The sequence below is a fragment of the Lycium ferocissimum genome, chromosome 2, assembly GCF_029784015.1.
Source record: "Lycium ferocissimum isolate CSIRO_LF1 chromosome 2, AGI_CSIRO_Lferr_CH_V1, whole genome shotgun sequence".
NCBI lineage: Eukaryota > Viridiplantae > Streptophyta > Magnoliopsida > Solanales > Solanaceae > Lycium > Lycium ferocissimum.
This window is the reverse complement of record NC_081343.1, coordinates 45,714,897-45,855,550: the sequence shown is the minus strand read 5'-3', so window position 1 is coordinate 45,855,550 and position 140,654 is coordinate 45,714,897. Positions and strand designations below refer to the sequence as shown.

The following is a 140,654-nucleotide window of genomic DNA, read 5'->3' as shown; positions in this document are numbered from 1 at the left end:
ATGGAAAAAAATAAAATACGTAAACATTCAAAAATCACTAAATTCGTGGTTATAAAAATTGAACCTTTTCATGGTTATATAATCATAGAATTACAACAGATTTACAACATCATACAATATAATTTTAAGAATAATTAAAACAAACGTGATTTCATAAAAAATAATATAATAATGAACCACGCGAAACACCATCCAAATAGGGGGGAAATGAGCAACTATTGTCAGAAGGTAAAATATTTAAATATATTTCTGAATTTATATAATATTTGACATTTGACAAGGTGGAGCTCAGTAGGCAAATAAAAAACCTAAACTTACTCATAAATTATCTAATTGATTTATATAGACCCCTTTATAATAATAATTTCAAGCACGACTTTGAACAATTAAGAAGATTTAGATGTACCCTTGAACAATACAATTAGAAAAGATCCGAGTATACTTTTACATGGCTTTCATAATATCATCCAAATAAACACATTTTTTCCATTTTTCCAAAATGGAAAACTATTAGTTGGAGGGGCAATGCTTGAGAGGAAAGATAAAAGGGAAGACTTTCCTATATTGAAAGCTAAAACGATTGGTAAATACGAGGTAAATTGCAAACATTAGAGGTAAGTTTGAATTTTTTTTCTTGTAAAAATTGCCATGCATCACAAAAACTGTATGATCATATTGTATTACACAATTTTTACACTATGAACAATTTCGTCATCCTTAATGGACAACTCATAATGAGTTAAATGAATGCTTGAACAATCCTTTCTTTCTTAATACTTCAAATGTGCAATTACTTGAATGATCAGTCTAGAGGGACCATATGATACAATTTCAAGTTGGAATAAATAGTTATAATTAAAAGCGTGTTCACTAGATGGAGAAAAACATTTTTAATTTTCTTTAGGAAAATAAGTACCTTTAAAAAAAAAAAAAAAAAAAAAAATTGACTTTTCTAATCAAAGTATGAAAAACAAGTTTCATAAGTGACATTTCAAGTTCATTATTTCCTCTTCACCCACCTACGTCCCAACCTTTCACCAGCCAACCCCGAAGCACCGCTCCCAACCATATTACACCCTCATAGTATTTTGCTAGATTACATATAAATGTTCTTCGGATAATACTACTTATTTAATTAAACACTAGAATATAATTTAAAAACTCACTTATTTTTCAATAAAATATTTTCTAGAAAAAAGAGTATCTAGAGTGCAAGTTCAGTGACGTGACGCGGGAGGTTAAATGTGTGGGCATACTAGGAGGGTTATGTGACAAATTTGGCATTGGACCTAATTCACACCCCAAAATCTAGCTCAAAGGGAGGAAGATTGCCTATTGCCCAAGCCTTATAAGGAGCCCAGAGTTCTCGTCCATCATCGATGTGGTATATTCTCTTCACCCCCTCACGTAATGATCGACAAATTCTTTTTATCCGGGATCCATTGTCCGGTCTGGAGTGTGTACATTATATTCATGGACCGTGGGCATTTTCATCCCCCATCGGTCCGGGACCGATCAATTGGCTCGGGAACATTCTGCCCTTTTTTTCTCGGGGCCCACATCGGATTGGGCCTGGGCCTAGCTCTGATACCATTTAAGGAAATGGATCATGAGCCTAACTCAACTCTGGTAGGAAGGGAGGATTAATCGCCCAAGTTCATATAAGTAGTCCACCTATCCTGATATAGTTCGGGCATATGAAGAGGAGGTGTGTGGATGCGCCAGTAAGGAGGTGTGAGAGGTTGGCGCGGAGTTAGGAGAGGTAGAGATAGGCTGAAAAAGATCTGGGGGAGGTGATTAGACATGACGTGACAAGATTAGACAAGACATACCGAGGTCGAACCATAAAAAATGTAGACCCACACTAGTTAGTGTATCTAGACAACAATGACGAACTTCGAGAATCCTCTCTTCCAACGCAGTAAAGTCCAAAAATTGAACTACGTCATATCATGTCTAATCACCTCTCTCCAATCCCATCTAAGGTTGAATAAATTTAGATTAGTCTTTCTAAATTCGTTCTCGAATGATTCATCGATAGAATTAGACCTAAGCGTACGAAATAATACTTTTTCGTTTAGCTCTATCTCTTCTAAATTCGTCCATAGCCAAATTATCACACCTTCACGCTGAGGTATTTTGCATCTCTTTGTTCGAACCATTTCAGTCTCGCTTCTAATATCTTATCCTCCACAAAAATCACTCTCACATGTAGTCCTGAATATCTTTATTGCTAGTCCTATCTCCCTAGGTGTGTCCACATTCAAAAAGAAAATCCCTATGCAACATAAAATTTAACGAAAATGATTATATGACATAATGCTAAAAGGATAGGAACGAATTTGACGTATGCCTTGAAATATAAAATTGAAATTTAATTGTCGGGAAGATTCCGCAGACACGGCTAAAATAGCAACCCTCCCTCATTATCCATCTGCTTAGTTCCGAGCATCTTTCTCCCTCTCTCTCTCTCTCTCTCTAAGTCTTGGATTGAAAGGACAAGTCTTAGCTGGCTCTCTTTAGAATAACGCGTTTTTCCCTTTGTCCCCACACGTTTTCCCATCTTTCTCTTCTCTCCTTTGCAAAATCCAGAAGAGTTTTTAGTAGAGTTTTTAACCCTTCTCTCTCTCTCTCCTCTCCCCATATTGCCACCTCACTCTTTTCTTACAATTCAAGTTTCTTTCATCCTTTCTTGATCACTCATCACTTGCCTTGTTTTGGAAAGATTCCTCCTTCTTTTTTCTTTACCAATTGTGGCCTGTTTCTTGATAAGTGATCACTTGCCTTGTTGTTTTGGGTTCTTGGTATTCCTATATAAAGATAAAGATTCCATCTTTTTCATCAATTTTAATTGGGGACTTGTTTCTTGATCAGTGATCACTTTGCCTTGTTGTTTTGAGTTCTTGGTCATCGTATATAAAGATAAAGATTCTATCTTTTTCATCAAATTTAACTTGGGACTTGTTTTTATGGCATATCAGATGAGCCCAAGTGGTAGTAGTGGTGGTGGGTCGGGTTCTCCTTTTGCGGGTCGGGGCCCATATGGGGTTGGTGATACGACTTATACTAAGGTTTTTGTTGGTGGGTTGGCTTGGGAAACAAAGAGTGATTCTCTGCGCCGTTATTTTGAGCAGTTTGGTGATATTATTGAAGCTGTTGTTATTACTGATAAGCATACTGGTCGCTCCAAAGGCTATGGCTTTGTGAGTAGTGCTTTAATTCTCACTTCTTTTGGTTCTTTAATTATTGATCATGTGTAATTCTCTTTTCTCAGATCACTTTTAACTTCTACTACTTCTTCCGTCCCAATTTATACGACACTCTTTTTCTTTTCGACCAGAAAAAAAAGATTGACCTTCTATAATTAGTAGCAATTTAACTTTAAATTTCTCATTTTTTCCTTAATAAAATGCTTTCTAGCTAGAAAAATCAAGTTTTAAAAGTCTTTCTTTCATTCTTTATCTCCGTGCCAAGTCGAACACCATGAGTAAATTGGGACTAAGGGAGTGGTATTATTGAAAGGTTTTTTCTTTGTGTCATTTAATGGGTGGACCGAAGGTGACTTGTCAAATTTGATACGTTAATGGAGTAGTATTTCAAAGGCAAACACAGTTGTCTGAAGACTGAAAGACTGTAACTTGACAGTTTAGTAGGGATGTTTTCTTGTACGTATTGTCTTATGGCACATTCTTTGGGGGGTTTAGTGCTATCGTGGATGAGCTGGCCATGTTAAATTTATTAGGCAAACACACTATGTGCATGTTATCTGGCAATAATTGTCTCTAGCTGTAATAGCATGGCACTCTTGGCCCCCCTTCAGCGTGCAAATTGGGTAATAGTAATACTACTTTTTTTGGCAACTAATTAGTACTTAAGAGTAATATCTGTGCTAAAATAAAATAATTACAGTTTCTTAAGTATTACAGTAAATTACATTCAAGGCTTGTAGATGGAGTAATATCTCATTTCTGTGTCCTTTTTTTTTTTGGGGTGGGCGGGTAACCATCGTTAATTACCATTTACAAACAGCAAATTCGTACACCTAAAGAGCACTCAATCTTCTAATCAACTTACCAGGAAGGGTACTAGAACAATTTTTTTATGGTGATACCATCCATGCTTGATAATGTTCAAAGGTCCAATTTTTCTGATCATCACTTGTATTGACAAATTTAATGTGGAAATTAGGTGACATTCCATGATCCTGAAGCGGCGTGGAGGGCTTGTGCCAATCCTAATCCAATCATTGATGGTAGAAGGGCTAATTGCAACTTAGCTTCACTTGGGCGACCTCAAGGACTCTTACCTTATGGTATGCATTATATTCTCTTTGATAATGCATCATTTTTCTAGTTGTTTGTTGTTTTTCTTTTTCTCTCCTCCGTCTATTTTTTTTTTTAAGACTTGTAACAGTTAATCTATATATCAACTGGTGTACTACATCAAAATATTTAGTGCCCCTCCAAAAGGTTACATTTACGGCATTGACCTCTACTATTTTCTGTTCTTACAAGAGATCTAACACATCAAAAATATCTTCTGTCTGACCTAAAATTTCCTGTTTACACCAAAAATTAAAAAGAGCTAGACAATTCATCTTTAACTTCTGTAAATTGTTCTGCTTGTTGTCAAAACATCTTTGGTTCCTCTCTTTCCAAACAGTCCACCAGATACATGACGGGACAATCTTCCATCTCTCCTCTTTTCTTGTTATATTCCCATCCCTGTTCCAGCACTTTAATACTCCTTCTATGCTCCCAGGCTTCACCCATCTGATCTTCCTCAGGTTGATAAACATCTTCCACGGCTGGTCTGTCCATTTGCAGTGCAGGAAAAGATGACTGATTGTCTCATTATGATTCCCACACAAAAAACATCTACAACATGAGTGAAAACCTCTTTTGTTCAGGTTTTCATGAGTCAGCACTTTAATACTCCTCCCTCTAATTTTTGCACCTTAAGTCTAGGCATTCATGTGGCAGTGGTTAAGGAGAATTATGTCAGCTGATCTCTCTGATGTTATCTTTATCTTACTTCTCCCACGTTACTAGACAAAAGCGTCAATGGAAGGTGCATAGATGGGGAAAACTAAAGTTAATTTAATTTAGTAGAGTGAAACAGGAGAGCCAGCAATTACATTTCTTAAGTTTTGAGAACTTGTATAAAAACTTTGTCTCAAGTTATGACCTTTTCTTTTGGTGTGGCATAGGTGGTCTACCATCTGTGTAGATGGATAAGAGGATGGTAATGGCGTAATGCTAACAATAAACCAAAATTTAATGTGATATAGTAGCATATTTGGTGCACTATGGACATTTGACAAGTACTCTCATCTTTTTCCTTCCTTCAATTTTTTGTTCTTGTAGGACGTTTGAGATCGCCAATGCCCTACATGGGAAATCAACAAGCCCCGAGGGGTATGTATATGGGGAGCCCCTATTACCAGCTACCAGTTCCTTACAGCTATCAGCCTGGATTCTCATATCCTCCATTTAGGTCAGTAATGATTACCCAAGCAGAGTATATAATCCCGCCGTTTCCCATTGCATGCAAATTTCCAATTTTAGGTCGCTCACGCGGTATTGCTGTTCTCCAAGTGAGGGGAATATATTCTGATATCATATTAATAATCACCTGAATCAATGTTCCGTTTTTTTGGGAAAAAAAAACGGAAAGAAAAGGAATAATCTGATTTATGTTTTCCAATTGTCTTTCCAGGTGATCGAAGTGGCAGATACCTCATTATATTGACTTGATATATTCGTATCTAAGAGTTGATAGCGTTGGTGTGCTTCTCATTAGTTGAGAGCATACCACAATTAGTCCATCAAATTTCTGAGAGTAAAAAGCTGATATACTAAGCAAACTTAGTAGGCCAAAGATATATATATATATATATATAGTTTTTTTGTTTTGGGTGGAAAAACATATTTTAAATTCTAATACAGTATATATTTGTTCTCTTGCAGATATAATGAAACTTAATTCAGACTTTCGAGATACTTAACAGTTATTTCATCTAAATGTTGCACTGCAACTCGTATAGACTTATGAATTAATGACTTAGCATTCCTATCTCACAGCATAATCTTTATCACCTTAACTGTCGTGTTCTGCTAATTAAATTATATGAGAGAAAAATGCGAGAGATGGATCTTTTCTATTTAACAAGCAGGGTCCCCCAGACAAAATTAAGTTGTGAAGGCAATAAGAGACTTTTACTGTGACAATGTCTTCTGTCGATATCTCTCATTCTGATGTGGCGACAGTATATATTTGTATGTTGATGTTGTCCTGTGTTTCCTTGGATTTGATTAGAATTTGTGGTATCAAATATGTTTTAGCTGTGCTCATGAATACGTTAGTACTGCCTGAAATGCACTAGTGTCCTCATGGATTTGTACCTAATTTTCTTTTCATTCTTGAATTACGTATTGGTAGGTTTCCTGCATATGGGCCAGACTACGTTTACCCACAGGTAAGTCTACTTTGCAGAGTTGAAAGTCAAATAGCATCCTTTTCTTCTCTTAATTTGAGGAAGTGCTAGTGGACATCTGATTTTATGCATCACTTTCTATCCACGGATGTGGCTTATGCATCATTTCCCTTTACACGGCTTTATATCTTTTACTTTTGCGTTTCATTCAGATGTATGGGGTACCAAGTAGTGTTGGCACAAATGCATTGCAATATGGCCAACTTGGTGTGCAACCTGGTGGTCCTGCGTATGCGTTTCGTGGTCATGTGATGCCAGGTCCTCAGATGTTTCAATATCAGAGACCTAATACTAGCGGAAATACGACAGACAATGCTCCTCTGTTGCAGCTACCATATCATTCAGGTACTACTTTGGTAGAAATTACTTCATCTCTTGTGCAATAAGAAAGTGTCTTTTTAGTGATCTGTTTATTCTTTTGATGTTTGCATATGCAAACATGTCTTTTTTTCAACCCAGAACAAAGTTAGTGTTCATGTTAGCACCAACTCACTGAGTTGAGGGGTCTAACTATTTATGTTGTGAGATGAATTTTGGCATTTGTCTGAGGGAGCAAACCTAATCATATATATGAACAACTTGAGTTTTTCAATATGAACGATGACATTTCCAACTGTCAAACTTCATTAAAAGTTAACTGATTCAAAATTAGAATAGCTTGATTTTGGCACCCATTATCAGATCTGTTGAATGTGGTTTAATAGGGAAATTTAAGGGATTAGGGTAGGATGAAGGATTGCATGCATAAATTTGCTGACACACGCTTTATCAAAAAAAAAATTGCTGACACACGTACTAAAGCATACAAAAATTGTTAACACTTTTTTTTTTACTTTTTTGGTAAATAACCGTTCAACTTTAATAGTTAATGTTAATATCTATTTGACCCTCAACCATGTATGTACTAACACAACTCAAAATGACCAACTCAGATAGATACCAAAAGATCTCTCTCTTTTTCTCTTCCCCCCTCCCTCCCCCCTCCCTTTCAATCTAAGTATTTGGTTGTGGGGTTGGTTTTGGGATTTAGAGACTGCTTGAGTGGAACCTGCTCAGTTTAATCTGATTGCTAAGAAGATACTGCTTAAAAGTTCTCCTGAGTTCTTATTGTAAAAAGTCTGCATCTCAAGAAAATGAGCAACTGCTTTTTCTGCTTTATCATCCTTAGGCCTCTACTCGTGCTTTTTCCCTCTTTTCCCTGTCCATGACGCTTGACCTTAGTTGTCACGAAATATTGAAATTTCTAGTAAAATGGCAAAACTCCCTGGTGATCATTTCGTTGTCACGAAATATTGAAATTTCTAGTAAAATGGCAAAACTCCCTGGTGATCATTTTGTTTTAATCTCTATTATGTGGTCTGTATCAAAGTAAAAAGTTAATCTTTTTTTAGTGAAGGTGCTTGATCACCCCATTTCTTCAGGCATCAGTATGCCGTCTCCCCGCCAGTCGCAGACTGCAGTACAAGCTCGCCCACCACAATTCACTCAGAGCAGTGGCTCTGACCAAATGGCAGGTTGAATGGTTTAACTGGATGTATTATGGTAAGGAAATTATGAATTCCTCTACTATATCTTGGCTTTGATTTGGTGGATACACCTTCAAGATAATACACATGCTTATTTGTGTTTTGTTCCCCTTTCTGATGTTGCTTCATTCACAGGATGAATTCAAGGAATTGGCTCGCTGTTATTTGTGTGGTAGACTTGGAACATGACCTTGAACGTCAGATGGGAGGCAAACAGAGGTACTGATTATCCGTTGGATAGATTTTCATTGGTAGTCTCTCTCAAATGACATGTTTAATACTAGACTATACACATTGCATGGTCTTATCACAAGTTCTTTTTATTTCTTGCTATTTCGGGGTAGTCTGGCTGGATGAATATAGGGTCTAAATAAAAGAACAAACTTTTTGGACAATGAATTTCCATTGCAAAGCTCTTGTATGTAAATATATAAGACGAAATCTTAATTTTGGCGAGTCAGGTGCTCTTTGTCTAACTTGCCCTTCTGTCAGGTGTACTCGTAGTTGTAAAGTGAAAATTAGAAAAAACTGACTACCAGGTTGAATTTTGCTCTGCCTACTTAAAAGTCGATCTTGGAATTCTTTTCTTGTGATACAAAATGAATTTCACTCAGTTACATGATCCTGGAGAGTACTTTGCCTTATTTTTCTTTTCTGGTTCTGGGCCAATCCTTGTAAAACATTCTTTAAACTGAATCTTCATTTTGAATATCTAACATATCAGAAGAAAGAAAAGAAAATTCCCAGCACCACTGCCCCTCTCCAGGGGAAAAAATCGCTGCCTAGTTTTATGAAATTTCCCATAGATGTGGGCTCATTTTTGGTTGCTGACTTGGTTACCTGTAGTTGTTTCCTTACGGCAGATTACTCTTACCTCCCCTGTATGTTATTGCTTTGAAATCCCGCTCGTTGGAGCTGTTACGTTAATCCTGTGCATTTTGCTAAGGTTTATTGCATTCCTATATCAGGTCTTCCAAAGTCATGGCCACCAAGAACTCGAGGGAATCACTTGTAAGATACCAAGCAATTCAGATAACCATATCAGAAATGAGCAAGTGCCTGGACCGCTCTTTCGCAGTCTGTATATACAATCCTGCCAGGACTTCAAGCACTGATTCATTTAAGTATATAATTCAATTGATTGCGGGAAGATGGTCTCCGCAATCAAGTTTAGGAGAATCAAAATATGATTCTTTATATAGACCTGTGTCATCCTGGTCTATAGGTGTACACTTCTCTTCGATGTCCATTTGATGTGTGCTGTCTTTTATTTATTTTTCTTTTTGGTGGTCCGATCTCCTTAGGCTAGGGGATCATATCCAGGTCTTCGCCTTCACCTATGAACTACTATTTTCTAGGACCTATTCCTTTTCACTTTTATGTTTTTCAATCTATTACAGTGTGTGGGGTTCCTTAGGAAAATAGGAAAATAAAGGAGGTCCAAAGGAAGGAAAACAGGGCTGTTTTCGGGTACCGGAGAAGGTCTCTGGTGCAAAAATCTCGTGCGATTATATGAGCCACCTGCGCAGGTTTGCTTGGAGCATGTGGCTGCTGCTTGATGTAGTTGCCTAGTTTTGCTCCTTCGGTTGGTATCTGTCATTGTGTGCAATAGTAGTTAGTAATAATGTGTCTTGGTTTCTCGGTCAGTTCCATTGTGGAACAATATCAGTGGATGAATATTCATCCTAGATAGTCATTTTTCTAGGCTTGCTTTGTAGTTGTGAGTAAATGGTAGACCAGTAATCTGATAATTTCAGGTGCAACAAATAGTATTTGGGAGATTTCCCCTCTTATGGTCAGTGATAGTGTCACGTCAATGTAGGTATATAGTAGGAATCTTGATATAATGGGATAAGTTTGTAAGTTGAGAATACAAATGGATATCCAAACATCAAGATATTTCATAACAATGTTCCTTGAATATTCATGATTAAAAGGGATGTCTCAACGGAACTCTATTGCGAGAAAATCCGTTGGCAAGATCGCGGCGAAATAAAAGGAGGCATAATCTATTTATGAGTTTTGTTTGCGCGAGGTAACGGCCTCATTTAAATCTTTGACTAGAAAAAAAAAAGGTGTGATAAATAGTACAATGAGCAGAGAAATTGTACTACAATATGCATTTACACTTTTCTTAAGGACATCAATTGAGATTCATATGTCGTCCTTAAGTCTCTATGTTGTCCTTAGTCTGTGTATCAATCTTTCAATTTTTAGCTGAAATGCTTTGACAAATATAGGTAAATATAATTAGTACTTGAACGGTTTTGCTAAATAGCAAGTTCATCAATTTTGTGAAGTCCACGGATGAAAGAATTTTGGGTACGTGTTATGTCATGCTTCCTTTAATGAATTAACGTTCACCCTCCAAGATGATTAGCTGACATAAAGTTATTATCATAGGTGGGTTTTTTAAGGTTTTAATGTGAATTTATATAGTCAAGCGTTTTTACCCCCTTGATGTAGAGCAAGAAATCGCCTATAGAACGTGGGTACTTAGATGAAGATGAAGTGAAAGGGAGCAACCACTTAAGCAATAATTGGTATGATAGTAGTATTCAGAGAGCAATGTCAAGCACATCAAGGAAGCGGTTCCATTTGCAATGGTTGATACCACGTGAATGTTTCATTTTACTTACAGTGTATTTTGAATTTTTTTATTGTTTCCTTTCACTAATAAAGTAGTTGTTACACAGTTTTCTTTTAGGATAGTTACATCGCATAACTAACTCTAGTACATATTTAGATTTAACATTTAGATTATTTACATCCCATAGCAAAGAGTAATATGTTAAATACAATTAATAGCTACATATATATTTAGAGTAGAATAATTTATTATTACTAAAATCATCACTGCCCTCCCATCTCTCTATATTTTATTATTACTAAAATCATCACTGCCCTCCCATCTCTCTACCCTCCCTTCTCCCCTCACTTGCTCCGGCGAGGAGCTCTAGCTCTGGTGAACCGGAGTCGATAGATCTGAGAAAATGGAAACGGTGGAGAAGATGGAAGCTTTTTGAATACAACTCGACGGAGCAGGCATCAACCACTCAAATCCGTCGGAAAGCCGCTGAGCCAGCAGTCGCCGGAGCTATACCCAGATCTGGCGTCGTTCATTGCCACTGACGCCGTCTCAGATCTGAGCTTTTTATTGTTTTTGCTACACCGATCTCCAAAGCTGTTGCCACCTCCACTCGTTTTCTGGTGACGGCTCAGATCTGAGGTTTTTTTTTTTTTTTTTTTAATCTACGTCGTCGCCACCTCCGATTGTTTTCCGGTGGCGGCTCAGATCTGAGCTTTTTTATTTTTTTGTATTTCAAATCGGAGTCTATACATACAGTGTTATACAGTATTTTTCCCTATAGTTCGAAGGAGATCTTTTTTGTATACAAACGAATAGAGTGAATCTGAAGTGTATACAAATGAATAAAGGGAATTTTATTTCTTGTATTCAGTATTTGAGTGTATTCATTAATTTTTTTTTAGCGTAAAATTCAGTGTTTGGGGGTGTATTTTGAAGGATATTTTTGTATACAATCGATTTTAAATATAATAAAGTGAATACAAAGGTAAAAGTAGCTACAAATGAATGCAGTTGAGTTGAATACATTTGACTTGAATACAACTTAATTGAATACATCTGGCTTGAATACAGTTTAGTTGAATACATATGACTTGAATACATTGAAATCTGACTTGAATACAACTAAATCTGAACTTGAATACAGCAAAATCTGACTCAGCCGAATTTTGAATACAATTTACTGTAGCGCGCAAATACAATCTACTATAGCTACGTAATGTAATTAGCTAAAATGTAGCTATGCCTAAAAAAACTCCCTCAAAATGTAGTCATTTATGAAAGTTGCTCTTTCTTTTACACGCTTTTATATTAACAGCAGTCTAGTTTTCTTAACAGCCTTACTTGCGCCTCAATGCAATACCTATGACTTGCAATTGAGATTTTGTGAAGTTACTCTAAAAACTCATAGTTATGAGCACAGTTATATTCTCGAATGTTTTTTTTTCCCATTCAGTGTTCGGTACCCGCATTGGAACAAATTAAATTCGGATCGCGCACTGCAGGGCCCATTTCTGGGGGTGGCGCTCTCAACAGTTTTTTTTTTCATTTCTATGGGCTCGAACCCGAGACCTCCGGTTAAGGTGTGGTGATCCCAAACATCCCCACAATCAATGTTGGGTATCGTTAATAACAGAATTACTTGCTATTAAATTTAGTTGCCACACCCAATCAAACTTAAGCAGCTCGTTCTTTTCCAATAGTAAGATAATGTTCCGCCACAATGAGAGATATAATTAAGCAAAATGTTACCACAACATCCTAATCATGGCGACCTCGTTGAATTTTGAAAAGCGTAAAAGTATTATTATAGATCAATCTATTCAGAACTAAGTACTAATTAACATTAAGAACTTTTCACGCTTCATGAATATTTACGGGGTATTATAGAACATGTGTTAGCCCCATCTGTTGGAAAAAAACAAAATTTAATGAGAATTTGGTTCATCCGACACTTATACATCACAAGACATCTCCCTCCCATTTTGGTGTTCTATAGACTTGTACATAACCATTGACATTGAGAATGAAATGTGAATATCCCACCAAAAGTTATGGAACTGAGAGTCTTCATTGAGCTAGCTTGGCTTTACATGGGCCGGCCCAAATCAGGTAATCCAATTCCCAACTGAAATCAACGGGAGTCAAACCCAACCGAGTCCCCAAACCCGGTCCTTCAACTCCAAGATCTCATCAAATTCACCTGTAATTCTACTCCAACAACTCTTCACCATTCTCAACAATGGAAGAATATCCAGAAGAACTACGAACTCCACCTGTAGCATTAGTATCCCTGGTAGGTTGTCCAGACCTTCACGCTACAATCACAACTCACCTTCACTCCCAACAACCACCTATTAATGCACTCGCATTGCCTGATTTCTCTAAGATCTCGGTAATTGCCAAGCCTTTGAAGGACACTTCTGTACCGCCTCAACCTGTAGCCGGAATACTAAACAAGGATTGGCTTCTCAAACATCGGACTAGGGTTCCGGCAGTTGTTGCCGCTCTATTTAGCTCCGATCATGTATCTGGCGATCCAGCTCAGTGGCTTCAGGTCTGCACCGATCTCGAAAACCTCAAGTACGCTTCTTTTGTCCTTTTTTTCAATTACGTTATGAGTATTTTCCATGGAAAATGTAGTATTTGGATCATTTCTAGTGATTAGTTAGGGAAAAACATTTTCTAGCATACTCCCTTTGTCTCAATTTGTTTGTCTGGTTTTGACTTGGCACTGGCACGGAGTTTTAGAGAGTAAAGAAGACTTTTGAATCTGGTGGTCTTAAGCTAAAGAAATGTAGAATGTATCAAAATGCCTTTTAATCTTTTCATCTTAAACATGTGATAAGGAATGTATTAGGATCATTTCCAGTGTTTGGTTCCTTCATCAGTTAGGGGGAAAAGGAAAATTACACTCTATGTCTACTGGGAGAAAATATTTATGCCACGTAGCCCATATTTTGAGTTTGTTACCCAGTTTAGCTAATATTTGTGTATAAACACCTTTTGTACGCTATTATATACTTTTATACAAGTTGATATTTTATGTATAATGCTTCCCTTCAGGTATGTTGTTGTATAATATTGTATATTGGGCTACGTGGCGTAATATTTTATGTTGGGCTTTATATTTTTGAAAATCTGCCAATATTTTCCATGGAAAATGTAGTATTTGGATCGTTTCTAGTGATTAGTTAGGGAAAAACATTTTCTATCATACTCCCTTTGTCTCAATTTGTTTGTCTGGTTTTGACTTGGCTCGGGCACGGGCACGGAGTTTTAGAAAGTAAGGAAGACTATTGAATCTTGTGGTCTTAAACTAAAGAAATGTAGAATGTATCAAAATGCCTTTTAATCTTTTCATCTTAAACATGCGATAAGGAATGTATTAGGATCATTTCCAGTGTTTGGTTCCTTCATCAGTTAGGGGGAAAAGGAAAATTACACTCTATGTCTACTGGGAGAAAATATTTATGCCACGTAGCCCATATTTTGAGTTTGTTACCCAGTTTAGCTAATATTTGTGTATAAACACCTTTTGTACACTAGTATATACTTTTATACAAGGTTGATATTTTATGTATAATGCTTCCCCTCAGGTATGTTGTTGTATAATATTGTATATTGGGCTACGTGGCGTAATATTTTATGTTGGGCTTTATATTTTTGAAAATCTGCCAATATTTTCCATGGAAAATGTAGTATTTGGATCGTTTCCACTGTTTGGTTCCTTCATTAGTTACGGAAAGATATTTTCTATCATACTCCCTCCGTCTCTATTTGTTTGTCTGGTTTGACTTGGTTCGGAATTTAAGAAAGTAAAGAAGACTTTTGAATCTTGTGGTCTTAAACTAAAGAAATGTAGAATGTGTCAAAATGCCCTTTAATCTTGTGATCTTAAATATGCCATGGGAAAAGTTGGAATTAAAAAGTTGCCAAAAAAGGAAAGAGTGATTCTTTTTGAAACGGACTAAAAAAGGGAAGTAAGACAAACAAATTGAAACAGAGGGAGTACCAAACATGCGCTATATACTGATTTTTCAGTTCACATTCGAGCGGGTGTATATTCATTAAAAGAGTTGCTTAAGTTTGTGTGCTGAATGAACAGAGGTGTATTACGAGGAAGGAATGTTAAATTGGTCATCGTGGTTGTTGCTCCATCAAATTCTAAGGGTGAGTCTTTAACACTTTCCTCTGTCTATGATCTATCTGCTTATGGATTTCTTGCATGAATGAATTACGTGCCATTTAATCACAATTTATTAACTCAAACGCATTCATATAGAAGAGTTTTAAGAAGAACAGGAAAAAACTTTGATACTTGCTCTGGTCCGGGTTCCATCTTGGAAATTCTTAATTGACTTCCAATACCTTCATGTTCGTCTTGGTTGCTAGTTAGGTGGTTTGACCTCCTGAGGTACATTGGGAAATGGTTGACTACAAGGGCGAATTTATAGGGGAGATTATCGGACACGTGAACCCATGGTCTCTCCGCAAATTTAGATATTTTTTATGTACATATTTTCTAAAATTAGTATACTATTAACTGCTGGCACCCATTCACCAAGAAGGCTGAATGGTGCACTTGGTTGAAGGTTGAGTTAATTACCAAGAGGAATAGGGTTCAGTCCCCACTCAATACATTTTTCCTTCTTTTTTTTTTTTTAGCAGTGCTTCCATGTTCTAGAAATGCTAGATCCGCCTCTGGTTGACTAGACGTATGGAATTCACATTAAGTTGAAGCAAATGAATTAGTAGGTGCAACTATATTCATCACATTCAGAGGCTCTCAGGCTTGTGGGGTTTCTCATTATTATAAAATATACCAAGTTATGGTGTTGTAATTTTTCTTTCCCCACTAATGGTGTTTGAAACAGACAGATGTCTGAAATTTGGATAAAGAACGAGTAGAATGATTAAAGAGTAGAATGATGTTCAAAAAGAGTGTCCGCTTAGCTATTTGCATACCCCTTAAGAAAATACTATCTTCAAGGCAAAAATAGGTACTTTGACTAAATTACCCCTAATTAAATAGTTATTGGGATTGATCACTTAACACTTAATATGGGCAAATTTGAAAAAATAAGGTTAATTCTTTCTTGATTTGATAAGTGGACACTCTTTTGAACCAAAAAATAAAGGCTAAGTGGAGGGTCTTTTTGAACCAGAGGGAGTATTTGACTTGCTCCCACTCTCTATGACAACTTTTTCCTATTCTTCTCCCATCTTCTCACAATTTGAGGATTTGACCCACTTGTGATATTACTTTGAAACAGTTGATCTAAGTGAAGACCGTATGATCGCTCTCAGAAAGCGTGCAGAACTGGACTCTAAGTATCTTATCATATTTGTTCCAAGCGAATCGGAGCTTCAACAGTCCTTGATCAGGCATGGAGTTATTTTTTCATACTATAGCTAAATTTGAGTTATAGAACCCAGTGGTGTTTGATATTTGAGATACCTATTGCAGGTTGGGAAACACATTTTCAGAATTAGCTAATTCCTATTACAAGGATGAAGAAAGAAGAATTAAAGCACGTCTCGAAAGGAAAAATTTCCATTCTGCTGAGCTGAATATTCGATGTTGTTTCAAAGTAAGGGTTCTGTTTGCAGTTTAATAGTTCTTAATGTGCTGTCCTTGTAGTATGACTTCCACATTACCTAACCTTGTTGGTATCATACAACATTATTATATTATTGTCATTAAATACTGACCTAGAAACTAGCTGTTATGTCCTTGCATGTTTCCTGGAATTTTGCTTATGTCATGATTATGCTCTTCTTAACATTTTGACAGGCTGCTGTATATGCAGAATTTTGCAGAGATTGGGTTGAAGCATTACGGCTATACAAGGATGCCTATCATGCAGTGCGAGAGGTATATTTATGCTACTCTGCTTGACCTGTAGAATTTGAGACCACTTCTTGATAGAGTCTTACTGCATTTTAGACAAGGTGAAGTACTTTGCATTACCAGGAGATGAGATATAAAGAACTTTATAGAACAGAGTGTTAGCTTCTTTTTACTCTTTCATATCTTTGTTTAGCTAGATGATTGTAGTGTAGTCAACGTTCCAAATGGCTATAAATGGAAGAGACGAACTGCTGGAGCTTCCGAAAAACTCTCTATCCCTTAGCCTGCATTGGTGTGGTCATTTAGCGAATTCTAACAGTGTTGAAGATATTCATCGTGGTGAAAATTAATGGAGAACTTTTTCTGTTTCTTTCTCATCCATGTGTTAGTGTATTTCTGACTGAAGTTCATTTAGATGTATAGTCACTCCTGTCCACTTATAACTATCAGCTCTGAGTTGTTAGAGCTTCTCTTGCGTGTTTCAACAGCACCAAGTTTATTGCTTGAGTGCGGTTCCGTTATTTCTTTTATGTCTGACTAACTTTAAAATCCAAAGGAACAATCTTATCCAAATAAAAATCCAAAGAAGCAACCAAGAGGGGTATATTTCCATCCATGTAGTGGTAATAGCTGACTGCAGTAGATAAGTATGTCTCGCTACTCTTGTTTAATTATAGTTGCAGAGGTTATCATTGATTTACTTTCTTAATGTTTCTTCTCTTAAGAATAGTTGCATAAAAGGGCGGATGAATTGTAATTACCAGTTTCAACTTGCATATAACCAAGATATGCTAATAGTATTATTTATATGAGATAACAAGGCAGATTGCCTGAGTTGTAGCATATTAATTGCTTTGTAGCCTTAAACATGTTTTGCGTTATTATGCATCTTAATCATATAAATAGAGACCTTTAAATGATACAGATGGTTGCAACATCAACTAGATTGCCACCTATCCAACGGTTAATTGAGATCAAAAGTGTGGCAGAGCAACTGCATTTCAAGATCTCTACGTTGTTGCTGCATGGTGGAAAACTTTCAGAAGCAATTGCCTGGTTCCGCCAGCACTATGCTTCTTACAGGAAGCTTGTTGGAGCACCTGAAGTTATTTTCCTTCACTGGGAATGGTTAAGCCGACAATTTCTAGTATTTGCTGAATTACTGGAGACAAGCTCCGCTCAGCATGTTTCCCCTTTGGTTTCAGACGCTACTGATAGATCAACTGAGTGGGAATTTCATTCAGCTTATTACTTCCAGGTTGGAAAGCCTTCCTTGTCAAGCTATTCATTTATTGTGGTTCGCCTGTTTGATTAGTAACCCATATGATTAATCAACTAAGCCTAAATCAAATTAGTTGGAGTCAGCTATATGAATCCTAGATTATCATTTCTGCTCTTTTTAGACCCTCCATTAGTAGTCTCTAAAACTAGTGGTCTTCTAAATCTCCCACTTATCCTTGCACTAATATACAAGTCTATCAAAACAAAAAATTCTCATGATAAACGTAGGGTCTAATTTAAGTGTAACAACAAGAACAAATACTCAATCATAATTAGGTGGCATCTTGTCTATGAATCATTGCTTTCATTATGTTCGATTCTCAGCCAAGTTCGGATTATTTCATAGAGATTGTAAGTCTTTTGAGGCAGTTACAATAACTTCATCAAGAAGTCTTTTGAGATAAATTCTTTCATGTGATTTTAGGTCTATATTTTCTCCTGTTGTCACCTTCATTTATCTTAGTATCACACCTATAAAGCAGTACATATGGAGATGAGCTTTAACTACCTTGAAAATTAGGTTTATTTTTGTTGGAATGCCAAACACTAGAGTAAGTAGGAAAAAGTGGATGATAGTTGGTAGTTACCTATAGCTCCTTAAAGTTGAACAATGATAAGGCTCTTATTCACAATCACAACTATGTAAGAGGCCTCCGGAGCTTTGGTCTAGTGGTAAGAGTGCAACTGGTGAGGTGTTGGTTAGGCGCACGTCATGGGTTCAGATCTTGCCACAGACAAGAACCTAGTATTTTAAGCGGAGAAGGGTAGAGGGATGGACCCATTATCCACCAACTTTCGAATCGTCTGCCACTGGCCCTCGGGGATTTCTTGGTTATCAAAAAGAAAAAAATCTCAACTGTCTAAGAGGAAGATGGAAATAACCTTTCGCCACTTTCTCCTATAACCAGATACCTTTCTGGGTCGTTATCTTCCCTGAAAGTTTCTATCATATAGACAGTTACAAAGACTAACAGACCTCAAGTCCTTTAACTTTTCTGGAAGACTTTTTTCTTGAACTGGATATGGAAGTGGGCATTAATAGTTAACTTCTCCTTCCTTTTTTTTTTGGAGAAGTTAACATATTGTGTATATACATATAAACATCAGCACAATTGTGCTGGAATGACATTTCCATTTGCTGGGCATTACTACTGGGTATGAGACAGGAGTCGTCCTAATTTAAGAAACTAGAACCAAACAATTATGGAACTTCTTTTCCACCATATCGCACCGCTTTTCCCCATAAATCAGGTTTTACCAGTTTTTTATTAGAATTCTCTCATTGTTGGACAAAAGCTGACTTAATATAGTTGAATATTTGCCCATTATTAATGAAAATAACCTCCTAGTTTCTTGATTTGTCTCTTGCTCCCTCACTAAGATGACAATGGGTGGGGAGATGAGATCCATCAACTTTAGGCCTCAAGGAGCAATTTTAGCAAAAAAAGAAAAGAGTTAATGGGCGAATAATAAAGGGGGAGTATTTAAGAAGGAAGTGAAGTTAAACAAGGAAAGTAGAAGAGCTGTGTATTTGAATTTGTTGATTGGTACACACACTGCAGTGCATGCTTATCTCGTTCTAATCTTTAATTTTTGCTGAAAGCCCCATCTGTAGCTGAACTAATTCCCTATACATCTTTGTATGTACTACTTTACCTGCTTTATCTTTGTAGCTCAACCACCATACGACTCTATTCATATGCTTGCTTATCTAGCTTTACTGAAAACAGTTAGCAGCTCATTACTTGAAGGAAAAGAGTTCTTCTCTCGAACTTGCGCTATCTATGTCTGATACTTCGGGTGAGATTGATGGGAATGCCGAATCTGTGATAGCTGCTGCTTATGTTGGTCAGTTTGCAAAACTACTGGAGCACGGAGACACATTTGTTATGCAATCGTGAGTGGTGATTTTCTTGTAGTAAATTACTTCAGGAATTTTTTTGCTTACTTCATTCTTTCCCCACATATACATTTGCAGTCTTAGTGATGAAGAATATGCCCGTTATGCTCTGGCTGAAGGAAAGAGAATCAAGGACTCCTATGAAATTATTGCTCTGCTTAAAAAATCTTTTGAAGCATACAACAACGATAAAGCCTCTCGGATGGCTGCCTACTGCGGTTTCCAAATGGCTAGAGAATATTTCATAGTAGATGAATATAGTAATGCAAAAGACGTTTTTGAGAATGTTGCTAGTCTTTATCGACAGGAGGGCTGGGTCACTCTATTATGGAATGTCTTGGGTTACCTTAGAGACTGCTCAAGGAAAACTGCTCTCGTGAAAGATTTCATTGAGTACTCTCTTGAAATGGCTGCTCTACCTGTATCTACTAATGCGGCTGGTCAAAGAGACTGTGGCCCAGCTGGGCCTGCAAGTCTTGCGCAGAGAGAAATAATACACAATGAAGTGTTTTCAGTAATAAGAGGAGAATCAGAAAGTGCATCTACTGAAGAAAACAGTAGCCTCAAAGTAACAGCTGATAATCCCCTTTATCTTGAGATTGATCTCGTCAGTCCCCTCAGAGCAGTACTTCTTGCTTCAGTTGCTTTTCATGAACAAGTAGTTAAGCCTGGTGCAGAAACAGTGATTACCCTCTCCCTTCTATCTCAACTGCCTCTGAATGTTGAGATTGATCAATTAGAAATCCAATTTAATCAGTCGGAGTGTAACTTTGTCATTGTCAATGCTCAAAGATCCCATTTAGCTGCAATATCCTGTTTGCAGCCTGGTCGTAGAGTGGAGACAGCTCCCACCCTGGAACTTCGCACAAACAAATGGCTGCGGCTCACATACGATGTGAAACCTGGTAAGCTGATTACTTTTACTTTCACTTGTTGCAACTCCAAGCTTAAACTATTTCATGTTTGATTGGAGAACACGTCAAACTGTATATATTTATCCCACGGAAAGAACGTACTTCCTAATAATTAACTGACAAATCATCTATGACGCCTATTTCTCGTTCCCAGATCTCCAAAGCAACTTTCATAATAACACTCTAATAAGACCATCAAATCTTCTACTCTGAGCCCGTCTTACCTAATGGAGATGTGACCACGTCCCAATTTATCAAATGAAACTTTTTTGTCTCATCATTTGAGTTCCATAAGATGTTCCTCTGAAATCTTTGAAGTCTTTCCAACCTTTCAATTGCACTTGCCGGTGTGCGCATGACAGATGTGTAATATGTCCAGATTAGATCTGGTATCTTGACTATGCGCCTCCCTCATGAGGTTAATTTTTCTTGGTTTCTGTACGTGTTTCCATTTGATTGTCAGGGACAATACTGTTTAGGCTTTCCACCTCAGCCCATTGAGTCCTGATGATAAGAATGACATGCTTTATACCTTCTCACAAAAAAAAAAAAAAAAAAAGGGGAGAGAATTAAATTGCTTTATATCGCTTCACCTACTTCTTTCCCATGGGGCAACAGATCCAAGGTTCAGAAGGTTTTAATATAAAATAGTTGCTTTTTTAGAGGATTTTGTTGTCGGTCTATGGTTTATTACTCTTTAGCTGCATGATCATTATGAACACCCTAAATTCTAAGCCCTTTATTGAACTCTTAACTGCTCTTGCCTTCAAGGCCTTTCGCGAGTTCTTAACTGTTGCCAAGCCTTTTCTGCAGCCTTCTTGTGCTATCCACCCCACCTTTTCTGGGATAAAGTAAGACATTTCGTTGATGAGCATCCAGTGGATTTCAATAGTTTCCAAAAGGAATAACCTTCTGTACATAGTTCAGGGAGCTAACAATAGCTAATATCTGCCCGATACTTTGTACAGTGGGTAAGATGCTCTAGTTTGTACATAGTTCAGGGAGCTAACAATAGCTAATATCTGCCCGATACTTTGTACAGTGGGTAAGATGCTCTAGCGGAAAAGATTTAAGCAGCACCTAACTTTAAGGAGTGGTTGAGATCCTGTCAAAGAAATATGATTCTCTCTGCCAGATACATATGCGTTCAGGAACTGTTCGTCAAATACTTTTGATGGATTTTGGACTCTCCCTAGTCCACACTTTGCATGGGCATCTTGGTGTTGTAGGGCATTACCAGCATACTCCTAAAATAAATAGGAAGATGTTCCTTGGTACTTTACAGTGGAGAAAAAGGTGACAGACATTTGCTGCTTCTTGCTGGCACATGTAGCACCTATTGCACAGATGAATCCCTCTTTTGCAAATATAATCTAGAGTTGAGCAGGCTTTCAAGATAGTCGTCTAGCTGAAGCAGGCAACTTTAGTTGATAATTTGGTCTTCCATATTAATTTTATGGCTGATTCTCTAGTTTCTATTATTCTATTCCTCGTGTGTGAGTTGATTTAGCTAGCCTTGACTGTGTATTTTCCATAGCTTGAGCTGCCCCATACTAGTTTATCTTTCTATTGTGGTTCCACTATGATATTCTCTGATCTTTAAGCAAATCCAGAGAACTATTCAATTCCCAGTCTTTGAGATTCCATCTAAATACCCTGTGCGCACCCAAAGAGTAGCGGCTGCGGGTTCCCATGTCATCAAAAAAAAAAAAAAAAAAAAGGATTCCATCTAAATAAGTAATTCCAAACATTGCCTTGCCTGCACTGCATGTGTGTATCTTGTGGATGTTTTGCTAACTGAAACAATTAGGAAACATAACTTTCAGGGGAGAATTACCTAATCATTTGTCACCCCCAGAAGCTGATGTACCCTCCATTTTTGTCCCATTTCACCAAATGATGCTTATGTTGTGAGCTGTTTTCTTCTCACACAAATTTTGTTTTGATTTTATCCAACTGCTTTGGTACCTTTCTAGGTAGTGGGAAGAGTGTCATAAAGTGTGTTGGACTGCTGTCTTACGCTATTAATCAATGCCAATCTGCCACCCACTGACAAATACTGCTTTTGCGGAGTAGCTAGTCTCTTCTTGGAGTTTTCTATGATCCCATTTCAAACCTATGTTGCCTTGTACTTAGCTCCTAATGGCAAGCCCAGATAAGTTGAGGGAAATGCCCCAATCTTGCTTCCAGCTACTGCAGCCAATTCTTCAAGATTGTGATCTTCATTGGCAGAGTAAATAGTACTCTTGCTTATATTTTTATGAAGTCCTGAAATAGCCTCGAAGATGAGTGGAATAAGATTCAAATAAAGCACTTTTGACTTGTCTGCACCAGGGAAATAATGTGTCACATTTATAGCAAATGTGACATTATCTCCAGCTCCTGCCCACACTGAAACACTTAATCCACTGCCACAGTACTGCTTTATCCAGCCGCCTGCTTAGTCCTTCCGTTGCCAATATAAACAAGAAGGGAGAGAGGAAATTTCATTGTCTAAGACCTCGCTGAGTTGAGAAAATTCTAGTTGGACCACCATTGATCAAAATTGAATGCTTCACTGAGGAGAGATACTGAATTTATACCATTTTACATATAATACTCTTCTATCCACCCCAGTTTTTAATTAAAATATGCCTTCTTATTGCACTGAAAGTGAGATAACATTTGAATGATGCAGAGCAAAGTGGAAAGCTGGAATGCATATATGTAACTGCAAGATGGGGTCAACATTTTACTATCTGTTGCCGAGCTGAAAGTCCTGCCTCCATGAGTGATTTACCCCTCTGGAAGTTTGAAGACATAGTGCAAACTATACCAATGAAGGATCCTGGTCTGGCTTTCTCTGGTCAGAAGGCCGTCCAAGTTGAAGAACCAGACCCACAAGTGGATCTAAAGTTAGATTCTTCTGGCCCTGCATTGGTCGGAGAGACTTTTATTGTCCCTGTGATTATCACCTCAAAGGGCCATAGTGTCCACTCTGGTGAATTGAAAATTAACCTTGTTGATACAAGAGGCGGTGGCTTGCTTAGTCCAAGGGAGGCTGAAACTTTTTCATCAGATAATCTTCATGTAGAACTTGTTGGCATATCTGGACGAGAATGTGAAGATCTTGCTAATTCAGAGAATATTCAAAAGATCCAGCCCTCTTTTGGATTGATTTCTGTCCCGTTTTTGGAAGAAGGAGAGTCGTGGTCCTGCAAACTAGAAATTAGATGGAACCGCCCTAAGCCTATCATGCTTTATGTGTCACTGGGCTACTTTCCTCAAAGTCCGGAACTTAGCTCACAAAGAGCTCATGTGCATAAAAGCTTGCAAATTGAAGGTAAGACTGCTGTTGTGATGAGCCATCGCTTTATGTTGCCATTTCGAAGGGAACCACTACTGCTGTCAAAGACTAAGCCGGCTTCTGATTCTGACCAAATTACATCTCTGCCTTTGAATGAAACAAGTATGCTAGTTGTTAGTGCTAAGAACTGCACAGAAGTACCTTTGCACTTGTTGTCCATGTCCGTTGAGGCAGTTGATGCCAGCACCTGTGATGTGAAAAGTAAGAGTAAGGACCCAGAAGAACCTGTGCTGCTTGTGGCGGGAGAAGAGTTTAAACAGGTTTTTGCTGTCACTCCTGAGGTTAATCTTCCTAAGCTGAACACGGGTATTGTGTGTTTGAGATGGAGACGGGATCATGGAGATGGAGAAAGATCGGATTCCTGTAGCACAGCATCTGCAGTTCTAACGAAACATAGTTTGCCTGATGTAAATGTGGAGCAACCTCCACTGATCTTGAGTTTAGATTGTCCTCCTCATGCTATTCTTGGAAATCCATTTACATACTCCATCAGAATTACAAACAGAACACAGTTTCTTCAAGAGGTCAAATACTCTTTAGCGGATTCACAGAGTTTTGTTTTATCAGGGCCTCATAATGATACAACTTTTATTTTGCCAAAGTCTGAGCACATACTTAGTTACAAGCTTGTACCCCTTGCCTCGGGTTTTCAGCAGCTTCCTAAAATTACATTGACCTCCGTACGATATTCAGCTGCGTTTCAACCTTCAGTTGCAGCTTCTACGGTGTTTGTATTCCCATCTGAGCCTCATTTTGGGTTGATGGATATTGGAGAGATGAGAGTGGAATCTGTTGCAGCTGAATAGGTTTCTACAATAAGTTCTTCCAGTTTATGTTCGAGGCTGATTAGTCGAAGAAGCTTAATGATAAAAAGCATGCTTGTGGATTATTGGAAGTTTCTGTAAGTGTAAGGCTCTCGGCTGTGGATTGACACACTGCTCTGTTTTGAACTTGGGACTGGGGATTGCTTAGTACGTTACACAAAGTATAAGTTCGAGATACTGGCTGAAGCTTGCCACGAGGAATCTTTGGTGGATATAGATCTCGTCTAAGCAGTCACATTAGTGTGCTCTCTTCCCTTTGATTATCTGTACAATCATGTATTTTTGCTGATCTCTGAAAGAGGGCAGGTCGTCGAGCTTTCGGGATCAGAATTTTTTTGGTAAATCACACAATCTTTACTGCTATATTTATTTACTGAATACTACAGATAGTTGTCTAAATGTGTTTTAAGCATTTACAAATACGAAACCAGCAAGAAAGAGCTTAATCCGTTCTTTGCTTTTGTATCGAGCTAAGTAGATAACTTGAATCAGGAAGTTACACTGGTTATTTGTCTCTGGAAGATGCAATCATCTGAAGCTGTATCATTACTGGCTCTGATCAGAATTCCACTCTCAGTTACATCTCTTATTCACTTGGAAGTTTGTTTCTACCTTAACATAGTCGAGGCAAATGGAACAACGGTTCATAGTAATGTTGTACTGTGTCATAATATCCGCTATCTTTTCCCGTGTTAAAAATGCTAAACTTTTCTTGATTACCAAACGAGGTTTTCTTTATCTACTATACTATACAATGGGGCTAGCCATGATACAATTACTTGTTTTTATCTTCTTCAACTAGTAACGCATTCAAGATAAAGGAGAGAATATCTTGAGATTCCAAGCCCCTCCAGACATGATCTACCATAAAAATTTACATCCTACTCTACTCAATCGCGAGAATGCCTTGAAGCATAATAACACGATGGCTTCAAGAAATCAGGATGTTCAAAACACCACCATGGGTTGCAATCTGTTTGTACTGATGAAAGCCTCCCACGCAATAGGTGTTGGTTCAATTCTCACTTTTCTCCTTTTACTTATGGAAGAAAAAAGTAAATATGCCCAGCATAGAAGCGTGATTGATGACGTTGCATTGAATGAGAATTTGAGGAATGTCTTTAAGATATTGCAACTGAGCAAACAGAATTGACGATTGGCAATGCATGAGCCAAAAGCTTGGTTCTACAAAAAGCCGTAATGTATAACTTTATTTCCCAGCCTCAAACTTCCCTGCCACTCTTTACTACTGTAGAGATATCAATATATCATAACATTAAAAATAAAATGGAAACGGCTCAAGGAAACTGGTCTCCTTTGCTCACTAGCATTTTCTTCTAATCCGCTTGAAAACAATTTTACCCGACATCATTCAAACATCTCTATGAGACCATGGAAAACAAATTATTGGACCTGTCAGAAACAAATTGTATAATTGCAAACTATCACTGAACATTGACTCTAAGTTATCTTAGATAGTAAAAGAATATGTTGTATTGTCATCAACAGAGAGTAGAAAACTGTGGCGTCAACAACCCTCAAGAAAAAAGTTGAAGACTAACCAGCAGGCCGTTTAAGGATTAGTAAGTACGTATATGTACAAATAATAAGAGGAAAACATGCAAACGAAGAAAATAAAAAGAATACTACAAAGATTTCATTTAGGTGTCCACTTAACACTTCTCCACTCCGTTTAATTATGGAAAAATAAATTACCGTTTAATTATGGAAAAATAAATTATTTTACCGTTATTATTAAAACATATATTGATATATGATTAATGATCTGTAGTGATTATTTTCTGGTATAATATGAATCTTGTGGATGATTTAGACATCTTGTTAATGCTAGTAAGATAAGAAAAATTGTGACTTTGTCGTGTACCAAATACAGTAAGCATTTAATAGAAATAGAGAAATATGAGCTGTAACAATAATCTTCTCGTAATATGATTTAAACATCTAAGTCAATGCCAGCAAGACAATAAGTTTTGTCATTAATGTTCGTCTGTCCCAAATATAGTAAGCATGCAAAATTTTAATATTGATTTTGTTGGGTATTATGTGGATACTTTTGCATAAATAACATAACTTCTTAAAAGGAACGATGTTTATAGAAATGTCTCACTTCGTAGAAACTGGGAAATAGATTAACTTTCTCTGATAATGTCACTTAGCTATTAAGGTTCTCCTTTAAAAGTTTAAAATAGACTAATTTGTTAAGGCTACATCTAATCTAATTCTTAACTATTGAAAAGTGAATTTTAAAACTTAATTTTGATTACGTTGAATTTTGAAGACATAAAATAGTATCCTCAAGTGAAATTTTTTGTCAAATATTTAAACGAAAAAATACTAGTAGTAACTAGCAGGTAATTAAATATGTGGTTACACTCATAAATATCTTAAAAGGCCACTCAACTTTGAGAAATTATTTAGCAAAGTCATTAAACTTTGCTACATATCAATAAAATCATTCAACTTTGGCCTTTACTCCCATAAAATCACTCAATTAAATATGTAATAAAAAAAAATATGACATGATAATATTAATTATTTTTTTTATGCCATGTAGACACGGATCCCACAAATTAAAAAAAATCACATTTTAATACCTCAACATCCACCCACCAACCCTTCATTTAAAACTCGTTTTGTTTGTTGTTTCTACCTTATTTTTATGTGTGCTCTTATTCTTTTTCTTGAAATTATTTTCTTATTTATTTTTTGCACTATCCTTCTTTTTTGCTTCTACAATCTTTCTTTTCGTCTCTATTTTCTTATCTTTCTACTTTGTTTACGTATATTTATTTAATAGATAAGACTTACTCATACAAGGTATTTACACCAAATCAATATGTATGAATTGTATTATAATTAAGAAATAAATAAAATAAAATACATATTAATTAATCATAATTAAAGAATACATAGAAATGCGTGAATGTTATTATTGGTCTGGCTGAAAGGAAGAGGCCACATAGGACCGGTTGGACCCTTTCATTTTGTAAGCAACAACAATTAACAATTTTTTTGGTTTATATACGTTGGGACTTAGGTTAAACCAAAAATAAATCCGTTGGCATTAGTGTTTTCAATAAGTCAATTGAAATTTAACAACTTAGCTCTCACGTAAAGTGTCTAAAATAGTAGATTAATTTTTATACATTAAATTTTAGAAAAAACTGAAATGTATATCCAAAATTAAAATATGAATTTATTTTATTTTATTTTATTTTATTTTATTTTATTTGTGGAGTCCATGTCTACATGGCATAAAAAAAATTGATTAATATTGTCATGTCAAATTTCTTTCATGACACATTTAGTTGAGTAATTTTATGAGAGTAAAGACCAAAGTTAAGTGATTTTATTGATATGTAGCAAAGTTTAGTAATGTTACCATACAATTACTCAAAGTTGAGTGATCATTTGAGATATTTACTCCTCATAGTATTGTATAAAGAAGTAAAGAACTCTTCAACTTTTATCTTCTAACAACTAAGCAGTCCACTGATGCGATTAATTCGATTTCGTGTCCGGTAAAACTCATACTATGGGACCCATAAAATACACTCATTCTAGGTTATTTCTTTTAATAAAACTTTCATTTGTATTCATCAAATCAAATAGTTTTATAGTATATTAATGAAAACACATCCAATAATGCTTTCATTACTTTGGGGATACTTTTAATTATCCCACGTAATATTCTAGATTGACTTCAAATTGTTGCATGTACACGATAAAACTTTAAATAACAAGGCAACATATAATAATTGTCTGAAGCACTTACACGAAAGAGAGGTAGTTCATTTTCTTTTTAATCAGTACATTTTCAACTTAGGGTGCCGTTTGGTAGGAAGGAAAATGCTTTCCTACACTGAAACTATGTTTATTACATTTGAGCAACTGAACACATGGTAAAATGTTCATATTTGACACTTGCATTTATTCTCAAGTATCCATTATGTATATACGTTAACCACTTAAAACATGTCACTTCCTTTAATTATATGCACTAGCCTCAATAAATTGTAAGCACACATTTCTGTTGATATGAATAATTATAGAAGATGACATTGTAACACCTCGTATCTTTAACCTAAGCTTTGATCATGATCCTAGACTTAGAAAATCAGATAAAGGATGTGAGAATTGGAATTTCCCTGTTCAGTTGTAAGATGGGGGTTTACACCCATGAACAAAGGATCGTATTTCAGTATACGGGCCGTATTTCAAAACGTAAACTGGTACCAAGGATTTCTGAGCATTCTGGAATTTGGCATTTGGATGTTACATTATTAAATACGGATTGTATTTCAAAATATGGCCCGTATTTCAAAACGTATTTGGAATTTGGGAAAACTTCCTTGATGAAAGTTGTAGAGCTTTGAAATACCTTTCCAACGGTATATTATGGAGGTCAAACGGACATCTGTGCAAAGAGTTATGGCCATTTTACTGAAGAGACGCAGTGCAGTCCATACGGAATACGGACCGTATTTCAAAATACGGCCCGTCTTTCAAAATACGGCCAGTACTTTGCTGGACGTAAAATGCAATTTTCCAGAACACTATATATTCGTCCATATCAGTTCAAATCATTATTTTTCATTCCTTCAAGCCTTAGAACGACCTCCTACCCTCTTCCATCATCAAGAACACCAAGGTAAGCCTACTCTAATCATTCCAAGTCAATTCCAATACATACCCTTGTAATCTAAAACAAGAAATCATCATTCCTAAAACTAGGGTTTTCAAGAAAACCCATCTCAAGGTTCAAGAATTCAAGATTTTGGAAATCCTCTTCAAAGCTCAAGTCTTTAATTCAAGTTTTGGAGCGACTAAGGTATGTAGAGCTTCCATCCACATGTGGGAATGTCTACGTTCTTCCCCATGCTCCATTTCTTGATATCCATGAAGTTCAAATCCTAGGGCATTAAACCCAACATATTGGTAGCCTGTATTTATGTATTTGTGTACATGAATTTTGTATCTATATTCGTTATTGTATTCCTAATCTTCCATTATGGTTATTAGGAACCCTAGCTTAATCCATGAATCATGAATTCTTGCTCATGTGTTCTCATTATGTTTATATGAAATTTTATGATTTTATGTAGCAAGTTACAAGCATGTTTTCAAGTCAATTATATATATAATTATGAACTATTGTTATTACTCATGAATCAAGAACATGTTTGCAAGACTACGACAAGTTATCTCATGAAACCATATTACAAGATATTTCATGAAACCATGTTACGTGTAATTTCGTGAAATCATGATTACAAGTTATTTACAAGTTATTTCACGAAAATCATGGGCTTCTTAGCCAACTATATCATGTTCATGTTTTTGGGAGTTGCTTAGTTAACCGAGAAGGCTCAGTAAAGCCTGAAACTACGTAGCCACCGTAGGATAAGGGTTGTCAGCAAGGAGGCAACACCTTCATTATGCAGTTTGGATCCTTACATGCTTATTATTACTTAAATCTCATATCCCTGGCAAGGTGTGAGTGTTCTGCTGGTAGGACGCAAGTCCAGATCATGTTGTCGGTTACACTATAGCATTCCCCACGTTACAAGAAGTTTTATATACATGTATTTTCATTGATTTACTGTTTTCAGACTTTACTCACGTTTCATACTCATGTTCAAGTTACATTCAATTTCAGTTCATGTCCTACACCTATGTTGTGTCATGTTCTTCATTTCAGCAGGTTTTACATACTAGTACTATTCACCATGTACTAACGTCCCTTTTGCCGGGGCTGCACTTCACGGTGCGGATACCGATTTTCGAGCATACGCCCGCGCGATGGGATCACCTCGCTATCGCTTATTGGTGAGCCCCACTCTCTCGAGGTTCAACATGGAGTCCGTATTAGTATGCGGTTTATGGTAGTCCAGGGCCATGTCCTGGTAGTTAGTATTCAGACATGTTTTAGAGGTTTCATAGACAGATGTTAGTTCACAGAGTCAGTTATGCTTTCATGTTTGCAGACTATTACATTTTCATGCTATGAGATAATTTCAAGACTTTATTCCGCTGATAATTTCAAGACTTTATTCCGCAAATTACATTTTTCATGATTCATTTAAATTGCATCGTATAAATTATATTGTTTTGATGCCCATATTGACAAGCAAGCCATGAGGTTCGCTCGGACACATGCAAGCAAGTCCCGAGTGCCGTGTTACGCCCAGGCCATGATTTGGGGCGTGACAGACATATTTTATGTGGTTAACTTGACTATCAAATCGGCGCTTGAGATCACGCTCAAAAGTTTTCAAAATTTGAATCGCAAGTATCTAATAAGAACACTCTATCATGTGTGTGTTCAACTGGATCAAACTGTAGTTCGAGTGTCTAAATGAAATTTACTAGCAAGTTTAAGGTGTTGTCGAATGTATTAAGCCAAGTATTTTCTAATATTTGGTAAGTAAACAAAAAAATATTATCTCACGAGTATTTATATGTAATTTAGCAAAACACTATACGGGGGTGGGATAGGGCAGGGCTGGGGTTTCGGGGGCGGCGGGGTGGAGTGGTCACGAGGTGGGGTTGGGAGCATTGGCTGGGCAGGGAGAAGCCAATTAACTTAGAATGTCACTCCTGTACTTGTTTTTCCTACTTCCTTATTTTCCTTATTTTTAAGGAACTTATTTTATTTTTCTAGATAAAATATTTTCCTGAATATTTAACCAACCAAATATAAAAAATAGAAAAATTTCCTTAAAAAATATTTTCCTTCATACCAAAAACTCCCTTAAAGTTTATTTTGACAAAAAGGAGACCCTTGACATGCGACAATACTGCAGCTCAATTGTACACACCAAATCTTGCCCCTTATTTAATTCGATCTCTTCATTATTGATATGATTCAATTAATTTTAGTTACTTTATTTTTAAAATATCACGTAATAGTTGCATTGTTATTAGGACATAGGATTTGTTATATAAAATAATTTTAAAATTTTAATGCAACATATATAATATAGATATATGCGTGCCATGTGTTCATTGAGTACAAATATTCCTATATGAACTTATATGCATGCCGCATGCAACAGCATGTTGTGCATTTCTAACACATTTTACGAACTTATATGCGTTATGACAGAGACTGCAATAACACATTGTGCATTTCTACCCATTTATTTACCAAAAGTAAACATTATTATATCTTTTAACGATTACGGAGTTGTTAACAAAAATTTGCAGTATAAACTACATAAAATTTTACAAAATAACGTCTAACATCATTAAAGTTTATTTTTTTTATTTTTTTTTATTTTTTTTTATACTAAGATGATATTTGACTCAGATATTACAAAGATAAAAAGTGAAAAGAAGAGTATACAATATGTATGGGCGGCTTGCTGACGAAAATTATTGAAATCGATTTAGTTTCATTAACAAAAGAGTAAGTTTAAGTGTTACTTGTAATTGTTTTTAATTAAATCTACCTCAAGACCCAAGGTTCAAAATTAAAAACAAATTTATATTTAAATTTAATATACAAAATATATTTATGCATATTAATCTATTCGATTTAACTCGTCCTTTTCTTGGTTTCTTCTATAAAATTTAAGACTTTCCTTAATTATTCAGTATAATTGTAAAGTCTTACTAAAATCTATAATTTTATTAAAAAACCCTAATAATTCAAAAAGTTTTACTCCATTTTTTCAATAGATCGTTAAATCACCATTGACACACCTACTATTTAAAAGGCAACAAATAATCGAAACATAATATACATTTTAGGAAAAAAAGTATTTTTAAGAAACTCTTTTGCGTAAAAAGTGCACCCAAAAAACCGCTCAATATTCAAAATTTAAAAGCACTGATTTTCCCGCATTTCATGAATGTATTTCTATATTCAGAAAAAGTACCCAGCAATGCTATTCGTGCAGACTTTTCTTACAAAGTTGTAGTCTTGATTTTTATTTTTAATAACGAAATACGTTTTGCTATTTTAATAAGTTGCTTTTTTTAATTAGCTTTTTTTTTTTTTTTTTTTTACCACCAAAGGATCCTTAATGAGAGGTCTCGGTTTCGAGCTTTTGGTATGAAAAAATCCCCAAATGGAGTCTTACGCGGCGTGAATTCGGATATAATCGGGCTCCAATATCTGTACCGGACACCGGGTGGAAAACCAAAAAATAAAAAAAAGTAAGTGTATATATATATATATATGCTGAAAATCATTTTCACCCCCAACTTTGCTTTAGAAATCAAACTTCCCCCTCAATTATGAACAATATACATTCTCCCCCCTTTATCCTATGCAATGTCTATTTATTTTCAATCCTCCATCTATGTAATACCTTTTTGTATTATATAAAAGTTATTTTTTAACCGAGGTATTTATAGATTTTTATTTAAATTATTATAAGTAGAATAATTCTTTTATTAATTTATCACCAAATCTAATGTTACTTTTTATGATTGATATTTTAATATTACATGCATTAAGTATACGTATATTTAAGTTCACTTCTCTTTTATTATCTATTATCAATATATAGACGAGTTTTGATTGTCATTAATGAAATATTTTAAATTATAATTTAAAATTCATTTATAATAAAAAAAATCTTTTAGGAATTTTTTATAGAATATACTTCTATTTTTATTAATTATTTTGTATTACTTGCATTGAAATATATTTATATAATTATTATTACTTGTAAAAATAGATATTATAGTTTTGATTATTATTAATAAAAAAATTATTATTCTTCTCATTTATTTCATTATAGAACGACATTAAGTTATATAATCAACAAGTATTTCTCAATATTCTTTTTTCGTCTCGAAAATAATAAGAATTTTTATAGGAAATTTGTTACGTAAATTAAAGTGATAAAGCTCCCTGTTTCTGCCAGTTGCATGCCTTCACTCGTCAACTTTCCGTCCGTTTTCCGAGTGGTTACACATTCCGTTCGCCGTTAAATACATCAGCGGCTCTCAACGTAAGTACTCTACAATGCTAACACGCGTTTCGTATTTTAAGCGTATATATATCGTATTCTCTGCTCAAACACTTGCAAAATAGCCTTTTGTTTAGACAGTCCAATTTGTTCTACTAGGGTTTTGACTTCACTTGAAAACTCAACTATTTGAGTCAACAATCAATAAAAACACTGATTTTTTGGTCTAAAATGGTGTAATTTCTGTGAACTATTGTGAATGTGGGTTCTTTCACTTGCTTAAATAGTTGTTATTTTACTTTTTTTTTTTTTATTGTGGTTATACTAGTTTATTTACAATGCACGTTCTTAGCTTTGTGTTTGAAGAGTTTTATGATGGTTAGGTTGTGTTTATTTTCCATTTGGGTTAACTTTCAACTTTTCCCCCCGTGTTAAAAGCACATTTCTTCTTGTTATCTTTTGGCTTGTTTGGTAGTGTGTATTGTATTTTGGTGAAATAATGGGTACTACTAGATTATCTAGTGATATAAATTTCTTGTTTGGTTTATTAATCCCTTTTTTGGCAATGTATCTTGTTAATACACTATTGGTGTATTAGGTTTTAATTAATAGTCTATAGTTTTGTCTACCTTAAAATCAAGTCTATTATGTGTGAATTTGTTATTTTTTGGGTACTTTGTCAGGGTATATATCTGATATGTTATAAGCATTGAATTCTGAACACAAGCAATTTTGTAACCTAGTTTGTGCAGTTTAGGTTTGTTGATCTTTTCTGCATCTACAGAAAGTAGCTTTACAGTGTACTTGTAGAGTTAAGTTTGACGTCGCCTTTTATGATTTATGAATGTTTGAACACATCCGGCTTGAAATTTGTATTCTTTAATTCAATGCCCTTATGGTTGCTCTATGGTATGTTATTCTAGGTTTTTACGATGGGAGATCTTGGCGTGGAGGAGAAGTTATCATGCGAAGGTAAAATCTTTTTCGTTAATCCAAAAGAGAAAAAGTTAGTTTGATCATCTATTCTCTTCTTATTAAAGAGCTATTATTGGCTATCATATTTTATGTTATTTATTCCATGGTCAGGCATAAAGAATTATGGATGTAATTATGTACCAGTACTTACGTTGAGAGCCGCTGATGATATTATTCATAAACGAAGTGAAACATATATTGCTTTCTATCATCAATGCATTGAAATTTTAAACTGGGCTCTTTGACCCTTTATATTTAAAGAACAGTTTATTTTCAATTTCCTCCCTTTTGTTTCCTCCTTTTTCCTCTTAAAATTTATTTTTCCTTTGATTCCTCTGGATGTACGTGCAAAATACTAACCCGTTATTTCATTACTTATTTTCCATCACCAATCTGACTATAATTATTTTTGTAGATGGCTTCAAACAGTACATTATGGTTAAAAAGGACAGGAAGATCATATGTCGAACACAGTGTCTCAATCCACCTGCCAATATGTATGTAACTAGTCACAAATTCATTTAATATGCCAGCTTTCCGTGCTCTTCTGCCTTAGCTTCACCTTCAGAATAGCTCATGCATGTTATGTTACTATGTTATGGTGAACAATTACGGAACATATGTGCTGATATAACTTTTATCTGCTGCTATAAGTTCTTCTAATTTGGTCGTGAATAAACATATATTTTTTTTCTTGAGGGAAAATAAGAAAATTCAGAAGTAAGTTTGTTCAGTGGAAAACATGGAAGTTCCTTCCGGAGCATTTTTCTCTATTTGGATGATCAGTTTTCTTATCCCAATTTTTAACAATAAAAAAGTAATTTCTTATTCCAGTTTTGGATGGAAGCTAGTTATTGTTGAGGTAGAGTTGTTTGTCACTGGCAAATTTTTTTTTTTCTCTTTCTTTATGGTAAATTAACGATATAGCTTTTGAATCTGTTGGCAACAAATTTGTTCTCTCTTTTTCATCCTGTAAGTCTCAACTCTTCTTTCCCAATTACAACTGCATGATCCTACTCAAACCAAGTGACGCTGCTGAATCCTCAATTACTCCCTTTAGTGGGAATCATTTTCTTTCTTGTGCTACTACCAAACCACCATATTCGTTGCCATCTTCTGTGCCATGCAGCTGAATTATCAATACTGTCCTATCTACAAACTGGTCCAATGTTTATTCCCCTGCAAAATGATGCATTCATTATGCAAAAGCATGTGCAGAGATTTTAATCAATTTTCCCTTGTAGCTGTTGAGGCAATTTAAATACAGCCTGTTTATCCAATCCAAGTATGAGTAAGGTACCATGTATCCATCAAAATAATTATCAAAAAGATGTATCCATTAAAAAATGGAGAAAAACATTGTTTCATGGTGATGCAGAAGGGTTAACATGATAAGTTGTGTTAAAGCAGAAACTTGATTAACATTACCATTCTCCAAAAAAAAAAAAAAAAAACTTGATTGACGAATTTCATGCTCAACAGCTAAGAAGGCTTTACTGTTATTTCTTTTCTTGAGTTAAATCTAAATCATGGGGTGTTCTTTTGAAGATTTAAAGCTATCAACTGGGTAATGCATTACTTGCCAGAGGCTCTCCGCCCTTCCTCACTTCTTTCCTCCATTGATGCAAATCATGATGTGTACTTACTCTGAAATGCTTAACAGGCCTGCAGTTTGGAATATAACAGACATTGTCCGACAAGAAACGTTGGACTTCCTCTCTGGGTTATCCCGCTGCTTGTTACGTCGTGCTCCAGAAACTTCTCATCAGGAAAGGGAGTGGGGAGAATTCCTTGGTTTCCTTCAGAAACACAAAAGGGTAAACTTGATTCTAGAATCCTGAATGTACCTTACTGCACGGATTAATTCCTTCCCCCCCCCCCCCACCAAACCAAAAAAAAAAAAGAGAGAGAGAGAGAGAAGAAGAAGAAGAAAAGGGCAGCAACTGTTTTGCATCCTACTAACAATTTCTAGGTGCTCATAGGTTCTTTATTTTTTGGTATACTCTTGTATACAGCCGATTTTGGCCTTGTGATGAAAATGTTTACCTGATTTAAAAAAAATAAAAAATCTGGGTGCTCATTTTACTTTTAAATTCTGTTGATCTATCCAATACATATCTTTTTGTATTACTTTGCTATTGAAGATTGCAATTATTTTTTACATGATCATGAAGGTTGCTACTGGAAATCATGAGTGCTTTCAATTTTTCATACTTCCTCCCAAAGAAGGCTCAGGATTCAGTTGTACATTTGCTTGTTACCGGGAGAGGGAAAAACCAAGTGAATGTCTTGTAGGTAAGGCCTCTGGATCAACTTCTAAAGTGATCAAGGATGCTTGTTCTCCCTCCAATGAGGATGCTGTTGTAGGTGCCCAAACTTGTGATTTGTCAGCCAAAGCTAGCGGACGACCTGAGAAAACAAATCAACACAATCTTTCCTTGGAGAGTAATTTTGCGCGTGCAGATCCTAGTTATTTGAAAACTCTAGGTCACACTCATTCTGGTTGGATTTTTGGAGCAATCGCTGAGTTTGTGGACAATTCTAGAGACGCCAAAGCAACTAAGTAGGTACACTAGTTACTTTCTTGGTCAATGATTCTTTACTGGTTTCCTTGTATATATTTTGTCTACACTTCCCTTTCTGGTACTTTACCAATGATTTTTTTTTAAATGCTTTTCGTTATTGTATTCCCTTTTCCTTCTACTTGTTCATTCTGCCTTGCTTGCAATTCCCTCTTCTAACTGTGCTAGTACCATTTATTTTTGTGCATTTAAGTTTGCATAGTTCCTCATTTCACGTTGCTTTTACTGGATATTTGACAGGTTGGAAATTTCTATTGACATGATATTTTCAAAAGCGGTCGGCAGAGAAATTCCTATGCTATGCATTATAGACGATGGGTGTGGAATGAACCATCAGGAGATGCTTCAGATGGTATCATTTGGACACAGGCAACCTGATGCCGATGACGCTAATCGTATTGGGAGATTTGGGATTGGTTTTAAGGTTGGTTAATATCTGCTGTTGTCACCTGTGATGCAAAACTCTAGAGGTCCTTATTGTTTGCCTGAAGAACCTAATGAATTGATCTCATTTATCTTTACTCTTCCATTGGTGTTCTTTGTGCAGACTGGGGCAATGAAACTTGGGAAAGATGCGTTGGTTCTGACACAGACTACTAACTCTAGATCAATTGCTTTCCTTTCCCAGACACTAAATGAAGGAAAAAATGTACGCACCAAACGAACTTATTAGACTTCTTTGTTTTGGTTGTAATTTTTTGCAGTAGTGCTTATCTGTATCTGTTCATTCTTATGCTGCAGAATCTAGAGATACCCATTGTAAGCTACTACAGGAATGGGCAACTTATGGAGCTGGATAAGAAAAATGAGACTTTGTTCAAACACAACTTGAAAGCCATTAAGAAATTTTCACCATTTGATAAGTACTTCATTGGTCAAAAAGTAGGTCTGTTCAGTAAGGATGGCACAGGAACACATATCTATATCTGGAATCTGGACGAGTGGGGATCGAATTATAGCCTGCAATGGGAGTCTGGAATAACTGGGGGGAGCTCCTTCCATCAGGGTGATATTCTCATTCGTTCTAGACGGGTCAGAGCTCGTCCAGGCCAGATGACTCAAATGGTTGGTTACCTTCTTTTGTAACTTATATTTAACTTATTTTTTTCTCTTCATATTTCTAAGTTGCTGTTGTTTGACTTTAGGTTCCTTTGGACTATTCACTTAGATCTTATTTGGAAGTGATCTTTCTTGATCCACGGATAAAAATATATGTCCAAGGATCACAGGTAGTTATATACATTTGGCTTTTGTGTCACAGTTGCATAGGCTGATCACAATGTATTGCTAATAAGATTGGAAACTGATTTCCTTTGTTTAATTATTTTAATAGGTTAAAAGCCGACCATTAGCAAGATCTCTGAACAAGACTGTTGTGGAAAATGGTACTATTATGGGAAAATCGGTTCAACTTACACTGGGTTGCAGTCAATTGGAATGGGAAGAAGCAAATTGTGGAATGTTTCTGTACTGGCATGGACGTCTAATAGAGGTAAGCGTTGACCATCCATTCTTGCCTTCCTCATTGTTTTGGATAGGAGATATTTTCTTTCTTTTTCCTACAGATTCTTCACAATCTCATTGTGATTTAGCTTTTCATGGCTTTGAAGTAAAATAAGATTGGACTTAAATTGCAGTCATATCCACAGGTTGACCCCTTTTGAAACACTGGCTTTTGCAGTTCTTTTGATTCATTTCCCCATCGAACATGATAATGCATGTCATTTTCTGTTGCCTATATACTTCCATGGGTTTATTGTTTCTTACTTCAGGAATCATGCTCCCATGACACACTTAATTGACCAAATGAGATTCAATGGATTTTAGCTTTCATTGTCTGAGTTTTGATAGTTAAACATCTACAATAACCAGCAAAGAGGATTTTAGTGAACTTCCATGAAAAATCTATATGAGTTCTCAAATGCTAAAATATATAAGGGTTTCTTAGCAATCTTTTTAGAAACGAGTAGCCATGCAAACACTGATTCCTTTTTTTTTTTTTTTTTTTTGTCATGGCTCATTACAGGAAAATAACTTGTCTTGCAATCTGCTTTGTAAAATGGTATTTGACTGGTTGAATTATATTCTGGTTTATTTAGTTGTTCTTCATAGGTCCACCGGTGGCAGGATAAATTTGACATAAAAGTTCGGGCTTCCCTTTTTTTTTTTCGCTTTCTTTTATTTTTTATGTGACATTGAGAACTGCAAAGCGATTTCATTGTAACCACATTCGTTGATTTATCCACTTTTGAGATAGGAGCTTTTAATTTGTAGGCCTCTGAACAATTAGATGTTTCCTTTCTCCAGTTCAAAGATCTTGTCTAGCGAGACCTTCTAAATTGTAGAGTGCTTAGCAAATACTGTCCACTCAGCATGAGTACTATAGCTATCTCTTTAATGCCGTGGCACACCAACCTAGAGTCACTAGTATAACTGGATACATAGATTTGATAGAACTGGGTTGCATGCCAAGCTTCATAATCTGTTAACTGCCCAATCATGATTAAACAAGGATCTTCTAATTGGTTTTATATCCTTTGCCCTCCCTGAAGATATTCTGGAGTTCACCAGATCCCAAACATATCATGTGTCCAACCCCTTTCCCTTCTTTATAGTGACTACCTGCTTAAAGTTCAACTACCTAGAGGTAAATGGGTCTGATCAAGTAAATGAACTTCTGGGTTTAAGGAAGTTTGTGGTTATCAGTAGTCTTCGGGATGATTCAAGTAAACTGGATGTCATTCTAGATTGATCAAGATACATAAGTGACATATCTGCCTGTAAAATATAGGGACTTATGTTTCTGGATGAAGTGTTATAGTTGATCATGAGAAAAAAGTACAAGCTACAAAGAACAAGAAGTCAACGCAGCATGTACTTCATTTGAAGGGCACAATGAATTGATATCAATTGATCGTTACTCGTTAGATACTTCAAAAATATAGGATGCATTTGGACATCTATCTACTCTTTTTTTCCCCCGTTTTATCTTGTTGAGTTCAAAGTCCAGTATTGGTGCGGCAGCAGATGGTGATAATAGAAACCCTTATCTCACAAGCTTGGATTCCTAATTCTGTGTCTTGATTTTAGATATGCAGTTCTTTTATACTATATTGCTTGATGGGTGAAATTACAGCTTCCATTTGGACTATATTACTTGATTGTATGGATTTTGGATTCCTGAAGCTGACTTTTGATTATTAACCTCCCACAGATATCCCTTACTGTGTGTATCTTTCAGCATATACTTGATTTGAAGGTCAAGATGGTTTGACATCAAGTGATTGCTAGATACTTGAAAAATCCAGGACGGATTGGACAACTATTTACTCGTTATCTTTCCCCAGTTATGAGTCTCTTATTGAGTTCAAAGGGTAGTCTCTCATGCAGTAGCGTCTGGTTATGATAATAGAACCTCTTATATCAGTAGTTTAGATTTCTGAATTCATATCTTGATTACAATTTGTTCACTCCAAATACGTTAAAAGTCAACATAATTAACTCTAGGAGGTAAGGATGCTAACATTTAGATTCCTAAAAACTATATGATGAGAAAGATTATTTTTATTTTTGCAATAAATTGGGTGAATATATAAAGATTTATGTACTCTTTTGGCTGGGAAATCACTTGGCTTACAATCTAAAGTATAGCAGCTCACATGGTTATTCTATCACAGGCTTACAAAAGAGTTGGGAGTATGATGCATAATGGAGATAAAGGTCGTGGTGTCATTGGTGTTATTGATGTAACAAATTTAATGGTGAACATTCTTCTCTGTTTCTTATTTGATGCTTCATTTACTGTTTTGTTCTTCTCTTCCTCCTCTGGCTTTTTTAAACTATTTTTTCAGTTTTTTGCTAAAGTTGATGATGTTTTTCCGATAGATATGTTGGACAATTCGATCTTTGTGACTTGAAGCTATACCTTTTTGCTTATAATTCTGAAAGATGTTGCTTTTGGTTTCACCTTAATTTACTTAGCATAGCATTGCAATCATAAAATTCTGTGTCCTAACAATCTATTTTCATAAAAAATTATAGTAGTGTGTTGTATTATTTTGTGGTGATCCCTTAAATCATGTTTGAGTTAGTATTTTTGTTAGTGTATATAGTTTTGCGTCCCTTAAAATTGTTAGGAGGTCGCACCTAAGCCCTAGGATATTTTCGCAAAGCAATATTCTGATTCAACTAATGAAAATGAGGGAAATTTGCAATATTTGTTGAGTTTGTGGCATGAGACAGTTTTTTGAAACTTGAATGATGAACTTTATATACCCAAATTATTGGACTTCCCATTAAAGCTAAATCTAATTGTTTTTAGATGTAACTCTCACATCTCATTTCACAAGTCCTCCTTTTTATCCATTTATTCAGCCTCTGAAGAACTAGAGTTTTACTAAACTAAGTCTGCATGCAATTCTGTCTCCAAGATGTTTAGTACAGTGTATTTTACATTATTGTATTGCCAAAAAAGTTTTTTTTTTTTTTAAAAAAAAGGAAAAATGAACTTAAGAAATTATGAAGAGGACATGGTGGTAATTATTGGTGACGTGGAGTAATTAAACTTTGAGCAGGTGAAAGGCTTGAGAAATTACTGGCTAGAGAAAAGGGACAAAAAGCAAACAAATCTTCACATATACAGTTACAAGTTTAACGACGATCAAACAAGAGATATCTATAATGAGCTGGAAGACTCCTAGAGTCACTTGAATTGTATTTGTTTAACTATTTCTAATGATAAGAATTGCCGTGAGAATTAACTTGAGTTTTTGATGGGTATATATGTCTGCCAACTGTACGAGATTATTTTTGTCTATCAATGTTTTGCTCTAGGGTTTCTTGCTTATATGATAAAATATGTATTGTTTTCTGATATAAAGAAGAAATACCATGTTCCCTTGATAGTTGAATAGATCATTGAGATTCTAAAATACACTCATAGTATAGTACTTTTGTATATCTGACACCATCTTGATGTATATAAATCAATATAAAAAAAATCAACTATCCTAAAATCCAAACCAATTGATGTGGGCTGTGATACGTCAGTAAAGGGCAGCCAGGTGCACTAAGCTCCCGCTATGCGCGGGGTCCGGGGAAGGGCCGGACCACAAGGGTCTATTGTACGTAGCCTTACCTTGCATTTCTGCAAGAGGCTGTTTCCACGGCTCGAACCCGTGACCTCCTGGTCACATGGCAGCAACTTTACCAGTTACGCCAAGGCTCCCCTTTCGCTGTGATACGTCAGTATTAATCGTAATTTGACTAGTTTTATGCTGGCTCACAATCTACTGTCACATTTATCCTTTATCTGGATTTGGATCATCTGCACTTTTACACATTGGCAAAGTTGCCAATCTTGATATATCGATAAATTTTGGCTCATTAAAAAGTTGGAAGAAACTGAATATGTACTGACAATATTTATAAAGAAGGTGATGCTATAGCAAAGAAGCTTTCTTTTTTACTTTCTTAGAAGACCTTCTATATGATAAAAGTACATACCATGTTGCTTTCAATGTCAAATTAATGTTTCTCGGCACAGGCTGATGATAATGGACATGTTTGGGTGCACAATAATAAGCAAGGATTCCAGGACTGTGAAGTATATGCTGAATTGGAGAAGTGGTTGGGTGAAAAATCAGACAAATACTTGGATGAACACGTTGATAAAGTTGAATTGGTACTTCCTCACTACACTGGCCTACTATAAACTTTATTTGTGGTTTTGCTGAAGCTACTTCTTCTCTCCCCCTCTCCCATCCCAATTCTTGAATTTATTTTAATAGGCTATTGTATTTTGGTATGGGTTGAAAGCTGATATGCTCTTCAGCGTTCCCATTTGATTGCTCAGTTTTGATGGGATAACTTGTTTTGTATCAAGGATGCAATCTAATTAACTTAAAACCAACCCATCAACTTTGTATGAGGACTGATTAAATGAGTTCTGTGAGAGTAATTTGAAGGATAAAATGGTTGTCGTATTCCTGCAACCAAATTGAAATAAATTTTTTAACAGAGCTGGATCCGTAAAATGGGCAAGTAAAATTCAGAGAAGCAATGATAAGCAAGGCAAAAGAAAACCTTTGTAGAAAAAATATCAGTTGAGTGATGCTAGAGTAAAGTTGTCCCAAGGGATCATTGCTCATGCGCCGTTGGTTTCCCCTTTTGAAGATTGATGAAGTGATTTATCATGTTTCCATACCCACTAGGTATGTGGCACAGAAATTGTTTTATGAGGTTCATTTGATTACAAATAAAGCATGAGGAAAACGTTCAAATGTTTCTGCTTCACGTGTAATTCGTTAAAACTATTTCTAGAAATTGAAATTCACAATGTAGTAATCTGTGAGTGTGATTATCCTGACTACTGCCTACATAGGCAGAAGTATGCCTTTACTTTCATCTCGATATGAGGCCTTGCAAAGAAAAGTACCATTATCTTTGCAAAATTCCCTTTTTGAAATATCAGTACATTCACAATCCAACTTTGCCGGCATTTCTGAGACTGATCGAAGCAGGGAGAAGGGATCTCTCTTATTTGTCTCGAGTCTTTCTGTAGCCTTTCTATTGCTCTTTTTGGTTTTAGAGTTCATGGTTCATTGTTGTCGAAGATGGCATTCTCACCAAATTTTAACTAGGGTTTTCCTCACTTACAGAAGGCGGGTAGTGGTGTCTACAAACCTGACAACGAGTGGGTGCAGTGTGACAAATGTAGAAAGTGGAGAATGTTGATCCATGGCTTCAACAGCAAGACTTTACCACTTCAGTGGTAAGAGTCTTATCTGACTTCCCTGGCTTCCTTGAAAAATATGACATAGAAAAGAGCTTCTTTAGCAGTGTTATTAAAAGCTATGGCTTTATCACTTAAAGTGATGAATTGAATCGAAGCGAGGGGTTGTTGCTTCAGGGGTGAAGCCATGCGCCCTTCAAACAATGAAGCACAAAGTGATCCAAAGAAAAAGTGGTTGGTTCTTACTTTACCTGTTTCCAAAAAAAAAAAAAAAAAAAAAAGTGGTTGGTTCTTTGGATTTCAACTTTGAAGAGTTGGATTAATATCCCGCTTTGCTTCTCGCTTCAAGCCCCATAAACCTTGCTGCTTTTTTGCGCTTTTTACTTTTAATCATACTGTCTCTCAGTTAATACTAAGAATCTTATCTTGATTTATCCAAAAAATCCTAGAAGTCCTATCTCTAGTTCATGTCATCCATTCGTCGGGTTCTTTCTCTTAACCGAGGCACTTAACTGTTCTTTTCTAAAGAATGTTTTCATGTGATCATCATTTATGGTTCTCTTTTTGTGATCTGAAAAAGTTACTCCACTTTCTCATCACATAATTATATTCGCCTTACAATGCACATCCAACAACAGAAAATCTGGAATTCAAAGATAATATGCTGTTCCATTGATTATGCTGACAAATGTCAGTTTTAAGGGTATGGAAAAAGGTCTTTGTAGAAGATGAGAAGATCTAATTTATTGCAAGACGAAGTTTATTTTGGTCGTATTCAGTTTTGCTATATTGTTTACTTCCTCTTCTCTGAACTCTACAGTGAACTTCTACCTGTTCACCTGGTCATTGTAACAGCTAATTCTGTAAATCTTGTATTGACATATTACTGTAGGTTCTGTTACATGAAACCTTTTAATGGTAAATGCGAGATACCAGAACAGGAAGTTGAACCTGGAGTGATAACGATATCCAGCAAGCGTCTGGGATACAGTTCCACTGAAGATCCCGAAGAGATAAAGCGCAAGCTCTCCAGACAAGCTGCGGGGACACCAGAAAGTATGACACTGATATTGTTCACTTCCTTAAATATTCTTTTTGCAGCTAGAAATGAGTGGTTATCTTTATTCTGTTTCCATCAGTGTTTTTGGTAGTGAAAATCACAAAAGAAACAAACAAATAAAGTTAAAAAAAGAAAGAAAAAAAAAAGAACAAAGAAGTTACTATATTCATGGGATTTTAAGTGAAAAGCAAGAAGCAAAGCACATGCTTCTTCGAATTGAAGTACAAATTAATAAGTTTTTTTTTTACATAACATGTATAAGTATAGTATCTACACATCAAGTTGCAATTAAAATCATTAGTTCTAGCATCTGTTATAAAAAATGAATATATTAATTCAACAACTCAAATTTGCATCATTACGATGTACTTTCAACAAAGCCCTGAGTTAACTTTAATTGCTAAATTGTTTTTTGAATTTTCAATTAATCTATTTGATGCATTCAATTTCATGCTGAAGTAATTATCCTAAAGAGTAGACGAAAGAAGTAAAAGAGAAGCCTACAATCCGAAGTAGTGGTACAAAAAGACTCGTACTAATACTAAAAGAAAAATAGGAAAGTCATTTGGAGAAGAAATAGAAGAAGAAGAAGAAGAAGAAGAAGAAGAAGAAGAAAGATATAAATCAGAAGAAGCAGAGAAATAGAATTATTGCAGAAGAGGCATTACAAACTCAAGAAATAAGACATCGGCAAAGAGAATGCCGAGTCGTACATGAAAGGAGTCCTATTATAGTTTTTAAAACCGTTTAAAATCAGGTTGAAAGGATCTACCCTTCTCAGAGATCACCCTATGGCTCATCCTGCAAAGTGTGCGCTTCTTTGAAGTGCACCGCTTCACCTGTGAGGCAATAACTCTCACTTCACATTACTCCATTGCGTAAATGACAAAACAATAGCTTAAGAACTTTGGTTAAAACAAGACATTCATAGTACCTTTGCTCTAACAGTTCTAACTACTTATGCTTTCTGTTTTGGAGACAGTCCAATATCAAAAGAGTACCCCTGTTTCTTCTCATATTTGGTGCTAAAATCTGTAATTCATTGTGATACCATGCTAAGTGCCTTTGTGCAGGTGTAGATGCTATGCTACTAATAGCCAAACCTTTTTCCCAGTATAGTCACATGCACTCTAACCATTGGGCAAGAGACCTCAGACGTGTGTTAATGTTCAGTACATGATAGAGGGTCCATTCAAGTTGAGGTTGCAACATGAGTTAATGAGTGGAAAAAATGACCACATTCACTTGTCACTTATTTTAAGTTAAGGTTCCTTACTAATAACCAACAATAAAACTTTTTTCTTTTAACTAGTGATGGCAAAGATTCCATAGACTAAAGTTGCCAAAGTTTTTCGGAAAAGATTGATGGTGTATCTCCCTTCTTGTTGAATTAGCAACATCAATGTGCACCAGATTACACTGCCCACTCTACTCCACAATATTAGCATCACCTTGAACCGCTGCAAGTACAGTTTTCTACAAACAGTGGGTGTAACATTGTATGCGACTGTACATGTAGTCTGATTATGCAAGTATAATAGTCAAGCTACTCTTTTGCCTGGTTAGAAGAAGTGCGTGTTAAAGTGGTTTGTGCATAAGTAGATAAAGTTTCGCAAGTTTAGGTAAAAGCAGGTCGGGGTATAAATTTAGATGGTCATTTAAGTTCTATTTGGAGGGTTGGCCCAAGATATCAAAGTTCATTGAGAAGGTTTGCTGGGTGAGAAATCTGGAATTGATGATTTTCGTTAATTTTAGTTTTCTTATGCACGTAGTAGAAATATGTTAACTGGATAGATGTAAATATTTTTAGAGCTAAATGAGGATTTTTATATCACAGGTTCTGAGGTTCTCAGTCTTGAGTGATTGTAATGAGATTTAATGCAGTTTGAAGATGTTCCTACATGATAAACTGGATAATGCTTTTTAGGCCACATTGTCTCTCTCATAATTTGTGCTCATGGCTTATTGTGCAGAGATGGGTGAGAAAGTTCCATGTCAAACCATGGAGGATGATCTTGCAAACGAGTCTTCACAGACACGTAAAAGGCTCCGAAGGAGTTGTAGGAAAAGTTAGTATTATTTTGAAATATGTTGCTTCTTCTTGTGCAGGTATCTTTACGTATGTATATGTTGTCAATATGCAGCGGCTTTCTTGTTAGTACAGTAATATGTCTGGGTAGGTTATAGTGAAAATGTCATTTTGTTGTACACCTGTGCTCACAGAGATGTTCTATGACCGAGCACATGTCTTAGGTTTTTGTTTTCATCTTATACAAGCAATTAGGGGTGGGCGTTTGGTTTTTCAGTTCGGTTTTATCAAACTTCGGTTTGGCTATTTCGGGTTCGGTTTTTTGAAGGTGGACACCAAACACCGAACCAAACTAGTTCGGTTCGGTTCTTTCGGTTTCGGTTTTTTAAAGTTCGGTACGGTTCGGTTTCGATTTTTTCAATTCGGTTTTTTTAATATAATATTAGAAGCGATTCCATTGACACTAATTCATATTCTCAAAAGCAATAGAACATAAAACTGATAAATTGAAATCAAAATCGAACAAACGGATACACAACGAAAAAAATTATAATCATGACATAGGATTACTAGGTGTTATATACATATCGTAAGAATAATTAAAAAACACATAAAGGACATACATTAATCTTAAAGAGACATCCTAGTTATCTTTCTTTGTTAAGGATATTTGATTTTTTCAATTGAAGTGGAAATTAGGGATACAAATGCAAAAGATAACTTATTACAATTGGGTTTTTTTTGCTTTAAATTTAAGGGCAATTGGCGCGAATGCCCTTCAAATGCGCTGGTCTTTAATTTTTGCCCTCGTAATGCGTGGTCTTTAATATTTGCCCTTTTAAGCTAAAAGATAATAAGAAAAAGACTTTACTACCCCTACCCATAACATATAAAAATCTGAAAGTCTGTAACGAATCCTAAACATCCAATTAAACCTATCCATCATTTTAACAACAAACCTTTCAATCGTTCCATCGTTCCAACATTTCACCGGAGAAATCTCCATTGATTTTGCTGCTACAACATCGAAAAAGATAAAATACATAATATGTAGCGTTTCAATTGAATGTAATTCAACTTAATTTGATGCTTTATTAAGTTTAGATTTGTTAATATTTGAAAATAACAACAAATCATCTTCTATGAAATAACAAATCATCTTCTATGAACTAAACAACTGATATGCAGTTGAGATTCACATTGCGAATCATAATTTTACTCAACAACATAGAATTGATCAAATTTATTGCTTTGTTACGATTTTGATTAGTTTATACGTTCCATTTGATTAGTATACAATGCTCATGACTTAGACTTGAAATTATAGTAACTTCGATTGACAAAAAATAATCGAGGCAAAGTTACGAACAAGTATCTTAGGAGGAGGCAAAAGTTTACTTTACAAAAGAACAAAGTATCTTTGTTAGAGGCAACTTTCATTTTCATAAGTAAAATAAAAAAAATACACAAGTGTTAAGAATTAGACAAGTATCTTGAGGAGGAGAAGTTTACGTTAGAAAAGAACAAAGTATCTTTGTTAAAGGCAAACTTTCATTTTTATGAGCAAAACAAAAATTTACGCAAGTGTTAAGAACTAGTAAAAGTATGCCTTGGGAGGAGAGAAGTTTCTTTACAAAAGAACAAAGTATCTTTAAAGGCAACTTTCATTTTCATGAGTAAAATAAAAAAAAATACACAAGTGTTAAGAATTAGACAAGTATCTTGGAGGAGGCGAGAAGTTTACATTAGAAAAGAACAAAGTATCTTTGTTAGAGCAAACTTTCATTTTTATGAGCAAAACAAAAATTTACGCAAGTGTTAAGAACTAGAAAAATATGCGGAGGAGGCGAAGTTTACTTTACAAAAAAACAGTATCTTTGTTAAAACTTTCATTTTCATAAGTAAAATAAAAAAATACACAAGTGTTAAGAATTGACAAGTATGCGGAGGAGGCAGAAGTTTACATTAGAAAAGAACAAAGTATCTTTGTTAGAGGCAAACTTTCATTTTTATGAGCAAAACAAAAATTTACGCAAGTGTTAAGAACTAGAAAAGTATGCGGAGGAGCGAAGTTCACTTTACAAAAGAACAAGTATCTTTGTTAGAGGCAACTTTCATTTTCATAAACAAAATAAAAAAATACACAAGTGTTAAGAATTAGACAAGTACGGCGGAGGGGCGGAAGTTCGGCTTTACAAAATTACAAAGTATGCGTGAGAGGACTTTCATTTTCATAACCAAAACAAAATATTATTAACAAAACAACACCAATAACACATAAGATTGCATAAAAATCAAAATTATTAACAAGACAATACCAAAAAATCAAGACACACATAAATTAACTTAATTCATGAAGTTATGTCGAACAAGCATAACTTTATGCGGAACCGACATAACTTCAGTTTCAAAAATCATAAACTCTGCCGGACCCGGCATATGTTGCCTCAGACAAAAACATTCTTCAAAAAATCAGATTATTAAACAAAAACAGCAGTAACAACATAAAAAGGCATTCACAGTAAAACTTCAAAGATTGACAAAGAGAAACCAAAACGCATATCAAAATCGGCTAAAATATATTACGACATTCATAATACGATATTCAAAAAATCAAAATATATACATGGAACGAAACTAAAGTTGAAAAAATCGTAGAGACACTATAACAAAACACTATAATTTTAAATAAAAAAGGATCAATTAAATATAAAAAATGACGAAGACAAAGATATCAATTCAACAAACAATAATTTAACATAAAAACAAATATTGAAACGAGCAAAAGATCCAAATGCATAAGTTTTAGAACGGATGAGATAGACACAAAAAAGAGGAGGAAAGAAGCAAAAAAAAAGGAAAAAAAAGAGCAAATGACGAAATAGAAAGAGTTTTAATGGGGTAAGGGTAATTTCGTCAAAAAACTTTCAAAGCAGTGAAGCGGCAAAAATTAAAGAAGACATAAATGAGGGGCAAAATATAAAGACCAGCCCAAAAGAAGGGCACTCCGTGCAAAAAAATGTTTAATTTTTTTGGGTAATGTATTAAATTTTGGTGAGCGTTCGGTTTTATCAGACTTCGGTTCGGCTATTTCGATTTCGGTTTTTTGACGATGGACACCAAACACCGAACCAAACTAGTTCGGTTTGGTTTGGTTTTTCGGTTTTCGGTATTTATGCCCAGCTCTACAAGCAATAGTGCCAAGTGGAACATTGATATTCAATTTAGATCGAATCAATTATACGTAACTGCTTTAGTATATTCTTTTGGACCTTTCGGTATGAAGATAGTACTTATAAAAGTATACTGATGTGAATCCTTATAGAAACATAGTAAGGTGAATAACTAGTGAGGTTCAATAATTTTTGCTCCATTATCCCAATATGAATGACGAAGGAAAGAAGTGTTTGCAATAGTAGAACCTAAATTCAAGGCAACACTGTTTCAATGAGAATTTGGAATTAAACCCACCCGCATCCACAAAGAAGAAAAGAGAAGTGAAATCCATATGCGCGTGTTGAAGTATAACGGGTATCAAGCAAAAATTCGATCTTAACACCTATGACCTTTGTAAATGTTACTCCCTCCCTTTCATATGACCTGATTGATTGAACATAAAACTTGAGAAAGAAATAAAGATTCTTAAAACTTGTTACTTTAAATATGTCAGAAGATTAGTGCTAGTGCGGCCTTAGTGATAGGATGGTGTCGAGTGGAACTGTGCTAAATGGATAAAAGTTACTCTAGGGATAACAAGATGAACTCTCAAGAGTTCACATCAACGAAAAGTTATGGTACCTCAGTTATAATCATGTCATTAAGGATAAAAATTATTTTCCAATAAAGATAAATATTACTCCATACTTTTTTTTGCCGTAATAGACTAAAAGAAAATATTGTACCATAAAATGAAATAGAGGGATTAAAGAACAATATTTACTATTCATGATAGTTGACGTTTTTAACTTTAGGAAAGCAGGACCACAAGTCAATGAATATTTTAAATGTTTGCACGAATGATAGGAAATATGCGTCGAGTTCTCACAAGGACACAAAAAAGGACCATTTTGGTGGGTGTTAGATTTATTTCATTTTCAATTGTCACTGCTTTCATTAAAATCGCACTTTCATCAAGGAACAGCATGTGACTCCATTAGTGGCCCTCACAAAGTGTAGTTCCTAGTTGCTCCTCGTTAGACCTCATGAGTCGTGATCTTTCCAGTATCCCCTTATTTTCATTTTTTTTTTCTCGTAACATTTTAAGTTTAGATGGATGACAACCTTCTACAGTATTTCAAAACTGAAATTTTGTCTATGTTTGTAACCCAAATAAATAATTCTTATTATTGATTAACGTTAGATAGAAGTCCGAATCAAAATATGAACGAATCGGTGTGTTGTACAAATGAGATGATGGATATGAAACACGACCAATGACTAATTATTTTGAACCAAAAGTTATTAAATTATTTTTTATAAAGAAAAAGTACCTCAACTTTAGCTAAGTACAGTATTATAAAAGTTACTCCCTCCGTCTCATAATAAGTGTCACCTTAACAAAAAACACTCATATTAAGAAATCAATAATGCAATGCGAAATTTACTAAATTACCCCTATTTAATAAAAATAAATTATTTTTTCCCATTGAGTGGAACATCTTTCAAATGTAGTAATCGCTTTTAAGCGTGAATTCAACAATCTAATTCTTATGTGTCTTTTTTAATCATCATTTAGATGTTACTTTAACTTGTAAGTTTTTATGTAAGGATAGAGTTGAAAAAAATTAGTCAATATATATCTTGATTTCCTAAGATGACACTTATTATGGATAAATTTTTTTGATTAAAGTGACACTTATTATGGAATGGAGGGAGTAATAACTTTTTTTTTTGTATTAAAAAGTCATAGCGTTACCTAAATATCATAGTAGAAAGGCATACTGCATTTGCAGCCTCTTAAATTTGCCTCCTTTTTCATTTTAACATCTCAACTAAGTGTTGTTCCTATTAAACTCCTGAACTCATCCTCAAGTGTGTATATCAAACACAATCTGACTTACATAGTATTTCATCTTCAATGTAGCAACATGCTAATATATATTCTAATTTAATTATGCCATGTTTTAGCTAAAATTAGCAACAATTAAGAGTGAAAAGATGAGTAGTTTTTAATTAAGTTTGCAATGAAAGAGCGGAACCAGCAGAAACCGACACATTCACTTTTTATTCTTCTTTTTCCATCTTTTGTGAAAATGTTTTGACCAGTTTTGCTTTGTCTTTTTTTTTTTTTTCCACCCGGTATACATATCTGCATTAAAGATATTTTTCGTCGTTTCCAAAGGGTTTGTTTTTCAAAAATATAAATAAAACATATTCTAAATAATTAGTGAAAATAGGGAGAGGAAAAAAAAAAAAGAATGTCAGTTGGAGAATCCAATGGAGTTTCAATGCTGCAAAACCTGGGATCACCATCACCCTTTGCTGCTACCGATGGTAGTACAACAACGTACAACCCTTTAATGCAGCCAATTCCCACCTCAACTTCACCAACACCGTCTTACATAAACCCTAGCTCAGTTAAACGGCCACGTGGAAGACCTAGAAAGCATTCTCTAGAAGGTTCCGCCAACCATGGGATAATTTCTCCTCCGCCGCCTCAGGGAGCTGACGTGGCAGCGGTGAAAAAGGGGAGGGGGAGGCCACGTGGCTCTGGGCGAAAGCAACAAGTAGCTTATTTAGGTAATATATATGGTAAGAAGTGAAGTTTATATACTCTGCACATGTTGAATTAAATAATTAATTGTATTTGTTTATTTGTGTTGGTACTAGCATTTGTTAGTATTGGGGCTACAATTTAAAATATTGTCTTGTGTGAACTCAATTAATTTAAAATATCATACTAGACGATATATTAATTAGTTTTCAGCTAGGTATTGGGATGAAGTATTGTACTTAATCAGGGACTAATTTTGCTGATTTAGGTAATATAAGCAGTATCTTTATACTACTCTGCACATGTTAAATTAAACAATTGTATTTCTGTATTTGTGTTGGTTCTAGCTTTGCTTTACTTTTGTTGTTGGGGCTACAATTTTTTATATCATACTAAAAGATTTAACTATTAGCTACCAGTTTGATATATTAATTAGTTTTTTATATTTCCTTTTCCTCTGTGCATGAAAAAGAAGACTTATTTTATTTACTCATGTTTCTTCATTGGGACAGCATTGCAATTTGGTAATTAAATATTAAAGATCTACTTTTTTCTGCCAATTAAAGTAGCTGCTGTGAAATTAGCTCCTTTTCCCGTTAGCTTACGTTGACATGAAGTTCAGCAGAAAAAGTCATTTTTTTGCTCTTATGCTATTCACTGAATCTGAATATGGTATTTAATAGCTGATACTTTGTAATGTGGAGTTTAACGGCTTTGTAATGTTCTTTCTGCCAAATCTCAAGTCACTCATGATTTTCAACTTGCAGGATCAGAAGCAGCAGGGTTTGGATTTAGACCGCACGTTATCACAATAAAAGCTGGGGAGGTGTGCTCTTAGTTAATCTCTCTTTTGATCAGCATGTGTTTTACTCTTTCTCTCTTGTCCTTTAATTATCTTGTCAGTAGGGTGAAAGCTCGATCAGATGTTCTGGGACTGGCTTGTTTAGTTTATCTTTGTGTCATGTCCATACCTGATCAATCATCGGATAATTTTGCTAATAAAAGCCGGGAAAACTACTTTCTGGATAGTTTGCCCATGTGATTTAATTTCATTATAGCAATTATGAGTTTGTTATGCATCTTTTCTGATTTTAGTTTCATTGTAGCAATTATGAATTTGTTAATGCATCTTTTGTGATTTTAGTTTCATTGTAGCAATTTTGAATTTGTTATGCACCTTTTCTTCTTGCTACTATTTGATAAGCACCCGAGGTTACCTTTTATACAAGTTCCAGTCTAGGAGAGTAGCCCGAAGAGTTTTCTTTCTGTCAGGTTTTGTGATCAATCAAAGTAGTTACGATGTACAGTGGCAGAGCCAGGATTTTTAGTACGGGGGATTCAAAATATAAAGAAAGAAACTAATGAATAAGAAAATTCTGTTTCTTTATTCTGCGAATATGAACTTCAGATGCTATTTTAAAATCTCCATGCTGAGTCTCTTGATAATTTTCGGTTCCTACGAAGATGAAAGGATCTACTCCTTGATCCCAGTTTCTACTGCACGTTTTGCATTTGGGACATTTATCAGCATTTGACACACTTCTATAAGTAATACGGAGTAATAATCTTACAAGTTCTAGGAGTTGGAGTTCATTCAGGAAATAGCCTGGATTTGTTAGGACTAATTTCTAATCAGTTCCATTCCTGATCATAGTTGTTCTCATCAATGGAGAAGTTTGTAGTTGTTGTACCGCTATTCTTTCTGTCTGCCTGGCCATTTCTCTATTTTCATATCTCCTCCCTTTCTCATTCACTGTTCTGTATCAATCATTTACTAATTTTGTCGGTGGACTGCCAGTTTTAGCGGTCCCTATGATTCAATTGGAGCTACCACTAGGTGGTCCTCCTGCCCACTTTTTTGTGTTTTTTGCTCTTGTTCTGTAATTAAACAAAGAACATATAAGACGGTCTTTCAGATCTCGACTTTCAATATTCTTATGTGGTTTGTCATTTTCTGGATGTATAATTCTCTTGGGGAAACCAGTTAAAAAAGTTTAAAATAGAAAAAGAATATGAATAGAAACAACTTAAGCATGGACTAGTGACTAGTCATCCAAGACATTTGATATTTTTCTCCCAATTGTTTCAGGCGGTCTTCCACTTATTTTCTTAATGTACCACTTATTATTATATTTGGTGGTCTTTTTACACATCAGTTGTTAATTAGGTAATGACAAATGACTTAATGGAACTAAGACAAATGTTCCTTGTGCTTGTGGGGATTTTGAATGTGTAGAGAAGAATGATGAAGTGTCATCAGGCAAGTAGGTCAAAAGCAAATCATCTATTATAGCTTGACTTTCTGCAGCTGAAGTATTAGTCGTGTTATATGAGTATGTTCCGTGTACTTAATATGGTGACATCATTGCTCTCTTGCTTTATTTTAATCTATGTTGGTCGGACCCTTCAACCTACCTGCCGCACCCATGTCGTTCCAACACAATTTGGGTGTGGGTGTGAGATCTACACCAGATCTGGTCAACTTATCTTGGGTGACTACATCTGACCAATAAGTACAATGAGTATAGAATGCTTTGCTATTACGCTAGATATATTATGAATAAATTATTAAGTGCTTATTAATAGTACCAGTTTCAAACCCAAAAAAAAAAAACATTAAGTGCTTATAAAGAATTAAATTTTATTAGTTTTAGTTTAATAACTTTAACTAATCGAAATATATACTTATATGTGTCGTAATATATAATTATTAGCCGTATCCCAGCACCCATATCCGCACTTGGATCCATACCCCCGAATCCTAAAATTTAGGTGAGGAAGAACCGATTTCTAGATACGCACATAGAACTTAATAGTTTACAGTACCAGTTTCTCAAAAAAAAAAAAAAAAAAAAAAAAAAAAAAAATCATAAGAACTTAATAGTTCAAAATGATTTACTCTTTTGAAGATATGGAATGAATATCTTTTTATTTGTGAAATAAATGTATTACTATAACTACAATGATTACATGGTCTTCTTTAAATATTGTGGAGTGAAGGTGGGGGTTGAAATGTTAGATTCGGAGTGAGTACAACTTAACATGTGAATTTTGTCTTAATTTCTCAAATCAACTTGATATTAGAAATCCATATCTCTACATGTTTGAATGTTCAAATCAGTATTTCCAGCTTTTTGGTTTCTCAGGATGTATTGGCAAAACTGATGTCATTCTCCCAAAGTACCTCACAAGCGGTGTGCGTTTTGTCAGCCAATGGTTCCATATCTAATGTATCACTTTGGCAAGCAGCAACATCAGGTGGCACTGTAACATATGAGGTTTGTACTTCCATGTTAATATTTCTTCTTACGTATATAGAAAGTGGGTATGGAACTGTATCATGTTTAGCATGTGTTTTGCCTTATATGAACCTATCAGACCAAGGTCATAGGCTGGTCTACCTTAGATTTATGTCATAGTATGTAAACCACTCAATCAGGTGTTTTGACACTTTTGGCTGTATGTACTTCTGGAAATTATCCAGTACCATCAGATGTCTCTTATCACATTCTGGAAAAAATGTTGGTTAACTGGTACAGGGACGGTTCGAGATCCTAACTCTGTCTGGTTCCTTTCTTCTCTCGGAATCTGGGGGTCAACGCAGCAGAACAGGTGGTTTGAGTGTGTCACTAGCTGGACCAGATGGTCGAGTTTTGGGTGGCGGTGTGGCAGGGCTCCTTACAGCAGCAGCTTCTGTTCAGGTTCGACATAGAATTTATACAAATATATGGTCCTTATAATCAAATATGTTCGAAATAGCTTTTACTTCCATTACATCTCTTCTTTTGAAACGAGAGCCTGACCTTCTTACTTGCTGCAGGTTATTGTTGGTAGCTTCAGGACGGAAGGTCAGAGGCAGCTGAAGTCAGGGAATTCAGACGCCTTTGGTACACCAGCAACATTTGTCTCTGGAGCATCAGCAGCCAGAAGTCCTCCATCCCTCGGAACCCTAAGTGAGTCCAGCGGCGGTCCTGTCAGCGCTCATAATCAGCTTGTTGAAACTTCGAATAGTAGTCCTTCTGGAGTAGCTAACTTGCCCTGGAGATGAGAGAATTATGTTCGTATGTTCCCAGAATTCGTGTTGATAATCCGTGCCCCCAAGCTTAGAAAGCTGTGTAATCTGTTTATTTAGTACTCCCTCAGTCTCAATATACTTGTCGTCCTTAGTAAAAGTATTTGTCTCAAAATACTTGTCAATTTAATAAATTAAGATAAAATTAAATAGCTTTTTCCACCCTTTGTATCAATTAATCCTACAACATTTATGATTGGTGGAGTTAGCATAGATATATAATGAATTTTTCTTGAGGGGAGGATAGCATAGTGCAAGGTTTAAAGAGGGGGAAATAGTCAAAATGCTTCCCTTATGCTTTCTTAAGGGACATGTAAATAGAAACACGACAACTATTTTGAGGCAGAGGGAGATATTTCATTATTCCCTTCTGATCATAGTTAATGATTTTTCCGTCCTGGCCTATAATCTGAAACGTGCAAAAGAGGCATGCTATTTGTTTCTATAAAAGAAGTAACATAATTGCTACTCCACTCCATCCCAATTTTTGTGACACGCTTCACCGTTTTAGTCTGTTCCAAAAAAAATATCACAGTTGTATAATTAGAAATAACTTAATTTTAAAATTTCCATTTTACCGCCATTTTTTTGCACGGATTGCCCTTCGTTTGGGGTGGTCTTTAAATTTTGCCACTCAAATTTGTGGTCTTTAAATTTTGCCCTTCATATTTGTGGTCTTTAAATTTTGCCCTTTGCTTGGAAAGATGAGCGAATACATGAAATTAAGGTTCGAACCCCCGCTCAAGCATAAAATAAAAAAATAATTTCGCAAGCGCAGGACTAGGGAGGTGTATGCGGATTCGAAGATACAATCTTTAAGAAAAAAGTTAAAGTTATGCCGGATCCGACATAACTAAAAGTCCCCCTCAAGGCAAAGTACGCCTCGCGTACTTTTTAGTTAAACATAACTAAAAGTCCGGGAGGGGGCATATAAAATTTAAACTTTGCCTTATAAGGCAAACTTTTTTTTTTTGGTTGAAAGTCTATTTTATTCCATCCAAAAAACTTGTACAGCACAAAGTTGAAGCTGACCTTCAACTGTACATGGTAAAATTCCTACTCACTAACTTGTATAAGTCAAACTAGGAGCAACTATTACATTAAAAAACAACGACCGGCTTTAATCAACTACACTTAGCTAGGGATAGCAATTCATAGCAAAGAAGAGCTCTCGCCATTTGAAGTTGTTCTCGCCTTGGATGTGAATATGTTGTGCAATCTCTCTGCCAGTCTATCGGAAGAAGCCGAGTATTTTGAAATCGAGTAGGTTCCTTTCTCTCCAAACCAATGCCACTAGCATACCAAAAATGCGACAAGTAATGGAGCGATGCTTTGATTTGTGTCTAGCAATGTGTGAGATCCGATGTGATTTCATGCTGCCAGCCCCTATTCTTCTAGTGTACCCCTCCATACCAACAATCTGTACCACAATCCTTTTGTGATGGAGCATTCAAAATAAAGATGGGAAAATATTTCTTGGGTACGCCTGCGAAGATGGGAAAATATTTACGAAGTCTATCAACGATTGCTAATCTACCTTGTATTGCCGACCAAAGTGTGAATTTGTATCCTGGGATGGACATTTGGTTGTAGCATAATACTTTTCCATGTAACTTTGGTATATATGCTTGAAAAAATACATATATATCTTCAAGGCAAAGTTTGCCCATAAGGCATAAGTATGCCCCATCGGCATAAGTTTGGTAAATCCTTAACAAGTTTATGCCGATGGGGGCACACTTTTAATGGGCAAACTTTTATGCGATCCGCATAAAACTTATGAAGGAATTATCAAAGTTATCACAGGAACCCAGCATACTTATGTCAAGTTCCGCATAAGGCATAAGTATCTTGCCGGTCCGCATGATAACTTTGCTAATTCCTTCACAACCGTATGCTTGACGGGGGCATAGCGAAATTTAAACTTTGCCTTGCGAATTTTTTTTAAAATTTTGATTTGTGTGGGGGTTCGAACACGAAACCTATGGGATTTAGCGAAGGGCAAAATTTAAAGATTTCAAATATGAAGGACAAAATTTAAAGACCACCCCAAAAGAAGGGCAATTCTGCGAATTGCCCTTTTACCGCCACATAAATATCCAATAATTTTAGAATTTCTCTTTTTTTTCTTAAACTTTATATCAGGCCAAACTTTGCCACATAAAACGGGAAGGGGAAGTATCATTATGACATTATCTATAGAAAACGTGTCATATATTGCTACTTCACTCGGGCAGGGATGTAAATTCTCTTGCCCCTTGCAGAGTCTGAGAAATAAATTTTAAGGTTGGAGAATCAAAAACAAATAGGCTCTTGCATCACGCATATAACTAAAATCATTTTTTTGCGCGGAGTGCCCTTCTTTTGGGGTGGTTTTAAATTTTGCCCTCATATTTGTGGTCTTTAAATTATCCCCTCATATTCTTTGGTCTTTAATTTTTTGCGCCTTCGCATTGCAACTTTGAGCTTTCGCACCAAAATCATGAGGTTCGAGTTCGAACCCCCGCTCGCGCATAAATTAAAAAAAAAAAATCGCAAGACAAGGTTTGGGTCGCGTGTATGCGCGCGCACCGATACTTTTGTTAAGGAATTACAAATTTTATGCTCTGGACCCCGACATACTCATGCCTTATGGCGGACTTGACATAAGTATGTCGGGTCCGCATAACTTTGATAATTCCTTCACAAAGTTATGCGGTGGGGGCATACTTTTTAACAATAGGCAAACTTTTATACCGAACCGGCATAACTTTGTGAAGGAATTATCAAAGTTATGCGGATCTACGCATACTTATGCCAAGTACGCAAAGGCATAAGTATCTTGGGTCCGGATAACTTTGATAATTCCTTCACAAAGTTATGCGGTGGGGGCATACTTTTAATGGGCAAACTTTTATCTCTGGGACCCGGCATAACTTTGTGAAGGAATTATCAAAGTTATGCGGGACCGATACTTATGCCAAGTTTGCCCACAAGGCATAAGTATGCAGTGCGGCATAACTTTGGTAATTCCTTAACAAAAAAGTATGCGGTCCGGGATAGCGAATTTTAAACTACGCCTTGCGAATTTTTTTTAAAATTTTGATTTGCGTTGGATTCAAACCTGGAACCTATGGGTGTTAGCCGAAGGGCAAAATTTAAAGATTTCAAATATGAGGGGCAAAATTTAAAGACCACCCCAAAAGAAGGGCAATTCGCAACTAAAATTCCCTCATACTACGCAAGATGTATTTCACCCTTCGCCTGCATTACATTCAAAATATACTCTTATATTGGGCCTTAGAACCGTAATGTATCAACACCAACAAGAAAATACACGAGAATTTAGGTATTTCCACTATTAGTTCTGATCTTCATCATCACACCAACTTTTGCTAAATATTACAAATGGCTTTTGCCTTGCTATGAATACAAAAATTGACCTCTAACACCACATGGGATGTATGCAGGCAGGAGAGGAGGCCTCATGAATCTAAGATGCAATGAATATGTCATAATCTCGGCATCTTGCCATGACCAACCACGGTCCAGGACAAGCATTTTCAACTCTTCATGACATGGTCTGACTCTTTGCCATGGAAGGGCAAGCATTTCCTCTTTCATGGTCATCAAACAGCAAAGATCAATCTCTACAAGGAATCTGGACAAGGTGGGATTCTTGAAGGCATCTGCATGTCCCCTCCAAACCATTGTGTAACTTTAGGTGTTATGGACATTTTGCTCATTTCATTATCAAATTCATCAAGATCCTGATTATAACTTCGGGCACCTCCATCATTAGCTATATCCATCCCCTTCCCTGCTGTACAGATTTCAATATCGTCTTCGTCACTAGTACCCTCATCATCATCCTCATCGTTGTCATAAGAGCTCCGAACCATTGACCAGTACACAAAATTTGGCCGGATGAATCTTCCAGAACATACAGCAAGAAAGAACACACCAATTAATAGAACAATCACATGGAAAATTTCACCCAAAACGTATGGCAATATCCAATCAAACAATTAAAATACACGATAAGTGAACAATGTCAATGTAGAAAGAAACCTGTCAGATCTCATTAGCAGACAAGGATCAAATGGGAAAAACATGTCAAGCCTCTCTCTACCACCAAAAGCCATTGAAAGTTCTGACTCAAGTAGACCGCTTGATACAAAGTTATCAGGCACATCAAGATGAATCACTTTTGCCAACCGAAGAAATTCTTCCACTATTGATGGCAAGCATACCTGTTGGCAAAATATTTATTGGAGACGAGAATTAACAAAAAGTAGAGAATATACTAACAGAAAGCACATACAAGCCTCGGGCAAATCCCCACTTAAGGATCGGCTATCAGATCCTCTGCTTTATTTTGGGGGTCCATTATTTGTCTTTATGACACTCCCGAGTTCTCTAAAATTAGCGACTTCAAAACTCATGATTATCCAGACGCTAACATAAATATTTAACCAAACTTAAAAGGGTACTTTCAAACACCAGACCTAATGCAAATGGAACCAACAGTGAACATATAACTTAATATCACCTAGTTGGTATCCGCTATATGAATACTTTGCTTCCACTATGTTCTATTGGCTAATCCGCATGCATTCCAAGAGTTTTTAATTAAAAATTTCCTCACATGCTTTTATTAACACCTTGAATTGTCATACTGACACACGAATCAGTGTATCTGGAGGTGAAAGCAGGGGATGTTTAAGACATCTCAGTCAATCTCTGTCTTCTGTTAGAGAAGATCATTTAGTCTTGCCTAATCATGCATGACCGTGCACCCATCATCTTAACATCGCAACTCATCCTATTAGTCCGGACGTAAAAACTGACATTCACTTTCTTATAACACACAGGTCTCGAATTTGTTTCACTATGACAAAATCATCCAAGGAGTTGCATCATACTCCTGTATCACCATCCCCCTCCCCCCTTTTTTTCTATTTGAAAAAGGTAATACAATATTAGCAGTACACTAGAGAAGAATGTTCTCAACGAGATATCACAAGTAAAGATAGATCCCCAAAAATGGCCCTAGCCTATTCCAATAAGATATCTTCTGGAGAACTAAAATGATCCTTTCCTCTATTTTAATCCCCTATTTTAATTTTGTGTTAAATCTGCACCTAGCCATTCTCCTAAAAACTGAACCCAATACCTGAACGCTGAACCCTTATATATAAATTGTCTGCATTTAAGCACTGCAGCTCTGTCGAACCATCTAATCTCACTCAACTCTATCTTTCTTATGTTATCTAAGCTTAAAACAACTAAGCCTTAGACCCAAACAAGTTGGGAGTAGTTATATGAATCCTCACCGCCCATTTTTCCTATGTTGTCTAGCTTGCCGGGCATATATTCTATCCGAATGAAATAATAAAAATCATAAAGAGAAAATACAAAATAAAAGAAACCTAAGAGCCATAATAGAGAAAATGAACACATTACCATTAATGGGCTCAATGGATGCCTCAAGATATCCTCTAGATGCTTTGATACCCGTGATCTGATGGGAGGGATAGCAAGGATTGATCTCATGCGGAAGCAAAGTACATACATCATGGCCTGCAATACAATGAACAAATCAGTAACAATTCATTTGGATGTCAAGAAAGTTTCCGACAGTGATCCGCTAAAGAAAAAGAAAAAAAGGAAGATAATTTTCTCGCGTTGGTTTGTTTCCAAGGTAAAGTTAAGTCTTCCCTCAAGTTCCCTACATATTTTGCACACTTAATTTGAAATAATTCTTTTTAATTGAAAAGTTTTTAACCACTTCTGTCGCAAGTTTCCTGTAATTCACAAAAAGAAAATAAGAAAGTTTAACTTTCCTACAGTTCCCTTGATCCTTCCTAGCACTCCAACGGTACATAAATAAAATTATCACCATGAATATAATTTGGAAAGCCTTTAAACAGATCCACATTAAGATACAGAAAAAAAGCCCACTCCTCAAACAATATAAAAAGAATGAGGGTCTCTGTGTGGGAGGGAGTGGGACAGACTATTGAAGCTTCTGACTAGAACAAAGCAATCAAGTACCTGGCACGCAGCATAGAATTCCTTGTGAGCTTTTGGATTGATGCCGCCACTCTGGTTGGAGCAATAAGTGGAACACCATTCCATCAAACTGAACCCTCGCACAAAAGAAAAACAAAAGAAAATCAATGACTTGAGATGCATTTCAATTCATTATTGACCAATGGAAGCAACTCAAAACTATAAAATATATTGTGTATAGAGTTGAAGATGCTTAGTCATCAGACAAACCTTTCTACATATTCAGCAACGGATGAGATGGACAAAAACTTCGCACGAGCCAAATAACTAGCAAGATAGGCCACAGCGCTCATTCTGCAAGCAACCAATAAATCAGTTCCTCCCAAAAACCATGACAAAAATGAATATAACTGGAGGAAAAAAACTAGCAGCATTCCCCACCCAACCTCCCCGGATGAACTAGTAAGCAAAACACTATCATCCACTCGCGGAGAGTATCGAATCTGTTCTGTTGCATTTGAAATTTTAAGCAAAAGACCACAAAAAACACTACAAAACATTCTGACAAGGAAATAAAAATGACAGCTACTTTTTGTCTTATCGAACACAATTGACAGGTACTGAAACATGATAATCTATGACTTTTAAGGACCACTATTTTGATGGCCTGTTATCTTAACAGCATATGCAGAAAGTCTGCTACTTTCAGTAAGGAATACTACTTTTAGTGCACGAAAAATGTTGCAGGGCCATAAAGGGGCTAATGTTGGAACCCAAGCAGTGCCCCAACAAAATCTAAACTAGCACACCTCCTACATTGCATATTAAGAAGGAGAGGATAGTTGAATCCAGAGTTAAGAATGTCTCTAATAAACAGGGACTTCAGACTGTTCATTTTAGCTTCCAAAATTATGTTTGAAGATGAAACTCTTAAGCCCATCCACCTAGTATCACAAAGAGTTTCCGCTAAACACTCAGACAGAACAGTAAAACTGAGCAAGCAGTTGCTTGTGTACCCATAATATATGACTAAACAAATTGATAAACAAAACGGAAGTGCCAGGGGCAACAAGTGGGAGGGACAAGAAAAAGAAACCCAAGATTCAAAAAAAATTTAATCCTCACCTCCATTCTGGATATCTACTGGTCTTAAATATATGAAACAGAGTATAAGCAAATCTCCTGCCGCAGTTTTCAGGATCCAGTGAACAGGCATAAAACATCACAAACTGCAATAACAGAATCGACAAATTTAAGTTCCAAAAGGCAACAGGTACATTGAAGTAAGAAAAACAAATTTACAAGGTGTTCATCAAGTTTAGAAATGCTGGGAAAAGAACGACTAGCCTAATTGGCTGAGGATGATAATTATGCATGTTACCTGAGCAAATTTAGACTTGTATGCTGTCAAAACAGTTTGCTGAAAAGACTGGAGAAGAGTATCAAAGACCTACACCGTTTGAAAGACAAATACATGTAAGAAAAGCAAGGACTGGAGTTAGAATTAAACTCTGATGCATCTACTTTACCTGACTCAGGCGTCCACTCTGTTTGCAAAAGTTAAGGTGTTCAAAAGTAAGCACCATCAAGCTATCCAATTTCTGAGCACTGAGATTTCCACTAAAATACCGGTCAATCCAAGAAATTCGTTGCTGGAAGTAAAGACTTTGTTAGCATATAAAGGGCAGATGACAAATACCAAATCAAAAAGACTAATGAGCTCAGTCAGTAGAGTACGTGGCTCTTAACCTTTTGGTCGTGGGCTAAATCCCCACGGTGAACCCTCAAATAACTTACAAAAAAATTAAAAAAGATGGATGAAAATCAAACAATAAATATAATCAATCATCAGCTGAAAGCTACTCTTTTCTTTGTATTGCCCTTATAATACAGTACTTTTGACATGCCCAGCGTATTGTAATTTATATATGACGACAGACTAGTTCATCAAAAATAAAAATAAAAAGGATAGAACTGAACATCACAGGAAAAATGAACATTTACAAGAACAAAAAAAAAACATCTGCTTATAGATGGTATTTGTGATTCTCCCTAATTGATGACCATTTTGAATATAGCGTACCCAAATCCAATTGAATACAACCTTTAAAATGGTTGATCAACACCGTGAAAAAAAGAAATTTGTCGTACTCGATTATGGGAAGGGTGAAAATAGCTTTGTGGGCAGTGTGTCGAAAAGGCAATTTTTCCCTCAAGATTGACAGTCACTTCAGATTTAAATGGAAATGTTCTAGGAAATCCTCTTCTGAATCATCATGTGTTCTTTATCTACTAGGTTTCTTCAAGATTAAGACCAATCTTTTCTATAAGGTAATAGATTTTATTGATACTGGGAAATCCCTGCATTTAGAGAAACTGCACTGAACATGGTTCTATACAAAATTCACCCAATCATCTAAGGATCCTTACAGATGCACCAAAAAGAAACTAAAGACACAAGGCTAATCCACGCATGTACGAAATCATTACCCACCCACCCACCCACCCAAAAAAACACACAAAAAACGACCTCCTATTTCTCTCCTTCCATATTACCCTCACAAAAGCTTTTCTAATTAAAAATAAAAAGGAGAAAAGTAAAACCGAATAATGCAACATTATGGATAGAGCATCACCTTCTACACAAGTACATGATTCTGAAATACACCCCACCCCCCCACCCCCCCCCCACCCCACACCCCCAAATACACAAAAATGGAACTCAAACAAACAAAATTAGTGGCAACACTAAAATACAGAAGAATATCAGTAAAAAGATGAAAATCACCTCGTCACCATCTTGCTGACCATCATCCACTGGCCCTTCCAGATCTTCCAGCTCCATATCGAAGATGCCTTTGGTGAAATCTTCCTGTAATATATCATCCCATGCTATGTCTACCTAAGAAACTCAATAACAAGAATCAAATTAATTTAGTGCAACACCTATTAGAATCTACACTGTGCCTAAGTGAAGGGTCAATTCAAAGAACTTACATCCAAATCTATCAGCCTATCCATAATTGCAACAAGCATTGCTCTCCCAACAAGATCACCAATTGCTCCACTCTCTAGTTTTAACATGTTCTCCACATATGTCAAAATAAACTGTACGGGGGTGGGGGGAAGGAGGAGGAGGAACATGGTTAACACTTTAGGAGCTTCCAGCAATAAGGAACACAACACAGAAGAAATAGTGTACCAACCACGAGTGGAATTTTCTCATTAAAGAAAGCATGAATCTGCACTTACTGGTTCCTTTTTGAAAATGAGTGGCATCCTCTCCTTTATTATTTTCTCAAGTCTCAAGGGCGAAAGAGGAACTAACTCTGCAATGTCTATTAATGTTGAATGGACACGATTAATGACTTGGCCCTTTCTTACAATGCCACGCGGCTGATTCAACAATGGTATGAAGGAATTAGGAGGCATAAAATTGCTCACAAGCATTTCCAAGCACAAATCGACATACTGCCCACTGAATGTAGCCTACAGCATTGGGGAAGAGTCATGATCATAGAGACTATTAGACCAAAACATTGAAGATAGTAGCACTAGAGCCTCATACCAAGGATATAACTAATTCCATCAAAGCATCCATTACATCAGTCCCATAGTTCCACATGCTCATTCTTAAAACCTGCAAGCAAATAGACATTTTAAGTATCTTACCACTGCCAACCTGTATTCTTCAAAGATATAGATTGAAAGAGTTCATACAGCTATTTAGAACTTACAGATGAAATAAGAGCTTGATGGTGAACAATGTCGAGACAAGAAACTGATCCTGACAAAGCTTTTAAACATGTCTGAAATGCAAATCCCAGATTAAGTGATAATTAAAACACAAAGTAAAAGACACCACCACAAAAAAGCGATTGCAGGATGCCCAATATATGTGCAATCTCTAAGGAAGACATACCACCAGTATGGCCACATCCTCAGGTATAAGGCCTTCATTATGGTGAATAAGCCCACAAAGATCTTCATATTTGCCCCGGTCACCCTAATATACGGAATTCAGCTATAAAATTCATTTTGGAGAGCTATAATAAAATATATAGAAACTATAAAGAAAGTTAAATTCATAAAATTGCATCGCATGCACCAGTGAAAACAGCAACTAAGAAGGTTCAGACATTTCACATCTTGTGAAGATGTATTCCAGGAAAGTAAACAAAGTGGAAACAGGTAAAAAACAGCAATTTCAGCGAAAAGAATAAATGCAAATGTTTGGCCTGCTAGTGCTTGCTGAATAAAAATGAGGTAAATAACATTGCGGCCCCCCACCCCCCAAACACCCCCACCCCCCCTAAAAAAAAAAAAAAGAGAAAAATAAAAGAGAGAAGGAGAGACAGAAGAGGATGTGTTTAAGAATACCACTTCTGCATCCATTCAGAACTGAACAGTTAAGAGTACCAACTTAAAAGCACAATACTCGAACCTGAGCCCTCTTTATTCTCTATTCGACATCAGTCACCTGCACAGAGCCCTACCAATTTTCCCCTTTTTTCTATCTAAGTCAAACCCATGTAAGGCTCATGCACCTCACCTCATCATTTTTTTCTAACCAAGTTTTCCACGAGGACCAGCTAGCGGACGGTTCGAAACTCAGTGAATTACTAGTTTGCCCCTTTACCAGCTTCCATAATTTTATCTCATATCAGAACAAAGACAAATGACAACGGCCAGCAACCAACACTGTTTACTTTTTATTAGTTTCACCATAATTCTAACCAGAATCAATATGATTATCAACCAACAGATCAGAACTCCATAGTTTCTCCATACCGTCAATACTCAGTCTGTTATCTTTTCTTAAAGAAACAAAAATAGCAACATAATTGGGCGCCTTGACAATAGTCATGGTGCCACTCTCTATGTTTGGTTTGACTTGCATTTTAGTCCATGAAAAAGACCTCTTTCCTGAATGGAAACAATGGTTATCCCAAATCCCAATTGCTATGACACACTGTCGAATTTAGTACGAATAAAAATCTTTAACACCATTCTATTAATATTATAGTTCCATATAGCTTTCACAAGTTTCGAAACTTGAAAATTAAACTTTCAGCCATAAGTTCAATATTGTCTTCTACTATTTTTTTATAACTGTGGTGTCCGGGCCAGCTTGCGCGCACCTCGACTCATTTACAGAGTACCTGCTACCACCTACTAGCACAAATATCGAGTAAGTCTATCTACCAAGACTTAACCTAATATTTGTGCCTTCGCTGGGATTTGAACATGAGACCTCATGGAGAACACTTTATTGACCACTACGCCACACCCTGGATACTTCTCTTCAACTACTATTTACATAATACAAAAGCCAAACTAGCATCTAAAATTTAGTGCGCAATCATGCTATCAAATAAAATGAGATGGAAAGAGAGCATATGGTAAGCTAGTAAATCATTTTGAATTTGATGCAACAACTTCATAGTCTTAGTCACGTCTTCCACTATTATATTAACACTTCACCCAAACTCAAAAACTGCCAGTCCAAACATTCAACTCTTAATCTCCAGGGAAGTTAACCAAAGTCAATCGATATGGAGCACCTATGCTCATCTTCAATCAAATATTAAAAATAGACATCTTAGCAGTAAAGATACTTGTCATTTTATTTGTGATAGCAAGAATAAACAGAGGCTAGCAAAGAATTAAGGCAAGAAAATTCAAGATTTATGCTGACTTCATACGGTCTAACCTTGACTTCCGAGGCAGTGCATGCACCACCAAACCCAACTCCAAGCAATTATATAAGAACATAATTTTCCTACAAATATGTCCAAGCATCTAACCTGGAGAGCAGATTTAAGGACACCTCTAACATGATAGAGCAACTCTGTATCCGTAATCTCAACATTCTCCATCTCAGCATAACCCCCTTGCTCAGCATGTAATTCCATTCCCATCATGTAGATATAATTGAAATATTGGGCAAATTTCCTGTGAAACATCATCATGTGAAAACCCCCATTATCAGCGTAAAATGACCAGCTGTAGACCCTCGAATCATCTCATCAATTAACCAATCAAAATGCTTCTTCAAGAAAGGACAGTTAAAAATACTGAAGTTTGTAATGGTCTTTCCTATTTTTGATAAAGATACAATTTATCAAACGATGATCTACCAACAAGACAAGAACACATAATGCAAATCATATCGCGAATTATAATAAGTTATCAGCTGTTACTTTAATCTTTATTATAATTTCCTTTATTATAAAGATGCGCATTAAAAGTGACTTCAAAAGAATGAAGCACCAAGGGTTTAACTATTTCATTTGCAGAAAACCTGGAATTTTGTGTCTTATTACAACCTTAAACTTTCTAATCTTTAACTTGTTTTCCACTTAAGTTCAAAAATCACTGAGCCCTTTCAATTGAAGCAAGAAATAACCAGTCTTTCTCAATACGAAACAGAAATAACAGCTATAGGAACCAATATAATCAGAAAATTAAGTCTTTTGAAAACTAAATTACTAGTAGGCAATCACATATTTCAAGCAAATGAAAAGTATATTAACTAGTGAAACCCACAGGAAACTAAGTAATTGGAGTTAAGCTTCTTTAAACAATGGGAGCATAAAGAATATCACAATCCAATTCACCAAAAAAAAAATCGTTTCTTTGCCATCAAAAATTGCTGAAAAAGGGAATAAAAGCGTTATTGTCTATTAGAAACAAACAGAAAAAGGATAGTATGTAAAGAAAAGAGAAGCATACACTGTGATTTCTTCGGAGAAGGAGAAAGTGAGGAATTCGGTGACAGAAGAAGCAAAAGCGGCGCCAGGTAGTGTTTGGCAAGAATTTGAGGGCTCAAAAGAGTGAAATTTGCGCCTATTTCACTAGTCTTTCTTCTTCTTGTTAGTTGGGCCTACAACATGTTATGAGTTCTTTGGGCCTAAAATGATATTGGCCCATCATGCTTTCCAAAGGATCCCTCTTGGACCTACGGCCTCGATCTTGATTTCTTTTGCATTGGGTTGGGTAAGAAAAATGGTAAAATTACTTAAATGACTACCTTATGGTAGTTTCCTATCATTTATAACTATCCTTTTAAATATTACCATTTGTAGCTATGTTTTTTCAAATTAAGTTATTTTTTCGGATGTATTTGATGTGTGTAAATTCATAGAAACACAGTAAAAAATAAAAGACATCCCTTGATTTTAGGCCATAACGGTGGGATCATTTAATTAGTTATTAATTGGTACTTTTTACCATACTCTTCCACAAAATCAAATTTTAGATTTCTTTTTTATAACCGTTTTCTATTCCTTCATCCAATCTTCATGATTTAAACGTAAAAAAATCAAAAATTCAAAATTTGAAAACATTCAACAGCCAATGTATTTGAAGTTTTCAATATTGATTTCGTTTTTTATTTACCCATGTATTTGATAGCATAACTAATGTATTTGAAGTTTCCAATCAAACTCCATGTTTTTTATATTAAATATCATGTATTTGTGTGAGTAACAATTTGCATCACCGTGTATTTAGTGGTAATGTATTTGAAGTTTTCAATATTGATTTCGTTTTTTATTTACCCATGTATTTGATAGCATAACTAATGTATTTGAATTTTCCAATCAAACCCCATGTATTTTATATTAAATCTCATGTATTTGTGTGAGTAATAATTTGCATCACCCATGGATTTGATAGGATTAATTTGAACAAAATACATAAATATATAGAAAACTTACCATGTATTTGTGTCATCCGTGTATTTGAAACTAGATGAATTGATGGAATTAATTTGCACAAAATACACAAATATATAGAAAAACTAACAAAAATACACCACCAACCACAACAATAGGTAGTTATATCATAGAACATACACAAATACATATATTTTTCATCTTCTCAAAACCCTAAAAAACTTGTTGATTGGTGAAAATGGAAGTGAATTTTTTGCAGAAGGGGGAAGAGAGGAAGAAGACGACTATTTCACTAGACATTCATAGATTCTTTCCATTTTTAAAAGGTAAGAATTTATGAAAAAGGAGAGAGAATGGTAATGTATATTAAGCGATTAATATTGTTACCATTAAAAGGGGATATGGGATTGGGGGTGCTAATTTTTAGGTGTATTTGTGAAATGGTAATTGAAAGTTACTGTGTAGCTATAATAGTTAAATTAGAAAAGTATTTAGTTATTATTAGTAATTAAAATAAAAGGTAGTTATTACCACTAATTATGTATTAGAAGTAGCTACAACGCGTAAAAATTCCAAGAAAAATTATGCGACGTGACAAATATTTACAATATATAGCTATAGTTTCAAAAAATTTGGGAAACGTATCAAATACACAATACACGTGCGTAACTGTATGCGCTGATACAACTCTTTCGCGCTATTTCAGCTGATACACGTGATTTTAGGTTGATATCCTCGATTATGCACTGATACAGCTCTTAACTACAATTATATATGCGCAATTGTAGCTACGTTTGGTAAATATACAAATTGTAGTTGTGTTTCATAATTACGCTCTAAACTATAACTATTTATGAAATTTTCTCAAAAAAACAATATGCTAGACCAAGTTAACGGGATAAAGAACATAAAGAGTGAATTCCAACTGTATATGCATTTACGTAATTTCCTTTTATGCGACATGCAATCTTAAGAGTCGGGTTCGAGAGTTTCAATTCAGAGGTTATGAATATTTTGGGCCTAAAATCATTTTTGGTCCATGACACTTCAAAATTACTTGTGGGAATCCCTCTTGGACCTGCGGGCTTGAACTTGGATTCAAATTTCGACTATGTGTGCATTTATGTTTTTTCTTTTTATGCAATTATTTTAGAAATTTAAACCAAATGTGGACGTGAGTAATGAAAAAAGATTGAGCTGGAAAAGACTATGGAAGTTCAAAAAGGTCATACGAAGAAAATAGCCGTTTTTTCTCTTATCAAAATACTGGTAAGTGCTAACTCGCAATACAACAAACTTCTCCCATGTCTTCCCAAAAAAATTTTTTTGCGCGGATTGTGGTTCATTGGGGTTGGTCTTTAATTTTTTCCCTTCAAATTGATGGTCTTTAAGTTTTGTCTTTCACCTAATTCCCCGAGGTTGTGGGTTCAAACCCCAGCTCAGTAAGAAAAAAAATCGCAAGGCAGAATTTGTAAAATTTTGCCTTACGATTTTTTTTAAAATTTTTTGATTGAGCAGGAATTCGAACCGAAACCAATTCTTTTTTAGCAAAGAGTAAAAGTTAAAGACCACTAATTTGAAGGACAAAATTAAAGACCACCCCCAGCGAAGGACAATCCTGCAAATTGCCCTCCCAAAAAGAGATCTAAAGGTGTAATCATAAATATCTTGTTTGTCTTATACAAGAGGCCTAAATTCAACCCAAATATCATAGATGGGCCTGGCAACCAAAGCAGATAAGGAGACAAACTATTTTTTGCGCGAATTATCCTTCATTTGGGGTAGTTTTTAATTTTTGTCCTTCAAATTGGTGGTCTTTAAGTTTTGCCCTTCGCCTAATATCCGAGGTTATGGGGTCAAACTCAAGTTCAATAAAAAAAATTGCAAGGTAAAATTTCACAAATCTTTGCAAATTCTACTTTAAGGCAGATTTTTTTTTTTTTTTTTTTTAGCGAAGGATAAAAATTAAAGACCCCCCGGGAAAGACAATCCTGCAAATAAAACAGGGCCAGGTAGGTGCAGGGAGAGGAAAAGTAGGGACGCCCGCAGGGTAATTCTCACGACACTTTCATAATCAGGAAGAGACATCACATGTGTGGTTGTCCACATGGTTGCTCAACTTCCCATCTTTTCATGTCCACCAAACCAGCCAGGCCCAATTCCCGTGCAGCCCATAAATCGTTTTTTCAAAAAAATAAAAATAAAAAAAATTATTATTATTACATTGTGGTGGGGGGTGGGGGGGTAGGGGAGGGGAATATTGTACATGTAGGCTGTAGCCAAGCAACCAAGGGTGCTTATCGGGCGGTTCGGTTGGATAATTGTGCTTAACGGTTCGGCTTATCGGATATCGATTTTTAAATATCTCAATCCGCTAACCAACTAATAAGACATCGGTTGGTTCGGTGTGGATTTAGCGGTTAGCGGTCGGTTAGCGATCGATTTATCGGCTAACCAATAAAGGCTCAATATTGATAGTGTATACAAAATTAAATTTTCACTAAAGTATCGTTATTAAATAAACTGTGCAGATTAAGTATAAGATTTTCATACTAAAGTGTGTCAATGTCCATAAGAAAACTTATTTCTTTCAAACAATCACTAGTAATTCTATCTCGTTCTCATCTTCACCATATAAAAGGGAAGAAACATCCAAAAAAAGTAAAAATGTTTTGAATGATTCTAGTTGGTAACACAAGATAATAAGAAACTAACACCAGGCAGAAGCAATAAGGAAAATGAGAAATTACTACCATGTTGCGGGAAGAAAAATGAGTTTTAGGCTCAAAGATTAGTATTTCTAATCTTTAGTACTTTATATGCATAGGGATATATTGATAATTTAATTATTCTTAATGGGTTAACGGCTAAACCGATAAGGAAAATGGGAAAACTGTCCCCCGCACCGTTAAGCCATTAACTATAAAATTTCAAACCATTCCCTATCCGTTAATCCAATAAACCTATTTTGCGGTTGGGTTATCGGTTGTGGTTCGGTTTTGAACAGCCCTACAAGCAACTGAGCTACTAAATACCTACACAGAGGATCGTTTGGTTCATGAGATAAGATGGTTATTTTAGGATTAAGTATGAGATTAATATATATTTTTCTGTCAATTTATGTGATACGCTTTCATTTTTAGTCTATGACACAAAAATCTATAGCTTGTTTTAGATCACAAATTTTAAAAGTGTTCCTTTTTTCCTTAGACTGCATGCCTAGTCAAACTATATCATATAAATTAAGACAAAGTGAGTAATTTGATTGGTTGAAGTGATAAATTTAATCCTGAATATTTCACCTTATCCCATCAGAATTGGCGTTATTTCATGATTATAAGAACCCGTTTGGCCATGATAATTATTCACTTTTTTTGGGAATATTTTTCACTTTTTTTACTTTATGGTGTTTGGCCATAAAAATTCCAAATACAACTTGAAGTTGTATTTGTATTTGGAAAACAACTTGAAGTTGTATTTGGAATTTGAAAAACAACTAAAACCTTGTTTTTCACTTTTTCCCTTTTCTGTTTTGGAGCTTTTACTTTTGCTTTTTTGTTTTCAATTTTTACCCCAAAAGATTTTATGTTGCTAATTTTTTACCCTAATTGTTCATAAAACTTTTTTCACTGGTTAGATGTAACTTATGTTGCTCAGTTGCTCTCTACTCCAACAACAGTGAACATCATGTGCTAAAAAACCTCTAAAAGAAAAGAAGCAGGTGGAAATTTTACAAAGAAAATCATAATTAGAGATGCTATATTTTTGTGTATACCAGTAAGCCTTCAGTTGCAGCCTTTTGATGGAAAGAAACCATCAGTTTTGATCCCTCATAAGCTGATCTCAAAGATAATTGCTATATTTTGTCGCATTGATTATGTTTATTAATTGCTTTGGGTGAGTTTGCTAGTTTTTAGAAATTGACGGTATAAATCATATTACATGTTTTTTAGGAAAAGTATATTTTAACAACCAAATATTATTTATAAAAACTATGGCCAAACATAATTCCAACTCCAACTTCAAAAATTCCAAAAAACATCTTTTTTATTTTTTATTATTTCTATGGCCAAACGCCTACTAATTTTAGGACTATAATCTGAGGACAACTTAGGCCAAGAACCAAACGACCCGTAAGATATTATCCAAAAAAAGATTTGGAAGGAAGAAAAAGAAAAGGGAAATGAAATAGAAAAGGTCAAACAGAAGAAACGGTAATGGCGTGAGGGTGGAAATGCCAGGCTACATACGTATGCACGTGGTTTTTATCCAACCGAATTCCAAAGATGTTTCAGTCAGTCAGAAGAGAACATCTGGGCCTCATTTGTAGAGTGGGGCCCACTCCCTTTTTCCTAAAATGGATAATTCATCTCTTTCAAAACCCAAATTTGAAAAAAGTAAAAAATAAAAAACTTAAAGATAAAAATTTACACTTGCTCTTGATTATTTACAATAAAATAATAATCCAATTGGCATGACTTTCTTCAAATTACCACCAATCACTGGAGTATTAGTTAAACCAAACTCATATGATTTGATTTAGACAATAGGTGAACACAAGATTTTACCCAATACATTTTTTTGCGCGGATTGCCCTTCTTTTGGGATCTTTCTTTAAATTTTACTTTTCATATTTATAGTTTTTAAATTATACCCTTATATTGCTTGGTCTTTAATTTTTACCTTCGCATTGCAACTCGAGCGTTCACGCAAAAATCGTGAGGTTCGGTTCGAACCCCCGCTCAAGCATAAATTAAAAAAAAAAAATTGCAAGGCAAGAGTTTGGGTCGCGTGTATGCGAACCGCATATACTTGTTAAGGAATTTACAAATTTATGCGAACCCGCATACTCATGCCTTATGGGCGAACTTCGACATAAGTATGCTTGGTCCAAGATAACTTTGGTAATTCCTTAACAAGTTTATGCGGTGAGGCATACTTTTAATGGGCAAACTTTTATGCGTCGACCAAACTTGTGAAGGAATTACTAAGTTATGCGGACCCGACATACTTATGCCAAGTCCGCCCATAAGGCATAAGTATGGATGCGGGTCCCGCATAACTTTAGTAATTCCTTCACAAGTGTATATCTTAAATATAATAAATTTAAACTCGCCTTCGCGAATTTTTTTTAAAATTTTGATGTGTGTGGGGGTTCAACCCTAACCCATGGGGTTTAAAAGGGTAAAATTTAAAGATTTCAAATATGAAAAAGAAAATTTAAAGACCACCCCAAAAGAAGGGCGAATTGCCCTATCCAATATATCATCGTACTTGTTGGTATTTTCAATTATATGAAAAGTTTAGACAATTCGACGAGTAACTTTTCATTTGATAAAACTTGAGGCCTAGATAATACTGGTATTTAATTTGTAGGTTAGTACCTGCATGCACAATAAAAATATAATGCTTTGAAAAACTATCCATTTTCGATTCATATTGAAAGTGGTCTTGCCTCAATTCAATCCTTCGTGGATCAGTTGCATATTTTGTGAAATTTATACCTCCTTAGCTATCTTAAATGTTTGAATGTTCTTACTTGATATACACGGAGGAGGGAAATCGCAACTTTCAAACCGATTATCTATAATATTTTCTTAAAAATATTTATTCTTATCCGTAAATTGGTCGTGGATAGTAGTTGAATACTAGTACTAAATATTTAGGTCAATCTGAAACGTAGATAAAAGGACAGCGGACTTTTTCCACAAATTGTTTTAAGAAGTTCAATCCATGAATATTGAAAAAGATTGATGGGGGTTTTGGACTTTAGAATCTTTTCGTGATTCTTGTGGCTTTAGTAGGAAATTTGAAGGTACCCTGTGACTAGGATGATCCTTTTTGGTTCTTTTCTTCCACAATATATGTAGTGGATCCTTATTAAGTACTCCCTCTATTTCAATTTATGTGAATTCATTTTCTTATTAGTCCGTATAAAAAAAAATGATCTTTTTCTATATTTGAAAACAATTTACTTTTATGCAATAATTTATAGTCACATAAAATATATGTGACTAATTTAACACCACAAGTTTAAAAGTCTTCTCTACTTTCTTAAACTCCGTGTCTAGTCAAATGGGTTCACATAAATTGAAACGGAGGGAGTAATTCTTTCTTTAAAGGTTCATAGCTTTGCCCTCCACGTTTCCATACACCACAATAAAAGAATCCAATCCATAAGTCTCTAAATGAGGTTTTTCTTTAGTTTCAAGCAGAAAGATCTAAAAGTTTCTGAATTGGCGATAAGTACAAACAAATTTCATATCGTTCACATGAAATTGTAAAGAAAAGATAAAAAGTTCATACATAAGCTGACATGCAAACTCTAAAAAGGATCACATTTTGTACTTGTTTGCATTATAAAATGACGCGTAGGGGAAATCCATAGTGAAAACAGCTGGATAAACACTTCATATGACTAAATTAAAGGTTTTTCTTTCTCTCTAGTTAATAAAGTTAATAATGGACCATCCATGAAAACAAAATATACATGTTTCATGTTGATAAAAATTGCAATGAACTCCCCTTGGCATATGGTTCTAAATCAAATGTAGTTATAACTTCCCGTTTCTCAATAGTCTAAAATTCTGGCAAGTACTTTCAACAAATCAAGAGACAATTACCCGCAATTCATTAGGGTCCATTTTTAACCATATCAACTAGCCAGTTGTTGGACGTCCGGTCTTCTATAAAAGAGATCACCCCTCCAACACATGAAATTATTGAATTTTGAATTGACTGCATTCAATGTAGACCTCCCCAATTTCGCTCGATCTATACTCCCTCCGCTCCAAAATAATTAAGGTTTTAAGTTTGACACATGGATTAAGAAATTCACCAATTCCTAATAATTAAGTGGGTTTTGACTAAGATACCTTAATGATGATTTTCTTTTCTTTTTAGATTGACATAATTATTATGGAGATATGAAAATGTGTCAAGAGCAAATTTAAAAAAGAGAACTACATACTTTCTTAATTTTGTGAAAACATTAATTATTTTGAACTAACTTTTAAAGGATAAAATTTCAATTATTTTGGACGGGAAGGAGTATCGTTCTTAGCTTAGTTCTCGCTGCTACTTTTAACAACGCCAGATAATTTCACTTGGATGCTTATAAACGAAATACCTCGATATCAAAAGCTCATAAATTAGAACGTAAAATTACTGAGTTCAATGAACTTCCTACAGTGTTATTCGATAAGATCATATTACAATGGTACAACGAAATAGATAACTTATAAAAGATGACGTTTATAGAACATGTAAATAATTAAATTGATGCCTGCCGCGTGAAGTGTGTATCAAATCAAAAGGGTGTCAGTCCAGTGACACTTAAATCAATATCATCACTCACATTGAAATGCTACAAGGATCGTTTGGTGCATGGTATAAGTTGGGATATCCCAGCACTAATTTTTTGTACCCTATTTGATAGAAGGTATAAATTTATTCTGAGATAAATTTATACCTCCTATCAAATACGGTACAAAATGAAGCATAATCCCAAGGGTGGGATATCCCACCTTATCTCACTTATCCGGAGATTATTTTATACCATCTTTTAGATGATATAAAATAATCCCAAAAGGTGGGATAAATTAATCCCGAGATTATAATCCAGGGATAATTTTGGCTACCTACCAAACCACCACCAAGTATATTATCACTTATCAGAGAAAAAAAATTCCAAAGCCGTCCGAGAGAATCCTAGAACGGTTGGGACAATCTCGTAATTTATGCATTCAGCCGAGGCCATTTCCCGAAATCTTTCGCTAAGCACAAGGGTCGTTTGGTAGATGGTATAAGCTGGGATATCCCAGCACTAGTTTTTTATACCGTATTTGATAGGAGGTATAAATTTATCCTGAGATAGATAAATTTATACCTCCTATCAAATACGGTATAAAATGAAGCCTTATCTTAAGGGTGAGATATCCCACCTTATCCAACTTATCCTGAGATTATTTTATTCTATCTGAAAGATGGGATAAAATAATCTCAAGAAATGGGATAAATTAATCCCGAGATTATAATCCCGAAATAATTTTAGCTATCCACCAAACGATCAGTGAGTAGATTTCCGTTTAATAACCGTTCAGTCATTATCGAGTCCACTGTAGTTTTGAATCAAATAACTGCCTTATCATAACTATACCCAATTATTACACTATTTTTTCCCTATTAATACTATTTTTAAAAGAGTTTGGTATTCCTTTTATTCTTTTAAAATTAATGCGCTTATCACAACAGTGGTAAAGGTATTAATAAACCTGTCTTGATTGACTTATTTTAGGCGTTTTTATGTTAAAATGAATCTCAATAAAATAAAATAAAGAAATTTTAAGTATTTATTTTTAAGCTAAAATAGCAAAAATAAATCAAAAGTCATAAGTTAAAATTCCTAAATCCAACTTTTTAGCTTATAGCCAATCCACACAAGCTCTTAGTACACCATTCATTCTAATTTAATTGTCTTACTTTCATCTGTTTTAAAAAATATCCTTATATAAAAAATAGACAAGTCAAACATCATATATAGTAAGTTTAAAACTATCAGATTCGAAATATATTTTAGTAAATTACACACATCAGTCATTTTTTGTTCTTTAAACTTTGTTCTTAGCGAAATTTAGACACTAAAATTGGGATGGGAAGTTTTTCTTTTTTTGTATAAATAAATTGTCATCCTATGATGGATATCGTTGGATTTTCCACAGAACCAAACAAGGCTCATTTTCTTCTCTTAGATAACTCATCCTTTTTCTTCCTTCCTCTCTCTGTGTTCTCCAGATTTCTCTTACAGTTTCACAAACATTGTTGATTTATCTTGAAGAGAAAAAGCCACTGAATAGTGTGAGTGAATGAATTTTCTTTCTTTAAGTGGAGTTTGGAGCTTTATTAGTGCAAAACTTTGCTTTTCAATTTTCTTTTTTTTTTCCCTTCCTTTTTTTGTGGGTTATTTTTTATTTTTTTGGTCATTTTTATGAGTGTTTTTTGCGTGTTTTCAATATAGGAAAATACGGCGAAAAATAAGCTTTATTATGCATGTCTTCATGTGGGTAAAAGGTTTGAATTGCTGTGATCGTTAATTGGCGCTTTCTAGAAACTTGTAGAGAAGAAAGAAAACTAAGCTACGGTTTTTTCATTTTTCTTGATCTAGTGATTTCGTCTTTGTTTCTTTTGGCTTCGAAAAATACGGTGTTTTTGTCCTGAGTTGTAATTAATTTTGAATTAAAATTCTTCTGGGTGTTTCTGGTTTTCGAGAAATTTCAGAAAAATTATTGAAATGGGGTCATCAGGAATGTCAATTGACGAGATTGTCCAAGAAATTATGAGAATTCATGGATCTTTACCGACTAGACCATCCATTGATGAAGTTGAAGCTGCAAGAGATTTAATTGGAAACCTGGAGAAAGAAGATCAGTTGAAATTAGATGCTATTTCCAGGCAAAATAAAAGGAAAGGTGTTCCAGAAGAACTGTTCAAAATTTTACAAGAGATGCAGAGAAACATGGTTCATTTTCAAAGTAAAGAACAAAAAAGGGAGGCTTTGAAACTGTTAGATCTTGAGAATGTTTACTGTGTGTTCGACGAATTGGTTCAAAGAGCTTCGAAATGTTTGCCTTCTAATAATTCCAATGGTTTATCTTCAACGAATTCCAGTAGCAGCAACTTAATTTCACCGGCAACGACCACGACTGCGACTGCGACTACGGCTACTTCTTCGTCGAGTTTTTATAACGGGAAATCGCCTGTTAAACCGTCTGAACTGTATAGTAGAGATGACAGTTACTTGAATAAGGCAAAAGCTACGTTTCTTGTTGATGGAATTGGTGCTGGGCTTCGATCTGGAGATGCTTATTCATCTGGCCCCAAAATTGTTGATTCCACCTTAAAGCCAGCAACTAGTGGTATGTTTCATCTATTTGCTTTACCATATTTGGTTATGCATTTCTAGCGAATTTGGTTATATAAATAGAGTTACTGGTAAAAAAATAACTTTTTCGCGAGTTTTACACCCCAACTTTCACCATCCATGTATTAAAAACACCTGGAAGCTGATTAGGCCAACTATCGGTTGTTCCCTTTTGCTACTTGAACTATCAAGTGGGTGTCTTTTAATATATAGATGGTGATAGTTCAAGTAGGAAAAGGGAACAATTGATAGTTGAGCAGTGAAACTCGCGGAAAAGAGATAGTTGAGGATGTTTTTGACCATTATCTTTATAAAATTATTGTTTTGTTGTGTTGATTCAAAGTTCTTATGTTAATCAAGAAGACCCTGGTTACTTTGTTTGTAGGTCAAGACGGTGAGAAATTAAGTTTGATTAAGCTTGCTAGTATGATTGAAGTTTCATCGAAAAAAGGAAGTCGAGAGCTTATCCTTCGGAGTAAATTGTCCGATCAAGTAGAATGGATTCCAGATTCTATAGGGAAGCTATCAAGTTTGATCACTTTGGATCTGTCTGAGAATCGAATTACTGTCCTACCCACCACCATAGGGGGGCTTTCATCATTGCAAAAGCTAGATTTGCACTCAAACAAAATTGTTGAGCTGCCTGATTCCATTGGAGATCTGCTTAACTTGGTCTATCTTGATCTAAGTGGTAATAACTTGAAGTTATTGCCCGCGAGTTTTGCTAGGTTAGCTCGCCTTGAAGAACTTGATATGAGCTCTAACAGCCTGTCAGTACTCCCTGAGACAATTGGCTCTTTAGTAAGTCTTAAGAAATTGATTGTGGAAACTAATAACCTTGACGAACTTCCACACACTATTGGTCAATGTACTTCTCTCAAAGAGCTTCGTGCGGACTATAACCGGCTTAAAGCTCTTCCGGAAGCAGTGGGACGAATCGAGTCTTTGGAGGTTCTGTCTGCGCGTTACAATAACATCAGGCAATTGCCCACAACTATGTCAGCCCTTACAAGTTTGAAAGAGCTCAATGTTAGTTTCAATGAAATCGAAGCAGTGCCTGAGAGCTTGTGCTTTGCTACTAGCTTGGTAAAGCTGAACATTAGCAACAATTTTGCAGACCTTAGATCACTACCAAGGTCCATTGGGAACCTTGAGTTGCTTGAAGAATTGGACATGAGTAACAACCAGATACGAGTTCTTCCAGACTCATTTAGGATGCTTTCAAGTTTGCGGGTCCTTAAAACCGATGGAAATCCTTTGGAAGTGCCACCAGGAAACATCCTTGAGAAGGGAGCACAGGTTTGTTTCATTTTACTATATTGTGCTTTCTGAATTTTTATCTTAGCCCTTCTTTCCTAAGACCTTAAGGTCACTTGGTAGGGTGTATAAGAATAGTACTGAGTAGGGTGTATTACTAATGCTTGGATTAGTAATGCTGAGATTAGTTACGCTACATTATCTTTTATCGATCGTTTGGTTTGTTTTATTAAATATAGTGCATTGTATAATTTCTAAATAGTACTGAATAGGGAGTATTAGAATAGGAGTAGTAGTGGTATTGTTAATGCCATGGTTTCTTATGTATAAGAATACTACTGAATAGGGTGTATAACTAATGCATGTATTAACAAAGCTAATACCTGTTTTATTTTCTCATACTTGTTTCCAAACGATGCCTAACTATATTTGTTTAAGATGAATTGATCACTAATGTTTAGTTCCTCTGATTCTCAGGCTGTTGTTAAATATATGGGTGATCTGGTTGCCAACAGGGATGTGAAGGCGCAACCCGTGAAGAAGAAGAAATCATGGGCTCAAATATGCTGCTTTTCAACATCCAACAAACGTCAGCGCAATGGTATGGACTATGTTAATGCCTGAAGTGCTGCAGCTTCGATACAAATGTTTGAACAACACTATCTATATCTGGTATGCTATTTCTCCTTCTTACCAAGTTGGTCATTATGGTTTTCTTAATTAGATTCTTGGAACTGACCAAGCAGCTTCCTAGAGGAGTATTTTATTGTTAGGTGCATTAACATGCTGATTTGCGTTAATTACAATAATGAAATGTAGGGATATAAGGGTAACGCCTCACATGCTCTGTGTTATCCGTTGTAGGAAATGAGCTGGAAGATAGCTGCCATTTCAGTTGAATTCAACCAATTTTGCCAGCGAAATTCATCAACTTTCTTGTTGTTCCAGATCTTGCTCTAGTCATTGCCACGTGTTTTTTTATTCTCATTTTGTTTCATTCTATGTAATTCTTTTAATGCTCTTTGCTGTATTCAGCTGTAAACTTTTCCTCGATTATGTAAAATGAGATGTACAATCTATCATACCCGGCAGACGAAGAAATTCTTATCCTATTTGGCTTCTCTCAGCGTTAAATAATCAATCAGTTTACTGGTTTCAGAATTTCTGATTAGTTGAATATTGAATATACTATTGGAAAGTCAGCCTTAAATTAGTTTGTCATTATCCACTCGAAGTTTTAGTACGGCGAATTTGTATGGAATCTTGTTATATTTTGGAGACGAATCTTGCTAAGGTCAAATGAGGGATGGCTTAGAATTGTAGTCCTTCAATAAAATTTTAGGGGCGGCCATGATATTCTGTACCAAATATATTTGACCTAAAACGTTTTTGGCGAGTTTTCTACATTCAATTGGATTTATGTGAAGTATTCAAGTAGGCATCATAAATATGCCGAAATACCCGAAGTACAGCAGCCATTTCTTTACTGGTCGTAACTCATGGAGTAAGTATTATTCTTCTCATTAATAATTACTCTCTGTGTCCCAAAAAAATTATCCTACGCTCCTTATTAGTTTATTTAAAAAAGATTGACACTTTTTTATATTTAAAAATAATTTAATTTTATGAGATGATTTATAGTTATACAAATATCTAATGTTTATTTGGATCACACATTTCAAAAGTCTTCCTTTATTTTCTTAAATTTCGTGTCAAGTCAAAATAAGAGGATTTTTTTGGGATGGAGGGAGTGTCTTTTATTAGTACTCCTCCCATTCCATAATAAGTGGTATTTTTAGTTTTTGCACACCCTTTAAAAAATTGCTCACTCTTAAAAAATTATAAGTGTTTTTACTAACATACTCCTAATTAATGCCTAAAAAAAGAAAAGCTACTTAATAATTTTTTATTATAAATAAGGGTAAGTTTGGAAGAACAAGATCAATTTTTTCTTGAAATTCTAAAACACCATTTATTTTGAAATAAAATGAAAATTTAAAACACCATTTATTATGGAACGGAGGAAGTAGTATTTTATGTTATCATTATTTCTCGAGACAAAAGGCCCTAATCAAAAGGTCGTTGACCTTACTTTCTTAAGCGGAAAGCTTTTCTTTATTTCAATCAAAATTATGTGAGCACGTTAAGCCGCAGGAAGCCGGTGGTTGCGTTCAAATCAAATGGGGGGAAATTATTATAGCCCAAATGGTTGGCTATCATAAGGGGGATTTATGATTAAAATTTGTGGGTTTCTATAACTATTTCAAGTTGCTAATACAGTAATAATAACTGATTTCATAGTTAAATATTTATAGCTATTTAATGGTTTTCATCTGGCCAAAAGTTACCACACTCTCGTGAACCCCATAATCGACCCTCTAACTATGCTCTTGACTACCAGAACTCGCCTTTTAAACATCTTTCTTTCTCTCTATGTAAGTAAAAAAATCAAATGCTAATTGTAAGGATGAATTTCCTAGGGTTAGTTTTTCGGGTTAGGGTAGTGGCATAATTATTGGTCATATTCCCCATGGATAATTAAACAGGTCTACTTTTGTTTACGTTGGAAGTCAATGTAATGATGGTTGCTGTCTTTCTGAGTTCTTTATTCAGTAAAATTGGCTTTAATGATGCTTTTCAAAACGATTAAACTAATCTTTTGTGATGGGGCATGAGTAAGCCTTTCCAGATTAGTAGGTCCGTGTGAGTCAGCTAAACAATGACACCACCCTTTTCACCTAAAAGGAGAGAGAAACACCTGCACGGTTGCTCCAAATGGGCTTTGAGTTTGGTTTATTTGGGCTGAAGTGCACAAACACATTGGGTCGTCATTTAACTTGTGTCCGCTTTGTAATTTTTGCAGGTTTATCCACTTTAGGCACGAATTTAGATAGTTGCGTCTGAAGCTTGACAACTTCAGACATTCATGTTTGAAAGTGTTATCAGATGTTTTCACCTGATGTATGATATGGCTTGTCAAGGCAAAGCTCACACATTTTTTACTGAGGTACGTATAAAAACTGGCTAAATTTCAGTCATGTAGATATGAATTTAATAAAAAAGATTCAGACGCACGTGACTAAAATTTTAGCTTATTTTTACTTCAGTCTTGCATACAAACTTTAATCATTGATTCTTAAGCGAGACATTGGTATATTCTGCAAAAGAATGCGTAAGATGTGTACTACCCAATAGTGAACCTAATATAAACTAGTAATATGATATATACTGAACATAATATACTATATATTATGTCTGTGCAGTAAACACTACCCCAACATGATATAAATTATTAATATGATATATACTGAACACGATATACTATATATTAGATATATACATTTTACACTACCTAATAGCTAACGTAGATTTAGTTTTAGCATATATGTACACCAATATGCTATATATTTTCTGCAATGCATTAATATAAAATACCTTTAAATAAAATATATACCGAACATTATATATAATATAATATACTGAGCATGATATACTATATATTAGATAGACACAATAGTGCTTCCTTAGTAGTATTTAACAAAATGGAGAATTTGTAGGGCCTAATTAATTTTATTAAATATTCCTCGTATTTATAGCCTTTTGGCCAAGCTTACTTTCCCTCCAAAAGTACTTATTTTTTCAATAAATGCTTATTTTAAAAAATGTGAGGTGTTTGACAATCAAGCTGAGAAAATAAGTCTCTTTTGGGGAATGTAACTTGATTTTTGGTTAAAAAAAAAGGTTTTTGCCCAAAAGCACTTTTTTGGAAAGTACACATAGAAGCACTTTTTAAAAGCTTAGCCAAACATTAATTGCTGCTCAAAAGTACTTTTTAAATTAATTGACCAAACACGAACTGCTTTTTTGAAATAAGTACTTTTTAAGATAAGCTGTTTTTAAAAGCTTGACCAAACAGGCTATTAGTCGACTCAATCGAAAGAAAAAATAACCTATCAGATTTAGTTCCCTCATTTATAGGAAAATTCCCATATCTAAAGGGTTACTCCTTTACTCACAAATTAAGACAGATGACACGACTTGATTGAAGAATTTAACTATAAATATTACAAAAAGATATTTTAAGATGGCCAAATTAATCATATCATAAATTTTTATAGTAGAGATAAATAGGTTAAAAGAATTTCAATAAAGAAAATAAACGCGATATTATAAACCACGAGGGAGGTAAGTGTTACGAAGCATATGTGGAGCTTTCTAAAATTATCCCAAAAGAAAAAAGCAAATACTAGTAAAATTTTCAAAAACCATAAAAGGTTATGCGGAAGTACGTGACTTGAAGCCCAAGAAACCAAAATTTAGCTCGGTAAGTGACTCGAGTTTTTTTTATTGATTGATATTATATCATATTGATACTTTTGATTATCTCGAAATTGGAATCTGATCATCTAGTTTCCTGGAATTGAACCTGAATTCATCGATTTATGTACCAGTATCTTGTGATTCCGAGTCCAAAGTTACAAATTTAATTTATTTTCTTATTTTTTATTATATTTTTGTTTATATTTCTAAGGGAAAAGGTGCAAATATACCCTTCAACTTCGCGATTTAGAGCAGATATACCCCTCGTTCCAAAAGTGGTGTATATATACCCCTGCCGTTACAAAATGGTGCAAATATACACTTTTTGTTGACGGGATTTTAAAAAAAAAAATCATTTAGGTTATTTTTTAATTAAAAAAGATGTCACGTGACTTTAAGAAGAAGTCTAACTATTTTTTTTAGTAGACATACTTGCCACATAGTAATTTTTTTTCTGGTGGGTGGGTCTGGTTCGTTTTAAAAAATGGGTAGACTTATTTTTTTAAAGTCACAGAGATATTTTTTTAAAACGAACTAGACCCGACCCACCAGAAAAAAATTACTATGTGGCTTTAAAAAAGTATGTCTACTAAAAAAATGGTTAGACTTTTTCTTGAAGTCACGTGACATTTTTTTTTAATTAAAAAATAACCTATATTATGTTTTTTTTTTTAAAAATCCCATCAACATAGTGCACCACTAGAAAAAAAAAGGGAAAAAATATATTAAGTAGGAATTGATTTCTAGTCCTTTAGGTAAATAACTCAACATTTAATTAAGTGTACCACAGATTCCAACAAATAATATTATATCATTTTAAAAAGTATACAGTCAAACCTCTCTATGACAGCATCATTGGGTTCAAATTTTTTTTCCTTGTTACAGATAATGGCTGTTATACATGTATAACAACATTTGACATTTTAGATAATAGTTGGTTGCTATAAGCAGAAAAGATGCATAAAATCTAATTTTTAATTTTTTTTAATGCTATAAAAAAATAACAAAATTATTTAAATTTTAAATCTCAAAGATATGCATCTTCGCTAACTAAACATTAAAGAAAATTAATACAATGTCAATAAATTCATAACTGAATGAATAAAGTTTTAAGTCACAAGACACACTTTAAATTTGCTTGAAAATTAAATTCTTTCAAGATTGATTGAAGAAATTTATAATTATAGCTTGTTTCGTATTTCAATCTCTTAGTGGTGATATAACACTTGAATTGACGAAGATTTGTGTCCAAACATACAGCAAACGGGTATCCAATTGCTTTCAGGGAATCTAAGAATTGAATCGTTGGATCGTCTATCCCCATCCAAGTAACAATAGATATTCTATTTTTTTTAAAGATGGTTAATTATTATATTATCAAAAATTACTGTTATAGGTAAAATGATGTTCTAGAAAAGTAAAATATAACATGAAAAATCTGTTCCGAAAAAACTTGGCTGTTATATATGCTGTTATATGTCCTTTAGCTTAAAAACAAAAACCTGAACTTTGTGATTTTACAAGTTGCCTTCTGTTCTTATTTGGTTCCCATGTTATCTCAAGAAAAAGGCCAAAAATAAGCCCCACAGATAAAATATTTATACTGCTTGTTTATGTCTTGGGAGTAAAAGCCATAAATTTCAAGTTTTTACTGCCCCCTTCTGTTAATGTTAGAAGTATTTACTGAGTTTGATAGTAAGAAGAGTATGTGTAATTATTTTTTGTTTACCAAGAATACTAATTGTTGAAGTTGTCTGATTGGCTGTTGGCAGAATCTTCAAAAATTGTAGGAGCTGTGTCCTTTTTAGCAAGTCATGGCCACTAGTGAGTTACTATAAGATTGTTTCATTCTGATATATTCAATTGTAGTATTTGTTTATGTGTGTGAAGGTTCCTTTTTTAATATGTAGGGCTGCAATTTGAGAATTCTTGTGATATTGGAGTTTATTCCAAGCTGACTAATGCATCCTGCTTAGTTGGTATTCGGGGTTCTGAAAAATTCTACAGGTTCATCTTTCTTGATGTTTAAACTAACACACACTTTGTTTGGATGGTTGTTACCTATTAGTTTATAATGTATTGTGTTGTACTGTATTGTTTTAATGAATACAACATTTAGATAGATTGTGTCGTTTTTTGTCGTTACATAATGTTAGACTTTAGCAATTTGAAGAATAAACCTACAAGAAAAGTAGGGTTCGGTATAGAGTTATCATAAAAAAGGTACGGTAAAGGATTAAGTTTGATTATTAGATAGTACTAAGCAAGACAAAATGAGAAGAAAAAAAATAATGACGCGATCACACCAAATTGGTCGTGACATAAAATGAATAAGTAACAATCAAAACAAACATTGTATTTAAACTAACAACACAATATAATACAATAGGTAACAACCATCCAAACAAGCTCTAAAAGATTAGAGAGAAAAAAATGATGTGGAATGATGAAAAACGGAAACATGAATGGAATATAAATACTTAAGCAGGGGTTATAGAAAGATTTAAAATTAAGAAAGTGTCTTTCTTGTTAACTTTCTCTGTTTCTAGAGAAGTTGACTCTCCCATTTCTACTGGAATTGTATTATGGAAAGAGTTGTAATTTTTGTGCTTTCCTTCCAGTACATTTGAGGATGAGTTAGGTGTTATTCGAGGCTTTCCAGTGATTAAAACATCCATTAATGGAAGCTGGTCAGTTGGAAGACTCTGTGCTGGTATTCAACAAATATTCTAACTATATTCTGGAATTCTAAAGCCCTTTTGCCCTCCGATTTTTCTGTGAGAACTAAGCTTCAAACTTCCAATTTTCTGCAGGAAACAAAAACGGGCTTCTCTTGCCTTACACCACTACACCTCAAGGTAATAACATATTTCGCTGTGCTATGTGTATTCAGTTCTAGAGTTTATAGTTTTTTCTTTTAGTTTTAGTTTTCATCTGTGATACTCCAATAGGATTCCATACATAGGACGAGTTCAACCATTGCAAACATCCGATGTTAATAATTTTTTACCAATTTAAATCCAGTATTATTCAAGGATTTCAAATGAAAGCCAAATTTTAGGAATTATAAGCTGTAGAAAATACCTAGGAATACTATAATACAAAAATTACTCAGCTTTTAATATGGAAGTTCAAACTCATGTTAATTTATAGACTGCCATAACTGTTGATCGAGCAAACATATGTCAATCTAGTCTCTTGTATTCAAATAGAGCGTCTCGAATACTTATTTCTATGCTGGCGACTGGTATAAGTTGGACTTGCTATGACAGAATTTGTGGGTTAGAAGAAAACAATTTCATTAGTTGTTGGTGGTCTGCAACATTGCTTTGCTTGAACTCTTGCAGCAGTTTTGGTCCTGGAAGGCCACTGATAAATCATATACTATAAACTAACAAAATGTTAACAATTTGATTCTCATTCAGACTAATTTTTCCATCTTACATTTTAATCACAATAAGCATTATTCCATTCTTAAAGTTTGTTTTTGGGATTAGTTCGCATAGTTATGGTGTAGCATAGCTGGAATTTCCTTTCTATATGTCCCCGCTGCTGATATGGGACGAATGAGGTGTTCAAATCAGAAAACATTGGCTAAATTAGTTTACAGAAAACATGAGTAGCCGGTTTAGGACTGGTGATTGGAAAATTAGGATTGTTGATTGTCAATGCATGATTAATGATATCCAGGAAAGTCTATTAATGTAATGCTTATTTTCCGTTACAGTGATAGTTTAATGACAATGCTATTAAAGATGTGTGATTAGATCTTATTGTAAACTTCTTTATTTTAATGCTTAATAATACGTGGAGAAAAGATTCAAGCACGTCAAAGATTCAAACACGCTCCCTATAGATCATGATGTTTAGCTTTCATTCTACATTTCATGTTTATTGGGTAGGACTGTGATGTCATTCTAACTTGGTCATAATACCTTCCCTCCACTTATATCCTCTGGTATTTCTTTGACTTTGCATCTGGTTTTCTGTCTCTTTTGGTGGTTGAAGAACTTCAGCACTTGAGGAATAGTCTACCACATTCTGTTGAGGTACAATGCATTGAGGAGGCACATTCTGCCTTGGGAAACTGCATAGCATCCAATGATCATGTTGCTCTTATACATCCTGATCTTGACAAGGTAATGTTTCACTTGTTTTCATACAGAATGGAATGGCATTATGTGGTTTCTGGAATTTCATTCCCCTCTCTATATATTCCAAGTATTTAGCAAACCTATTTGTCAAAATTTCAGTGTCGCCATTAGGTAACGGCTTTGATGTTTTGGTTGGCGATGATTATCTATGCATTGGCCTTTTCTCGATTTTATTCTTCAGAAAACACTAGTGGTCTGTTAAAATTAGAGCAGTCGGGTTTGATAGTTGTTGTGTTTTGTGGTATTATTGATGTTTTGTGGTATTACTGTGTTAGGATGTGCATAACTAGAGAAAGGATCTTTGAAACTTGTAGTTCCACTCCTGGGGATTTCTCGGTTATCAAAAAAATTGTAGCCCTAGTCCTTTTATGCACAATTTTCCAGTATCTATTCATTTAAGCGTCTTCCATTTGATATAAAATATTACCTTATAAAAAAAAACGTCTTCAATCTGATATTGTGTCATCTTACACTTCGTTTAGCTCCAAGGAAGGGGATATCTTGATTGACTTTTCCTAGGAGAAGCATTTTCATCTCCTCGTGTTAGCCCTTGGCGGTGGTTTCTTTTACTACCGCTACCTCTGCCATATTTTATGCTGTTTAAACATAATCTATCATCATCATATACTCATAGAGATCTTTGGAGTTCGTCACGACCTGAATATGGATTTAACTATAGCCATCAAGATTCAGCAATAGGATTATTCTCCTTTGGGATAAATTAATAGAGTGTCCAGCTTACTTATCATAATCTTGTTTTGTGCTCATGTTAGTTTTTATTTTTTATTTTTACCAGGACACGGAAGAGATGATTGCTGATGTCCTTGGCGTTGAAGTTTTTAGGCAAACGATAGCTGGGAATGTTCTTGTTGGCAGCTATTGTTCTTTATCCAACAAAGGGGGCTTGGTAAGTACAATTTTCTTCAATGGGAGAACAAGGGAAGAGGATATATGCTTACTGCACCTTGTTGACAGTTGCAGGGGCTACAAGACACAGAAATATGTTATAATATAGGTTTCCTAATTTTGGTGAAATTTTGTTTTGGAACTACAGGTTCACCCTGGTACATCCATTGAAGATTTGGGCGAGCTTTCAATTCTTCTTCAGGTTCCTCTGGTTGCAGGAACTGTGAATAGGGGTAGTAATGTGATCGCTGCTGAATTGGCCGTTAATGACTGGACAGCGTTTTGTGGCTCAGACACTACAGCGACAGAGTTGGTTGTTATTGACAGTGTATTCGGGTTGAGAGATGCTCAACCTAGGGCGATTGGTGTTGAAATAAAGAAATCATTGATCGACAGTAGTTACATTTGAGTTCTGTGGTTTATGTTGCATGTTCTTTGGAGTTTTTCTATGGATTAGAGTTTGAGCTGTTGCTCTTAATTTTACCTATGGATGCACAAATTTTGGTCCAGTTGTAAAAAATTAACTACGTTCTCCTATTTTCAAGTGTTTATTAAGTACGTTTAGTTACTTATTGCCTTTTGCTGAAAACAACTTTTGTTCGTTATTTTGCTTGAGAGCTTAAATATGGCATCGATCAATTGCCAGAACTACGATACGTACTTTTTCCTAAATTATACACTATCCGTACTTTACTTTTAGCAATAAAGATTACTAGTATTGCAGTATTTCAATTGGGAAGGTCAAATTAAAGTTGGACCCTAGTCAGGGGCAGGTCAACAGTATGTGTGGCCTTAAGCCAATAATGACGAGAGGACTTAACCTTTGAAATTTTATTTTCCTAACTTTTTGAGATGCAAAATTGTTAATAACTTTTTTTTTTTTTTTTTTTTTTTTTTTTTTTAATAATTGTATCCTTTCAAGGTTGAGAAAATCCATATAAAGGACCAAAATGTAAGAATTACTTGGCGAAAGATTACTCATTGCCTCTTTTTGAATGGACTCTTTCGAAATTGATGTTGTCCGCGTTGGTAGGGAATATGAAGGGATTAGAGAAAGAGATCTATGAAAATTTGAAAATATTTTTTATTTTCTATTATGATGGGGGAGAAAAGTATTTAATTGGACATATTATTTCAATTGAATTTTTATAATGTTATTAAATAAAACTGGCTCAAATACTCGAGTCAAAATCGATAGATTTAGATGATCTCAAGTTGATTCGCCAAATTATATATAAATATATGCCAACAAAAGAAACAAAGAACATGTTTAAGGTAAGTTCTTTGCGTATGATGTAAGTTCATATCTGTGTAATATGCATATGGATTTTTTAATTTATTTCTTTTATTGGTATTTGTGAGATGTGCATATGTATGTTTTATTTGTATAATATGCATATCTGTAAGGTTATTCCCAGCGACAACCTTGCAATCCGACATAAGTTCTTGGTGATGGATTTAGAGATCAAGATGAAGAAGAAGAAAAGGGTCGTGGATGACCGGCCTAGGATCAGATGGGGGAGTTTGACCATGACTAGTGCCCTGGAGATGGGAGAGAAATTGACTGCTATGGGGGCCTGGGAGAGTAATGGGGATGCGACCATTATGTGAGATAGGACGACTAGTTGCATTAGGATAATAGCTAGGGAGGTGCTGGGGGTCTCGACAGGTAGTCGTGGTGGGCATCGAGGGGACTGGTGGTGGAATGGAGAAGTTTAAGGGAAGGTGGAAACAAAGAAGGTGGCGTATGCGAAGCTGGTAGAAAGCAAGGATGAGGTGGAGAAATGGACTAATAGGGAACTCTATAAGATGGCAAGTAAAGAGGCGAAGTTGGCGGTTTCGACGGCAAAAACGGTAGCTTTTGAATGCCTTTATGCTGAACTAGAGAACAACGGCATGGATAAGAAATTATTCAGGCTAGCCAAGGCGATAGAGAGGAGGGCACGTGATATGGATCAAGCGAAGTGCATCAAGGACGAGCATGACAAAGTTTTGGTAGAAGAAGCTCTCATTAGACGGACATGACAGTCATACTCTCACAAACTAGTGAACGAAGAAGGGGACAGAGACATTGTGTTGGGAGATTTGGAACATACCAAGAGGCGTCACGATTTTGGGTATTGCAGGAGTATTAAGGTTGAGGAGGTTAATGTCACGCCCCGAACCATGGCCTGGGCAAAACACGGTACTCGGTGCCTTACTGCATGTGACCGAGCGAACCACATGGCTTGCTGAATCATCATGAGGCATAACATGAGCGGAATATGACGTGAATGCATGATGAGTTTTTATAAAACGCAATAAGTCATACTACTTAATCAAAATACTTGTTCAAACATGAGTGCGGAAATAACATGAATGAGCCAAAATGGCTATGAGACTCCGAAAGTCTGACATAACATAACTGACTTGTTTAGTCTATGAAACCTCTAACATAAGTCTGAACATGAAAAACATAATCGCTGGGACAAGGCCCGCAGCATACATTAGATGCATAGCTAATCATAAAATAAAGAGTTAACTAAACCCCGAATGAGATGGGGCTCACCAATAAGCTGCTACGAATGCTGTCCTGCGAGCGGATGCGTCGTCCCGTAACCGCACACGTATCGTGAAATGCGAGCCCCCGGCAATAAAGGGACGTCAAGACATTGAATGTGCTTGTATGTAAAGCAATCCGAATGAAATAACATGGGACATGAAATAACATGATAAGAGCTGAAACTGAAACTGAAACCTGGTCATGAACATGAGTATCTGACATGGACATAATTACATATAGATATATATAATATAGGTATAAGACATGAACTAAAACTGAATATAACCTGAACATGAGCATGAAGCGGGAGTAAAGTCTTAAAACAGTAAATCAATGAAAATACATGTATATGTATATAACTGCTTGTAACGTGGGGAGTGCTATAATGTAACCGACAACATGATCTGGTACTTGCGTCCTACCAGCAGAACACTCACACCTTGCCAGGGATATGAGATTTAAATAACAATAAGCATGTAAGGATCCAAACTGCATAATGAAGGTGTTGCCTCCTTGCTGACAACCCTTATCCTACGGTGGCTACGTAGTTTCAGGCTTTACTGAGCCTTCTCGGTTAACTAAGCAACTCCCAAAAACATGAACATGATATAGTTGGCTAAGAAGCCCATGATTTTCGTAAAATAACTTGTAATCATGATTTCACGAAATTAACTTGTAACATGGTTTCATGAAATAACTTGTAAGCATGTTTTGAAGTGATATAACATAAACACGGTTTCATATCAAATAGCTTGTAAAACATGGGTTTGAACAATATAGTTACATAATATACTTGCATGAAAACGTGTAAATCATGTAGAGTGTTTTCTTGAAAATAACATAATGATTCATAACTTGCATGTAAGAACCCATGGGATGCAAAGTATGGGTTTTCATGGATTTCAGACGGATTCTCAATAATGATAATGAAATATCAAGAACTCAATGAAGAATTAATAATAATTCAATACATAATATAACCATGGGACATGGACCTAGGCTTGTCATGAACATGGTTAAAAACCCTAGTTTTCGTAAAGATTCATACTTTTATGGAAGAAGAGGTGTGGGGAAAAAAAATGATGTTCCCACACATAGATAGTAACTCCACATACCTTAATTACTCCAAAACTTGAATTAAAGACTTGAACTTTGAAGAAGATTTCCAAAATCTTGCTTGAGATGGGTTTTCTTGAAAACCCTAAGTTAGGAATGATGATTTCTTGTTTAGATTATAAGGATATATATTAGAATTGACTTGGAGTGATTAGAATAGGCTTACCTTGGTGTTCTTGATGATGGGAAAGGTAGGAGGTCATTCTAGGGCTTGAGGATGTGAAGAATGAAGTGAAAAAGCCTTAAAACGAAATTTTAAAATTGCTGCCAGACCTGTTTTACGCCCCATTTTATGGCCTGTAAAATTTTTACGGCCCTTAGATCCCACCGTAAATCAATTACAGTGATTTGGGCTCTCTGGACCAGTTTTACGGCCCAAATCTACGGCCCGTAGATTTCACTGTAAATCAGCAAAACACTATTTTAGTAAAACGAGCATAAATTTTTGTACAGGTGTTTGTTTGACGTCCATAATATACCTTTGGAAAGGTATTTCAAAGATCTACAAATTTGAAGTAGGAAATTTTCTCAAATTCCTTACATATTTGTCCATATACTCATTTTAAGTGAGACATGGTGCAAACTCACTTGAAAACACGTTTTGTAGGGTAGCTTCCGACTTTCCTTTGCTCAAGGACTCTTCTCATGTCTTTATTGGGTTTCAAACACCATTTCCACATTATTCATATTAGGTTCATTATACCCTCGTCTTATGAGTCAATCTTAACCCGAATGCACGAGGTGTTACAATATATCCCCCTTGGGATCATTCGTCCTCGAATGATGGGTCATGATCAAGAATTCTCCCAGGGAATTTTGACATGGCTTTGAGTGGCTAACACATTGGTTAACATGTAAGAAACATGACATAAAACATAAGAGCTTGACATGGTTATACAAGAACATGGTCATGGATCATGAACCGAATACGTGATTACATAGAAACATGTACACGGATGAGGGTGAGAAGAGTAGTACCTACGTTGAATGAGAATCGGACACGTTTGTCCTTGATTTATGACTAGTGGTTAAGAATTGCTACTAACTCTAGAACCTACAAAATTTATGGCGGGACTTCCTTCATAATTCAAACCTCACAATATTTATCAAACGTCTGTATGGATAACTAAAGTACCAACACATAACTATTAGGGTGATCTTAACATACGAGTGACATCGTGACATTACCGAATCTTGAATGTGGCTAACATGAATACCGGATCATCTTGAATAGTGATATTGCCTTGAATGATTACATCATTATTATACATAGGGTTTGGAAGAGAATCCATGGCGTGAATGCTTTTCGTGTCACACCCTTTAATCCGATAGAGTGTGACATAGCACCCGACCTTTGGCCGAGCGAACCCGCAAAACTTTCGTAATACACATAATCATGCGGGCCGCAAAACGTGTCAAAATGCGTGGAAAATTTTCAAAGAACATCATACTTTTCGTCTTTTTCCAATCAAATAAAATTGGCGTGATGTCACACCGAATCATTGGACATAACGCGTGGATGAAATGGTGGCTCGCTTACATAGCCAATTACAAAACAAATGGCAAGTTCTAAAGATAACGCATAATAATACATCGGCTTACGTAGCTCTCGCGTCAAAATGACATATCACACACGACCTACATGTTAAAGTCTCTACCAACATCTCGGATACCATACAAAAGCACTCGTACAAGGTGGCAGTGCCTCGATAGAGAAATACGGAGCTCGCCAATCCGGTTTGGGCATGTGAACATCTTCTAAACATCACCTACTGCCGAGGGTGAAAGATTGGCCATGGAAACGTTTCGAAGAAAGCGGGGTAGGCCGAAGAAGTATTGAGCATGTAAAGCATAAAGATAGAGCTTAAACGAGGTCATACAGTGCATAAGTATGGAGGACTCGAGTGCGGTAAAATGAGCATAGAAATCGAATACCAAAGGGCTTGCACATAGAAGTACAAATCATACATAAAGTGATTTGATTACAAATGTGATAATCCGAATGCCAAAATGTTAGCTTTCTTTTTAAAACGTTTCGCTATATATATGGAAAATAGAACAAATCATATAAGTCGACATTAACCGACCGATCATAATCCAGATCGTCAAAATCACATATACACATATCGTGTCCCGATTTCAAGTGAGGGACTTCTTTTATTGGTAAGATCATATCATCATATTATCACATATCACATACCACATATACACACATACCGCGCAATATCCGTTGTCAATATCACATACTAAAAACTTGCGGTCAAGTATCCAATTTGTCCATATCACAAAAGTCTGCGTCAATATCCAATTTTTTCGTCTCGAATATCACACATTCCGATATGCCAAGTATCCGTGGTCAATATCACACACACATACACATATACACATACCTTCGGCCAGGAACCTCAAAAAAAGTAATATCACATATACACATACAATCACACGGCCACGGAACACCGGTAATATATACACATACCGCGGCCAGGAACCCAAATAGTGAGTATGGATAACAATCATAAACAAAAGCTCTTCAGGTAACCAATCCTTTGGCCTTTTTGAAAACATTTTCAAAGACTTAATAGGTTAATCAAAATGAACCATCGTTTATAAGCCACAATAAGAGTCAACCGATTTTCTTCCGAATACCACTTGAACATATCAAACCGAACTTTAAATCATAAATACGTATCCTAATCATAAGTATACGAATCAACATTTCGAACTCAACAAACAAATATATAATCATACTCAACTGGGTCTAAAAGGTAGTCATATTAAGTTCTTTTCAAAAAGTCGTTAGACAATACAAGGAAAAGTTGCGGGACCCACGACGAGCGTCACCCCAATCCGGCCCGCCTACGAAAATCATAGTCATCGCCTTTGTTATCGAATCATTATTACAAATTCAAAGGATATAAAAGATCGTATTGAAATCGGAATAATAGTCATATCATATCCTTTCAAAAATCGTCGATTCATGTACATAGAGTGCGGACCCACGAACGGGTGTCGACTACGGCGGGCCCGCCTATGGAAAACATAGTCATCATACATCATGGAATCATTTTTGAGCATATCAAGGCCATTCGGTTGTTTGTGAAAGTTACGGACGTTCGTTCAGTTTCCTTTCCCAATCGTTTTTCAGGAACAAAACTCTTTTTTTAAAAATAACTTTTATGCAACTTTTGAAATTTAGCCATACGTTGAGAGACATAAAATCCTTTCGGAACAAACCGTGTACATAGCATTTCAAATCCAATCATATCAAGGACATACGGATCATAGCTTGACCATATTAAGGATGCCAACATCACAAAGCGAATGTGAATCATAAACATGTTCGGATTTTTCGAATAGAATTACCCCCAAGGCTCATAACATATCATACCTTACTCATATCTAAGACATGCCCAAAAGAAGGAAAGGTAAGCCTTACATACCTTGATTGTTTCCTAAGCTAATCCAAACTCAAGTCTCGAAATCTCAAAATCTACAAATACGTCATTGAAGGACACCAAACATTAGTCATGATTGTAATCCCATTTTAAGTTAGCACTTTATTTATCAAAATATTTTTTCCATGAAGTTAAGCCTTCAACACCCGAGAACTTAAAACACCAAATTCATCAACAACAATACCAACAAAAAAACAACATCAACCATTAATTCAAAACGCACTTTAACATCAATTTAAAACTTACTTTTCGCACAAAAACGACATTCCAAACTCATACGTTCAAATCAACATATATAAAATCCAAATAAAGATTGCTCAAAACGTTCAAATACCAATCCAAAAACCATTCATATATGATTCATTAATATTTCCAACAATCCACAAAATTATTCAAAACAACCGATGTGACCAAAACATAAGGCAACCCGAAACCTTCAAAGTCCAAGGAAATATCAACAACGCATTTCTTTTCTTCCAAATTCATAAACCATACTAACAATCCATACTTTAACAACATTAATCTCAAAATACAAGAACCATATTAAGATCACATTAGGTTCCAAAACAGTGATTTCAATTCACTTTGAACCATTAAGCCTTCATTTTACAACATATTCAGAAAAAAACACAACATCATAAATATACCAAATGAAATTAGTTCTTCATACTTACCTTACACCACACATTGATCTGCTTGTGCACAACACAACAATTACCACTTCAACTCAAATCATTCAATACCTTCATTCTCATCACATAATCCCATTGACAACAACAACCAAAATATTAAGTAAAATCAATTCACCAGTAACTTACCAATTTAGAGTTGAGTATACTTCTGTTTTCACACACAAAATTTTTATGATTTCCATCCATTTTCACACACTATAACAACACTCTTAAAATGATACAAAATTAATTCATCACTCCTACACAATATAACACACACACGGCTTTGAGGATCTCACACACACGTTGTCACTTTAGATCCATTAATCTTTCATGAATTTCATTCATTTTCACACAAACAATGCATTTAAATCATCCATAACATATAAAAACAAGATTAAACTCACCCTTTTTCCACTTTGTTCTTCATATTAAGGCAAAGTCAGATCCTAATTGCAAAAAAAAGGCAATACGATTACTGATTTGCTCCAACAATCATTGTTATGTTGTTTAGGACCCTCCAAATAAATGGAAAACCTACTAGTGTAAAATAATTTTCCATGGTCAATTTTTAGACCTGCTATTTTTCTGTGTTCTTAGATCTTTTCTCCTTCTTTATTTTTCTCCATTTCTCTTGAACTTTCTAGGTGAGAGATATGATGAAGATGATTTAATTAATCATCTTTCTCTCCATATATAATTCATACAGGTGGGGATGGCCCACACACACACTATGTTATTATTTTTCATGAATTTTAAGTTTCCAAAATTTCACTTTAGAACAACAATTCCATTAAATGATAACTATCCATATGATTTGGACGAGCTTTTAACTCCAAATTTTTCTCTGGTTCCCATTTGAATACCCTTAACATTCCATCCTGGATTGACTTTTAATGATGGACAACATTTTGCATTGAAACAAAAATCAACAATAGAGTTCTGAAATTAAAAGTCGATCTTCAGGTTGAGAGCTGCTCAACCTTGGGCTATTTTTTATGCAATGAGGAAATCATTGATCGACAGTTACGTTTAAGTTGTGTGATTTATGTTGCATGTTCTTTGGAGTGTTTCTATTGATTAGAGTTTGAGCTGCTGCTCTTACTTTTATGGGTGTCTTAAGTCAAAAGATTTTACCTGTGGATGCACATATTCTGGTCCAGCAGTAGAGGGTTCGGTATAAAATCGAGAAAACTGAGCGAATCAAAATTTTCCATTTTTCGGTTTATTCGTCTGGTTCACGATTTTCGAGCATATATGATGTACATTATAGAATATAACTCTATTTTAATATTTTCTTTGTGATCCATGCAATGAATATATGTTTTAAATTCAGTTCTGCGTTTGGGTTTGTCATGCTAATGAACTCGCTCTTGATAGTCACTGAATATGGATGAGAACTTTGGATTTATTTGGATATACTTATGTGATAATGACAACTATAGTGCCTATCTAAACTTGACCATATTAAAGGGTTAAATCCAGGATTCGTCAAGGATTTCCAATGACAGCTAAATTTTAGGAATTCTAAGCTGTAGAAAATACTTAGGTGTTAATATGGAAGTTCCAGCTCACGTTAATTTATAGTGTGCAATAACAGTTGATAATGCAAACGTATGTCATTCTAATTGATTGTACTGAAAGACAGCATGTGAGAAGCTTTATTTATTTCTGTGTTGGGATATAAGTTGGACTTGTTACGGCTTCGAATTTGTGGGTTCTAGCAACAATTTCACTAGCGGTTGCTCTACAGCAATGAACTCTTGCACCAGTTTTGGCCCAGGGATGCCACTGCTAAATCATAGCACTAACTAACAAAATATCGACGAATCATAAATCGTTTGGGCTAATGTTTCCAGCTTATATTTTAATCTCAATAAGCATTAGTCCAACCAAAATCTTATTCCATTCTTGAAGTTTGTTTTTTGGATTAGTTCTTCTCATGTAGCATATCTGGAATTCTATATGCCCCCACCGCTCTGGTGGGATGAATGAGGCATTCGAATGAGAGAACATTGGCTAAATGACTTTAGAGAAGACAGTGGTCGTTTTAGGACTGGTGATGGGAAAATTAGGATTATTGATTCTCAGCGTTTGATTAACGATATCCAGGAAAGTCTCTACTAGTGTAATGCTTCCAGTTCTATTTTCCTTTACAACGATAGTTTACTGACAATGCTATTAAGGATGCGGTATTAGATCTTACTGCAAACTTCTTTATTTCATGCTTAATGATATGTGGGGAAAATATTAAGCACGTCATATAAAAAAAGACTCAAACACTGATGTTTAGCTTTTTGTGTACAATTTCATGTTTATTTGGTAGAACTGTGATGTAATTCTAACTCGATCATAATACCTTTCATTCACTTCTATCCTCCGCTATTAGTTTGACTTTGCATCTGCTTTTGTGTCTCTTTTGGTGGTTGAAGGACTTCAGCACTTGAGGAATAGTCTGCCAGATTCTGTTGAGGTACATCGCATTGACAAGCCACATATTGCCCTGGGAAACTGCATAGCATGCAATGATCATGTTGCTCTTATACATCCTGATCTTGACATGGTAATTATTTCGCTTCTTTCTACAGAATGGAATGGCATTATGTGCTCTCTGAAATTTCATCCCCATCCCTATATATTCCGGTATTAAACAGACCTATTTGCCAAAATCTGAGTGGCGCATTTGGTAACAATTGTGATGTTTTGGTTGTCAATGATTGTCTATGAATTGGCCTTTATGTCATTGAAAAAACACAAGCGGTCTGTTAAAATTTGAGCAGTCTTACACTCTGCCAATTGAGGTCGATAAAGTGGGTTGAAGCGAAAACTAGCAAGGTTCTTATTCAAATCCCAACAGAGACAAAAACACTTGGTGATTTCTTCCCATTTGTCCTAGCCTTGGTGGATAGGATTACATGTTGCTAGTTGGAGGTGGCAGGTATCCCGTAGATTTAATCAAGGTGCAAGCAAGCTGGCCAGGCCCGGACACCATGGTTATCAAAAAAAAATTAAAAAAATCCATCATTATCCAAAAAAAAATAGAGCAGTCAAATTTGATAATTGTGATGTTTTGTGGCATTATCGTGTTAGGATGTGCATATCTAGAGAAAAGATCTTTGAAACTAGTAGTCCTGGTCCTTTATGTAAAGTTTTCTGTTATCTAGTACTTAAGCGTCACTGGTATGATATTATGGCATCTTACACTATGTTTAGCTCTAGGAAGGGATACATTTCACCTCCTCGTGTTAGCCCTGGGCGCTTCTCTTTTACTACTGCACTTGCTACCTCTACCATGCTTTATGCTATTTAAACATATCCTATCATCACCATATACTGATGACGAGCTTTGGAGTTTGTCACGACATGAATATATTTAACTGTAACCTGAGGTTGTCAAGATTCAGCAATAGCCTTTTACTCCTTTGGGATAAATTGGATTCCGGAGTAGGTTAGATCCTGAAAGTTAACCTAATGTCATTTAATAGAGTGTACAGCTTGCTTATTGTATTCTTGTGTTGTCTCATGTTAGCTTTTATTTTTACCAGGGCACTGAAGAGATGATTGTGGATGTTCTCGGCGTTGAAGTTTTTAGGCAAACGATAGCTGGGAATGTTCTTGTTGGCAGATATTGTACATTATCCAACAAAGGGGACTTGGTAAGTACAATTTTCTTCACTGGAGAGAACAAGGAGAGGGGAATTGTGTTTACTGCAACAAGACACATAACTATGTTATTCTTTTTCCTTATTTGTGTGAAACTTTATTTTGGAACAACAGGTCCATCCTGGTACATCCATTTAAGAATAGGACGAGCTTTCACCTTTTTTTCAGGTTCCTCTGGTGGCAGGAACTGTGAATCATGGTAGTAATGTGGTAGCTGCTGGATTGACCGTTAATGACCGGGCAGCATTTTGTGGCTCAGACACTACAGTGGAAGAGTTGTCTGTTGTTGACAGCGTATTCGAATTGAGAGAGGCTCAACCTAGGTCTACTGTTGATGCAATGAGGCAATCATTGATCAACAGTTATGTTTGAGTTCTGTGGTTTATGCTGCATGTTCTTTGTAGTGTTTCTATGAATTAGAGTTTTACTGCTGCTCTTAATTTTTGCTTGTCTTAGGTCAAAAGATTTTAATTGTGGATTCACAGATTTTAGTCCAGTGGTAAGGTGTTAATTACCGGTCTCCTATTTACAAGTGACCATATCTTGAAAAGGCATTTATGTGCAAAAACATATAATTTCCAACTGTATATCATGTCTACAGACTATGAGGCTTTGATTGAGGATTGGATCAAAAGGCCTAGAAGAGTTCGAGTTAGGCTTCATTGAATCTTGAGATGTTTTCCATCTACGATATGATTTAATCAATATGAAAACTTTTGTGTCTTGAAATTGATTTGTTGTGAATGCATTTGGAGCTAACAATAATGGTCAGATCCCAAATGCAATTCGCAAAAATCAGTTTCAAAACATGATTAGTTTCAAAAGATATAATTCAAACTCTCCAACGCCTGTTGAAACAACCTTATTAATCAAAGGCTCATAGTGTGTAGAATTAATATATAATTGAAAAGTATAAATCTTTTCACCTAAATATATTTTCAGAATAAGATCAATAATTAACAACTTATATCTGTCTCCCTTTAAAAAGTAGCCTAAAACATTATGAGAAATCTTGGAACCAACATATCAAAATAAAATAAAATGAAAGAGATGGAGAAGCTGAAAAAAGGGCAATGCTATTCACTAGTGACTTGACTGCATGGAGTTATAACTTCTCTTATTTGTGCACTTAGTTCATGTTTTAGAGTCAAGGAATTGTGTCCTTTTATAGTTGAGAAAAACCCATTTAAAGGACCCAAATGTAAAAATTTCTTGGTGAAAGATTACACTCATTGCCTATTTTTGAATGGGTTCTTCCAAATATTGATGTTGTCCGCTTTGGCAGGGAGTATGAAGGGACTAAACAAAAAGATCTATGAATTTTTTAAATATTTTTCATTTTCTAATATGTATGGGGGAATTGGACATATATTAATTTTAATTCAGGTTTTGGGATCTTATTGAATAAAATTGGCTCAGATAATCTTTTTATGTAGACGATCTGTAATTGATTCGCTAAATTATATATAAACAAATACCGAACAAAAGAAACAAATGACATGTTTAAGGTAAGTTGTTTGTGTATGATGGTAAGTTCGTATCTATGTTAAATGCATTTGAAAAATTTATTTACTTGATTTTTCAGTATTTTTTTATATTTGAAGTATTTATGTAATAAACTAGGCAATGATGGCCCGTGATAATTGAAAATCTTACACAAATAGCTACCTTTTAATAGGTTCTAACAATTTGTAGCTACAAGTTGCAAAATTACAATTAATAGCTTTTGTTGTATTTACGTCATTTTACGTTTTCGAAATACGACGAAATACAAATCGATTTATTAGTCTGGTCATTTTCGCGTTTTCGAAATACAAGGAAATACAAAAATCACTGTTGAGTCTGGTCATGTTCGCGTTTTCGAAATACAATGAAATGCAAAATGGCTGTTGAGTCTGGTCACAAAGTTTTTAATTATTTTCAGCTATACTCTTAACACTAAATTGTTCTTTTTAATATTGTTTTATTCTCAAAAATCATCTAATTAATAAGGTAACTTTTTTTTAATGGACGTAAAGAACTAAAACGATAGCTCAAATGAAAGAAGAAATTATTTCTTATAACTTGCTTATCTCACAAAATAGTAAACAAGGAGTATTATATATTTGCTTCAAGAGCAAAATTAACCATAATAAAAGGTTCACAAAATGATTTAATGATATTTTCTGAAAAATTATTATAACTGACAAAAAGAAATATCTTCAAATAGGTTAACAACTAAGTATAAAATTTAGTCCACTAAGTTTCGAGTAAAAAAATCAATTAGTAAATATATATACTAGTTTTTATAGATTTGCTAATAAAAAACCAAAACTGCATGTTTATAAGCCATAAAACTTTCCCAAATCCTATACAAAATACTTCTCTATATAGACTTTTTAAAGAGTTTACCAATCTGCAAATGAAATGTGGTTAGAATTAGTTCTTGTTAAACACGTGAGAAAATCAAATGAAAACATAAAGCATCAAACATGGAAATTATCGTTTTTAATTACTAAGCATGCCTTTCTAAGTAATCCGAATGTAACTGATATAAATAGAGTAAGGAAAAACAGAGGAAGAGTCCATCTAAGAATATTTTGGCTTTGCGGAGTTTTTGTTTTTTTCATCTTGATTGTGTTTTACTATATACATTTGGTACAACATCTATACGAAGAATTTTCTAGAATCAAATTAGCTGTAGTAGAAGGTTACTATATGCAAAAACTTGTCAGCCTCAATCACAAATAGAAGTGGGTCCACTGAGAAATACATGTAGGCCACGTGTAAGCTTGAATAAAGGAGATTGGACGTAAAAGGAATTCTTTCAAAAGGGTTTGGTTTTCTTGGTAAACTAAATCAAATGTACAGCCAGAAGATGCTGCACGTACCATCTAAGAAATCTGAAATTCCAATATTGCCCTTGGTCGTCCATATTATGGCTCTTCTAGTAGAAAATTAGAGATCGTCTCCATCTATCAATTTTGACCATTAAGTTCAATTCTGCTCAGTAGCGTACTAAAACGTGAAATGAATAGATATGTCTTTAACCAAAAAAAAAAAGAAGAGATATGTCCAATTCAATTTCTTTTCCCTACCCATAATAGAAAAGGAAAAAAGAATCAAATTTTTATAGGTCTCTTTTTTCATACCCTTCATGGGAAATTTTATTTTGAGTCACTACTACAAAGAGGTCCATTACCGACGGAAAAATCAATGCAGGTGATCAGTATTTTGGAATTACTGACAAAAAATTAACCGAAATGGGTTGTCGAAATGGCACGTTGGTATCAAAAATCGACTGAGAGAATTTTTTTTTTTTGAAAAAAATTGATTGATTTAGTCGATTTTCTTAAATTAAACAATTATAAAGATGAACATTTGATAATTGAATCGAGGTCTTTACCGTGACAGGTTACTGTTCTACCGATAAACCATTGGCGCACGTTGGCTTAAAACTTTCATTTTATTTATTTATACTCTTCAAGTACATTATTTTCGCAAACATAACTGACAGACTGGATCTAACAAATCATTTGTAAAAGAGGTAATATATGCTCATTCTATTCCTTCAACTCTAGTGGATCCATCGGACACCAATGAGTATTTAGATATATAGGCTATCTCCCCAATAGCAAGTAAATACATAATCCAATCTAATGCATAGGTGGCAAACTCGATAAATCATACGAGAACATATCTGGAAAATCAGTGCGGACTGAAAGTGTGATTATGAGTAGGAGCAGAGTTCTAGTTCGCCTGTAGTGGACTGTAAAACGCAATAAACTCCAAACCATCTCTGTTGATCATCTTTTTAATTTTAATTCACGAAAGATATGATCTTGCTCACAAGCACTACTATCATGTCGTTCTACCAAAGAACGACTCCCCCTGAATGTCAAACATCATTTTATGGCATGATTTAATTGTAACGTGACATGATAGTAGCCAATTCATATCTATAACCACGTTAAATCTAATTATTTGTGACACAATCAGTTCAACTATCCTATTCCTATGCACCATGATGTATCATCTCGATAAGATTATTTGCTATAATGGGTATAGATAACAATCATAAGAGAAAGCTCTTTTTTCTCAAACTATTATCCTTTGCGACTTGCGAGAAGAACAACAACAAATTTTTAAATTTCATATTCTATTATTCATAATTTCTAATACATTATGTCTTGATGACAACATGAAAACCAATATCCCTCCCCATCCCCCCCCCCTCCCACCACACTACAAGCAAACCCCCAAAATCCTATAAAAACTTAATACCTGCCTTTCCCTAACCCAAATCGAACACTATCATAATTTATTCTAAGCATGCTTTGGTTCATCCAACAAATGTATCTAAATAGATGCTCGATTTTGATTAGACTTCGAGATTATTCCTTCCAGCAGAAGACAAGTACATCGAAAGGAAAGGACGAGGTGACATTGGCCTATGGAGATTGTCATTGTTGTTATTATTATTTTGCCCCATAACAGATGAGCTGCTACCAGATGCTTCACTCTGATTAACAAATCTCCCAAAATCTGTATTGGAGTTGTTGTTAAAAGTTGGACCACCAAAGGTGTAACTAGGATAGCGAAAGAGCGTTGATGAAGATCCAACTGGATGATTATTATTATAAACATGTCCGTCATTATTGATCGGATGAGTCGTGGCCACATGAGCTGTCGTCGGTGTCCTAAGGTTAAGGGTGACAGTTTGAATGTCGTTGATGCTTGGACGACGACGCTCCGCTGGAGTCATATTGTTACGACGAGAAAAGTACTTTTGGGCATGACTGGCCACTTGAGTTGGTGTCTTCGTAACAACATAGTATCTTGAGATGCTTTTCCAATCTCCTTTCCCGAATCTGTTCAGTCCCATGAGAAACAACCTATATATACAAGCGACATGGTTAAAAAAAAAAAGGTACATTTGTTTAATTTTAGAAATAGCAAAAACAAAAGAAAGTTGGAATAAAAGACTGTAACAGAAAGTTAAGTTAATGAGTTTTTGTTAACTACATCGTTAGTATAAAGAAAATATACTATCAGGCCACACAAAAGATATTTGTAATCATGAAAATAAAACGGGGTTACCTAATATAACAAGTTATCAAGAAAATTATATATATATATATATATATATATATATATATATATATATATATATATATATATATATATATATATATATATATATATATATATACAAACTGATTAAAATGAGGGCACAATTTTTTTTTCGGTATAGCAAAATTGAGATTATTAATGATGACTACATGGAGACAATAGAATAAATGAAATCAATTGCAAAATTACAAATTACAATCTCGAAAGAAGAATTTGGTTGTCTTGATTATGATAAAATTTACGATTCAATGGTCTAACAAGGTTTTTCTTTTTTATCGAAATATTTTTTTCATGAACAATAAGGTAAGCCTTCATAGGAAGTTGAAGAAATATTTAAATCAGAAAGAGTGAAAAGATGAATGCATACATCAATGAAAAAACAAAAGCGAGAAATAAAACAACTCAAATTTAAAACTCCTCAGCAAGAAGCCACAACGAAATCAAACTCATAAAATCAAATCTAACATGCAGAAATGTGTGATAAAACATAAAAATAAATTTGTAAAATAATTTATGTGTAAGTTAGTCATAGCTAAAAAGTTTTAAGAAAAAAGAAGCAGAATTTACTGGTGTTCCCCTTCAGTCCATGGAATACCCCGTCGGCGGCGTGGACGGTTGTTTTCCACTTGAGGCGGCACGTCATTCACAGCGGCCTCCATGTCCGAGTCATCTTCTTGTGGCACTTGGTAATGCTGCTGATGATGATCATCATCATAAACAACAACGTTATCTTTTGGGATGGGATTCTCCGTTTCAACGTCTTTAAAAAGGGTTATGTAGTGGTTTTTGATATCCTCCATTGATTTACGGGGGAGTTTTGAAGCAACATATTCAAAAAAAGTTTGAGAACCTAGATTATTGAAACTAGAAAAGGCATTCTCAAAAAATTGTTTCTCTTCAGGAGTCCACTGGTCTGATTGTGCAGCAACCTCACGATTATCGTGAGATGTTGCACCGAACAAAGCAAATGTGGGCTCCTGAGAGTTTGAATTCTCTAGAAATCCAGGCCACTCCATTGAGAGAAATTAAAGAAGAAAGGGGCTAGTGAGTACTTGAGTGGCGTAGGAGTGGAGGTATGTTTCTCGTTGTGCACTCAATTGATATGTCAGAATCAACGAGATGTGTCTTTTTATAGTTGTAAAAATTGGTTTAAAGGGCCAATATTAAATGCCCGGTGAGAAGATTACATTAATTTAGCAATCTTTGAATGGATGCTTTCAAATATTGATGTTGTAAAAGATTACACTCATTGATCAATCTTTGCATGGATTCTTCCTGAATTAATTGAATCAAATTTTATTTCGGTGGACCCAAACACAGTGTTTATGATATTGCCAATCAACACTGCCGATCCTCTGTTTGGGTTCACTAGTAAATGAAATTTGTTTCAATTAACTGCATTTATCATATTGAAGGTTTATATTCCAAATCCCAATTTATCTGCAATTGAGGCATATACATGTAGCTGTTTTTTATGATATTTGTTTAGATCTTTTGATCCCTCTCTTCTACTAATTCAAATGGCTAAAGGATTGGTTTGTAAGGACTCGGAATTGAAAACAAAATTAGTGAAAAAGTACTAGAATATGCCATATTCTTATTCTATAATGTGAAACCGTTCTTATTAATTCCCTTTTCCCCTTCTTTATTTAGTTCCAACTTCTTAAATCCAATCTACCCTTCTTCTTAATCTTGCAAGAAAGATCACTACTATTTGACTTTGAACAAACTATCATGTCCAGTAGTACCAACTAACTGACTTGCGACTAAAAGGCCATGCAGAAAAGCAAAACTGCCTCGGAAATAGCTCTAAAAATTAACTCCTTTGAATGTCATTTACTTTCTCCAGATGAAGACAATGTGTAACTCTACTTTTTTCACCTGTCTGGTATTTTCATTACAAAATGTTAGTAGTACAAGTTTACGATCAAAGTTTGTTTAAAAAATTCAATTCTTTTTTCCTATATGCGACAACTCAAAACTTAGTTACATCATATTGCAACACACTTGACCCGTTAATTTGCCCTTAGTTACGTCATTGCAACACACTTGACCCTTTAATTTGCAGAAATCACCAAACAACCACAAAGTAGAAAGGAAGGAAAGAAAAAGGTCCATGAACAATTTCATTTTTTTTTTCTATTTAAAGGATAGGGTAATAAATCTTTAAATCATGCACATGGGGTATCAAGAACGTTGCCGAAATATTGATTTAAGAATAACTCCAGGAGCTACCATGTTTTTTCACATTTCATGTAATAGTGAAATTCTTTTCTTAGTTTCGTATTTGGTGTTCGGTACCCGTTTTGGCGTCCTGCTTACTTTAAATCTGCTCCACATAAGGCGCATTAAAGGAAAAAGCACTCATGACAAAACTTTTTTCATTCTTGGGGCTCAAACCTCATACCTTTGATTAAGAATGATGGAATCCTATCTTGTATCTCCCGTCACAACCCTCGGTAGCAATACTAAAAGTTCACCAATCCTAATTTTCCGTATCCTTTTCAGTTCAAGTTTTGGAATATTGTAGAACATAATTGGACTTACCAGCTGTATTGGTCAAATTGGATAAAATGTGGACCGTCTCTAACTCATTATTTTGCATATAAACAATTACTCACAAAAGCAATGAAGAAAAATTGTTCAACTTCAACTGCATTTAAAAAGAGATGAACTTACCTTATACACAGACAACAATAGCACTAGACCTCTTTATAACATCTCACGTAACAGTACCTTTCTATAATAGTTAAGTTTTTTTCGGAATCGATTTTTTAAACTGTCTTTTACTTCTCTATAACAATAATATATATCTTTATAACGGTACGTTATTTGTAAAATTACCCCCTCTATAAATATCTTCTCTTTTCTTTGGGTAATATAATGATTAATTATCTTTATAGTAATAGAATCTCAAGATTACCAATAATAGGTATAGAAATTTTGACCAAATATTTTGATACTTTAGCACACTATTTAGGATAAAAAATATTATATGAATATATATATTTTCATTATTAAAAAGTTTCCTTCGTTATACAACGTGTGATTACGCTTAGGATTTGAAAATTTATAATAAAAAATTAGATTTTATGCATCTTTTTTGCCTATAACAACGAAATATCGACAAGTGGGAGTTGCTCAGATGGTAAGCACCCTCCACATCCAACCTGAATGATGTGGATCACTAAGGGAGCAAAAGAGGGGAGAGCTCCTAGGGGGAGGGGTATAAGAAAAAAAAAACAACGAAATATTATTAAATGTTAATGTTGTTATAGGTGTATAACAGCCATTCGCTACAGTAGTTAAAATTTCGGACCCAACGATGATGTTATAGAGAGGTTTAAAAGTATATTGAATTTGAAAAGAGATACTTTCACTAAGTATTTATAAACTAATCATTAGGTTAATTCGAGAAAGTCATTTTTTAACTTTTCCGAGTTACTCTTATGCGTCAATTCGAGATGTCATTTTTTAACTTTTCCAAGTTACTCTAAAGCGTACAATTTAGTCTGTCAGAGTAAGAGATCAACTGTTCCACGTGTGCATCATGCGTTTGACATCGTAATATATGGTGTACACGCGAAACGGTTGGCCTCTTAATGTAAGTGACTAAATTGTACGCTTTAGAGTAACTAGGAAAAGTTAAAAAATGACATTCTTGAATCAACGCATAAGAGTAACTCGGAAAAGTTAAAAAAATAACATTCTCGAATTGACGCATACAAACAGTTGGTGACAAAACCAATGACAAAAAAAATGTTCATCTAGATTTGACATATATAAATGAACTTACCTTGTATACAAACAATAATTATATTGAGTTTGGAAAGAGAAACCAACTTGTTTGAACAAGCTTGTTGTAAATAGTTGATAAGTTTTATGGGTTGAAAAGTATTTTCAGGCGTTACAATAGATTTTACACGAATTGCCCTTCAAAGGCGCTGGTCTTTAATTTTTGCCGTTCGCTTAAAAAAGTGACCGAAAATACCTCGAGGTTCTGGGTTCGAGCCCTCGCTCAGTAAAAAATAATAATTTCACAAGGCAAGGTTTTATGAGGCAGAATTTGCCTTAAGGCAGAGTTTGCCTTATTATGCCTTGAAAGGTAGATTTTTAAGGCAAATTCTATGTAAAGAAAAGTTTGCCTTGCGAAGTTTTGCAAGGCAGATTTTTTTTTTTTTACTCCGGTAGAATTCTACAAAAGTTAGGCTTAACTTTTACCCGAATAGGCCTAATTTTGCTACGAACCTCTGCCTTGCGATTTTTTTTGTTTGACTGAGCCGGGTTTGAACCCAAAATCTCGGGTTATTTTAGGCGAAGGGCAAAAATTAAAGACCACCCCGCAAATTGCCCTAGATTTTAGGGATAATTTTAGAGTCTCCCCTCCAAATTAACCTTTATCACATTGACCTCCCTTGTGTGTTGCGATATTACACACACCTCTCTCATTTTCATTTTTTTTTTTGCAACCAAAATTAGTTCAAATGAAGAAATTGTATAATATTCCAATAATGCCCTTCTGTGGGATACGAAGGGGGCTAGCCCCTCCACCGCTTCTCCTTACTAGTAGTATATCTAGCAATCATGTTGTTTCTTCGTTCTTCAGTGGTTATTACTAACTGTCGCTTCATGTGTTTTATATCCTGTTATTTCGCCGTCTTATTTAGTTGCTACCCTGCTGTGAATTCTTTTCTTTTTTTAGTCGAGGATCTATCAGATTCAGCCTCATCTCCACAAAGGTAGGGATAAGCTCTGCATGCATCCTACCCTTCCCAGACTCTACCTTTGAGATTACACTGGGTCTGTTATTGTTGTTGTATTTTTCTAGGAAAACAAGTTTCTTAAAAATGGGGAACTTTATTCAGAGTATGTGAACTTTATTCTCTACCTCTCTCTTCTTCGATCTTTAAAACTATCGTTTCATTGTTTTAGCTTCTCAACTTTCTTATGCTCTTCCCTTTGTTTATGCAGTGGATGTTTATGGGCGGAGAAAATGACGACACTAGATCTTTTTGGTCAAGTGTTCGTTTCATCTGCAGGTCTTGTCAAGTGTTCGTTTCATCTGCAGGTCTTTCATTTATTCACTGGTAATTGGCAAGTGCTCTTGTTTTGGGAGTTTTATATGTTCCCCTACCTGTTTTTTGCTCTATGCATTTTTCATTTTTTGATTCGTTTTATCCTTTCGCTTATCATGAGGTCCTATGCTTCTGTTTGTCATGTTAATTTTACTGTGCAATTGATTTTTCTTTTTCGGAAAACGAAGAGATAAGGATTTAATTTTATTTTGTCAATACAGATCGAATCTTTCTTATACATACTAAGTTTACCCTCTTTATGCAGTATAGTATGATGTGACCAAATAGTAAAGCTAAGGTGGTGAAGGAGTACAGGTTGTTTGATCATATATGCAACCGCTTTCACATTGTGGAATCTCATAGGTTTATGTCATGATTAATAATGGTGTAATTCATGTTATGTATGATAGATGGTTATGGAATGATGAGAAAGAAGAATTAGTGATATGTTATATGACCGGCACATTTGAGTTCTCCTAGCTCTGCTTGATGAAGAGATTTTCTGTTACGTTGTTGTTCCACTAACTGCATATGATCCATTTATTACACAAGTATGAATTGATTTACTTATCAGCTATGATAGAAAAGACAACTGATTCTTCTTAACTGATGTTTAACATGCTGGGGTAGTTGGGGTAGTTGAATAGAGCATAAGTTCAGATTCGTAGTACTTTGAATGCTAACCTTTTTTGCAGCTCAATTTCAATTTTGATTTTTTGCAAACAACCAAGTAGAGCAATGTAAATGCAACTTTTTCCCTTTTGGATGATTTGGCGCTATAGTTGTGCTCTTCATGCTATACATTTTCCTAGAAATTAGACAGTAAGGATTTAAGAAAAAATAAATGATGGTTTCTCGTGAAAAGCTCCTGCTGATTGTTTTCCCCCCAGTTTCTTATCCATCTTATAGGTATTAGCAAAGATGATATCTGTGGAAGGTAATGGACCCTAATTGCCACAATTTTTTGCTCGATATCTAATATTCCATCATATTTAATATGCAGAGTACTGTACATTTTTCTTCTCGTGCATTTTTTCTGATTTCACAGTACGAACTACCCAGTATTGAATAACATTTATTTGGGGATTAACATTGTAGTGCATATAACCGGATAATGTGATGGTGATTCTAAGGTTCCTACTAAAGAGGTAATGTGAATAGGCCTGACACTTATTTTAGAGAGCTCATATTCTCTTACGTTGAAATGAACGCCTGGGATATTTTTGTAGTTTTTACCGTAGTTTGGATCAGTAATCAAGAAAAGATGTCTTATATGAATTTGAAGATCTTGGGGGGTACCTATTAGTTTTCAATGTAGTACTTTCTGATGAGACCTTACATCCCCTTTATTGTATCATATTTTTCTGTTATTTCTTTGCTCTTTTTGCTCTTCTTGGTTGCAGTGTTCACATGAATCAGTCGAGCACCACCCAAAAAAGGAACTGTGAAGAGAAGCTTGAATCATGTCTCTACAAAATCACTGAAAAGAATCTCTGACCAATCAGCAGCAAGGTTATATAATATATAACGGGAGAAAAGAAGATCCTTGGTTTTTTGTTGATCTTGGTGTCATGAACCGGTTAATATCTTTACCGCAGCTAAAGCGAAAAGAAAATTGTTTGCACGAAGAGATGCTTAAGCCAACTATAGTTGAATTGTATAGTTTGGTAACTTTGTACGTGACAAATGTTACTATAGTACTTTTTGTTCTTGGTATTCTTTATTTTCTATTTTCATTAATATTATGCATGTATGTCGGAGTACAAAGGAAATAAAACTGGATTCAAGTATCACAAGAAAAAAAAAATGTTAACCTTTTTAATGTAAAGTGTAGATAACAAAATCACGGGCACGCAGCGTTAGCACGGGCCATCGTCCATCTAGTTTCTACTATATAGAAGCATGGGTTAAACTCATGCTTCATCGTCAATCTCCTTTAAAAACAAAAAAAACAAAAAAAAAAAGGGTGGGCCTCATATTAAAAACATCAAGCAATATAAAAAAAAAAAATAGGGTGGGTTCCATACTAAAAACACCAAGTAATATTAAAAAAAAAAGTGGACCTCACCGTTTCCAAACTCATGTAAAAAAAAAAAGTGGACCCTATATTATAAAAATTAAGCAATATAAAAAAAAAATGGATCCCATATTAAAAAAAAAAAAGCAATGTCAAAAAAAAAAAAAAATGTGTACCCCTTATTAAAAAGTCAAATAATATTCATGTAATTCCTAAAGTATCCCTATTAAGTCAATAATGATGGATTCATTACCACATGCGTATCAACCCATTAGTGGGAGCAAATGAAATTATTGTACAGTAAAAAACATGGACCCCATATTAGTGCTTTTCTTCAAAAGGTTAAGTAGTCAAACCATACAATTTCCTTTCTTTTCTTATATTAGCCTGAGATCTAATCTAGATATTTAACTGTTGTATTTGCTATTCTGCCATGTCACTTATTTGTTATGTTTACTAAAATAAATATACTTAAAATATTTTTATTTTAAAATAAGATAGAATCTAATTACTTTTTCATTTTTTTCCTTACCCTAATAAATGTGAAAAGAGATTAATGTCGTAAAAGAAAAAATAATATTAAATGGAGATCAAATAATTAATAAGGTAAATTAGTCAAATTATAATTCTAATTGACGTTTCCTTAAAAAACCGTGCAAAAGACAACATGACAAGTAAAATGAGCTAAACCAAGAATATTTACCAAAAATTAAAAAAAAAATAGTTCTTCGTTTAAATAGAAAATCAAATTTCTACTTTGTTTCGTTTTAAAAATGTAAAATTAATTTAATAATTTCAATTAGAATTATCCAAATCAAAATTTGATAAAAAAATAATAAGTATTGTTTAGGTCCAATCTACATACAGTAACAATAGAATATTTTACACCTTTAAATTAATCGAATTAAAATTCAAAGTATCAACTAATGCTTAAATATTGCTATTGTTTTATCTCAAAGAGAGGAAAATAGTTTCCTTTTAAACAAGTCTTCTCTTTTAAAAAGTATTAATAAATTTTTGCCAACTTTGTATTCGTAGCAAACACAACGTGCTCTTCATATTTCAATGGTCAAATTTGGTTTATTAGTTAAACTTTAACCAGGATCAAAGGATTTCACTGTAACAAATACTAGAAGCATTCTCTGATCATTAAGTTAAGTGTTTTGGTTAATAAATCAAATCTCATGAGTTTTGATTAGTCTATTTTATATAGGAAGTGCTCACTTTTGAAATTTAAATAGACCATGTGAAACATCCAAAAAGACATTTGAAATAATTAGCGAAAGTGATGTTCAAGGAGAGCAGCAGAATCCTGATATTTAAAATTTACAATTCTATACATACTAGAATATATTTTAATACTGAAGAACAAAGTTAAATTCACCCTTCACTTACTAAATATTTTAAGTGGTTCCAGAAAATTTCAAAGTTGGAAAAGTCATCAAGACCGGAAATGTCTCAGTAGAATGACAAGTTAGACTTTAAACAAAAAGGGGCAAGCCAGGCCTCATTATGTAGCTAGGCCAACAATTTAGAATTTAATGAAACAAAAACTCCCTATATATAGCAGTAACAACTGATCAACTAATAGTGCATCCATCAATTTCTTAATTCCTACCTGACTAAAATGGAGATTCAATCCTCTAACTTAGTTGCATTTTTGCTCTTTCTCTCTAGCATCTTTTTTCTATTCAAAAAATGGAAAACACAAAAGCTAAATTTGCCTCCTGGTCCATGGAAATTACCATTTATTGGAAGCCTACATCATTTGGCAGTGGCAGGTCCACTTCCTCACCATGGCCTAAAAAATCTAGCAAAACGCTATGGGCCGCTCATGCACTTACAACTCGGGGAAATTCCTACCATCATCATTTCATCGCCACAAATGGCAAAGGAAGTACTAAAAACTCATGACCTTGTTTTTGCAACGAGGCCAAAACTTGTTGTGGCCGACATCGTCCACTACGGTAGTACGGACATAGCGTTTTCGCCTTATGGTGAATACTGGAGACAAATTCGTAAAATTTGCATTCTCGAACTCCTGAGTGCTAAGATGGTTAAATTTTTTAGCTCGATTCGTCAAGATGAGCTATCAAAGATGGTTTCTTCTATACGAACGATGCCAGATATTCCAGTCAACCTTACGGACAAAATTTTTTGGTTTACGAGTTCGGTAACTTGTAGATCAGCTTTGGGAAAAATATGTCGCGACCAAGATAAATTGATAATTTTCATGAGGGAAATAATATCATTGGCAGGTGGATTTAGTGTTGCTGATTTTTTCCCTACATGGAAAATGCTACATGACGTTGGTGGTTCGAAATCGAGACTTGTGAAGGCACATCGTAAGATTGATGAAATTTTGGAAAGAGTAGTGAATGAGCACAGGCAGAATCGGGCAGATGGCCAAAAGGGTAATGGTGAATTTGGTGGGGAGGATTTGATTGATGTTTTGCTAAGAGTTAGAGAAAGTGGAGAAGTTCAAATTCCTATAATGGATGACAATATCAAATCAATATTAGTCGTAAGTTTTCTAGATCAACCTTGATATGGCAACTTGAAAGATAGATTAACAATTTGCTATAAACGATCAATTGCATTTATAGTGTGAATTCGTTATAGCTTAAACTCGTAGTTATTCTATGGGATAACCGTCCTGAAAATTAATAGCCGACAAATATATATGTTTTGTATATATATATATATATAATCAATGTATACATTTTGTATATTTTGGCTAGCGCCCGTAATTAATTTTGTCCGATAGGCCAATGAAAAAAGCCCTTATTTTATGGGATAATAACCTTTTTGGACTGCCAGAAAACTAATAGCCGGCAAATGTATATGTTTTGTATATTAATTACCTGTTTTATGCTTATTTCTTCATCATGTAGGACATGTTCTCTGCTGGATCTGAAACATCCTCAACAACTATAATCTGGGCATTATCTGAAATGATGAAGAAACCAAGTGTCTTAGCAAAGGCACAAGCTGAAGTGAGACAAGCCTTGAAGGAGAAGAAAGGTTTTCAACAAATTGAGCTTGATGAGTTAAAGTACTTGAAGTTAGTAATCAAAGAAACTTTAAGGATGCACCCTCCAATTCCTTTGTTAGTCCCTAGAGAATGTATGGAGGATACAAAGATTGATGGGTACAATATATCTTCCAAAACTCGAGTCATAGTTAATGCATGGGCAATTGGACGAGATCCTCAAAGTTGGGATGACCCTGAAAGCTTTTCGCCAGAGAGGTTCGAGAATAGTTCTATTGACTTTCTTGGAAATCATCATCAATTTATTCCGTTTGGTGCAGGAAGAAGGATTTGTCCGGGAATGTTATTTGGTTTAGCCAATGTTGGACAACCTTTAGCTCAATTGCTTTATCACTTCGATTGGAAACTCCCTAATGGACAAAGTCATGAAAATTTGGACATGACAGAAGTCACCGGAATTTCGCAACAAGAAAGGATGATCTTGTTTTGATTGCCACTCCTTATAATCCTTGAATTTATTGAGACGTTGTAGAAATAAAAAGCAGGGTAAAATCAGAAATTGGCTACTGCTTCTAGGTCATTTTTATTTGAGAGAAACTTGAAGTTTCGACTTATAGTGTCTGCTAGAGTTGGTTTATGTTCCACTTTATATCATCTTTGGTGTACTCAATAATTGTTTTGGGGTATTATATTACAAATAAAGGTTTTTCTCTTTTACATATGTATTTAAATGTTTGCATTTGACCAATCAGCAGCAAGGTTAATAATAATAGGAGAAAAGAAGATTCTTGGTTTTTTGTTGATCTTGGTGTCATGAACTGGTTAATATCTTCACCGTGTGCCTAAAGCGAAAAGAAAATTGTTTGCACGAAGAGATGCTCAAGCCAACTATAGTTGAATTGTATAGTTTGGTAACTTTGTACGTGACAAATGTTGCTATATTACTTTTTGTTCTTGGTATTCTTTATTTTCATTAATATTATGCATGTATGTCGGAGTACAAAAGAAATAAAACTAGATTCAAGTACCACAAAAAAAAAAAAAAAGTTAAAACCTTTTTTAATGTAAAGTGCAGATAACAAAATCACGAGCACACAGGATCTCACAAGCTCTGAGGTTTCAAAAGGAAGTTGGTGATTTTAGTTATATGTTGAATACCATTCACTTAATGGAAAGGGGTTGTATTTAATGTTCTAACCTTTTAATCACTAACCATCAGTTCATTTGAAATAAGCAAGCATATATATTTTTGTTGGGGTTGAAGATTTTGTTAGTGTTAAGGTTCTATAATGAGTATCTTAACTAAAGCGCATAGTCCTCCATTTTTTTTTTTTTGTATCTTCTGTTTTAAAGTCCCTGTAGTTTACTTCTCCACTATTCTCAGAGTTGTTCTTCTCGAGTTGTTGTTTCGCTTTTCAGGTTAGCTATTCCTTCAAATACATTCCTCAATATTGGAGCTTAAGTTAATGGGAATTAATATTATGCTTATGGAAATTGATACATTTGACTTTAGATAACACCTTGTTAATATTCTTCGACTTTAGGAGCCTATGCTATCTCGGGAGTTGATACTGTGGTTTATGGCAATGGATACTTTTAACTTGCAAAAATTCCACCAAATTTCATTCTTTAGGGTTTTGATGGCGTGTACTTCCATCTGCTCTCCCGGTGTAGAGATCTGAAACGTTGTCGCTTGAGCTGCATGTAGAGTTCTTAATTGATAGGCTTAGTGGAAAAAAGCTAACCCTCAGAATTCAACTGACCAATAAATTTTGATTTGTGGCAACAAGATTAATTTGGCACCATATGCATTAATATGTGTAGTTTCTTAGAATTTATGCCTGAAGTGGGAAAAAAATTAGAAGTTAGCCCAAGAGATGGACTACAAAATGAGAAGACCCAATTAAATTAAGGCTGAGCTTATTAAATTTTAATTCCACATAAGTCGTCAATAGTCCTCCAACATTACTTTTGTTGTGATAATAATAGCTCTCTTCAACAGTAATTGCTTTAATTATCTGAAGCAGATCCTGTTGTAGTAGTTCCCCATCTGTCCACACGTGAATTTCTGCTCTTACAAGGGCTCTGTTTTCGTTTATTAGTTTACCGAGTTGAGTGCTATGTTTTTATTTCCTTCCCTCATTTGTTTCAAATGATATGAGAAATAATTACACCAGCTATTTTTTTGGTGTTGTATTGAGTGTTCCTTTAGGCATATTTCTTTCTGCCTGATGGAAATGAATAATCGTAATGTTGCAGGTTTTCAAGGAGACGTGAGAAACGAATTCCAATATTTATGGATCCTTGAAAAACAGAAAAAGTCACATGATAAGAATGTCAAACGCAGTAAAATCTATGATCATGTGACAATGGTCAAGAATAAAGCATTGTTATTGCAACAACACCTCCAAAATTTAGAGGCAATAATCGTCTTCTTGCAAACGCAAATAATGTCAACATCTCATGCATGGTAATCTTGCTATTACTGCCTCTTGTTCTATTTTCAGAATAGGTTAGAATTTCAAATCTACTATTTCTTTCTTTTCTCATATATCTCATCTATATAAACAACGGTTATGCCTGTGTTATCTGTATGTGTATAAGAACAACTTTTCTTTATAAGAAAAACTAATATTAGATCCAGCTTGTCCCCTCCTTTCTTTTATTTTAAATGTTTTCATGTAGTAGTTACTGGGCGCAAAGGGAAGGATGTGGTTCATCTTTTTGGGTCCTCGTTTGAATATGAGCAAATACTTGAAGTTCTTAAATTCAGCTCTATTTTGTCAAGAACTGCATTATAAAGTGATTAGTGTTGTTTTGGTACTTTGAGATACTTGACAGTTTACTCCCTCCAAAACACCTTTTGCATTAGTTAGGCATTTTTTCTCAGTGAACCCAAAATTTGATATTATTAGTTACTCAACGCTAATTATTCACTTACCTTTGTCACATGATACAACTATTCGAATTTGATCCTTAAACATGGCCTCATGATCTCTATGATATCATAGCATTTATAGCAACTAACTGCATTCAACTTTGTAGTGACAGGTTATGTCGTGGGGGTCATTTGAATTGCATCAGGATAATGCCAGCCTATTCCCTTTGATATAATAAAGGAAATAAAAAGGACAAGAAAATGACAAGGAAAACAAAGGATAACTAGATTGACACAAATAAAGACACAATTTGACAACTAAAGTTCTATAATAACTAAGACCTTCAAATTGTAATCAAATAGAGCATCAAACTCTTTGGATGACCTTAAGGAACTTGTGATCCGAAGCAACCAATCCTCTCAATAAGGTTCACAATCAAAAGTTTCACAAGCTCTCTACTCTCCATGAGTTTAGTAATTTTAATATTCATCAAAATCTAACCTAGGAAATGTTTAGACAAGTTATTTATACTAGAAAACTAAGGAAGACAACTAAGCTATTACAATTCTACCCTTAATGAAGTAAGGGCCTTGTTTGGTTGGTCTTCCTTGTAAATGAAACTTGAAAATGCTAGCCTTTAAGTAATAGCCTCATTGCAAGCATAGCCATCTTCAACACTCTTCTCCAATCCATCCTCCCATGTAATCATTAACACTTGGAATCCGCGGGAGGGCTCTAGAGTGTATTCAAGTACGTCCCTCTTCATGAATAACCCTTGCATTTCTTGAAGTTCACAAGCTTGGGTCCTTGTGAAAGGCCTTGATGCAACTTGGGTTGTATCATTCTCCCCTTCTTGAAAAGAATTTGTCCTCAAATTTAAGGGGTCACCATCATCCACATCCATAGGAGAGAGATCACACACATTGAAGGTGTTATGGACTTGATATTCCGGGGGAAGATCAATCTTGTATGCATTGTCATTGAGTCACTCAAGCACCTCAAATGGACCATCTCCTCTAGGCATCAACTTGGTCTTCCTTTTGTTGGGAAACCGCTCCTTGCGAAAATGTACCCAAACCTAATCACCGTGTTCAAGCACAACTCTCTTTGCGGCTTTGTTTGCTCTCTTGGCCGTCTCTTGATTCTTCTTCTCAAGGTGAAGTCTCACCTTTTCATGCAACTTCTTCATGGCCTCGGCCCTTTTATTTCCATCTAAACTCAAAACAACATCTTGAGACAAAGGGGTGAGATCTAGAGGGGTTAGTGGATTAAAACCATAAACAACCTCAAATGGAGACATGCCAATTGTACTATAAATGACTCTATTATATGCAAATTCAACTAAAGGCAAATCATCTTCCCAAGATGCTAATTTTTCCTTAACCATGGCCCTAAGCATAGAACCTAAAGTCCTATTCACAACCTCGGTTTGGCCATCGGTTTATGGGTGACAAGTTGTAGAAAACAACAATTTAATCCCAAGTCGTCCCCACAATTCCTTCCAAAAGTGGCTAAGGAACTTAGAGTCCCTATCACTCACTATGGTTTTGGGAATACCATGCAATTTGACCATATGTTCAACAAACAAAGATGCAATGTGAGATGCTTCATCAATTTCATGACATGCAATAAAATGAGCCATCTTTGAAAAGTGGTCAACAACAACAAAAATGCTATCTTTGCCCCTTTTTGTCCTTGGCAAACCCAATACAAAATCCATTGAAATGTCAAGCCAAGGCCTTTGTCGTGTGGGGAGAGGGGTATACAAACTATGGGGAAGGAGCCTAGACTTAGCACCACGGCACTCAATGCATTGCCCACAAATTTTAGCAACATCCCGACGCATATTAGGCCAATAAAATTGCTCCACAAGAATTCCCAAAGTTTTATCAATTCCAAAATGTCCCATTAATCCCCTATCATGTGCCTTCCTCACAAATAATTCCCTCCAAGAGCTCATGGGCACACATAGTCGCTTGTTCTTGAACAAGAAACCATCAAATTTCGAATAGGGAGTAGAAGACCTATCCCTGATCCATCTTTCCTTTTCCCATTCTTCGCAATCTTGAAAGATTTTTGCAAAAATGGGGTCCTCGGATACAATGTCTTCAAGCTTTCAAAACCCATCAATTTGGAAGACAAAGTATTTATCAAAACATGTTTTCTAGACAAGGCATCCGCCACTACATTGTCCTTCCCCTTTTTGTATTGGATTACATAAGGAAATGCTTCAAGAAATTCAACTCATTTGGCATGCCGTTTGTTCAACTTACCTTGGGCCTTAAGGTGTTTCAAGGACTCATAATCAGTTCGAATAACAAACTCTTTAGGCCACAAGTAATGTTGCCAATTACCCAAAGCTCTAATCAAAGCATACAATTCAAGATCATAGGTGGAGTAATTCAACATCGCACCCTTAAGCTCTTCACTAAAATAGGCAATGGGTTTTTGGTCTTGCATCAAAACGGCACCAATACCTACTTTACTAGCATCACATTCAATTTCAAAGATTTTATTAAAATCGGGTAATTGCAACAACGGTGCGGAGCTAAGCATTTGTTTTAAAGTTTCAAAAGCCTTTGCTTGCTCCTCACCCCAAGAGAAAGGCTTATCCTTTCGGATTACCTCGGTCAAAAGAGCGGCTATGGTACTAAATCCTTTAACAAACCGCCTATAAAAACTAGCCAATCCATGAAAACTTCTCACATCACCAATGGATTTAGGAGTTGGCCAATTCTTAATAGCGTCTATTTTGGATTTATCAACCTCAACGCCCTCAACTCATAACAAAACCCAAGAAAACAACTTCATCAACACAAAAAGAGCATTTAGCCACATTAGCATAAAGTTGTTCTTGTCTATGCACTTCAAACACACATTTCAAATGATCAACATGCTCATCCATGGTTCTACTATACACTAATATATCATCAAAGTAAACAACCACGAATTTGCTAATAAAAGGTTTCATCACATGATTCATTAATCGCATGAAAGTACTAGGAGCGCTAGTGAGACCAAAAGGCATCACCAACCATTCATGTAGACCAAATTTGGTCTTGAATGCCGTTTTCCACTCATCTCCGGGTTTCATTCGGATTTGATGATATCCGCTCCTAAGGTCAATCTTAGAAAATATGCATAAACTATTCAATTCATCAAGCATGTCATCATGACGAGGTATGGGATGGCGATACTTTACCGTTATATTGTTGATGGCTCGGCAATCAACACACATGCGCCATGTTCCATCTTTCTTTGGCACCAACATCACGGGCACGGCACATGCACTCATATTTTCTCGCACAACCCCCTTTTCAAGGAGTTCATCCACTTGCTTTTGAAGTTTTTTGGTGTCATCCGGGTTGGCCATATAAGCCGGTTTATTTGGCAATTAAGACCTCGAGACAAAGTCAATTTGGTGCTCAATTCCCCTTAATGGTAGCAATCCCTTTGGAAGCTCTGTGGGAAACACATCATCATAGTCCTGCAAAAGAGAAGAAATAGAACTAGGCAAAGAAGAGGTTAGTTCGTTAGTGTGCAAAGCATAGTCCCTGTGAGTGAGGAGGATCACCGGTTGTCGCTCCTCTAACTCCTCCCTAATCTCCCCTAGAATTGCCAAGAGGGCCACCTTAGCCTTTCCCCTCGGCTCCTTCTTTTTCCCACTTCCCTCACTATCTCTTTTTACACCCTTTCCCTTCTCTTTCAACTTCCTCATTTTATAGTAAAATTCACCAACTTGCAAAGGCATCATAGGACATAACACAAGGTTGAACCCATTATGAACAAGAGTGTACCGATTGGTTCTTCCATCATGCTTGGTTGACCTATCATATTGCCAAGGTCTACCAAGTAAAAGGTGACAAGCTTGCATGGGAACAACATCACAAAGGATCTCATCTTGGTACTTCCCAATTTTGAACTTGATAAAGGCTTGTCGAGTCACCTTCAACTCTTTACGTTTATTAAGCCATTGGAGTTTGTAAGGATTTTCATGATTGGTGGTGGGAAGTTTCAAGAAATCAACCAACGTCGTACTTGCAACATTTGCACAACTCCAACTATCAATGATCATGACACACACGTTTTGGTTGATAACACATTTAGAATGGAAAAGGTTCTCTCTTTGGCTAGGATCATCCATGGCCTTGCTTATCATTTTTCTCCTTACCACATAATTAGGGATGGTGATCTCCCCTTCTTGAGGCTTGGCCATACATGTCATCACCCTTCTTGCCAAACAATTTGGAACGGTGACATCTCTATCACCCTCTATATCATCTTGCTCTTCATCACTCCCACGTTCATCATTCCCATAATTACCCTCATTATCTTCCACCTCATGTTCTCCCTCATCATCACTACCCGCTTCTCTCATAATGAATGCTCCCTGATTGGCACACTCACTTGCTATATGACCAAAGCCTTGACATTTAAAACATCGGATCGGATTAGATTTTGTACCTCCTTCTTTTGGATCAAACTTTTAGGGTTGCTTCGCAACTTGATTGTTTTTCATAAAGGGCTTTTTGAATTCTTGCATGGTGCCCTTATTTTTTTGCTAATTGGAGGAAGATGTTCCTTTTTCCTTGTTGTTGTTCCGTGAACTTATGTAGCCTCTCGACTTATTGATCTTGTCTTCCTTGAGACCCTCCTCTATCTCAATAGCCGCTTCAAGACTTTCATCAATGCCATTATAGCTGTGGAGTCTCATTTGGGAAGCAATTTCTCCATTTAACCCGGCTCGGAATCGAGTCATAGCATTCAATGCGCCCTCTTCAAAGTTTATTCTCATCTTCACAAGTTGGAACTCATCATAGTATTCTTCCACACTCTTTTTGCCTTGCCTCAAAGTATATACCTTCTTGAGTTTCTCTTGCTTGTAACGTTCGGTGACATACTTGCACCTCAAGATATTCTTTAGCCCTTCCCAAGTAGGTGTAGGGGCAAGTTCATGCAATCTCCTCGCTTTCACTTGAGTTTCCCACCATGTAGAGGCGAAGCCTTTGAATTGAGTAATGGCATAAAAGGGCTTTTTCACCTCGGACATGTCATTTGTCAAGAAGATTCTATCACAATGCATCACCCAATCAAGAAATACGTCGGGATCACTACCCTCTTTGAATGTTGGGAGAGTGACCTTGATGGAGTTGAGACTCGTATCCCGACCTCCACCATTCCCATAGTTCCCATAAGGTTCTTCATCATAATCATAACCTTGGTAGTCACGACCTTGGTAACCATCACGAGCTTGATATCCTCTTTGCCTACCCATTTAAGGGATAGGGCCATTCCTTCCACCTCTACATCGTTGCGGACCTTGTATGTGTCCTCGTTGTCCCCTAATTTGATTAGCATAAGGATCAACCGCAGCATCTTCATACACTTCTCCTTGATAGTCATCATTCATGGGTGGGACATTTCGGACGGCTTGTTGGGGGTTTGGAAGGTTTTGACGGGGTAGAGTGACATTTGGTCGTGGTTCGATTTCATTTGGAATTTGGTTTTCATTTGGAATTTGGTCTTGTGGAGGTGGTGGGGTATTGTTTAAGGTGTTGGTCTTTTGAGGAGTATAGTTGTACAATTGGTGGATAGTTCCGGGGAACAAGGTAGGTGAAGTGGCTCGAGGCAAGCCACTTGTGTTTCCTTGATAGTGAACTTGTGGTGAGGATGACAATTCCCTCATACTTCACCTTAAAGACCTTATCTCTCCCTCCACATTTCCCATTCGATTAGCCAAGGTGGCTATCATGTTGGCCAAATCATCAAGTGTTACTCCCTGGGTGGGAGTTGGAGTTTCATCTTCATTCGCCATGGTACCTATTAAAACACACACAAAATAAGCAAACACGTCAAGTTAGTGATAAACAACTCACAAACTCTCAAGTAAGCACACCTTTGAATTGCCTCACAAATTGTTTCGGCTTTTGATTATGTTCTTGTTAATGTCAATTAGTCACAAGGGATTCAAGTTTTACTCTTGGCCGGAATAGATTCTTGTTTAACTTAGAAGAACGAACGACTCAATTCAAACTAGCGGACTTAAATCAAGAAGTTTCGACGAAGTTAAAAAAGAAAAGAACGAAGAGAATTGGTACGAAAAGAAATGGGACTCAAGAACTAATTAACAATCAAGTAAGAACAATTACTAGTTGTTAATTATCTTTAGAGAATCAAAGAAAGTAGATAAGAAGTGGAGAAACACTTAGAAAAAAATTGGAGAAGTTTTGGACACTTAGAAAAATTTTGGGGTGGTTTTTGGTCCAACACTTAGAAAAATTTTCTAAGTGTTGAAATGCACACTCTCTAAATCTGAAGTGCACGCGCGTGCAGGTTTTTTTTTGCTGTGCGTGGCTAACGTCAGCGATAACGTGGCGATTTTTTTTTTTTTTTTTGTGGGGGGGGGGGGGGTCGAAAAGTGGACTGAATTTTCTAATTTCCCTTTTTTTTTTTTTTTCCTTTTTTCCTCTTTGGCCCACAAACACTTTTCAACTTTTGATTTGAAGATTTTTGGGATCAAACACCTTCTTTGCCTTCTTCTTCCTCTTGAAGATTTGAAGATTTTCAAGAACACCAAGAACTTTTAAAATCTCAACTCCTTCAAATCAACTCCTTTTTGTCCCAAATTTCGGATTCTAAACCATCTTCACTAGGGAAACACCACCCAATAACTTTCAAACTTCAATATCGAGTTCTACTACAAAACCCACTTTGAGTTCTTCAACCTTCAAGGTCCTTTAATGATGAAAAACTCAAAAATGACTTGACACTCAATATTTGAAATCCTAATACATTGAGAAACTCGGATCTAACACTAGAATCAACAAACAACACGAAATTTTTTGGGGTTTTAATTTATTTTTTTTTAAGAATCAAATCCCAAGGTTAGATCTGTTGGAACAAACCTAAATTAGGCTCTGATACCAAATGATATCTTAAAGGAAAACAAAAGGACAAGAAAATGACAAGGAAAACAAAGGATAACTAGATTGACACAACTAAAGACAAAATTTGACAACCAAAGTTCTATAATAACTAAGACCTTCAAATTGTAATCAAATAAAGCATCAAACTCTTAGGATGACCTCAAGGAACTTGTGATCCCAAGCAACTAATCCTCTCAACAAGGTTCACAATCAAAAGCTTCACAAGCTCTCTACTCTTAATGAGTTTAGTAATTTCAATATTCATCAAAATCTAACCTAGGAAATGTTTAGAGAAGTTATTTATACTAGAAAGCTAAGGAAGACAACTAAGCTATTACAATTCTACCCTTAATGAAGTAAGGGTCTTGTTTGGTTGGTCTTCCTCGTAAATGAAACTTGAAAATGCTAGCCTTTAAGTAATAGCCTCATTGCAAGTATAGCCATCTTCAACACTCTTCTCCAATCCGTCCTCCCATGTAATCATCAACACTTGGAATACCCGGGAGGGCTCTAGAGTGTACGCAAGTACGTCCCTCTTCATGAATAACCCTTGCATTGCTTGAAGTTCACAAGCTTGGCTCCTTGTGAAAGGCCTTGATGCAACTTGGGTTGTATCACCCTTCTACATGGTTTTAGAACCATCAACAGATATAACTGTGTAAGCCTCAGGAGATGCCCATTGGAGTGAAGACTCGATGCTTCCACAAATATGACGGAATTTTTGCTTCTGATGGCCTCATCTAACAGAGAGTCTGAATGAGCTTATGAATTTCTAGTTGCATGCAGGCATATCTTTGCCCTTTTTTAATTCAAGAGGTGAAATTGTTGGTGCGTGCCCAAATGCACATGTCCAATCAAATTCATGTATTGATAGTATGGGTGCAAGTGGTCTTTGCTTCTTAAGTGATGTACCTTGGCTATTTTTTTTATTTATTATCAAATTCAAGTATTTAGTTTTAGGAATAATGGTATGTACCTTGGTTCATTTTAGTGATCGGAGTTCTGCCATTCTGAAAAATTCTTATCGAAGAAGCAGTGAGTTCAGGAAAAAAAAAAAACTTGAGTTGAACGCGTTGGGCCGTGCGGAGCACGGCTTCTCTCGTCTTGTATATTACTTTTTACTATTATATATAAGAGCCAATATAGGGCTTTTTGTAGTCCTCACATTATGTTTTGTCCTATAATGTTGCGCCACATGGCTGATTTTACCCTACATATTTTTACTTTTGCTCTCTTTCATAGCCATGCCCACTTGGGCCTTTGTAATTGGACGATGTATTTTTTTTTTTTATATCTCTTGTTGTCCCTCGTTAAATTATTCATTTCATTCATTTTTACATCATACTAAAAACATATTTTTGCATGTCTATTTTAGCAAATCACGAAAGATTTAATAATTCTTCCTATATTACCGTTATCATTAAGTAACTATATAGAGTATTAGTAGTCAAACTTAAATTTTAATTAGAATATTTTACTCCTAATAAATAATTTCTTAAGAGAAGTGTCAAGTCAACAAGAGACAAGAGACAAGTAAAAAAAAAATCGAGGGTGTGCCATTAACATTATTTGTTATTATAAATTTTGCTAAAATTTATGCAACTTTGGAGTCACTGTTTCATTTTCAATCAGAACATTTATTTGATCTTACTACTTAGTACCCCATATTCTACCCTTTGGCTATGTTTGTGAAGGAAAATATTATTTTAAAAATGTTTTTCAGCAAAACAAGTGTGTTCTTACTTATTTTCTTGTGTTTCGTATGTAAGCAAAATATATTATCCTAAAATCAATTGTATATAATCTAGACGAGTATTATGGGAGTGGGGGGGAGGGGGGATGGGGGCTATGAGGGTGGGGTATTGAAGATGAGGTGTATTGGAATGCAGGGAAGACACAATGAATGTGGAATGTCATTTGTGGAACTTAATTTTTCTACTTCCACTAATGAAGTCATTTTCCTCATTTTTAATGATTTTATTTTCCTAGAGAAAATGTTTTTCAAAAATTTTGACCAGCCCAACAAGAAAAAATTGAAAAACATTTTCTAAAAAACTCCAAAAATTTTCTCCATAGCAAACACACCCTTTATTTGTTTTAAACCTCCAAAATTTTGCTTCTTTAGTGTAAAGAATATTGTGTCCCTTTGTAGTTGCCAATTCTCCTTCAAAACTTCCTTCGTCATAAATAATTTGTTCTTTAAAAATTATTCAATTATGACTAAGAAACATTAATAATTATGAAGACTTACCAACAAGACATGATTAACGTGCCACTAAAATAAATTAATTATACAATAGAAAAATGTGATATAAATTATATTTTTGTAATTGAATTTACTATTTTTTCATCATGAGTAAACCCGGGCCTCATGCAACTAGTACTTAATATAAGAGCCGATCGGCTCTTTTGGTCGTCCCCACAGGTATTAAATCGAAATTACAGTGACCGATTTGAATTATCTTATGAATTACACGTGGCTGCTATTGTAATTAGTTTTGTTGGCATCATTCATTTTCTTAGTACTACTCTTGGGTGGGCTTTTGTTATGGGCCCTTTATCAGGTTTTTTCTAAGGTATATTGGGCCTTTTCCCAATGCTCCTTCCGTTCTAATTTATGTGGCATCTTTCGAATTTTGAGATTCAAACGATTTTTTTGTAAATCATATTTTTTCATATATCCTTTTAAATATTTTAAATTATAAATTAGTGTGACTTATAGTATTTTTTACGTAGTTTTCAAATATGTAAATTTTATTTAAAAAAAACCTAAAAATTTTATGTCTGAATTTACGGTCAAACTAAAAAGATTTAACTCTCGAAATTCTAACCATGCCGCATAAATTTGGACAGAGAGAGTAGTGTATTTAAAAGTTACATTTGCTCTAAAATATATAGTAATATTTTTACATAATCAAGAAGTTATTATTTTTTCTCTCTAAATTTACTCTTATTTTAATACTAGGTATACATTTTCTGAAAATTAAAGAGGAGAATGGAGTTTGCCTAAAAATGGAATAAGGAAAAAGTGAGTATATATGGATCATATATTGAAGAGTTTCTCTTTAACAAATTCCAAATGACATGAATTTATGTACAGTCAAACCTCTTTATAATAGAGTCATTTGTCTGGATCTTTTAGTTTTTTTAATTGTTATAGCGAAATGCTTTTATAGAGAATATATAATATAATATAACATGAAAATTGATATCAAAGAAAACTTGATTGTCATAGTAAAATACTGTTCTATAGGATGATTAATAATATGTTATAGAGAAGTGTGATTGTACCTTTGAAAACTCTTGTGATCATATGTTGGACTAAAACCTTCTTTATTCTTTTTTTAAACCCCCACAATCGAGCTAGAAAGATGTAACACATCTTACAAATATTATTAAAAAGGGTACAAAGTTTTCCTTTTCTTGGAGGGGGCAATAGGATGCTCCATGTGAAAACTATGTGACAAACTTTTGCAATAGAATTAAGGTGTTAAAAGATAGTAGTATGGTTGGCCATGCTACATTTTCTCTCTCCTGTTTGTTTTCTCTGGTTAGTTTTTCTTTGACCTAATTTTGAATCTTGATATATGTCAACGTTCAATACTTTTATTGGTAAGTGGTAACTAAGGAACACGGTTATTAAATTTCTTCAGGTAAGAAGAATTTTTATTATTTGTTTCCTTGGTTGGTGTAAACAGCTTATGTTACTAACTTCTAATCTACCTATAAATATTTGGTAATTTCATTCATGTTACACACTTCCATAGAGATCCATAACATATTGCAAAAGATCATTGTTCGTGAGTATTTGAGCCAACAACGTGCAGAAAAATATGGATACATATTCTTGATCGAGTTGTCAAAGTGTATTCAGTATAATTACTATCGAGTTGTAAGTAACATTATCAGCTTATTTTAGAAGCATTCTAAGGTCATAATATGTCGGAGTAAATATTGCTTCGATATAGAGTTAAATTAATGGGGTTGACAATCGAGTGATTGTTGGAGTTAAGAGATCGATTACATTTAATTTATTAGGCTACAAAGTTGTAATTTGAACATTGACTAATTAGCGTCGAATAGAAAAGTGTATTGCCTCATTTTCAATAGAATAATTGCTCCTTAGGTTTGATATTAGTTATGGAAGGCTCGTACCAAGCTTGTGCCCAATTTTAAAATATAATCTTTTATTAAATAAGTATAATCTGCTATTCCTTCTGTCCCAATTTATGTGATACATATTCCTTTTTAGTCCGTATAAAAAAAAATGATGCATTTCTATATTTAGAAATAATCTAACTTAAAACTTCCGCTTTTACTCTTAATGAAATGATTTACAGTCACACAAATATCTATGACTTGTTTTAGGCCATAAGTTTCAAAAGTCCTTCTTTTCTTTCTTAAACTCCGTGCCTAATCAAACTATATCACATAAATTGAGACGGAGGGAGTACATTTTTCTACCGGATAACTAATTTAATGTATTTGCAGGTTAATAATATTTTATTAATAAGTTTTATAATTATTAAAGTTTCTTCATCATACAATTAGATCATTTTTAACAAAAACTTTATTTATGAGGAACAAAGTTAAGTAGAAAAATTACTAAATCTCAAAGGGACACAAGTGATTCGATATCCTAAGCTAAGATGATAAAGTAGGATAATTACAACTTGCAAAAATCATAAATCAAAAAATATTTTCATATTTTAGTGAATTTGTAAGCGTGTGATTTTATTTATAGATAAAAATAAATCTGTTTTGATACTTATTAAATTATGCACTCATTATTTTGTGTTAAGGGTTTATGCTGGTTAAATGTGATTTTTAACCTTAGTTTTAGACTAAATAATTTCTAAAATTATACCTGAAAATCATTTTACTACAATTTTTTTTAAAACACATTAGCTCGGTAAAGTATAAATATAATGTAACAGAAATGCCTACATGTAAGTAAACAAATTTTCAGAAATTCTCAAATTCAATGATGCAAGTATAAAGTAAAAGAAATACCTACATGTAAGAATCTACAACGAACCAATAACAGGAGGAAAAAAAAAGTTGGAGGATAATATGCAACAAATGAAAAAGGAAAAAAGAGAGAGCGACAAGAAGCAAGAATATCTAGCGAAGAAATGATTGTTTTTTGGGATAATAGATAAGATCAACAGAAGAAAGTGAAAGAAGAAATAAGGTAGGTGTTCGACAGCTTTTAAAAAGTAGACCATAAGAACAAAAAGTAAAGTTGACGTAGGGATCTAGTAGTTCAGTTGGTTGACTACCTGAACTTTTATCTTGTTAGTGAGGGTTCGAATCCCCACGTTGTAATCCCCTTCCGCATTTCACCTTCCCCTACCCCTATGTAATAAAATAATTTAAAAAAAAAAAAGTAAAATTGACTTTAAAAAATAACATTAGGACCTAGAAGTAACTAATTGAAAATTTTAACATTAATTTGAAATTTTTTGTGAGGACTACAAAATCTCTTGGTTCTCCCTTAGTAGTAATTTAGAAATGAGTTTTTAAATATTCAAGAAATCATATTAAATAGGTACTATTTAATTAAAAGTAGTTTAGTGAAAGCCCCTCTTATTTTTTAGGGGTGAGTGGATTTCTTAATAGGTATGCCCAAACTAAAAACACCGTATAATATAGACGGGAGCGAGTACCTTTTAGACTATTTTTTCATCATACATTTTGGTAAAACTTAGACAATCTTGGAGCCAATATTTTTTTCCAAGTGAAGCATTTATTAGGTCATGCTTTACATTTAAATATGTCTCACGTCATATGTTTCTTTCCATATTTTTTCTCTTTATTTGTGTTAAACTTCCAAAATCTTACTTTTATAGTGATCATATATGCTTAGGTCCGTTATAGAATTATTTTCAGGTATAATTTCAATATTTTGTTACTTTATTAGAAAACTTGAATTATTATTTATTACCACCAAGGATGTAGTGCAGTGGATGGGATTGCTTTGCCCTTAACTAGAGGTCTTGGATTAGAGCCCCTGGGTATGGAAAATTCCTCGGTAGGGGAGCTCTCCCCGAATGGATCCTACGGCGCGAATCTGTTATAGTCGGGCCCCAGCATGTGTTACCGAAAGCCGGATGGGAAACCAAATTTTTTCTATTTTATTAATGTTTTATAAGTTCATTAGGTTAATCTCTGTGTGTAAAGATTCTAAACTAAGGTTATTTAAATTGATTTTAGAAGATGAAAATATGAATCTTTTGCTAATACATGCGAAAATAAAATACATTATTAAAATCTTAAATGAGTTCGAGATAAACATAAATGAGTTTGAAGTAATAATTCCATAAACCGTGAGAGTTAAAATATTAAAAGAGTAAAATGAAGTTTTCATTTCATATATGGGAAACATATATACCATTTCATATATGGGAAACATATATACTTATCTGAAATTTTAATTATTATGTGAGATTGTTATTTTATATGTTTTGAAGCGTGTATTTTATATACCACTAATTTTTTTATTTACCTTATTTTAGGGATTTCTTTAAAGATCAAAATCTACTCTTTTATCGGTCTAATAAAAAAATTAGTACATATTTGAAATTAATTAGGATATTTTTCATGAATAAGTGTTATTTTTGCTGAGTTGGACTGCCATGTAGATATTTTTTTTTAACGTTGGGGTGTTTTTTATTATGCCTTAACGCGCCTCCAAGCGGTGTAGTCACCTTCTTGGACTGGTCAACTTTTAAGGGTGAGAATATTTCACTTTTAAAATTTCAGGACGGTAATAGGACTCTCGCAAAGGTTTGGTGTCTAGTTGGAATATCTGTCAAATGTTGGGGGCTCATTTGGCCATTTTCTCACACAAAAATTCTTTCTTTTCGTAGAATTTGTATTAAACTTTTTTCCCTATGAAAAGGTTAGTACAACGACTTTTAGTAGATTAACTTAGAGTGTATAGAATACTAGAGTGTATAGAATACTTCAATAATTAATAAAATAAGCATTTTTTGAAAAAAGAAGACAAGAACCTTTTAAGTTTTATTTTAAATTCTTTCAATTATATTTGAGATAAAGAAGAGGAGAAAGGAGAAAAGGTTAAAACCTTCCAGAAATTTGGTGATTCTACGGATTATATTTTCATTATGAACCAAGTGTGATTCTTATATAATTAGTTCTTTTATTCTAACTATCTTTTTCTGAATTGAACAATAAAAAATTTAGGGACAATTTTATATGTCGCCTTTGAAATATCTATAATGTCTTACAAATATTAAAAATAAAAATTATTGAATGGTGTCATATACTGTTGAAAACAAAAATAATGTTATTAGTCATGCTCGGATTGTCTTCAAAATCTCTTGTTTGATTAGCTAAAATTATTTTTTAAATAATAAAGTATATACACAAAACTAAATTACATTGATTCGTGAGGTACATTTTAATGAATAAAGGTTATTTCTTGAATTTCGTCGAAAACTAAGATTAAAAATTATACTTAACTAGCAGAAATTCTAGACACCTAAAATAATGAGTGAAATTAGTAAAGAGATCTATTTTATATTTAAATAAAAATCACACGCTCACAAATTCATTAAAGTACGAAAATATTTTTCAATCTATGATCTTCGCCAAGTTATTAATTATCATACTAAATCATATTATTTTATAGAATATCGAATCACTTGTGTCCATTTGGAATTTGCTAATTTTCCTACTTTAGTTTCTTCCTCATAAGTAAAATTTTCTTTAAAAACTATCCAATTATATGACAAGAAACATTAATAATTATAAAAACTTATCAATAAGATATGATTTACTTGTAATTACATTAAATCAATTATAAGGTAAACAAAATATGACACATATTATATTTATTTAATGAAATTTACTATTTTTATATTCAGAATTTGGGCCCGGGTTTAACACGGGCCTCCCGTAACTGGTATTATACTTAAGAGGGAATGGCAAGATTTGGTCGTCCTCATAGGGTTAGTTTCGTAATTTTGAGTTTTTCTATAAAGCTGCCACACGTCCTCACTCACTTTCTTAGGGCATTCACATGGCCAACGGTTAAATCTCATTAATTGTTGTGTCTTTAATTTAATAGAAAGCCAACTTTTTTAGAAAATGGAGAGAGAAAGACATTGAAAATCGGATTTAACAAAACTAACGTCGATTTTAATCCCTTCAAAATAGTTTTAGTCTTTGTAATTAGTACTCTCTCTATCTCAAATTATTTGTAGTGATTTCTAAAAATGATTATTTTAATATTTGTCATTTTAAAAGTTCAGGATAAAATTAGTTATGTATTTTTTCTTCATTTCACTCTTAATAGTAATTGTTCTTGAAGACTACAAAATACCTCAATTATGGGTATACAAGACATATATAGGGTAAATATTTAATAAAGAGTGATTAATCTTACAACATAAATAAGGGTAAAATAGTTGAAACTCCTCTTAATCAATATTTTCTTAAGGAGCATGAAAAAGAGAAACACGACAAATAATTTGAGATGGCTATATATAGTAGTAACTTTTTGTGGTTGGTAAAGTTTATACAACTTTGGTATCACATTTAAAAATCTTTTACTTTATATATATATATGTGTATGCGCGCGCGCGCTTGAATTATTATTTAATAATATCCTTATAAGGTTATTAAGTTAATTTAGGTAAAGAGACTAAACGAAAATTGTATAAATAATTTCTTATTATGCTTTTTTGATTAAACTTATTATATTCACTTTTGAGTTTGGGACCGGGCTTAGCACGGGCTTCCTGCAACTAGTATATATATAGAGAGAGAGCGTGTGTGTTTCGGCCGAAGCTTGTTGGTGGCGTGACACTCCGTAACTCCTGAGTAAATCCAGGGCCGGCTCTAAGGCTAGGCCACTAAGGCATATGCCTTAGGCCCCCAATTTTGGGGGGCCCCAAATTTTACCAAAAATAAATTATGTGTTACTTTTTTCTTAAAGAAAATAGATTATTTATGATAAAAAAAAAAGTATAATATTTCTTATAAATTTATATTATTTTATTCTCTTTAACATTTTTTAAATAGGAGAAATCAAGAAAACATTATTTTGTCTTCTTACATTCCGTCCGCTAACATTCACATTATTTTATTCTCTTTAACTTCTTTTGTACTCTCTTCTTCAAATCTATGATAACTTAGAGCAACACTCTGTCAAAAATGAGAGTTAATAGTTGATTTTTTTTTTGTTTCTTCTTATATTTTCAAGCATTGCAGCAAGCATATTAAAGTGGGGTATACCAAGTTATCAATTTCTTAAATCAGATTCTATCGTTCTAACTCTATCTAAAATTTGTCAACTCATTGCTTATATAATTATATTTACAGTTTTTGTAATGATTGCCTCAGTGGAAGGATATCTTTCAACATTGAAATTGATAAAATCTTACCTAAAGTAAACAATTTTGAAAAAAAGTATTCGAAGAAATCGATTATAAAAAAATATTAAGCAGTAATTTTGCATCTAAAAAAAAGTTAGAAAAATAGATTTTGAATAAAATATATGTAAAGTTTTGAGTTTTAGGCCTCTAATTCACTTGAGGCCTCCAATTATGTTGAGCCGCTCCAGAGTAGTTCCGCCCCTGCTTTTACTTGTCCACTATGAACGTTATACACCCTTTAAGAAATAATAAATGAAGTGCATAATATACCATGATGCCCATATTAATTGGTGTATATTTTGTTCTTGAAAACTGATTTGAAATTAGCAATTAATACTATGGGTAAAGCAGGAAAAAATAAATTATCTTTTCTTGATATGCTAAAAGTGACAAGTAAATTTTTAAAAATACTGAACAAGTAAAAGTGATAAGAGTAATTTGAGTTAACTATTTTTAGTAACCAACACAGATAATTTGAGACTGAGAGACTAGTACTAGTACTATTTTTGTTAGGCCAAGACAAAAAATGGAACCGAATTCTGAAACCTTTGCGTCAAGAATGTCTCTTTGTAAATCCCCAGTAGACACGAAACGAAAACCAAGACAAACACAAATATAGAAACGTTCCCTCCTTCTACCGCTTTTCACTTTCCTTCTAAAAACTCATTTTCAACATACCTAAACCCACGACTCACCTTGTATAGAGATCAATAGGTCAGAATGAATCCGGACGAATTTGTGCCGCCGGATGATCATCTCCGTTGCATAAGATCAGACGGCAAGAAATGGAGATGCAAAATCTATAAAGCCCAAGGTAAGTCAATGTGTGAAAAACATGTATCTTCTGCTAGTTGTAGAGGAGAAACTACGTAGAAAACAAATCGCACAAGGCGATATCAGTGATGATGAAAGTTTGGTTAGAAATGTGAAGAGATCTCATTTTCCTGAGACGAAAATCATTAGGAGAAATGGCGAGGGTTATGAGGAAAATGAGGCGGTTACTTCGTTGAGGAAGGTGCAAGATAGTATTATTTAAATAACAATGAACTACTATTTAAATGTCAATCTTGTTTCAGTGTATAACAACCATTTACTATAGCAATCAAGAAATTTTGGACCCAACAATGTTGTTATAGAGAGGTTTGAATGTATATTAAATTTGAAAAGAGACACGTTTACTCAGTATTTATAAACTAATCATTAGGTTAATTTGATAAAGTCTTTTTTTAACTTTTCTGAGTAACTCTAAAGCGTACAATTTAGCAAACTGTTGGCCTCTTACTATAACTGGCTAAATTGTACGCTTTAGAGTAACTCGGAAAAGTTAAAAAATGACATTCTCGAATTGCCCCGTTGATTAGTTTGCTTACAAACAATTGTTATGACATAAAAAAAATGTTCATCTGGATTTGACATATATAAATGAACTTACCTTCTATATGAACAATAATTATATTGAGTTTGAAAAGATAAACAAACTTGTTTGAACAAGCTTATTGTGAATAGTTGATAAGTTTTTATGGATTGAAAAGTATTTTTATGTGCTACAATCAGGGGCGGATCTAGGTGTAGGTTAAGGGGTTCGTTCAAACCCCTTCACCAGAAAATTATATTTGTGTATGTATAGTTAAATTCGAATGTTATGACTATATATATTATAATGAACCCCCTTGACATATCTGAAAATCTTAGCTTAGTGACTAAGGGATTCATCATTTCGCTCAAAGTGATTCGATTCACGCCGCCTACATGGATTTTTTTTCCTTCGGCTTTCCCCACAGCAGAGGTGAGATTGGGCTGGCGCAACTTTTGGGCTCAGTGTCCTAACCCAATAGAAAAAGCCTCTCTATTTTGGGCTCAATTTATAGTTTTAATCTTCTTTTTTTTTTTTTTGGGGGGGGGGGGTTATTTTTCATTTCTATTCTATTTCTCCTTTTCAATTTGCTTTTGTTCAAATTTACTAGGCACATTCCTTTTTATTTTTGCCTTTTATTTTTTGCTCTATTGCTCATTTTGTTTCTGCATAACTCTCTTTCATGTGCCAACTCGAAGAAACTCTTTAAGATAACAATGAATTGGTATTGAACTTGAAATTGAGATATCAAAATATTTTTAAAAATAAGGTAAATTAAATATAATGGAATAAGGAAATTTAGAAATTGTGAAGATCCTTTTTATCAATATATATTTAATTAAATTTACTTTCTTTATATCATGGTATTTCTTTCCTACTTTTGTCACGCCCCGAACCATGGCTTGGGCGTAACACGACACTCGGTGCCTGTCTGCACGTGACCGAGCGAACCAACTAGCTGGCTGAATCAACATGTGATATCAAACATACTAAATGCGGGAATAACACTGACACATGCTGATCTACTAAAAGTCTGACTGAAATATCATAAATGTAGAAATACTGAATAAGTCTAAATAAGTAGCCGACACGGCTAACACCAAAAGCTGCTAAATATCTGACTGACTGGACTATAGTTTATGAAGCCTCGTGTTAGTACCGAACTACTAGCGTTTCACGACAAGGCCCCCGGCATACCTCACTGATAGAGCTAATATAAAGACTGAAAGTATGATAACGCCTTGAGGGAACTGGGGCTCACCAAGCAGCCGATACGAGAAGGTCCTAGCAAGGAGAATTGTCAACTTGTAAATCGTTACTTGCATCAAAAGATGCAGGCCCCGGACAAAAGGGACGTCAACACATTTGAATTGCACTGGCATGTAAAGCAACTGAGAATCATGCTGAAAGATACAACACTGACATACTGGGCAATAATTCACTCAGACATGTATTCATGAACTGATTATGAGAACTGAAGCTTTAACTATTTATAAACATGTTGAGTATTCTAGACTAAGACTCATGGGTATCAAACACGAGTCTATATCGATTACGTACTGAGCTCACAATGTTCGAAATGAGAGTCATGAACGAATTACGAAACTAGAGAATAGAACTTCTGCAACTATTCAAGAAACTAAGCTTAACTATATTTCTGAGGCAATTAGTAACGTTGTAAAATAACGTGGCATAGGGAGAATCATTAACATTCCCAAAGGTAGAAAGTCAGCCTCACATACCTTAATTCCGGCCTTTGAGCGTAATACAATATTCGTCAACCCTTTCAACTTTAATCTATAGCAACACAAGTCAAAGGGATTCCATATTAGCAATAATATCCATGCTTTGGTCACCTAAGCATTTTATCAAATACTTAGCGGGCATAAAGCTCCACAATCTTCATTAATGGTATTTTCTTCACCCAATTCCCATTCTATTACTTCTAGGTGATTCTACAATCTCAATTTGATAAAAGTAACATCATTCTTCATCACCCATATGACTACAACAATCCTAAGTTAATAATTTAAAACCCTAGCATAGTTCATATGATACTCTCTATCAAACCCATTTACGATTCTCCTAAAAACTCATCAATTCACAACTATAAGTGATTAGAGAATAGAAGTATTACCTTTTTGAAGTTCAATCTTCTTGAATTCAGATTCTAGGGTTCTTTTGTCTAAGACGAAGATTCAATCGATAATCTATGGAATAGATTGAGATTCTAGTGTTAATCTTTATTAGATTGATGTAATAATCAATGGGGTTTGAGTAGGAACTCACCTTGGATGCTTTGTGGAAGACTTAGGGTATTTTCTCTCCAAAAAGATGGTTTAGAATGAAGTGGGAAAAGTCTTTCGGAGTTGGGTACATATA

General features: G+C 34.8%; 9 protein-coding genes, 1 long non-coding RNA gene and 1 pseudogene across 20 annotated transcripts; 9 read left to right on the top strand and 2 right to left on the bottom strand.

The window, feature by feature from the left end:
• Positions 1-2,419: 2,419 nt before the first annotated feature.
• LOC132040224 (uncharacterized) lies at positions 2,420-9,991 on the top strand. 3 transcript variants are annotated; one of them, XM_059430864.1, is made up of 8 exons: positions 2,420-3,203; positions 4,189-4,312; positions 5,367-5,496; positions 6,442-6,478; positions 6,649-6,841; positions 7,918-8,038; positions 8,158-8,241; positions 8,991-9,991. In XM_059430864.1, exons 1-6 carry the CDS (start codon positions 2,970-2,972, stop codon positions 8,013-8,015), a joined length of 816 nt encoding a protein of 271 aa, XP_059286847.1. In that variant the 5' UTR covers positions 2,420-2,969; the 3' UTR covers positions 8,016-8,038; positions 8,158-8,241; positions 8,991-9,991. The 3 variants fall into 3 exon arrangements, with proteins under 3 accessions (XP_059286847.1, XP_059286852.1, XP_059286839.1); XM_059430856.1 differs by having other exon boundaries at positions 2,422-3,203; positions 7,888-8,038; XM_059430869.1 differs by lacking the exons at positions 8,158-8,241; positions 8,991-9,991 and having other exon boundaries at positions 7,893-8,035.
• Positions 9,992-12,768: 2,777 nt separating this feature from the next.
• Positions 12,769-25,181, top strand: LOC132040215 (uncharacterized). The gene is made up of 9 exons (XM_059430846.1): positions 12,769-13,192; positions 14,718-14,782; positions 15,886-15,997; positions 16,080-16,203; positions 16,407-16,487; positions 17,389-17,721; positions 19,475-19,641; positions 19,723-20,549; positions 23,236-25,181. The coding sequence occupies exons 1-9, from the start codon at positions 12,852-12,854 to the stop codon at positions 24,708-24,710; spliced, it is 3,525 nt and encodes a 1,174-aa protein (XP_059286829.1). The 5' UTR covers positions 12,769-12,851; the 3' UTR covers positions 24,711-25,181.
• A 9,308-nt stretch (positions 25,182-34,489) lies between these two features.
• On the top strand, positions 34,490-47,298 carry LOC132040178 (uncharacterized). Of its 6 annotated transcripts, XM_059430817.1 has the most exons (15): positions 34,493-34,645; positions 35,064-35,145; positions 36,312-36,465; positions 36,823-36,943; positions 37,016-37,211; positions 37,471-37,654; positions 37,778-37,879; positions 37,972-38,295; positions 38,376-38,459; positions 38,564-38,722; positions 40,908-40,991; positions 42,776-42,913; positions 43,890-44,002; positions 44,856-45,019; positions 46,997-47,298. In XM_059430817.1, the coding sequence occupies exons 1-15, from the start codon at positions 34,606-34,608 to the stop codon at positions 47,095-47,097; spliced, it is 2,046 nt and encodes a 681-aa protein (XP_059286800.1). In that variant the 5' UTR covers positions 34,493-34,605; the 3' UTR covers positions 47,098-47,298. The 6 variants fall into 6 exon arrangements, with proteins under 6 accessions (XP_059286821.1, XP_059286813.1, XP_059286806.1 ...); XM_059430808.1 differs by having other exon boundaries at positions 34,492-34,645; positions 36,823-37,211; positions 43,893-44,002; XM_059430803.1 differs by having other exon boundaries at positions 34,492-34,645; positions 36,823-37,211.
• Positions 47,299-52,370: 5,072 nt separating this feature from the next.
• Positions 52,371-57,041, top strand: LOC132040165 (AT-hook motif nuclear-localized protein 10-like). 2 transcript variants are annotated; one of them, XM_059430785.1, is made up of 5 exons: positions 52,371-52,803; positions 53,533-53,591; positions 55,912-56,043; positions 56,305-56,466; positions 56,586-57,041. In XM_059430785.1, the coding sequence occupies exons 1-5, from the start codon at positions 52,470-52,472 to the stop codon at positions 56,811-56,813; spliced, it is 915 nt and encodes a 304-aa protein (XP_059286768.1). In that variant the 5' UTR covers positions 52,371-52,469; the 3' UTR covers positions 56,814-57,041. The 2 variants fall into 2 exon arrangements, with proteins under 2 accessions (XP_059286768.1, XP_059286775.1); XM_059430792.1 differs by having other exon boundaries at positions 52,371-52,791; positions 56,586-56,999.
• Positions 57,042-60,087: 3,046 nt separating this feature from the next.
• On the bottom strand, positions 60,088-68,806 carry LOC132040154 (uncharacterized). Its single transcript, XM_059430775.1, has 15 exons — positions 68,639-68,806; positions 66,754-66,837; positions 66,569-66,640; positions 66,400-66,471; positions 66,084-66,320; positions 65,829-65,939; positions 65,620-65,733; positions 64,361-64,483; positions 64,213-64,281; positions 63,957-64,060; positions 63,102-63,185; positions 62,874-62,961; positions 62,283-62,399; positions 60,888-61,069; positions 60,088-60,749 (listed from the first exon to the last, which is right to left on the bottom strand). Exons 1-15 carry the CDS (start codon positions 68,801-68,803, stop codon positions 60,467-60,469), a joined length of 1,905 nt encoding a protein of 634 aa, XP_059286758.1. The 5' UTR covers positions 68,804-68,806; the 3' UTR covers positions 60,088-60,466.
• Positions 68,807-79,200: 10,394 nt separating this feature from the next.
• Positions 79,201-82,847, top strand: LOC132040149 (plant intracellular Ras-group-related LRR protein 4-like). 3 transcript variants are annotated; one of them, XM_059430769.1, is made up of 5 exons: positions 79,204-79,366; positions 79,787-80,424; positions 80,815-81,728; positions 82,164-82,358; positions 82,551-82,847. In XM_059430769.1, the coding sequence occupies exons 2-4, from the start codon at positions 79,800-79,802 to the stop codon at positions 82,308-82,310; spliced, it is 1,686 nt and encodes a 561-aa protein (XP_059286752.1). In that variant the 5' UTR covers positions 79,204-79,366; positions 79,787-79,799; the 3' UTR covers positions 82,311-82,358; positions 82,551-82,847. The 3 variants fall into 3 exon arrangements, with proteins under 3 accessions (XP_059286746.1, XP_059286752.1, XP_059286751.1); XM_059430768.1 differs by having other exon boundaries at positions 79,205-79,366; positions 79,527-80,424; XM_059430763.1 differs by having other exon boundaries at positions 79,201-80,424; positions 82,506-82,847.
• Positions 82,848-87,519: 4,672 nt separating this feature from the next.
• LOC132040139 (eukaryotic translation initiation factor 6-2-like) lies at positions 87,520-91,660 on the top strand. Its single transcript, XM_059430753.1, has 7 exons — positions 87,520-87,830; positions 87,917-88,013; positions 88,628-88,719; positions 88,820-88,864; positions 90,015-90,145; positions 90,957-91,067; positions 91,215-91,660. The coding sequence occupies exons 1-7, from the start codon at positions 87,821-87,823 to the stop codon at positions 91,473-91,475; spliced, it is 747 nt and encodes a 248-aa protein (XP_059286736.1). The 5' UTR covers positions 87,520-87,820; the 3' UTR covers positions 91,476-91,660.
• Positions 91,661-92,875: 1,215 nt separating this feature from the next.
• Positions 92,876-103,097, top strand: LOC132047641 (eukaryotic translation initiation factor 6-2-like). The gene is given in 4 exon segments (XM_059438659.1): positions 92,876-93,061; positions 101,240-101,413; positions 102,396-102,506; positions 102,628-103,097. Coding segments are annotated over 4 exon segments (729 nt in total). The 3' UTR covers positions 102,886-103,097.
• A 3,776-nt stretch (positions 103,098-106,873) lies between these two features.
• Positions 106,874-108,641, bottom strand: LOC132047640 (transcription factor SRM1-like). The gene is made up of 2 exons (XM_059438658.1): positions 108,193-108,641; positions 106,874-107,387 (listed from the first exon to the last, which is right to left on the bottom strand). Exons 1-2 carry the CDS (start codon positions 108,639-108,641, stop codon positions 106,874-106,876), a joined length of 963 nt encoding a protein of 320 aa, XP_059294641.1.
• A 4,392-nt stretch (positions 108,642-113,033) lies between these two features.
• On the top strand, positions 113,034-118,669 carry LOC132040131 (uncharacterized). Its single transcript, XR_009410570.1, has 2 exons — positions 113,034-114,212; positions 118,469-118,669. It is a non-coding gene; the product is annotated as an uncharacterized LOC132040131 (long non-coding RNA).
• On the top strand, positions 116,208-118,512 carry LOC132040122 (premnaspirodiene oxygenase-like; annotated as a pseudogene).
• Positions 118,670-140,654: the final 21,985 nt, after the last annotated feature.

Bases quoted from the DNA above. Each gene is read 5' to 3' on its own strand.
- LOC132040224 (XM_059430856.1), top strand. From the start codon at position 2,970: ATGGCATATCAGATGAGCCCAAGTGGTAGTAGTGGTGGTGGGTCGGGT. The intron at 3,204-4,188 runs GTGAGTAGTGCT...TGTGGAAATTAG, and splicing joins GCTCCAAAGGCTATGGCTTT to GTGACATTCCATGATCCTGA. The intron at 5,497-6,441 runs GTCAGTAATGAT...ACGTATTGGTAG, and splicing joins TTCTCATATCCTCCATTTAG to GTTTCCTGCATATGGGCCAG.
- LOC132040215 (XM_059430846.1), top strand. From the start codon at position 12,852: ATGGAAGAATATCCAGAAGAACTACGAACTCCACCTGTAGCATTAGTA. The intron at 16,204-16,406 runs GTAAGGGTTCTG...ACATTTTGACAG, and splicing joins ATATTCGATGTTGTTTCAAA to GCTGCTGTATATGCAGAATT. The intron at 19,642-19,722 runs GTGAGTGGTGAT...ATACATTTGCAG, and splicing joins GACACATTTGTTATGCAATC to TCTTAGTGATGAAGAATATG.
- LOC132040178 (XM_059430803.1), top strand. From the start codon at position 34,606: ATGGGAGATCTTGGCGTGGAGGAGAAGTTATCATGCGAAG. The intron at 35,146-36,311 runs GTATGTAACTAG...AATGCTTAACAG, and splicing joins CTCAATCCACCTGCCAATAT to GCCTGCAGTTTGGAATATAA. The intron at 36,466-36,822 runs GTAAACTTGATT...ATGATCATGAAG, and splicing joins TCCTTCAGAAACACAAAAGG to GTTGCTACTGGAAATCATGA.
- LOC132040165 (XM_059430785.1), top strand. From the start codon at position 52,470: ATGTCAGTTGGAGAATCCAATGGAGTTTCAATGCTGCAAAACCTGGGA. The intron at 52,804-53,532 runs GTAAGAAGTGAA...TTCAACTTGCAG, and splicing joins TTATTTAGGTAATATATATG to GATCAGAAGCAGCAGGGTTT. The intron at 56,467-56,585 runs GTTCGACATAGA...TACTTGCTGCAG, and splicing joins CAGCAGCAGCTTCTGTTCAG to GTTATTGTTGGTAGCTTCAG.
- LOC132040154 (XM_059430775.1), bottom strand. From the start codon at position 68,803: ATGATGATGTTTCACAGGAAATTTGCCCAATATTTCAATTATATCTAC. The intron at 66,838-68,638 runs GTTAGATGCTTG...TCCGTATATTAG, and splicing joins TCCTTAAATCTGCTCTCCAG to GGTGACCGGGGCAAATATGA. The intron at 66,641-66,753 runs GTATGTCTTCCT...TTTGCATTTCAG, and splicing joins AGGATGTGGCCATACTGGTG to ACATGTTTAAAAGCTTTGTC.
- LOC132040149 (XM_059430763.1), top strand. From the start codon at position 79,800: ATGGGGTCATCAGGAATGTCAATTGACGAGATTGTCCAAGAAATTATG. The intron at 80,425-80,814 runs GTATGTTTCATC...CTTTGTTTGTAG, and splicing joins CTTAAAGCCAGCAACTAGTG to GTCAAGACGGTGAGAAATTA. The intron at 81,729-82,163 runs GTTTGTTTCATT...TCTGATTCTCAG, and splicing joins TCCTTGAGAAGGGAGCACAG to GCTGTTGTTAAATATATGGG.
- LOC132040139 (XM_059430753.1), top strand. The intron at 88,014-88,627 runs GTTCATCTTTCT...CTTTCCTTCCAG, and splicing joins GGTTCTGAAAAATTCTACAG to TACATTTGAGGATGAGTTAG. The intron at 90,146-90,956 runs GTAATGTTTCAC...TATTTTTACCAG, and splicing joins TACATCCTGATCTTGACAAG to GACACGGAAGAGATGATTGC.
- LOC132047640 (XM_059438658.1), bottom strand. From the start codon at position 108,641: ATGGAGTGGCCTGGATTTCTAGAGAATTCAAACTCTCAGGAGCCCACA. The intron at 107,388-108,192 runs GTAAATTCTGCT...TTGTATATATAG, and splicing joins TGGACTGAAGGGGAACACCA to GTTGTTTCTCATGGGACTGA.